Source organism: Gopherus evgoodei, chromosome 6 (genome assembly GCF_007399415.2).
Source record: "Gopherus evgoodei ecotype Sinaloan lineage chromosome 6, rGopEvg1_v1.p, whole genome shotgun sequence".
Lineage (NCBI taxonomy): Eukaryota > Metazoa > Chordata > Testudines > Testudinidae > Gopherus > Gopherus evgoodei.
The window spans coordinates 7,942,357-8,068,424 of record NC_044327.1 but is presented as its reverse complement, the minus strand read 5'-3'; the positions used below and the strand labels follow the sequence as shown (position 1 = coordinate 8,068,424).

The 126,068-nt window shown below is 43.8% G+C and overlaps 1 protein-coding gene across 2 annotated transcripts; it reads left to right on the top strand.

Moving 5' to 3' along the window:
* The first annotated feature begins 13,533 nt into the window (after positions 1 to 13,533).
* Positions 13,534 to 125,432, top strand: GAK (cyclin G associated kinase). Of its 2 annotated transcripts, none has more exons than XM_030566388.1 (28): positions 13,534 to 13,755; positions 40,121 to 40,182; positions 42,340 to 42,399; positions 46,662 to 46,776; positions 47,753 to 47,895; positions 50,666 to 50,791; positions 52,413 to 52,502; positions 59,017 to 59,152; positions 59,838 to 59,950; positions 62,630 to 62,741; positions 64,957 to 65,080; positions 68,192 to 68,241; positions 68,332 to 68,480; positions 71,932 to 72,054; positions 74,816 to 74,949; positions 76,331 to 76,525; positions 78,446 to 78,563; positions 86,952 to 87,031; positions 87,438 to 87,631; positions 90,178 to 90,336; positions 91,416 to 91,907; positions 94,317 to 94,487; positions 105,865 to 106,002; positions 106,381 to 106,422; positions 112,272 to 112,502; positions 117,738 to 117,886; positions 120,031 to 120,207; positions 122,129 to 125,432. In XM_030566388.1, the coding sequence occupies exons 1-28, from the start codon at positions 13,614 to 13,616 to the stop codon at positions 122,228 to 122,230; spliced, it is 3,927 nt and encodes a 1,308-aa protein (XP_030422248.1). In that variant the 5' UTR covers positions 13,534 to 13,613; the 3' UTR covers positions 122,231 to 125,432. The 2 variants fall into 2 exon arrangements, with proteins under 2 accessions (XP_030422248.1, XP_030422247.1); XM_030566387.1 differs by having other exon boundaries at positions 13,535 to 13,755; positions 106,381 to 106,500.
* The last annotated feature ends 636 nt before the right edge of the window (positions 125,433 to 126,068 follow it).

Here is a 126,068-nt window from a genome sequence, read left to right as displayed (position 1 = left end):
GCCAGTTAGTGCATGATAGGCTAGTGCACTGTCCATTCACATCCCAGCTTGCTGCACATTAAATGTAGACAAGTACCCCAGTCTTCATTGCCCTGAAACTTTCCGTGCTTGGTCTGTCTACATCTTAATTTTGATTGTGTGTAAACTCTGAACTGAATGAATTTCATCTACCCGAGTTTTGAAATATAAACATTTTCCTGTTGTAGAAATGATTTGTAAACTCAAGTGACTGAAAACATAAATCAAAATTAACATGAGATGCACAATTTAATTTTTCAAGGACTACTGTAGGATTACAAGGCTAGTACATGTGAAAGAACATTCTTCCTCTTTCAGATGAGCAAATTATCTCCCAGTTCTAAACTAATGTAGAATATTGTCCATGTGTAGTTTTGTAGCCGTTTTGATTGATGGAGGGGAATTTAGCAATAGGGCACCCCAAAAGAGGGGGGCAGGGCCTCTCTCCTTCAGTGCTGAGCTCACCTCGAATGCAAGTAATTGGATTATGATACTAATTTTCAATTGAGATAGAAGAGAGCTCCTCCCTGCATGTAATGACTGGTCTATTGCTCTCAAATGCAAAAATAAAACTGCTGTGGAGATCCACTTAATGTATGCCTTGACCTGGGCAACTCCTCGAGCCATGTTAGTCTGTTTGAGTTTGAATAGCTGTTCTTGCCTCAGTAAGTTTCTACTTACAAATGCAGGCCTGATCCATCAAAACAATGTTATACGTCACTCTTGTTATGCAGGGAGGACTCTGTTCTTCCCTTGAATAAGCAGAAACAATCCTGGTGATTGTAATGGAAGTCTTGACTGTGCCCACAAGGGCAAGGCAGAGCCGTGTGTCTATCCAAAATGAATCTAGTTTGATCTAGATACACCCACTCCAGGAGAAGAACATGTTCTAGTTTAACCATCCATTTTAATATGCTCATGTCAAAATATTGTTTGGAGATACATAAACAGAGCGGTTGATAATGGTGCTGGAATCATTCAAAATACACCTCTACTTCGATATAACGTGACCTGATATAACATGAATTCAGATATAAAGCAACGCTCTGGGGGTGGGGCAGGGCTGTGCACTCTGGTGGATCAAAGCAAGTTTGATATAATGTGGTTTCATCTATAATGCGGTAAGATTTTTTTGGCTCCCGAGGACAATATTATATCGAGGTAGAGGTGTAACTTTCTCAACACCATTAGCAATATTGGGGTTAAATGTTAGGATACTGAATGTCAAGAGTTGACCTAGGCCCACCGGAACTGGATGTTCCTGGTGCAGGAATCAGTACAAGTACTAGACTCTATGTAATAGGTGTTTAAGTAGACAGGCATGAGGCCTCTTTTCTCTCACCCCATTTTGAGATCTTGAACCAATCAGCAACTTGGTGGAAAGAAAGAGTAGTGAAGATCCATATCTTGCAGGGTTAGCTCATTCTCTTTTCTTGGAGGATTGACTCTTTTTTTGGTTGTGTTGTGGTTCTAGAATGTACAGCTCCCCCAATGAAGAGCACTATGTCGTGTTAACAATATATCAACAATTACATCCCAAAAACTACATTAAAAGAATATTATGCTTGTAAAGTCAAGCACTCAAACACTTAGGAATGCCACATTTAAGGTTGCTTCTGCAACCTTAATTCATCCCAATTGGGTGCATGCATTGCAGTCCTTAATTACATAATCACATACTAGCTTTCCCATGGGACTGCTGCCTTATTTAATGTAGAGAATATAATGTGTTCTCTGAATACTTTGTTTTACTTCCGTTGTCGTGTGTATTGTCCCAGGCCTTATGTAATGGACATGAGTTAAGGAGTGTTCCTGGCTAGGCAACTCCATCACATCCTGGTAAATAATGAATGACCAGACCTCATTTCACATTCTTGTCAGCTCTTGTGTGGATTACAGCAATGCAATATACCTGGCCGTGAAGCTCATCCCCTATTAAACTCCAGCTTATAGAGAACACTGCTATACACCACCTCAGCAATACTGGTTATTGCAAGCACATCAGGCCTGTCCCCTGTGCTCTCCACTGGCTTTCTAAGGAATAATCAAATTCAAGATATTGGGCCTCATTTTCAAGGAAGTAAACAGACTTGATTCAGTACCTTAACAGATTTATTTGGGCATGGGTCAATCTTTAAGGTGCCTCCGGACTCCTCATTGTTTTTGTGGATGCAGACTAACACGGCTACCCCCTGCTACTTGGTACATTTTAAATGATTGCCCGAAGTTCTGCCTTGAAGACATGGACAACAACTCTGGCACAGTCAGCCTTTTTACCTTAATGGTAGAGCTCATCTATGCAGGAGACAGAGCTTTCTCCAAGGCTGATCTGAGACTGTGGAATAAACTCCCACAGTAACTAGCAACCACTGCAAACCTCACCCCCTTCCACTCCAAGTGCAAGGTGCTCTTCTTGGATCTGCCTTCTAATACTCACAAGTAGCCTCTTTCTCAGGATACAGCTCCCCTAGAACCTTCTCCTTAGGTTCTGGCTGCACTTTTTCTTGCCCCTCCTGATTTACCCACACCCCATCTGTGGCCCCATGAAGTTGTCATACACCATACCAGGAGGAGGATGCTGGATGGGGAGATGCTTTGTGACGGTGGGGCCTATTTCCACTCCTCTCTTAGATCATGTATCCAAACAGAGTTCCTTTGGGCCACGTCTTCTGGCTCCCTGGATGCTTTCGAGGAGCAGTAGGCGCTGTCTGTGGTTCTCTGTTCGGTGTCCCTTCCTGGCTCCCTGCTTTTGACCCTGTAACCTACACTCCTGTTCCTGCTTTGTCATTTGTTATCCCCTGACTTTATTTGAACCCTGGTTTTAGTGCCTCCTCCCCTAAGGCTGGGGGAAGAGCCTTCTGATGGGGCTGCCTACTGCTGGGCTTTCAATAGGTGCTAGCTCCCAGCACTCTGTCACAGCCTCCCCCTGCAAAATGTCAAGCTCTGTGGCAAAGTCTAGAGGTGCTCTCTGCAAAACCATTTTAAGAATCTTCTTACCATGGACAAAATGGCACAATTTTCCTTAACTTGCTTTGAAAATGGCTCAACCGGTTTAGTGGAAACTTGCCCCCAAAAATTGTTGGCCTGAAGGAGACACCTGGTGTATAAATCTTCAGCATAACTGGTTAACGTTTTGATTACATTACAAGCAACTAAAACAGAACCTTATACTGTAAAGCATTGGGCAACTTTAACTATAGGAGCAGCTACTAGCACGGCCTGTAATATTCGAGTTATCTACATGGGGGGACCTGTGGAAAAAGACTTACTGTAGCAAAACTGAGCAGCTCTGCTTTTATATACTTGGCCTCTATCAAAACTGGCATTTTCTGAGAAAAAATACTTAAGCTTTTTATAGATGTAAGCAGAGTCAGGATGAGCTCTACCCTGACATCTGGTGGTGGATTATGGGGAGTGTGGAAAGGAATTTTAGGTATTTGCATTGGCACACCCACCCCAGCTAGCATAGACCACGGCAGCCTGGGATGGTTATTTTGACAGCTCTAGGATCCCTAATTTCTTTGTTATTGGGGCAGGAGGAATAAAGTGTTGTCACGCTGATTATGTGAATGAGGAACTATGAGACTGCTTTATGACAGAGATGTCTCAACATCAATTAAGTAGCACTTGCTAGACAAGTGACATAGGTGCCAAAACCCATTGAAATGAGAGAGGTTGGAGACTGGTGTGTGTACCTGATGGTATAGGCCCCTTTTGAGGGCCTGGAACACCAATTGCACATCCTCCTCTCTCCACTGTTGAAGAGCAGAGCTAATTTTGATTCCATTAGGAGTCCACCTAGAGGCTGCTGAGCTGAATTCAAGTTGGGCTAGTGGTGCACCAGCACTGGGGCTCCCTTGCTACAAGCTGAAATCACTAAAAGAGCTAAGCTTACTGAGCTGAGATCACTGAGTGCTGTGTTAACTAGTGGGGGAGCCTGAAGATCTATCGCTAAGCTGCTGGCAGAGCGGAGCAGTTTGCAGCATGTTGGAGCAGCCCATGGAACAGTGAGCAGAGCGGTTTGCGGGGACAGCTGGAGCAGCTCACGGGTCGGCTGGAGGAGCGGCACAGCTGGTGGAGTGGAGCTGGTCGTGGTGAAGGCTGCAGCAGAACTCCACGGAGAGTCGGAGCAGTTGGCCCTGGCCCATGTAAGGTGCCCCTTAACACCCTGTGGTCACTGGGTGGGGGCTCAAGCCGGTTTTGCATTGTGTTTATTGAAACGGAACCCCTGGATACTGAACCCGGCCCTTGTTGCTGCCAACTCAGGGGCAGAAGGGTTACATATAAAACCACATACAGTAAACATAATAGCTTTTAACCTTTCTAACTGGAAGAAATCTAGTCATTAGACCGGGGTGGTGGGTCGTTTATTCTCATAATCCTCTGTTTTGGGGCGAGATAGCTCAGGGGTTTGTGCATTAGCCTGCTAAATCCAGGGTTGTGAGTTCAATCCTTGAGGGGGCCATTTAGGGATCCGGGGCAAAAATCTGTCTGGGGATTGGCCCTGCTTTGAGCAGGGGGCTGGACTAGATGGCCTCCTGAGGTCCTTTCTAGCCTGATATTCTGTGATTATGTCTAAAAAATACTAAACTATAATCACAGATCAGACTAGGAGCAAATTACAGCCTAGGCATTTTATTTTGGGATGTCACTCTGTAGGCAGGCAGGTGTATTCTGGCAAGTAACAGGAGAAAATTCTATAGTTAAAAAGCCACCTCTTTACAATAAAAATATCTCCCTGTCTACAAGACAGTGGGATATATCCAGGAGTAGAAATCAGGTATTTCAGCCAGGGGACTGAGATTGGTGCTTTCAAAACCACATGCTTCTTGCTGGGTAGTGGGAGGTCCTTGGAGCAGAAGGGCACAATTTCTTTTCTTCTTTGGTTTGTGTGGGTTAGGGAGAAAATGACTGAAGCAGAAGTGTCAACCAAGCAAAGTAAGTACCTTCCCCGATTATTGTCAAATCTGTTCCAGGAATAAGGAACCTGTCAGGCCTCCAAAGGGAGTGGTTTTCTTTATGTAGAAACAGGATACTAAGATTAAAAACAGTTAGAACCTGTTCTGTTTGCTCTGGTGACTCATGCTTTTAGTCAGAAGAGCAACAAAAATCCAAACCCCAGGGATGGCTTGTCTTCCTTCTGAACTGTACTTCTAAAGTGTTTTCGGTTGGGCTTACAGTTCTGTGCTGCCAATATGCATGCTTCTGTTGTAGCAGTAACTTTTTAATTATATGCTGAGAAAGAAATGAGGTGAAATTTAATATTTTACAGCTAGTTAATGCTGAGAACTACCTCTTACTATTTTTGCATTTGCATTGTTAAACAAATCAGTATGGTATCTTTTTTGAAAACAAATATGGGGGAAGTCTAAACTATACATCTTCAGTATATAGAGAGAGAGTAAAGATTTCACTTGCTTGCTAATAATCCCTTGGATAACATTTCACCACGACCTCAGCCCTTGAAGGGGGAATCTTCTATAGTCATTTGGACTGCTCTGGGAATCCCTCAAGTTTCCCATCACATGGTGATGGCTATAGACATTGATGTGGATGCTGTATCAGAGTTCAGGGCTCTCTGGGGGAAATTCTGGCTTCTAATTGTCCCTCCAAAAGGGTAGATTGCAAGTCAGCTCACTTCTGGAGAGCTTGTCAATGAATTGTGATACTGTATCTTGGCTCTGTCATATTTAGCAAATAGGTTGCTATTTGCAGTTGTACAGATGTCCAGGAGTTGGCTTTTCTGCCTAAGTCAGATCAATCTTCTAAACTAATTATAGGAATATCTAATATTACAATAATTATCTACAAAATTGATATGATCCAAGGGCACGTCAGGGTAACAAGTGGAGTCTGCCAAGTTCTGACCTCCTGCATGGGCAAGCAGAGGGAATGGAGAGGTGCTTGAGGCCATTCTGCCCTCATGTTGGGAGGCAGGCAATGTGAAGCTCCAATGCACATGGGTGGAGAAAAGCCTGCAGTCTTTGCATGCATGAGGTGTTGTGGCAGGGGAGGGCGAAAACCCCTTGACTGCCTTGCTGAAATGCTGGCTAAGCCCTGCTTTCAGGCAGAGAGGCCGGGGCGGAGGTGCAAAGCAGCCAGCAGGGTACCCAGCTGCAGGCCCTAAGAAGGGCTGGCTCACTGCAATAAAATTGGTGAGTCCGCCAGTGGGGGCGGTACCAGGACGCCGGGGTGTGGGCTCTGCAAGATGGGCCCTGAAGATGACCCCGATGAGTTTCTAGGGACTTTTGAACTGGTGGCTACGGCAGCCAGCTGAGAACAGGAGACCTGGGCCCTGCGGTTAGCCCCGTACCTGCAAGAAGCCCAGGCCACATTTATGGCTTTGGGTGACACTCAGGCCAGGGACTACGATACGGTAAAGGCTGCGATACTGGATCGTTTGGGACTCTCAACAGAGAGATATCATCAGCGGTTCCGGGCGGCCCGCTGGATGGAGGGTCTGCGGCCCAGGGCGTTTGCCCAGAAATTGATGGACTGGGCCAACCGGTGTCTGAGGCCTACCGCCCAGACAATGGAAGAGGTTATGGACCAGGTGGTCTTAGAACAGTTCCTCTGGGGGTTACCGGACCCAGTACGGGTATGGGTCCGAAGACATCAGCCGGCCCGTGTGGCTGATGCGGTCCTGCTAACGGAAGAATATGTGGAAGCTGAGGGGCCCTGGTGGGTGGTGAAACCCAGCAAGGGAGTAGGACCAGGGAAAAGCCTGCCGGATGCTACACCCAAGAGGAGGCCGGACTCGGGGCCCACCCCCTACAGAGAACTGACATATTGGCAATGTGAACGCCCAGGCCATATAAAGCAGGACTGCCCACAGATGGAATGTGGGCTGTCTGCCTTTTGTGGGTGGACGTGGGGGCGGAGGAAGGCAGGGAAACACCACCTGACTATGATACCTATGTTGGTGGGGGGGAAGCCCTGGGAGCTGGCTCCAGGCACCAGCATCCCAAGAAGGTGCTTGGAGCGGCAATCTGCAAGGGCGGCAGTCACTGTGTTTTTGCCCCAAGCAGTGCGTGAATTGCTGCTGGACGGCTGGAGCAGTCTGTGTGCCCATAGGATGGCACGCGTGTTTCTGTGGCTGCGGCAATTCGGCGGCAGCTGCTATGTTCATCTGTCCACGGGGGTGCAGCTTCTGTCTTCCGGCTGAAGACAGAAGCTGTCTCCAAATTGCCACTGCCGCGGAAACATGCACGCTGCCCTAATGGCACACGGACTGCCCTCGCCGTTCTGCGGCAATTTGGCGCGCTGCTTGGGGCAGCAAAAACAGTAGAGCCAGCCCTGCCCGGGAGGGGGTGGTGAACTCCACCTCCACCTGCTCACAGATGCAGAAGGGTCTGATGAGGCCCTACTGGGTGATTCCAGGGGCAAAGGTGGCCCTACGGTGCATCTATGGGGACACCTGGGGCTACCTGTTGGCTCGGGTGCCTATGGAGGTGCAGGGGTGCTTCCAGTGGCAGCAGGTAGGGGTAGTATGGAAATTACCATACCCAGTCCTATTGGGAGGTGACTGGAGTCAGGGTGGGGAGCTTGAGTCGGGGGCCACAGAGCACCCAAGGGAAGAGGTAAAGGGGGGTAAGGGGATGTCCGAACCCTCAAAGGCGAAAGAACCCCTCCCCCGGGAACGGGAGAACAAGTGGGGGCTAATAGGAAAAGCTCTTGGCCTTGTCGTCTAGGAGTTAGAGTGCTGGTTATGTGGCAACAAAGGACCCTTGGGGGAGGGGTGCCAGGAGTGTAGCCCTTGGGGATCCGAGGAAGGCCAGGACCAAGGGGCCAGGGAACAGAGCCCAGAGGTGGGGTACCAAGGCCACAAGCCGCGGGCAGAAGAATGCGGACTCTATCGGGCTAAGGGGCATGGGGCAAAGGCCTGTCCCTTCCGTGGATGTGGGGGGAGGGCTGATAACCCCAGAGAGGGTCTGCCCAAACCCACAGAGGGGTGTGGGAGCTCCCACTGGGGGGTGGATTTGTCCGGATGAGGAGAGCCAGGGACAGGTGTAGCCTGGCGGCTTCTTGAAGGAGGAGATGTGTGGGAGGGCAGGGGTAAAACCCCTTGACTGCCCTGCTAAAATGCTGGCTAAGCTCTGCTTCCAGGCAGAGAGGCCAGGAGCAGAGGTGCAAAGCAGCCAGCAGGGAACCCAGCTGCAGGCCCTAAGGAGGGCTGGCTCACTGCAATAGACTGGGCTAAGCAGTGACAGCTGGGCTGAAGGCTGGGTGGGCTATAAAAGCCCTTAACCAAACTCAGTCAGGAGGCTAGCCTGGGAGGGGACAGCAGGCTCTAGTGCTGTCTCCTCACCACAGGAAGGAAGCCTCAAGGGCCAAGAGATCCTGGAACAGGTTGGAAAGGGGATAAAGGAGACTGCACAGTGGCACTGTAAAATAAAGCACAAGGGTGAAACACCAGAAGAAGGCATGAGGACTCTTATTTTACCAGCTTAAGCACAGGGCACAGAGGGAGAAGGCAGAAACGTGTGGACCCTGTGACAGGTGTATGTGCATTATCAGTGGGATCCCCATGAATAAAGACACAAACAAGGATCCAGGTATTCCCACAGTAATGATGCATTAACTTTGAACAAATGATATTAGCCAGAGATAGGAAGTAAACAAGGCAATTGTTGCTTAATGAGCTCTGTCACTGCTGAGCAATGTTAAGCATGCCCGCTTCCTGCTGCTGCTATTTATGCATACAGCTCCAACCCAGGCTGTCCCAGGCATTGGGCCTTTTCCTCCTACTCATCCATAGTGCAGCCTGATTCTATACCTGTCTCCTGCACCATTCCCCCAGCCCCATCTAGCAATGCATTCCCTCAGGGGTAGCACCACACACTCCTGCTATGTCTTGGGCTACAGGACTTTGGTTTCAGGGGGACTGTGGTCATTTGAATGCCTTGCTCAAACCCTCTCTTTACCGCATGCTTCTTTAGGTGACTGGTGCTAGAGCTATTCAAAAGTATCCCGCTGGCCTAGTTTTCTGTCAGAAAATATTGATTTGCTACAACTAAAAAGGGCTGAGCCAACATATCACTTCCATCAAAACATCTGATGGAAAACCAGCTGGTCAGTCTGCCTTGCTCACTGCCAGAGCTGGCTCCCTGACTGCCATGGAATTTAAAAAAATGTCCCTCCTGTGGAAAATTTCACAAACCTGACCTGGCATTCCAATTGAGAATCTTTTTTTTTTGGTGGGGGTGGGGGCGGGGGCAGGGAATGTGAATTTTCTGTGGGATGGTGTCACACTGTCTGGAGCAAGTCAAAAACCTCAAACTGTTGTGTTTTCTATACCAATCCGGTAAAAAATGTGAATTCGTAAAGCACTATAATGGTCTTATGACAGAGTCTCAGGCAGTCCATTGGGCATTCTCTATCTTGCCACCGAGGCATGCTGGACTTTGTGATAGATGGTTGCTTATGCCACAGATCACATCAATGTTCTACTCCTGAGGGCATTCTGTGCCACAAAAAAAAAAAATTCTGCAAGTTTTATTTATCAATAAATAAAATGCAGAGGCTTCAGCATGGGAGGGAGGGAGCACAGGCCACTGGCTACACGAAGGTGGGAGATCACCCTGCAGCCCCCTTTGCCGCTGGGACACAGACTCAGTGGTGAGGTTGCACCAGACCCTGACACAGCACAAGGCCTGGACAGGCTCCAGAAAAACCCTGGGGCCCTGCCCCTCTGAGCCAGGAGCACCAGGCATGGGGCAGGCAGGCTTAAAGTGTGGAGGGGCTCAGTGTGGGGTAATCCAGGTGTGGAGTGACAGGATTCGGTGTGGGATGATCTGGGTGCAACCAGCTCAGTGGGTATGTGGGGGACTCTGGATGCAGAGAGGCTCTTTGGGTGGGGTAGGAGGTTCCAGGTGCAATGAGACTTTGCAGGGGCTTCCAGGTGAAGGTGGTTGGGGCTCAGCAGAGGGGTCTGGGGTGGGGATTTCAGCAGGGGCATCTGGGTGCTGGGGAAGTGGGGCTTGGTGAGGTGGGGATCTGGGTGCAGCTAGTTGGGGGTTAGGAGTATGGGGGGTTGGATGTGGAGGCTCAGGGTGGTGGGGTTCATCATGGCTGGGGTTTGAGTGCAGGGAGCTCAGTAGGGGGTGGCCTGGGTGCAGAGGTGGGGGTCTGGAAGCAAGGAGTCTGGGTGCAGGGGGCTCCAGGTGCAGGGGTTGAGGTTCGGTGGGGGTGGGGTTTGGGTATGGAGGACTAGGGGGGTTCTGGGCATACAGGGTGAGGCTTGGCAGGGGTGTCTGGGAATGGGAGGTCCAGATGCACAGGGATTGGATGGATGGGGGAGCAGCTCCCTGTACAGTGACCCTTCTCCCCACTGCTGAGGAGTGATGGGGGCAGGAAGCAGGGGAAGGTGCTGAGCTGGCTGCAGCTGGGGGAGGGTCTGGCATACCTCCAGTCACTCCTTGGAGGAAGTCCAGTCCTCTCCTGCCTCCAGCCCAGCCAGGACTAGCAGTTGATCTCAGCTCAGGGGAGGAGCCACAGGCTGGGGTATCCTCAGCCCTGCAGTCATTTACCTCTCTGTCAGCTGCTCCAGTGCTTGAAATAATGTACCTGCACAGCTACGGAGTGGAGCATGACTGCTCCTGCACCTTTCCTGTCAGAAAGTCATTTTTCAGTGGGGAAGCAAAGTAATCTGCATGAATTTGTGCAGAATTCCCCCAGGAGTAATGTTCAGGTTACTCCCAGTCCCAAAGGCCCAGTCACTTAATCCAGGTCAACTGTATTTCAGGTCAACTGTATTTTGATCTCAAACCAAAGACAAAATTTGTAACCAATCCTGTAACACACTAACAAAGTTTATTAACAAGGAAAAAGAGACATTTACAAAGTTAAAGCTAACAGACAAACACACACAAATGAGGTACAGTCTTCAGTTCAAAAGTAACAGAAGCTCATATAAGAAACAAGCTTTTATGTTCTTTAGGGCTCACCCAAGCCTTAAACAGGCATTTTTATTCCTTTCCTCCAGCATTCCAACTGTGATGGGATGAGGGATTGGGCACCAACCCTCTTCAGGGGTGCACGCAAAGCGATCAAAGTCTTTTGTCCACAACGGCTTGTCTGATGTCCATAGACCTTCATTTGTTGGGAAGGTGGTAACAGTTTTTGTAGTAAACTAGTATTTCACCTTTGGTAATGCTTCTCCCCTGACTGTGTGGGATTGACAGTCTTAGCAAATACTTGTATAGTGACAGAGCAAACATTTAACCATTACCTTATAACACAGGACTCAGACATAGTAAGTAGGATTCATACATGCAGCATCCTATAAGCATTCCATAAAGTCTAACACATTCTAATACCTCTAATATCTAATTAAACGATACTAACATACACTTAAGCCAGACTGGTTTCCACCTATGCATTTGTCATTGTTCAGGAAGGTCTTGGCATGAGCTGGCACTGTGTCTGCCAGCGTCAAAGATACAAATTCTGGTTCTCCTACAGTTCTGAATGCGTACCTTCCCCCACTTCTGTCCTGAGGTCACTGAGCCCCCTCCCACACACTCTCTGTGAACCCCCCGATGAGTGCACTCAAGTAGCTGCACCCACAGATAAGGGGGTTCTGCACACACAACCCAAGGTGACAAGTATCAGGGGGGTAGCCGTCTTAGTCTGGATCTGTAAAAAGTGAGTTTCCTGTGGCACCTTCTAACTGATGTATTGGAGCATGAGCTTTCATGGGTGAATACCCAGGGCTGGTGCTTTCACTAGGCAACCCTAGAGCGGCAGGATTTGGGGGGTGGCATTTTGCTGCCCTTGGTGGAAATTTGGCTGCAGGGGGTCCTTCCGCTCCGAGTCTTTGGTGGAAAGTTGGTGGTGGCTCCTTCAGTTGCTCCGGGACACGCCACCAAAGTGCCCTGAAGATGCGGAGTATAAGAACCCCCGCCGCCGAATGCTCAGAGGAGCGCTGCCGCCTAGGGCAGCAAAAACCGTGGTGCCGCTCCTGTGAATACCCACTTTGTCAGACACATGCTCCAATACTTCTCTTAGTCTATAAGGTGCCACAGGACTCTTTGGTGCTAACCCAAGGTGAGGGGTCTCCTTCCACCCTTCAGGTGAGCTGATCCCCTCCGGAGTGGGTCACCCACAAGCCCCCATGTGATGTGCATGTACCTCTCCCCACCGTGGCTTCCCCAGCCCCCATCCTCACTGTGGGTTTGCCTCTACTTTCCAATGTGTGTGCACCCCATGCACACGTTTATCCGAGTCTGAGTACCCCAACCCGAGTGTGCACATCCCCCCACACCCTGGGTCTCCCCTGCACACCATGGGTCTCCCCCCGGCACTGTGCACATCCCCCCCAGTGTGCACACCCCCAACACCCTGGGTCTCCTCCCGGCACTGTGCACATCCCCCCACACCCTGGGTCTCCCCCCGGCACTGTGCACATCCCCCTCAGTGTGCACATCCCCCCACACCCTGGGTCTCCCCCCGGCACTGTGCACATCCCCCCCAGTGTGCACATCCCCCCACACCCTGGGTCTCCCCCTGGCACTGTGCACATCCCCCCCAGTGTGCACATCCCCCCACACCCTGGGTCTCCCCCCGGCACTGTGCACATCCCCCCCAGTGTGCACACCCCCCACGCCATGGGTGTCCCCCCCGGCACTGTGCACATCCCCCCACACCCTGGGTCTCCCCCCGGCACTGTGCACATCCCCTGCAGTGTGCACACCCTCCACACCATGGGTGTCCCCCCGGCACTGTGCACATCCCCCTCAGTGTGCACATCTCCCCACACCCTGGGTCTCCCCCCGGCACTGTGCACATCCCCCCCAGTGTGCACATCCCCCCACACCCTGGGTCTCCCCCCGGCACTGTGCACATCCCCCCCAGTGTGCACATCCCCCCACACCCTGGGTCTCCCCCCGGCACTGTGCACATCCCCCCCAGTGTGCACACCCCCCACGCCATGGGTGTCCCCCCCGGCACTGTGCACATCCCCCCACACCCTGGGTCTCCCCCCGGCACTGTGCACATCCCCTGCAGTGTGCACACCCCCCACACCATGGGTGTCCCCCCGGCACTGTGCACATCCCCCCCAGTGTGCACATCCCCCCACACCACGGGTCTCCCCCCCCCGCCGTGCACATCCCCCCACACCCTGGGTCTCCTCCCGGCACTGTGCACATCCCCCCACACCCTGGGTCTCCCCCCGGCACTGTGCACATCCCCCCCAGTGTGCACACCCCCCACACCCTGGGTCTCCCCCCGGCACTGTGCACATCCCCCCCGCCGTGCACATCCCCCCGGCCGCACGAGGGGATTGCCCGGGAGCGGGTGCCGGGACGCAGCGGCAGGTACCGAGGCCAGGCTCCCGGCGGGTGCAGCGGCCCCGCAGACCGGGCTCAGTGCGCTCCCCCCCAATAACCGCCCCTCCGCGAGCCCTTGGGGGAGGGCGCGGCTCCAGGGGGCGTGGCTCAGGTGGCCGCAGCCCGGCGGGCACAATGGAGGCGCTGCGGTGAGGTCATACATGACGCACCATTGGCGGAAGCGGCCCCGGCGGGGTACGGTGGCCGGCGGGGCAGGTCCAGGGGTTGTCGTTTGGCGGTAGCCGGAGCCGGCCCGGCGGGACCATGTCGCTGCTGCAGTCGGCCTGGGACTTCCTGGCGGGGCCCGGCTCCCTGGGGGCCGCCAGCCGCGACCACAACGACTTCGTGGGGCAGACGGTGGAGCTGGGGGACATGAAGCTGCGGATCAAGCGGGTCATCGCCGAAGGTGAGGGGGGCAGGGCCGCCCCCCCGCCGCCTCCCCCCCGGGCCGCGCCGCGCCGCGCCCTGCTGCGGGGCAGGTGCTGGCAGCCGGCGGGAGGGGGCCCGCGCCGCGCCCCGCCCCGCCCGGGGAAGGAGCCCGACTGAGGGCCGGGCAGGGTCTGGGGCAGCGCCTGGCGGGGATTCCCCGCTCCTTTCCCGGCCGCGGGGAGCGAGGCGCCGCGAACGGGGCTGGGGTGCCAGCCTGCTCCCTCCGGGCCCCGGCTCGGAGCTGCGGATCGGGGCTGGGCGCCCCACCCCCGGGGCTGGGTCGGCTCCGCTGCATCCCTGCCCGGTCGGGGCCGGCACCGTGTGCCCGGCGCTGCACATTACCTCGCCCCCGCTCTCCCGGTCCCCGTGTGCCGGGCTCTACATATTGCCCCTCCCCCCCCGCTCTCCCGGTCCCCGTGTGCCGGGCTCTACATATTGCCCCTCCCCCCCCGCTCTCCCGGTCCCCGTGTGCCGGGCGCTGCATATTGCCCCTCCCCCCCCGCTCTCCCGGTCCCCGTGTGCCGGGCGCTGCATATTGCCCCTCCCCCCGCTCTCCCGGTCCCCGTGTGCCGGGCGCTGCATATTGCCCCTCCCCCAGCTCTCCCGGTCCCCGTGTGCCGGGCGCTGCATATTGCCCCTCCCCCCAGCTCTCCCGGTCCCCGTGTGCCGGGCGCTGCATATTGCCCCTCCCCCCAGCTCTCCCGGTCCCCGTGTGCCGGGCGCTGCATATTGCCCCTCCCCCCAGCTCTCCCGGTCCCCGTGTGCCGGGCGCTGCATATTGCCCCTCCCCCCGCTCTCCCGGTCCCCGTGTGCCGGGCGCTGCATATTGCCCCTCCCCCCAGCTCTCCCGGTCCCCGTGTGCCGGGCGCTGCATATTGCCCCTCCCCCCAGCTCTCCCGGTCCCCGTGTGCCGGGCGCTGCACATTTCTTCCCCCTGCTCTCCCGGTCCCCGTGTGCCGGGCGCTGCACATTTCTCCCCCCGCTCTCCCGGTCCCCGTGTGCCGGGCGCTGCACATTTCTCCCCCCGCTCTCCCGGTCCCCGTGTGCCGGGCGCTGCACATTTCTCCCCCCGCTCTCCCGGTCCCCGTGTGCTGGGCGCTGCACATTTCTCCCCCCCCCCCGCTCTCCCGGTCCCCGTGTGCCGGGCGCTGCACATTTCTCCCCCTGCTCTCCCGGTCCCCGTGTGCCGGGCGCTGCACATTTCTCCCCCCGCTCTCCCGGTCCCCGTGTGCCGGGCGCTGCCTATTCCCCCCCCCCCGTGTGCCGGGCGCTGCCTATTCCCCCCCCCCGCTCCCCGTGTGCCGGGCGCTGCCTATTCTCCCCCCCCGCTCTCCCGGTCCCCGTGTGCTGGGCGCTGCACATTTCTCCCCCCGCTCTCCCGGTCCCCGTGTGCCGGGCGCTGCACATTTCTCCCCCCCTCTCCCGGTCCCCGTGTGCCGGGCGCTGCACATTTCTCCCCCCGCTCTCCCGGTCCCCGTGTGCCCGGCGCTGCCTATTCCCCCTCCCCCCGGCTCTCCCGGTCCCCGTGTGCCGGGCGCTGCCTATTCCCCCCCCCCCCGCTCCCCGTGTGCCGGGCGCTGCCTATTCCCCCCCCCCCCGCTCCCCGTGTGCCGGGCGCTGCCTATTCCCCCCCCCCCCGTGTGCCGGGCGCTGCCTATTCCCCCCCCCCCGCTCCCCGTGTGCCGGGCGCTGCCTATTCCCCCCCCCCCCCGCTCCCCGTGTGCCGGGCGCTGCCTATTCCCCCCCCCCCTGCTCCCCGTGTGCCGGGCGCTGCCTATTCCCCCCCCCCCCGCTCCCCTTGTGCCGGGCGCTGCCTATTCCCCCCCTCGTGTGCCGGGCGCTGCCTATTCTCCCCCCCCCACTCCCCGTGTGCCGGGCGCTGCCTATTCCCCCCCCCTCCCGCTCCCCGTGTGCCGGGCGCTGCCTATTCCCCCCCCCTCCCGCTCCCCGTGTGCCGGGCGCTGCCTATTCCCCCCCCCTCCCGCTCCCCGTGTGCCGGGCGCTGCCTATTCCCCCCCCCTCCCGCTCCCCGTGTGCCGGGCGCTGCCTATTCCCCCCCCCCTCCCGCTCCCCGTGTGCCGGGCGCTGCCTATTCCCCCCCCCTCCCGCTCCCCGTGTGCCGGGCGCTGCCTATTCCCCCCCCCTCCCGCTCCCCGTGTGCCGGGCGCTGCCTATTCCCCCCCCCTCCCGCTCCCCGTGTGCCGGGCGCTGCCTATTCCCCCCCCCTCCCGCTCCCCGTGTGCCGGGCGCTGCCTATTCCCCCCCCCCCCGCTCCCCGTGTGCCGGGCGCTGCCTATTCCCCCCCCCTCCCGCTCCCCGTGTGCCGGGCGCTGCCTATTCCCCCCCCCTCCCGCTCCCCGTGTGCCGGGCGCTGCCTATTCCCCCCCCTCCCGCTCCCCGTGTGCCGGGCGCTGCCTATTCCCCCCCCCTTCCGCTCCCCGTGTGCCGGGCGCTGCCTATTCCCCCCCCCGCTCCCCGTGTGCCGGGCGCTGCCTATTTCCCCCCCCCCTTCCCGGTCCCCCGTGTGCCGGGTGCTGCCTATTCCCCCCCCCCGGTCCCCCGTGTGCCGGGCGCTGCCTATTCTCCCCCCCCCCCTCCCGGTCCCCCGTGTGCCGGGCGCTGCCTATTCTCCCCCCCCCCCCCCGGTCCCCCGTGTGCCGGGCGCTGCCTATTCCCCCCCCCCCCGGTCCCCCGTGTGCCGGGCGCTGCCTATTCCCCCCCCCCCGGTCCCCCGTGTGCCGGGCGCTGCCTATTCCCCCCCCCCGGTCCCCCGTGTGCCGGGCGCTGCCTATTCCCCCCCCCCTCCCGGTCCCCCGTGTGCCGGGCGCTGCCTATTCCCCCCCCCCGGTCCCCCGTGTGCCGGGCGCTGCCTATTCCCCCCCCGCTGTCCCGGTCCCCGTGTGGCGGGCGCTGCACATCTCACCCCCCCCCCTCGGTCCCCGTGTGCCGGGCGCTGCCTATTCCCCCCCGCTCTTCCGGTCCCCGTGTGCCGGGCGCTGCCTATTCCCCCCCCCCCCCCGCTCCCCCGGTCCCCGTGTGCCGGGCGCTGCCTATTCCCCCCCCCCCGCTCTCCCGGTCCCCATGTTGGGGGTGCTGCACATCTCACACACTCCCCCCCCGGTCCCCGTTTGCCTGGCGCTGCATATTCCCCCGCTCTCCCGGTCCCCGTGTGGCGGGTGCTGCACATCTCACCTCCCCCGGTCCCCGTGTGCCGGGCGATGCACACTCCTCCGCCCTCCCCGCCCCCGGTTCGGCCGGGCCGGTTCCGATTTCGGCTGGGTTAGTCTTATGGCGGAGCAAAGTGCGAGATAAGGGAGCCTCTCTGTACGCAGCATTGCTAGAGACTGCGCTGAACCCCTCACAAGTCCGAGCAAGGTGATAGAGCCGTGGCTCATCCGCACAAATAACCCCTCTTTCTCGTCCTCCCGGTCTCTTCCTCTTCCAGAATGGAGGCTCCATCCCTTTCCAAGTTTTGCCTTTGGCATATTGCTGTTGATACTTTCTCGTTCCTACCTTCCACATCAACAGGGGCGGGGATATACCCTTAGATTGTGGGACCGGGGTGAAATGTGGAGTTATCTTCTTTTCTGATCTGAAGCCCGGTTCTGGGCCGTTAACTGATTGCTTGTGGTGTGCAGAATTATCTGGTCACAAGACGCTGGCTTCCTTTACTTCCATACGGTTGCTAAAATATGTTAAATGTTTCTCTGACTTTTCATTTCTATAAAAGTATTTGCTGTTGTGGTAAAAGAGATGTTATGCCCTTGCAAATGGGATGAGAGGATGTAGGATCTTGAGAGAGACAGATCTAGTAGGAGGAATATATGTAAAGAAGTGGTTCACAATATGAAAACGATTGAGACCCTGACCTGGAGAAATGAGAGAGTTTGCACCAAAAGCAACAATTTTAGCTGCTCGATATCTAATCTGCAAGTGTGTATCTTAACTTCCTTTTACACAGTAGAAGTATTCTAAAATATTTTTTAAATCTAGTGGCATAATCAGGAATGGAAAGAAATATTCATACTTAAACATCTAAGAAAAAATTGCACCAAGGCTATAAGCTAGACTGTTCTATACCTTATTACTTGTTAAGCTGTTCAGTGCAAAAAAAAGTATACTGATGTAACTATTTTAAACATTCAAGCCAGGATTTATGATTTGGTTCTAGGAGTTAACTTGTCTGCAGTGCACACGTAGGACTCATCGTTGTTGTTACATATATTTGTGCGGTTTTCATTGGGGTCAGTGGAAATTGTATGTGTGTATACGAGGCTGAAATGTACCTGTTCTATCAATTTTTTTTTTTTTTTTTTACATTTAGCACTGTCTGTAATGTTCCATATATGTGGTGTGGAGGAGTTAAGATATCTCAGAGAAAGTTCTAAAGGATAAAAATTGGAATATAAACGTCATATAAGCTTTCATATTGTTTTCTGTTGGAAGAACAGAGTAAAATGCTAATCTGTCTTCTAACTTCATGATATATTTTTAAATCTGCTTGGTGAGTTTATGCAGGTTACTGCTGCTGATAGTGTGTATTGCAGTAGTGCCTAGGAGCCCCATGTGAGGCAAGACCTTTTTCACAGTGGAAAAAGTTCCTAAACTATAGGTTTGCACTGTTATAATTGTCATAGATCTTTGTAGTAGAAAGTTGCAGCTTTCCAAGGTGACTGTTTTAGTTGTATGTGCAAGTGTGTATATATAGAATAATTTCCTATAGCTGAAAGTTGTCTTCCTCCACCACCTTATTACTCAAATTGGCAAATTAGATCTTATTCTAACTTTTAGATCACTTTTGGCCTTAGCCTAAACATGGAAAATATAGTGAAAAATTAGAATTTTTGAGGTAGTGGTGACATGCATCTGAAAACTGGTCTGAAATGTAAGTTCCAATTCAACCTTTTGCTTTGCTGCTACTTGTCAAACAGTGTTGTCATGATTATTTGTCAGAGTGCAACATAAATATGTTCAGTGAGCCCTCACTGAACATCAAACTATCAAGTTGTTATGGCTGGTATGTATAATCTTAATTGGGGATAAACTCATCAGTTTGCAGGGAACAATACAGGAAGAAGAAAGGCACTTGCAAGAGATCATAAGACTGGCCATACAGGGTCAAACCAAAGGTCCATCTAGCCCAGTATCCTGTCTTCCAACAATGGCCAATGCCAGGTGCTTCTGAGGGAATGAACTGAACAGATAATCATCAACGGATCCATCCCCTGTCGCCCATTTCCCAGCTTCTGACAAACAGAGGCTAGGGACACCATCCCTGCCTATAGCCATGAACTTATCTAATTCTTATTTGAACCCTGTTTTAGTTGTGGCCTTCACAACATCCTCTGGCAAAGAGTTCCACAGGTTGACTGTGCATTGTGTGAAGAAATACTTCCTTATGTTTGATTTAAACCTGCTGCTAGTAATTTCATTTGGTGACCCCTAGTTCTTGTGTTATGAGAACTAGTAAACACACTTCCTTGTCTACTTTCTCTGTACCAGTCATGATTTTGTAGACACCAATCATATCTTTCCTTAGCCGTCTCTTTTCCAAGCTGAAAAGTCCCAGTCTTATCAATCTCTCCTCATACAGAAGCTGTTCCATGCCCCTAATCATTTTTGTTGCTCTTTTCTGAACCTTTTCCAATTCCAATATATCTTTTTTGAGATGGGGCGACCACATCTGCACACAATATTCAACATGTGCATGTACCATGGATTTATGTAGAGACAATATATTTTCTCTCTTCTTATGTACCCCTCTCCTAAGGATTCCCAACATTCTGTTCGTTTTTTTGACTGCTGCTGCAAATTGAGTGGATATTTTCAGAGAACTCTCCACAATGAGTCCAAGATCTCTCTCTTGAGTGGTAACAATTAATTTAGACCCCATCATTGTATATGTATAGTTTTTAAGGCTAGACTTGCCTTAAGTGGGCTTCAGAAAGAGGTCTGCTTCTGAGTTACTTTTAATCCCAAAATTATTTTAGGAAACTCTTACTTGGTCTTTTCTAAACTCGTCCAAGAGCCAAATGGCTGACAAAACATCCCAGAAGACATTTACCCTTTCTTTGCAGAGTGCGCAGATTTCTGCTGCGTAAAGTATTGTTGGAATACACTCTCCTGTAAATGCTTTAATTGTTGTAAGCATTTTCTTCCTCCTGCTGTTACCACACTTAAATCAGAAATTATTTTCTGTCCTTTGAACTTTCCCCTGTTTCATTGCCTAAATCAAGATTGATTTCAGCGCTGAGATTGTGTTTAAGAGGCCTCCTGGTAAGAACAGACATAATTGTGGTCCATTAGCTTTCTATTCAGTACTTACAAATAAGGTTCCTGACTCTTTTTTTAACCAAGTCATCTTATCTTGTACTATTTCCTATTAAAACTCCTAACATCTAAGTGCCCCCTGCCTGCATTTGATTTTTAAGTCACCAATCTAACTCTTTTCAGTGGCAGTTAGATTAGATATTTTTTTGTTAGAGTTTATGGTTCCCACTGTTCGCATTAAATAGGAATAGAGAGCACTGAGTACCTTGTAGAAAGGGCTGAGAACCCTTGAATGGTTGGGCCCAGTATTTTTCATTTTGCCATTTGGATAGCTGACTTTAAATGATGATGATGTTGATTTTGAGCATAAATATGAGACTTCACTTGAGTGTATGGATTCTGTAGCAATTCCTTAGCTTATCTTCCAGATCCTGAAGCTGACCACTTCAATGACATTGATTCTACCAAGAAAGACAAGTTTCAGGTTCATTTGAAAAACTATGAAATTAACCTATATGTTTTGTTGTTGTTTTTTATTATGGACCAGGACCCCCTTGTGTTAGGTGCTATACAAATGCAGAACAAAAAACAAACCAAAAAAACCCCAGTACATGCTCCAAAGATATTACTAAGTATAAGGCAAAAGACAACAGATTGATACAGATAGATGGGGGGCAGTAAAAACTGTTTCCTGGTAGAAGTCTGTACATTTTTTGTCTACAGAAACAGCTCTGTGAATTCAGTCTTCATAAGTACTAAATACTAAATTGTTCAGAGCAGGAACAATTATGTATAAACCTTTACTGATTGTTTTCAGAATTTCTTCCACTGGTGCTGGCAACATTGAGTGTGAGAAATTATGAAAATCTATAAATGTACACAAGACATAATCGATTTGGACTAGATGATCTCCTGAGGTCCCTTCCAACCCTAATACTCTATGATTCTATTATTCAGGTACCACTTGTCTCTGAGCCATGCAACTGTCCTGGATCTTTTTGCTGGAGAGCAGACTGCTCTCCAGTGGAGTCCCACTGATGCTGATGGGGCTTGGAGTGGATGCAGCTAATCCACAAATATATGCACATGGGAGGATGGGGGCCTTCTTTCTGTATTTAAAATGCTTTTTCTCTTTTCCCTTTTTCCTTGTGAACAAACTACACAATCAGAAGGGAAAATTAAGTGCCCAGGGCAAAAAGTGATACTCAATAGATAAAGTGCTTTCAAATCCCCAAAAGACACTGAGAAAATTAGAGCTATTTTCCTAATATTAACAGTAAATGTAGGTGGTGATGATAAAATGTGGTGATTATGGTTAGTTGCAGTAGTGGTGAGAGGTCTCAGGAGGTCAGGGTACCATTTGCTAGGCACTGTCCAAACATACAGTAAATGGCAGTTTCTGCTACACTTAATAGTATATTCAAAAACAAAAAGGCAACAATGATGTTTTTAGTGTTTTTTTAACTGTATTCTAAAGGATTTATGGACTGCATACTTGTTGAAGTATTAATAACACCACCTTCTTGAATGTATTCAGTAGTATATTTGTGTGACAGTGGCTGACTTGCCTCCTTGTCAGAAAAACAATACAACAATTCAGCTGTTCATAAATGATTTCAAGTCTTGTGTTGACAAAATAAAAAATGGAAGTATAACAATACACTAGCAACAGAGTAAATACATGCTTAATATGAGCCACGTGAGCGAAAAACTGATAGTTCTCAACTAGGGTGACCAGACGCGACGGTCTCGATATTTAGGTGTTTGTCCAGCGTCCTGCTGGCAGCACTCGCCCTTTTTTTTTTTTTTTTCCCCTTTATCGGTGGGACACCCCCCCCCCCGCCCCATGTGTCCCGATATTTTCTTCCTCTTGTCTGGTCACCCTATTCTCAACTGTTCTTCAGAGGTGAAAGAATAGAATAGGACAGATGTCTCTTCTGTTGAAATTTTTTGCAGATTCTTAATTTGTTAGATTGCTAAGAAAAATACCCTTAGAATTATTTTATTGATGGAAAAATTACAATTGGCGGGTTTATGATGTGTTTAACTGCGGTCGGGAGCTATTGGGGTAGTCTATTTTTGAAAATATTTTGTTGTTGGTAGGTGAGATTTTGAATAAATTACTTGAAAACTATTCCTGAGTATTTAATTTTGAGATTAACTGGTAGAATATATAATTAGCTTCTTTAACCGAAAAGGCTACTTCTAAACCCCTTTTGAGCCAGATACATACTTTTGTACAGCACCTAGCACAGTGGGGTTCTGGTCTGAGTGGGCCTCCTAGGTGCTACAATAATACTAATTTTCTACTCCGTGCAGCTGATGAATTGGATTCTAGCCCACGAAAGCTTATGCCCAAGTAAATTTGTTAGTCTCTGAGATGCCACAAGAACTCCTCATTGTTTTTAATAGTGCAAATAGTAATATTTCAAATGAATTTTTATGCTAGAATTACTATTTTATTAAAACTGTTTTCCATCATAGGCAAATGGCCTGTTGAGCAGTACTTGCATCATTTGGAATGTTAAAGTTAAAATTGGCTCCACTGTTTATTTAAAATAAACAAAAGTACAGACTTTAATCTTTAAAGTTTCTATGTGAAAAGGAACAATGGCATTTTCAGTGCAGGTTCACCTTCTATGAATTTTGTGAATGTTTTGTCTCAGGGAAAATGCTTGTATGGCAGCAAGGATACTCCTACTTTGTGTTAAATAGTCTTGCAAGATGTTACGAGATTGTGTATAAACTCCATGGCCTGCTCATAGTGTACGCTGTTCATGTGACTGTTCAAAGGAGCAATCTAACCTGGAACATCTAGATTCCCTCCAGATCCACAAATACCATCATTAGTGGTGGACCTGGTGATAACTAGGATGCTAAGGTCTTTTGCCTAATAGTTTACAGTCTAGATTTTAACTTTTTAATGTGGCTTGTTTTGGGGGCAGCCTTACTAAAAGAGAGAGCTTTGTGGTGACCGTACTCATAGTGAAGCGCATGTTGACAGCTTGTTCTGTAACAACCACATGATCTTTGGGTGCCTGACATATCTGGTGTAGAGGCTTACTCCTGTGAAACCCTATTACTTGCTTTGCTTTTCTAGCTCCATTTAGTGTGTGAGTAGCAAAGAGAAATATGCTAGAGCCCTGGTCTCTGAAGTACTGTTAGGTGGAGTATTTAAAGGAGTGGAGCAGAGACTAAGGCATGGAAATGAGTATATTTGGACAGAGCTCATCAGGCTGAGGGGAAACAGGAAATCTGTGGGACCTTTGATTTTTTTTTTTCTTAGTGGCAATACAATACTGCAGGAGTGGGAGGGTAACAAAGAATAAAGACATTTTTATGGTAATAGACTCTGAGGCCCTGGCTTCATGAACATCTGAAAGGATTAGCACTAGTCTAGAAAACCATTTATAAACAGGATTGTTTAGTTGCCAGCTTGGTTTCAAAAATTTGTTTATCCAGAGCCTCATGTTGTGGGCTGGGAAGGCTGTCTTGTGAGCAGTAACATTCCTGTACTTACAGCGTGCTTCTCCTGTAAAAAGAAATGCATGTTAACAAATGTCATGCTTTTCAGCAAAAAAGGGAGGTCAAGAAAGTTGAAATTCGGTATGGACATTCCAGCATTGACTTTCAGATTGTAATTGTTTGAAGTCTCATTGAGGTCAGTGGGAGGTATTAGATCATTCTTAAAAATCTGGCAGTTGCATAATTACGGACTTAAAAGCCTAACTGTAGGTCCCTAGGTCTGATTTTCTTGGTGTGTCTGGTGTATGGCATGAGCAGGTGCTGAGATAACTTAATAGACCTGTTACTATATTAGTAATATTGGAGGGTTTGAGTTACCGTTGTGCCTCTAGTGAGAGTGCAGACCATCAGAAATCTATAGGAGGGACTTGAGACAAGTTCTCGGAGTGGGTCCTCTTTTATAGTTTGGCCAACAAACACTGAATCATATGCCTTCAGGTGTTAAAATCCTCTCTCAGGTGAAGTTTGTACTACAAACTTACATTGGTGTAACTACATCGTTCAGGGGTATGAAAAAGGGTATGAAAAGTCCACACCCTTGAGCGATGCAGTTATACTGACCTACAAGCAGAGGTGGAGTAGTTATGCGACCGAGTGCTCTCCCATCAGCATAGAAAATCTTCACCGGATGTATCACAGCAATGCAGCTGCACCTGTGTAGTGCTTCTAATGTAGATCTGCCCATAGCTACCTCCTCTCATGGAGATGGATTAACTGTGACAACGGGAGAAGCTTGCTGTTGGTGCAGTAGCATCTTCACCAAAGCACTACAGTTTACAGCAGCACCACTGCAGCTTTTTAAGTGTAGATCTGTCCTCTGTTGGGTTCCCAATAGGCAGCTTACTGTGCCAATTTATGGTGTACATCCCATTCTCCAGTGAAAGCTCTTGAAGTAGGATCAGTTGTATGGTATAAAATCATTCATAAAACAGGGTAGACTTAATTAAATAAATTTAATTATGTTCTGCATTTACTTTAGTTATTTTCCTAAAGAGAGGATGATTCTTATTAGTTAGCAACCACTAAAACATGTTGTTTGCAAATAAATAGAGCCTTTACATTAAATGTGTTTTTGCTTCTTTTTGCTTACCAGGATACACTGTATCTGGAAACATTTAAGTAGTTGCATAGTTAAATCACATTTATTTAGAGTGTTACATTTTACATTTTTTATTATTAAGATATGTACCATTCACCATTTTCTATTTATTAGGTGATTAATTTTTTTGCTTGCAATTTGTATCAAGCTCTAGCTGGATTGAAATTCAATTTAAAATACACAAATGGCATTTTAAATAAAACTGCCTTAAATGTGGTGGATACATAAACTTTCTTCCTTATCAAAACATGTTTTGCCTTTAAAACGAACTGATTTTTTTAAACAAAGAAATTATGACGTGTAGTAAATGAAGTTACTGCAACCTTCAAGACTTTAGAGCTAGTAGATCTTGTCTTCTCACACCTAGTTTTAGTCATAGCTTGGAAGAGTAAAACAAGCCTTTATTTAATTTATTCCCAGTTGGTTTCTTAACTTTGGATGAAGTAGTCATTGAATTTAAGTAGTTGAATGAAATGAAGAAAATATTTTCTCAGCACCTGTTGAAAAAGCTTCTGCTGTTTAAATCTTGTTTGGCATGTCATCAACCTCAGGCTCCAAGTGCTTAGCCAGTGACTTCCACTAGTTCAGTGTTTTGACTTTCTTTTAAAACTTGGCAGCAAACGTGTACAGCTTAATATTATTTTTTGTCTAGTTTAAATAATTTGTCATGAGGCCTTAATATGGGCTGTCACTCAAATTTAATTTGATTTATTTTTAAATAAAATAAACCTGTATTTAAATTAAAAAGTTATTTCAATAAAAAAAATCTGATGTTTAAAAATATTTTTAAAAATCAGTTTGTATACATCCTGTCGTAAGATACTTCATATGAAAAAACCACAACAAATACTGCATCACAAATAGAAATGTTGTGAGTAGGTATTTGCAAATCAAATTGGCACATCAGTTGTCTGAAATAGTTCGCAGAGTAATCTACAAGTGAGTCAGTGGATCTACAAAAAGTTAATTGGACAGCAAGGAGTTCAGAAGGGTTCAGTTGCTTAGCGCTTGTCTACTCTTGAAATGCTTCAGCTACGCTACTGTGGCACTCTAGTGTAAATGCTAGTTGGAGATATCTCCATCTCCTAGAACTGAAAGGGACCTTGAAAGGTCATTGAGTCCAGCCCCCTGCCTTCATTAGCAGGACCAAGTACTGATTTTGCCCCAGATCCCTAAATGGCCCCCTCAAGGATTGAGCTCACAACCCTGGGTTTAGCAGGCCAATGCTCAAACCACTGAGCTATCCCTCCCCCCCAGTACGCCGAAGGGAGAGCATCTTCTGTCGGCAGAGCTAATCCACCTCCACAAGAGGCAGTAGTTATGTTGACGGGAAAAGCCCTCTGGTCAAAGTAGCATTGTATACACAGGGGGTTAGGTCAGTATAACTGTGTTGGTCAGGGATGTGGATTTTTCACTCCCCTGAGTGATTGTAGTTATACCGTTGTATGTGTGTAGTGTCAACCGGGCCTTACAATGCATAACATTTGACTAAAATTCCCAGAAAATGTGTTCTGTATTTGGAATGTATGTGAATTTGAAGGGGATACACTATATTAGTCACGCATAGAAAAGACTGAATTCCAACTTTAAGTGCAGATTAGTCATCCAACCTATTTCTTTTGTTAGTTGAATGTCTGCTAAAATGATCCTCAGTGAGTGGCTGCTGATGTTGACACTAAATGGTCATTTTTAGGTTTGCATTCTCAACTCTGAGGTGGAGCAGTTGATCCATATGAATGACCATTTCAGGCTCCCTGCAGCTCAGGAATAATGATGTCACTGGGTTAAACTTGTGTGTTTTTAAGATATTTGTTCACAAACATGAAGTTTCAAAATGGACTTCAAGTTCTTGCATCGTTGAGCATCTCTTGTGTGGTGATAACATGCAGTTCATAGATAAACTGTTACAGGAAAACACACTAATAAACTTAAAATAGCCTACAACTTAATATTTGATTTGTAAACCAGCAGACTGACTTGTTAATGCTCATAACTTTGTTTTGTACCAAGGTGTTGGTCACACTAGGGAATTCCCTAAAAAGGTTCTTACTGGTGCATCTCCACCAGTGGTAGCAGCTGTGGGAGTGCTAGTTTAAATTAAGTTCTGGAGACTGGTAATGATTTTTAATCTCACTTTGTCTAACCTCATGCAAGGACTTGAAAAACACCAGTGTTCACAGAAGCCTTCTTTATACTTGTGTCACTGTTGCTAACCTAGACCAGAGCACAAATTAAGTTGGGGATCACTTGTTATAGTCATACAGAATGTTGAATTGCTTTATTTGCAAATCTCAGTGCAATTTTCACTTTGGGGTGGAGGTATTCTACTACCTCCATTTTATAGTGCATACACAAAAAGAAATTCTGAACAACTTAAAGAATATTTGCAGTGCCTTAGTTTTAAGAAGTAATTGCGGACGTCAGTAACTTAATTGTACAGTTTGCATGGGGAAGGGTCCTTTACTTGGGATATCCTGGCTGCTAAGGTTCTTCAGTTGGAAGAATTATGAAATCTAATGAAACCTGGAGAGGAGTTGGGTGGTGAAAACATTTTGAGGGTCTATCTTTGCGATACACGGTAAATTTAAACTGCACTGTCAGCCCAAAATTTGAGAGTGTGAGTGTAATTTTTTTTACACAGGTTCTTGAAATCTTAAAATGTTTTTCCATCTTAAAAAGGCTGGAGTAAGCTCATTCGATCTAGTTGGTTTTTAATGTTCTCTTGCAATGTTTGCATTCCAAACACAGAAAGAGCAAGTGATATTGACTAATAGGCTTTCTTGTTCAAGATTAACAAAAAAGCAAAAGCTTTGGGTTTTTGTAAAGGTTTAGTTTTTAAATCATGTAAGATATTAACACCTTACATAAGGGCACAGTTTCATGAACACAGCTTTTAATCTGACGTGTTGGATTGCTTTGTTCTATAAAAACAATGGTTTTATGTCATTAATTGCTAAAATACGCTGTAAACAAGAAATCCAGACAATTTTAGTGAAATAAATTAAAATATTTTTAGATCTTTGAATCCTCTGAAAACTTGGTAGTTCTTCATCCATATGTATGTGTTTTAAAAATTTCTCCTCTCCCATTGTGTGAGAGAAATACCATGGAAAACAAACTAAATACAGAATGCTTTCAAATGCACGGAACAAACAAGCTGGAACGTACATTCTTTCTTCGATTACAGTTGATCTTAGGTGATGTAATAAGAGCACATGTTTTTCAGACAGGAGTATCTTTAAGTTTGCGAAGTTCCTTCTGTGTCATATAGAATGAAAAGTAAATCCCCATCAGAAGGGAAGTGTAATCTTCGTTTTCAGAAATGTCTACAGCACTTCTGCTGTGAGACAGCTAGCACTTCTGTGTGTTTATAAACACAATAAATTACAGTAAGTTACTTTCAGTTTTGTTGTATTTTATAGAGGAATAGTTGTTGTTGGAATGTGTGTGGGGAGACTTAAGAGGGGAGGAGGATTTTAAGTGGGAGAGGATGAAAGTTCAAAGCAAAACTGGCAGGGAGCTTGAACTTGAGTTGCTGAAGGGATGCAGTGATAGAAGAATGAGATTGAGAGAGACTTATAACTAGTTTAGCAAATGAGGAAAGGCCAGTTCCAGAGCTGAAGGATGTCATGGAACTTTAAAGGCTTCTTATAGCTGCTGTTTGTTCCCCATATGGAGATGAGAGACAAGGCTGCTGAGCCTGGTGCCCTGGGCTGGTATGTCTGGTCTGGGACACAGGATTTGCAAGACCCTGTCTTTGTTTCTCTCCCTGGGCTATAGCCGCTTTGAGAGATATTATGACACAGGGTCTGAGTTGGCTTTATAATGCACCTTTTTGCCATGGACCACATAAGCTCGTCTGTGACCACATGAAAGGGGGCTGGGAGTGGGGGTGGGAAGCAGTTTTTCTACCATTTTCTGTCTCTTCAGCTTTTCTGACAACCATTTTAGGAGCTCATTAGGAAAGGGACTGAGTGGCTGGGAAGTGGGGAAACAGAGGCCATGCAGCTGTATGAGATGCAGAAGGGGATCAGTATTACTTGGGATGAAGCAAGGGAAAGTTTGTACAGTGTGGACAGCACTGAAATGGGTCCAGAGCATTGTCCTACACTACACTGCAGGGGATGGTGGGTGGGTGGGTGGCTGGCAGTGGTTCAGAACAGTGTGGATATGTGAGTGTATCGCAGTTGTTCAAAAAGTGAGAAAGCACAGCTAAGGTGGACGCTGAACCATTTGTGCTTTAGTTAGTGCTGCCTTAGTGGTTCTCTCCTCCCAGGTAGACCTCTTCCTTTATGAATCCCACCTGCACGTGAAAATGATTATCAAAATGGCCACAGCCTCTCACCTAGCAAGACTAGAGAAATGGGCAAAGTCAAACTCATTTTCTCTTTCAGACCCTGTGGGCTGAATCCCCAAAATATAACCTGCCAAGTCTTTCCTTACTAAACTCTTCTTTGCATGCGTGCCCACACACGGAGACTAGCTTCAGTCTCCCACCTGCTATGAGTCTGGAACAGTGGGTATAAAATGAAAGCCTGTCCATGGACCCCTTGCTCTCATGGACTTACTCTCACAGATAATGACCTCCCCATCTTAATTCATCCTCGTTCATCATTTATTCAGTGGGGAGAAAGCTGTCCACAAAACGTAAGCTGTCATATCAGAGCTCCTATTTCCCCCTTCCAACTAAACTCAACCCATAACCTAGGGGTTCTCCAGCTACTGATATATTGTTGCCTCTTTGCTTCCAGATGCTAAATTGCATAGTTTTTTTTACCAGTAAATTTCCAGACAAGAAGTAAGATACACTGAGAGACAGTCTTTCCATCCGTAAATTTCATTTAGTCCATGACACCCCCTCCTGCAAATGCTTCCTCCCTTTTAATTATGTTTAAACCTTTAGTGGCCCTGCAGCCATACACTGTTTATACAGAGACCCACTGTTCAAAATTGCTGAGGAAATAAATGGCATCTTTCTCCATTCTTTAGTGGGACTTCATGTAGTACCAGTTATAGAATATTATTGAATAGAGAGCTAGTATAAAGAAACCTGTTAGTCCCAAATAACTAAATCATGCTTCTGAATTGAAAAGAGAGAAGCTTACTGTGGTGTGAAAATATACTTACAATTGGTACCGTACATGTCTGTTTCTCAATGTAAGCTTAGTCCACAGCTGCAGCAGATTTTTAAACTCATTATGAAAATACATTTGAAAATAACACAAAATGATGGATGTGGTGCAGTCGTTGTACCAGACTGGTGGTAGTGATGCTTCCAAATTGAAGATGTCACCAGCCATGCTGTGGCAACTTTATTTCTCTACAGTGTTTGAAGTTTGGATTTCTTTGAAGTTCAATTCCCAACTCTGAGTTTTCTGTTTCTGATGCTTGAGGTTTTTTATAACTACAATATTCTTGTAATGACGTTAGCCCCTAATTTACTCCTGTGCTCTCAACACCGTTTTTATGATTCTTTCCCCCAAGATTAATATTGTAATACTGCTGCATAAATTGTGAACCCTTAATGCATAATTTAGATCTAATGGGTTGCTTCAGAGAAGGGGCCTTCACAGTATTTGCTTCAATTAAAGTGGGATATTGGGATGTAGAGAGGGGAGTTGTTCCATAGGAACAGCTCTCAAGTGGTCCACAGTACAAAAATGCTTAAAAGACCCACTGCTTAAGAACCTTTGTAATACATAGCACCAGTCACCTACAGCAGTTCAAAATGCACTCAAATGCCCAATGGTATCTACGCTTTTCCATCAAGCTATAACAGTAACATGGAATCACACAGCAGCAGGTTACCATTTTATGATGAAGAACAGAACATATACAAGTTCCATAAGAAATGCTGAATTAAAGTTGTAAAGTCAGAGATGGTAAAACATAGTGCCCAGTGTTCTGCAACATTTAGATAACTTGAAATTTGGTTTTTGCAAAACCTCTCTGCCCTTGTTCTAAACCATTGCTTTTCAGGGGAAACCTCCAAACATGTATTTAATTTAAAGCTTGTCATTCAAACCAAGACTTTGTGTTTGAAGGTAATTCTTGCCATACTTCTACAGATGTCACCTTAATTTCCAAAATAAAATATTAAAATATGCATGCCTTGATCAAAGTAAATGGAACTTAACTTTCTAAGAATGGGAGTACTTGTGGCACCTTAGAGACTAACAAATTTATTTGAGTAGAAGCTTTCGTGGGCTACAGCTCACTTCTTCAGATGCATAGAATGGAATATATATTGAGGAGATAGATATACACATACAGAGAGCATGAAAAGGTGGAAGTACCCATACCAACTGTAAGGGGCTAATTAATTAAGAGAAGCTATTAGCAGCAGGGGAGAAAAACTTCTGAAATGACAATCAAGATGGCCCACTTCAGATGTTGACAAGAAGGTGTGAGGATACTTTAACATGGAGAAATAGATTAAATTTAGTATAATGACCAAGCCATTCCCAGTCTCTGTTCAAACCTAAGTTAATGGTATCTAGTTTGCATATTAATTCAAGTTCAGCAGCTTCTTGCTGGAGTCTGTTTTTGAAGCTTTTCTGTTGCAAAATTGCCACCTTAACGTCTGTCACTGAGTGATTAGAGAGGTTGAAGTGTTCTCCTACTAGTTTTTGAATGTTATGATTCCTGATGTCAGATTTGTGTCTATTTCTTTTGCACAGAGATAAACAATCTCCTCTGATGCTTTACTCTTGCTTTATGGTTTTTAGCAAATACTGAACCATTTGCAAAATTAATTTCTTTCCAGTGGTGTAAAGGACATGAGGTTGACGTGTAACTTACAAATATTGTGTCTTGACCAGGTCTTGTGGTGTTTACTATATGCCTGTATTACACTAATTCACTAGCAGGTTTGTCATAAGACTCAATGGTGCTGGATTGTGGGGGTGTTAGATCCTGCTAGTCACATCTTACGGTACTCTCTTAAAGGGATAAGAGGCATGCAGAGTGTACGTTTGGGTAGGGAGCTGAGCCATTGGGCCTGGTGTAATCAGGTTCAGCAGATACAGGAGAGAATTAAAGCCTTTGGTTAGTTTTAAAAAGGGAGTCCTTGACAGACAGGGGAGACTGAGGCAGACACTGTTGGGGAGCAGACTGACACCTATAGTCTGGAGGTTGGTGTTTGGTGTAAAATAGGCCTACCTAGGACTATGGTAAGATAATCATGACTGGTTTATAGACCATTTATTGTGTTAAAATGCTTTCCCCCTTGTATTAAGCTTTCTTTGTTTTGAAAAAAACTGACCACCTGTATTAACCACTGATAACTCCCAAGGGGAAGCACTGAACTCAGTTGGGCCTGGCCTAAGAACAGGAGAATGCCAGGTTATACTCAGAGACCAGAGAGGTGTCCTGCAACCATGACAAGTGGGGATTCCCCAATCATTATGGTGAAACTACAAAATTCTGTGAGTCTGAGTCTGTTTTCTGGTAACATCAAGCTGACTGGTTGCGTACTCTGGTCATCTCTGACTTCTAGGTACTTTATTCACTGTTAACTCATGTGACTGTGGATGGAATTTAGCACGATCTGGCTTTATTTTATTTGAAAACTTAACACAAAGCAGACACACCTGTGAAGAGTATACTTTCAGTGTTAAGACTTCTGCATTAATAGCAGCAGAGTTGCAGCAGTTCAGCACGGACGGGCTCATAAAATATGTTTGGTTCTAACCCCTTCCAGTTCCTTGAAGCAGCTTGTTGCTTTCTCTGCTGTAGTTTCAGACACATGCTTCTAAGGGTACATCTACACTACCCGCCAGATTGGCGAGTAGTGATCTATCTATCAGGGATCGATTTACCGTGTGTAGTGTAGACACGATAAAGCAATCCCTGATAGCTCTCCCGTCAGTTGCTGAACTCCAGCTCAGCGAGAGGCAGAAGTGGAGTCGACGGGGGAGCTACAGCTGTTGATCCTGCACCACGAGGACCCAAAGTAAGTAATTCTAAGTCGATCTAAGATGCATCGTCTTCAGCTACGCAATTCTCGTAGCTAAAGTTGCGTATCTTAGATCGACACCCTCCCTCTCCCCCAGTGTAGACCAGGCCTAAGAGGTTGGCAATATTAATGACCTTGCAGTGATATCGGGAGTGCTAGCTGATATTACACTTTTCTAATAGAGCATGATTTTCCTTTAACAACACAGTGCTTTTTTTAAGAATGCAATAGTTGTTAATTTGCTATCTTAATAAATTTTGAGCAAGTATTCTAGGATTATTGGCAAATTGAAAGGTAAACTTCCTTCTGTGCAATTGGGATATGACCAGTGTTTTAAAAGCCCCCCCCCCCCCGATATGCACCGAGTAATTTAAGTCTGTTTTCTGTCCTATATAATGGCTCAGTTTGTGGAGTCTTATCTCTGCCATCCCACATTTTCTGGTAATCAAGATCAGCTGAAATGGACAAGCTTATTCCTCCAACTCCATGCTACTTCAGTCTTGGCAGGACTACCTTCCTCAGTGGTGGTTTGTGCAGTCTGTATTGTCCATTAGTCATCCCATCTCCAACTCAGCATCTTACAATATCCTGGACCTTTCCAGTTCCAGATCACACACTATCTGTAGTGTGCCTTCAAATGCATACAGCTTGGCTGTTCTTCAAGAACAGCCTTACGACTGGCCTGCTACCTGCACTTGTCGTGCCTTTCAGAGAACTAAGTTTGCAGTAGATTTTTTTTTTTTTAAATGTGCTGGGAGCCTGTTCGTGTGCTGACTGAAGAACATAAGTCTTCATTCTGAAGAGCATCTCTTCACGCTGTATGTCTCTAGGTATATTTCAAGGGCAAAAAAGTGCAGTAATGTAGTTCTCATTGTTCACATATGGGCTTACTCAGCTAGTGTAGATGGTGTCCCCCCCCCTCCAAACATGGCAGGCTTCAAAGGTTAATAATTTAGAGCAATTTTAAAATTTAACAGTTACCAGAAATACTACTTCACGTCAGGGAAGCCGGAATGGGGGGGGGGGGCCAAGAGGCCATGGCCTTTCCACTTTTCAGCAGGGATTCTGCCCCTGTCCCTCCCAGCCAGGCTGGCATCTGGAGCCAGGTCGGCTGAGGGGCACTGTGGACCCTTCACCTTCCCTGGGCAGGGACATGGGCTGGGGGATGCTCTTGACCCCCCACACTGGGCAGGTGGAGGGGCCATGGCTCCCAGCTGCTCTGGCTTCCAGCTAGGCCTTGGGTGGAAGATGAGGGAAGGAGGGCCCTGTTCCCCCCTTCCCTCCCCATTTTTGGGCAGGCTCTGCTGCCTTGGCTTCACATCACTAAACTGGACGAGAAATGTAGATTTGTACCCTACCACATAAGATTTAAGAGGTAGTGAGTAAGGATAATGGAAACAGAAATGGTTACGTACAACACAAAAAATACCCCTTCTTTACTCCCCCCCCCACCCAGTTCATTGCCTTTGCACACAGCCAGGCTGACCTTCATGGCTTGTTTTTTTCCTGTATGCTGCTTTCCTGTTGATGCTGTATGTAAATGGGGCTCCCGTTGCGTTGGCTTACGCCGCTTAGTCTATGCGGTCAAGAGAGACAGATGGATCAACATCCTTTGTCTGGCCAAGGCTTGCTGGTCAGCTCTGTCTTGGACACACTTCAGACATCTTTTTAGTACATATACACAACTCCTTAAATTTCATCTGTAAGCACTTCACGCAGTGATTGTGAGCATGAGTATGACATAACCGTATATTGGGGACCTCCCCGATGTTCTTTATGGATAAATATTATGAAATGGTGCTAGGTGTAGTGAGCTTGTCAGTAGAACCCTGCGCGGATACAAAATTTGTATCTGCATCCTATCCGCAAATATAAAGTGGATATCCACAGATTTACAGGGCTGTACTTGTCAGCTACTTAAGAGTAGCTGTTACAGACCAGAGAACCCTTTGCCAGATGGCACCAACTGTGTCTCACCCACTGATCAGCGAAAGCATTGGGCATGCTATAATTTCTCATGTTTTGTCCCATTACCCGTGCAGGAAGAGGCTAACTGGCCCCAGTTGATACTTCGTCTCCTCTGCGCTTGATAGTGGGAACAGGGCTCTTTCCTTCTGGCCACCCACCCGAATTGTGGGGGCTTATTTAGGATTTAAGTTACTGGTGGTGGCTTGTTTTCTGTCACTATAGTGCCTCTGAGCCCTACTCATGGGGCACTCTACCAGACACTGTGGGCTCTGTTCTGAGGGTACAGAACCTGAAGTTAGAAAGTGAGGTATAAATGGGTAAACAGGAGAACCTGCAGAGAACAAACTTGTCACATCCTTTGGGTTCTGCTGTCCCCCTTTGGCATTTAGAGGAAGTGGAGTATTCCTGATCCACTTGAGTCTGATGTGCTGTGCTGCATGCTTGTCATTTACTTTCTAACTTGAAATCCATATCCAGTGAAAGACCCAGTCCGAGTGCACATTGTGGGGTATGAATAAGCTGCTTTACTGGTAACACTTACATCTGACATCCTTCTTTTATATTCTCAGCTGAGCTCTCTTCTGTGCCCTACTAGTTAGCCTGTTCCCTCCAATGTTTCTTTCTCTCTCTCGCTCTGACTTTTTTTTTCCCTAGCCTCTCTGCTCATCTTCTCTTTCCTTTCCTTCAGCCTCCTGCTCCCAGGATTTTGCCTGTGCTTCCCCTGTATATAGTGGTTCCTTAAGGATACCAACAGCAGAGGGAGAGTCAAGGACTTCTTGTAATCTCACTCTTTCTGGTGTTGGCACTATTGGAAAAACAAGATGGGTGGATCCTCTGTGGGAGTCTCGTGTTGGTTACCTGTTACAGGATGGGAATGTGGTGATTGCACATAATCCTGCAACAGGGTTCCGAGTACCAGCTCTCTGAAAAGCCTGCTCCTGTAGCTGTTTGGATTGCTCATGAAGAAAATGTCTGCATCCATCCTCCTGCCTTACCTGGGCAGTGTTCCTCATGCACAGAGCAGTTGTTCCAGCATGTGTAAGGCGGCTGGGCTGGAGATATTGGCATCTTGTTCCCTTAGTCAAAGGGAATCGCAAGTCAACTCCTTCTTGTCTCTCCTGCTCTGCTCTCTTCCTTAGACCTGCTCTGTCCTCCCTTTCTTTTTGCTGAGTTGTCATGGTATAATTCCCCACTCTGAACCTTAGGGCTTGTCTACATCAGAAAGTTGCAGCGCTGGTGAGGGAGTTACAGCGCTGCAACTTAGGAGGTGTACACATCTGCAGGGCATCACCAGCGCTGCAACTCCCTGTTTGCAGCGCTGGCCGTACTCCCGTTTTGTCTCGGGTGTAGAGGATCCAGCGCTGGTGATCCAGCGCTGGTAATCAAGTATAGACACTTACCAGCGCTTTTCTTGACCTCCGTGGAATAAGCAGGTATCCCAGCATCACCGAGGAAGGCTCTGGTAATCAAACTGGTCTCCTTCCCCAGCTTGCTCTCGCGTTCCCCAAACCCTGAGCAAGCAGGTCTCCTTCCCTGAGGTTTGCTGGGTGGTTCCGGGAACGCGAGAGCAAACCGCGGCGAAGCTGGTCTCCTTTCCCGGTTTGTTCTCGCGTTCCCGGAACCCCCGAGCAAGCAGGTCTCCTTCCCTGCGGTTTGCAGGGTGGTTCGGGGAACGCGAGAGCAAACCGCGGCGAAGCTGGTCTCCTTTCCCGGTTTGCTCTCGCGTTCCCCGAACCCCCCTTGAAGCCGCCCAACAGCGCTGCAGTGTGGCCACATCTAACACCACTTGCAGCACTGGTTGCTGTAAGTGTGGCCACTCTGCAGCGCTGGCCCTATACAGCTGTACTAATACAGCTGTAACAACCAGCGCTGCAAAATTTTAGATGTAGACATGGCCTTAGCGTCCAAAAGATGGGGTACCAGCATGAATTTCTCTAAGCTCAATTACCAGCTTAGAACCTGTAGCGCTGCCACCAACCAGGAATTCCAGTGCCTGGTACACTCTGGTCCCCCCAAGACCTTGCCCGGGGAACCCCAAGACCCAGACCCTCTGGATCTTAACACAAGGAAAGTAAACCCTTTCCCTCACCGTTGCCTCTCCCAGGCTTCCCCTCCCTGGGTTACCCTGGAAGATCACTGTAATTCAAACTCCTTGAATCACAAAACAGAGAGGAAAATCCACTTTTCCCCCCTCCTTCTCTCTCCCGCTGACTGACTCTCCCTGAGAGAGACAGTAATCCTAACACAGAGAGAAAATAACCTTTCTCTCCCCCTTCCCTCCTTTCTCCCCACCAAGTCCCTTGTGAATCCAGACCCCATCCCCTGGGGTCTCACACCAGAATAAAAAAACAATCAGGCTCTTAAACAAGAAACTTTTAATTAAAGAGAGAAAAACAGTAAAAATTATCTTTGTAAATTTAAAATGGAATAGGTACAGGGTCTTTCAGCTATAGACACTGGGAATACCCTCCCAGCCTAAGTATACAAGTACAAATTAAAATCCTTCCAGCCAAATACACATTTGCAAATAAAGAGAACAACCATAAGCCTAACTTGCCTTATCTACCTAGTACTCACTATTCTGAACTTATAAGAGCCTGTATCGGTGAGACTGGAGAGAAACCTGGTTGCACGTCTGGTCCCTTTGAGCCCCGGGACTGAACAACAACCAAATACTAACAGCACACACAAAAACTTCCCTCCCTCAAGATTTGAAAGTATCCTGTCCCCCTGATTGGTCCCCTGGTCAAGTGACAGCCAGGCTCACTGGACTTCTTAACCCTTTACAGGCAAAAGAGACATGAAGAACTCCTGTTCTATTAACCCTTAACTATCTGTTTATGACATGAGTTATGAAACATTACAGGCTTATGACATCTGAGTTCTCTTCCTCCTATTCTCTCTGATATAAAACTCTGAGAAGATTATAGTTTAGCAGGACTAGGATAAGATCCTGTTCGAGGTATGATTGGTTTCCCACCGCCTTCTCATTTTGTTATCCCCTGTTCCTCAGTTTACTATAATCTTACAGGGCAAATGCTTCAACAGTGGAAGAAGAAATGCAGCCAAATAAATCATTGACTTGTAGTTTTGGCTGTCATGCACATCAACAGACGTAAGAAACTGAAATCCCTTCCAAAATGGATTAGAACCGTACAAATAGTTTGCTATTGGTGTATACATATAGACAGTTGAACATTGTATGAAATGATAAGTAGATAATAAATAAGGCTCATGACTTACTCCGGTGTCACTTCCCATTAAGTAGGAGGCGTTGTTTTGTGTTCAGAGCTCCGAACCAATTTCCTAACTAGTTACCAAATAGGCATTGTGAAAAGAAGTTGAGAATGCAAACTATGTTTATCACCAATAACAAATGGCAGCTTGGTAACAAACCACCCCACTTAGTTCATGAAAGTACTTAAATGTTTTGCTACTTCAAAAAACCATAATGCTTTAACAGTACACTGATGCTAGCAAGTCCATCTGCTTTGAAAATGACTCCACTTTATGATATTTGGCGTTTTGTATATAAATGAAAACAAAATGTAGCTAAGAAAACCCAAATAAGCAATTTATCTGTCCCACGTACTTCAGATATCACTGAGATTCCCTTTGAAGCCAGATGGAAGCAGTGCAAAATAAGCACCCAGTCATGAGGTGAATTAGTCAGAATAACCTTGAACATTTATTCAATTTAGCCTTTGCAGTGTTGAAATCTGGACTTTAAGACATTAAATTGGGGCTGTGTCTACACTAGAGCTTACATTGACATAACTTATGTTACTAAAGGGTGTGACTAAAACGCCTCCTTGAGTTATGCCAACACAATTACCGGTGTGCACAGCGCTGTGTCGGCAGGAGAAGCTCTCCCTCCAACGCCATGTCTGCCGTGCTCAGAGGTGATTTTTATTATGCCGACGGCGAGCTTGCTGCTGCTGGCATAGGGTGTCTGCGCCAGACACGGTGCCCAGCGCTGCACCTGTTGACAAGTCCTTAATCAAGTGAGATGTGTGAAAAGTAGCAAATATGTAAACTGACAGAATATCTTGACAGGGAAAAATCAGCCAGTGTGGCCTTGTTCTCAAGCTGTGGTGTATATAACAAAGCGAACAGAGCACCTCCCCAGTTTGGGCTTCTTTTTGGTCTCAGTATCTCTTTGGATATGGAGTCCAAATGCATTCCCTTCACTTCTGTCTCCCAAAGGGGCTACTGTTACTTCTGCTAAACCCTTCTGCAAGTGGAAAGAGGCTAAGTGGAAGGCTTGTCAAGACCCAGATATTGTCTTTTCTCCCTGTCGGAGGTAAACTTGACCCATGAATGATATGCTAGGTGAAGAGGGAGGTAAAGACAGAAAAATTTGAGCAAAGCCAGTTAAAACGTAAAGTGCAGTGGTTAGGTTGATGGCTGAGAGTCTGTGTGGCATGCCCTCCCATAGGGAAATCAGACTTTGCAGGTGGAGCATGGTGGTGTAAGCCGTGCTGCCTGAAGCAATGGTGGAATAACGGGAGGATCTGAGCTCCAAAAGCTGCCATTTCCCTGCCGTGTCTGTGGGAGGGCTTGGAGACTGCGCAAGGTTAGCATAATACCCAAAGAGGCCAGCGGAGATCGGAGAGCAAAGCAGTGGGGACCTGCTGTTACTGCGAATTGGGGAAGTGAACAGTGGGAGCAGTTGTGAACGTGTGTGCTTCACAAAGTAGGGGAGCAGAGCTGTGGAGAAAAAAGAGGGAAGAAAGAAAAACAGAACCTGCAAATAAGAGACTAAAGAAAATGAGAAAAACAGATAAAAAGCATGGGATGTGGGCACTATTCCTGAGCATGTACAAGGCAACTTCAATGGATGTCCAGGCATGGAGCCCTCCAAAAAAGGGGTGAGGGTTAGGGATTGGCTGGCATCCTGAGAGCGCTATTGTGTTAGGCCAGTAATTACACTAGTAAAGAGCAAAAACCTTTTCATAAGAAGATACACACATTTGTAGGCAGGGACATCATTTTAAGGTTCACTTCAGTGAACATCATTAGCCACATCACTTTTTGGGTACTTTCTTTGGGGAGCTCCGTCCTGCAGACTGCAACACCTTTAGCTCTTTGAATTTTGGGAGACGTTCTTTTTGTGTGCAGGCCATAATTGAGCCACCAAAAAAATCTTGACCTGAATGGATGGCATGTCAAGGATGCTTTTTCTCTGACCTCCGCAGTATGGGTGCTGGCCCACCCATATTTTTGCCATATGGGAGGGACCTGCTAACACAAAGGGCAATTGTAGAGGGGTTATGCATCAGCCCTAATCCATCCCTCTGAATCTTAGTAGATGTCCGTTCCAACTTTCCAATACATTTATGGTATTCTTAATGTTACTGATTAGGAATTGGAAAAATAATTGAATACACTCACTGTATTTAGAGACACTTCTAATATTAACTGAAATTTTTCTATTTATAGTTGTTAAAATGAAGCTCAATAATCAATTTACCTGGTAGAGACATTAATGAAATGTATAATTTACTTTTCTTAATCTCATAGGTGGGTTTGCTTTTGTATATGAAGCTCAAGATCTTGGAAGTGGCAAAGATTACGCTTTAAAGGTAATGCGTGTTTAAATCACTTTAAAGATTAAATGTGTCTCTTGACTCAGTGCATTAGCATGATGATCACTGTAGTACATGTATACATACAAAAGAAAAGTCAGAGCTGAAGGATTTTCTGCATTGCTTACTGTACCAGTCCAGATGATTCACATATGCACTTTCCTCTACTGTGTAAATGGACACAGAAAATACTTAACTTTGTCAAAACCAACATGGGCAAGGTGATGGGTGATAACTAGCCATGACAGGGGGCAGTAACTAACTATGTCAGAGGGGCAGTACTAACTTGTTTGTTTCGGGGTATAAAGATGTATCTCAGAGGATGTATTTTTGTCTGGCCTTGGGAAGAACGGAAAGTCCCGCCATTGGCTGAGCTGGTCCATTATGGGCATACATTTATTGGAGATCTGACAGAGTCTCGGGATACTAGTACTGTACATGAATATAAGCTGACATCATGACTGAAGTGTGTTTACCAGACATGTCTGGGCAGTGGGTAAACCAATTTCCGAAAGACAAACGAGCAAACAAAGACAAACAAAGATGTCTAGCCAGGTGTCATCAAAGCCGATGGGCCATCACCTACCAAGTGGCCATTCTTTGGCAAGGAAGCGGGGCAGGAACAAACAGATCTTCATCTGAGGGCAGGTCTACACTAGAAGTGCCACATCAGCACCACTGTGCTGCTGTAGCACGTCTGGTGAAGGCGCTCTATGCCGACAGGAAAGCGCTCTTCCATCGGCATAATTACTCCACCTCCACACGAGGTGGAAGCTATCTCAGCAGGTGAGCATCTCTTGCCGACATAGTGCTGGTCTGGACAGTGCTTAGGTCATGGTAACTTGCATTGCTCAGGGGGGTGTCTTTTTCACACCCCTGAGTGACGTAAGTTAGATTGACTTAAGGGTTGGTCTACGCTACTGCTTAGCAGACAACAGCATGAAACCTCTTTCACCTTGAGACTGTGTGACTCCAGCCTCTCAGTGGGAATGAACTTTCTCTAGGGGTAACCCTCATGAAAATGCATTTCAGAAGGGGGAACTGGATGATCATGTGAATGGCAAGAACACCCAAGTTATCTCTCCCAGTCCATCTCTCTGTTTCACCTAAGACAAGAGAGAGACGCTGTTGTCAGAAAACCACAACCACTCTGTAGGTGCCAAAAGTTACAGCTACCCAAATCTCCAGTCTTTCTCTCCTCCCTCTGCCACCAGAATGGAGTTGCATTTTTGATGCATAAAACAGTAGCAAATTGGAAGTGTGGGGGACACTATATTTAATATCCACATCAATAAAACCAGGATGATTGGTAGTGATAGTCATATTTAATTCCATTAAAAATTCCCTTGAATCTGCTGCACAAGTTTGTTTGCTGTAGCAAAACATCCCAGAAGTCCAGAAGACTGCTGCATAACTAACTTCCAGAACTAAGCAACAAAGAGTCCTGTGGCACCTTACAGATTAACAGACGTATTGGAGCATAAGTATTCGCCCACGAAAGCTTATGCTCCAATACGTCTGTTAGTCTGTAAGGTGCCGCAGGACTCTCTGTTGCTTTTTACAGATCCAGACTAACACGGCTACCCCTCTGATTCCAGAACTAACTGCTATGTGCAGTAGTGCAAGCATGATTCAAGAGGCTGTGCTCCCAGAGAGAGGAGGAGGATCTAGATCAGTGGTTCTCAACCAGGGGTACACAGAGATCTTTCAGGGGGTACATCAACTCATCTAAATCAGTGGTTCTCAACCTAGGGGTTGAGCCCCAGAGGGGCCACGGGATGGATTTAGGGGGGGTCGCAAGTGCAGGGTCGCTGTGAGAAAGTGGCAAGTAGGGTAATTGCTTGGGGGACCCGTGAAGCTAAGTTCCATGCTTCATCCATGGGCGGTGGGGTTTGAGCATCGGATTCCTGGAAGGAGTCTGGAAAGGTTGAAAACCACTGATGTGGATGGGCAGAAGGACAGGTGACTAGAAACCTGTTATTGTTGCGGTGACAATATGTCCAAGCGGGATCGAGCCAGCTTTGACTCTTGCTCCCTGATCTTGACAGTTGATGATTTTGTTAGCTCTGATTTTTCCTCTCTCTCTGTTTTTATAAGTTTATAATACTTCAAAATGATATACCCTTTCTCCGTATTTTCTTTTTTCTGATACAGAGGTTATTGTCTAATGAAGAGGAGAAGAACAGAGCTATTATTCAAGAAGTTTGTTTTATGGTATCCTTTTTGGGTCAAAATTCAATATTTAGAATAAAGAAATGAACACCCTGAAGACATAGAAAGTGTCTGGTTTTCACGATCCACATTAACCCTGGAAGTATTTCTAAAATATTTCTCCAGTGAAGAAATCCTGGGCTTAGTACAGACCAACAAGTTACAGGATAAAAGGTTTTTGGTCACATCTGTCCCATGAGTTATTCAGCTCCCTTTTTGTCTATTCAAATGTTTAGCTAACATTTTAGTGTCATCCATAAAATTGAACTCTGGAAAATTGATGTACCTGTATGTCATAAAGAGTTGTGGGTATCAAACTCCCTTTTAAATAAATGATTGCACCTGCTATTTACTCCTTCCTTCAGTGACCAGTCATAGGCTAGAGGTCACTAATTACCAAGCCATAATTTGTGAAGTCAAAGGATGTTTCCACAGTACTAAAGTGAACAGCTGTAATGTGATGTGTGGAATGTGAGATAGTGGTTTGGTCTGTCGTAATTTCAGAGGGGAAGTTCAGAAAATGTGTCATTTCCCAGTTGGATAAAGACTTGTTTAAACTTTCTACTCCCTTTGAGTTGAACAACTCTTCTTTTCTTTCCCTGTTCTATGGATATCGGTCTCAAAGGCCTGAAGAGTTAAAGGTTTTATAAACTTGCACCCGGTCCAACATTAAACAGTGATAGATGGGTTTGGGATTATTTTTAAATACAACCCTTGGTTTTACTTTATTTGGGAAACACATCAAAGCATTCATTTAATTGGAAAGGTTTTTGGTTAAACATGAGAGAGAACAAGAAATGAAAACAAGTGTTCATTTTGAAACTGGTTAAGTGATCATGCAAAACAGACTTAGACCTTTATCAAAGTCTCTCTCCTTTTGGTGTCAAATGATTAGTCTCTTATTTTCAGAAGAGCCTTTCTTTGTTGAAAAGGCAAAGGCTAATTTTACTCTGTTCTGATGTGAAGGGCATCTACTTATCCTGTTCTTAACAAGCAGGCAGACTAAAGGTGGAGGAGAGACAGGCTAGAAATGATGGGTGAAACATGGCTTTTGTTGATGTTGCTGGAACACCGGATTGCAGGTTAGTTACGAGTGGATGCTTTGGCTGGCTAGGCGACCAAGACACCTGCTGCTTTGATCCTGGTTAGTTACAATCTGGTCAGTGCTGCTATTTGGTTGGATCCTTTCTCCTTAGACAAAGCAGGCTTGGATGACTGCAATATAGTTGACTTCAGGATTCTGTGAAAAGTCAGGAGTGAGATAGTCTAGGAAGAAAGAAACTGTGGGGCAGAAGATCACACAAGAACAGAAGGGAATAAAATACAGGATCTTACTTTACTTTGTGGTGCTGGTAATTCACTCTCCCCGCTGAGTGGCTGAGGACTGGCTGTCATGATGATGTGATGACTTTCAGCACTCACAGGTGAAAACCAAGTTCCTTAAACAAGAGCAAGGCCAGCGCCGGCTTTCCCTTCAGGAAGAAAGTCCCTTAGATGAGTTGCAGTGCTGGCAGGTTGGAGTATGCAAGGTAGGACAAGAAATAAGAGGGAGAGCTGAACTGAACTGATCTTTCCCCTACCTTGCACATGTCTCTTTTTAAGAAACCCCAGAAGGGGAAAAAGTGGGCAGCATAGTTCATCCCCCTCATTATTTTGTCCACTAATTAGGCCTAATATCTGGCACACCAGTTTTGATCTGTTATCTTCTGGTGGTTCCTCTTTTTTTTTTAACCAGCATAATTTCAACAGGCCTTGGATTCATAGAATATCAGAGTTGGAAGGGGCCTCAGGAGGTCATCTAGTCCAACCCCCTGCTCAGAGCAGGACCAATCCCCAGACACATTTTTGCCCCAGATCCCTAAATGGCTCCCTCAAGGATTGACCTCACACCCTGAGTTTTTAGCAGGCCAATGCTCAAAGCACTGAGCTATCCCTCTCTCCCTTTGATCAGCATGGCCTGACCAGGGATCTCAAACTCGAATCACCACGAGGGCCACATGAGGACTAGTACGTTGGCTCAAGGGTCACATCACTGACACCTTTTGATATACAGATACAAAAGCCCCCCTCCCAACTCCATCCCTTCTATGAGGCCTGGCCCCACCTCTTCCCACCCCTTCCTCTCCCCCATTCCAACCCTTTCCCCAAAATCCCCACCCCTTCCTCTCCCCCATTCCAACCCCTATTCCAACCCCTTCCCCAATCCCTGCCCCTGCTCCATCTCCTCCCCTGAGCGCGTGGCTCCCCGCTCCTCCCTCCTGGAAAGCACTAAGCACTGCCAAACAGCTGTTTGGTGCCAGGAAACACCTGGAGGTAGGCAGAGGAGTAGGGATGCAATGCGCTGGAGGGAGGAGGAGCGGGGTGTCGGGGGGGGAGATTGACGGTTGCAGGAAATAACTCGGAGGGGGGGGCCACGAGGAGCTTGGTGGGTCCCAGGAAATAACCCCACGGGCTGTGTGTTTGAGACCCCTGGTTTAGATTAATCCAGTTTTTGTCTGGTTCTCATGCATTTGTTACAACATTCAACTTTGTAAGCAACTTTGACCAACTTTTCATGCTTATTGTAACATCTTATGAACTTTTACATACTTGTTACATTTGAGTTCACAAGAGGGGCACGCTTTGTAGGCCTTAGAGTCACAACACTACTCACAACCCTTGGCCAATACTCTTTTTTAAGTAGCTTGGTTTCATGCATTCATGGCTCAGCACACCCCAATTTTAGACCAGGGTCCCACTGTTCTAGTTTCTGTATAAACACGTAACCAGATACATTGTAAGCTCCTCAGCTTACGGTCACTTAGCTTTACTTCTCTCTTCCTCCCTCCACTAGGATTAGGAGCCTTGATCCTCTTTTTAATAGAAAGTGAAATTTTAAAAAGCATTTTTATAGTATGAAGTTTTTGATTTTCCTTTTTTATAATCTTACTTATATGAAGCTTCTTGGCTCTGATTTTTTGAGAGACTTTTTCTACTTAGTTGAAGGAAAACCATAAGAGAGAGGGCATCCCAGGCTAGTGTATAGACCTGTGTGGAGGGCACAGTGGCCTGCCTTGGTCACACAGCCAGAATGTCAGCAGAGATCCGTAGTTAAGTCTAGTTGCTGGAGAAGTCTTTTACAAATACCTGTACACAGAGCCAGTCCACTGGCTCCCTTGACACCTTTGAGGAGCAGTGGGAGCTGTCCAGGGTTTCTCTGCTCGGTGTCCTCATCAGGCTCCCTTCTTTTGAGCCTCTGACCGCATTCCTGTCCCTGTTCTTTTAGTAGTTGTCCCCCGAACTCAGTTGGGTTTTCAGGTCCTGTAGATCCTTCTCTTAGGCTGGCGGCGGGGGGGGAGGAGGATCCTTTAGCGGTGGGTGGGCTTTCGCCCGCCCGCTTCCCAGAACCTATTAGGTACACGGAGTCAGTAACAGAATGGCCCATATCTTCCAACTCTCAGTTCTGAGTCTTTGACACAGAGCCTTCCCCCAGACCAAAAGAGGGAAAAGCTCCTCCTAAATTTGCTTCCTTCCCGCCCCACCCCAAAGCTGCTTTGGTTTGTTTATGTGTTATCATGTTAGTTCAAAAATTAGGGCCTCACCCTGCAAATGCTTATTACAGGGTGTGGTCTTTACTTCCGAGGTAGTCCTGGTAAAAGCATTTGGACATCTTATCATAGTAAACTCTCTATTCAGCAATGTTTGCAAGATCTGGCCCAAATTGAATGCTGCTTGGGGCAGGGACCATCCTTTAATATTTTCTGTTAGCACAGGTTGGGCATTGTGTGACTAATAAATTGTTACAAGTCACGTTTTTTACATTTTTTTAACCTTACAGACTGAAGTGTTCTCTCCTAGCAGCCATTATGGCCTTTTAACAGAACATCTGAATACAGGACATACCGGGACAATTTGTTAAAACACATATTGGTTACCAATAGGCAGTCATGAAAATACATATTTAAGGCTTGGTCTTTCAAGACCTATGGGCACACAGAGGGTACATGTGCACTTATAACTTGTTGCATTGCACTCATTGTCAAGAGAGACCGAGCTGTATCTAGATCAGAATCTGCATCTTTCAGAGCCTTATTAACAGGTATTGAGTTTTTTACTCTTGGTGACTTTGCCTTTAGTTCTCATTCTGTTCAAATGAGACACTGGTTAGGTTCTTCTGTTATGTATGTTAAACACATCCAATTAGACATGTATGTGAGCTGGTTGTGCTCGATAAGTATGTCAGAGATTTTCTTCATACTAAAGTTTTTCCTTGAACAAATCTCCAGAAAAAGCTTTCAGGTCATCCTAATATTGTCCAGTTCTGTTCTGCTGCATCAATAGGAAAAGAAGAATCTGACACTGGGCAGGGCGAGTTTCTTCTGCTCACCGAGCTTTGTAAAGGTAAAACCCATTTTTGTTCATGCGTGGTGTGGCTTGTTTTAGGAACGGAGTGAATTTTTCCAAATAAATCCATAGATCTTGAACTGGAAAAGTGCAGTTTTCCTACATGGAGAACAGCTAAAACTTATCTAGCAAGACAGCAATTTACCTGCTATTAACTGACTTGTTTTTCATATTTACGGGCCATTCTGAAAAGGAGCAAGGTGATCAGTGTTTACTGTCCCCTTCATAATCTACAGTACTTCTCATAAATTCCCTCTAACTCTTCTCCTTTCAAGGTTAAACAAGTCAATGTTTGCAATCTCTAATTGTCCGTAAATCCCACCACATCTGGGTTAGACGAATTACTTGAAGCATTCAGACTTCCATTAGTTGCTTGTTTAGGAGCAGTACTTCCTGGCTAAGGGTGGTGGTCAGTTTTTCTCAGCTGGAAGGGTGTTTTCTGACTCATGCCCTGGCAGGAGTAGAGAGGAGGTAAAAGAGCATACTGCATCTGTGAGGGAGAGTGTCAGCTGATATAGTAAAAGGCCCATTTAAAATGATTCATGGCTAGTTTAGTCATTGATTCCTTGTTGTAAACCCTACGCTGTTCCCTGGTAGCTTATATTGGGCAATAAAATGTCTAGTGGGTGTTGCTGGCATAGTGTGATGAAATGAAGGGGCAGTATTTCATCCTAACGGGATGGAAGCTACGAATACTTTAAAACTATGGATCATTTGAAGTAAGAGTATTTCAGTGTCCTTTTGTATAACATCGTCATCTTCTTGGTGCTTAGTTCTTTGTCAAAAATCTTCCTGGATTTTCTTCATGGTCAAAAATAGTCTTGATCAAATCTCTTGTCAAAGTCAGGGGATTAAATGCTTCTTGATCAGGGCAGGTGTGTGTCACATTTAGACTTATCTAATATACTTAATGGCACGTTTCCAAAACTTGAAGCATTTGTATACTAATATGAATTGATTCTGTCTCCTGTAGGGCAACTGGTGGAATTCTTAAAGAAAGTTGAATCCAAAGGGCCCCTCTCCTGTGATACAGTTTTGAAGATATTTTATCAGACCTGCAGAGCAGTGCAACATATGCATAAACAGAAACCACCTATTATTCATAGAGATTTAAAGGTACAGTATAGAATTTAAGTGCCTGCAACATTTGAATGAAGTGTGAAAGCAGACTTCCAGGGTGGACTACAGAGTTGATGCTGTAGAACTAATGAAATTGAGACACTGGAGTATGCAGCCTTTCAAACAATGGCATGAGACCATATCCATCTTGTTGTGATTGTTGGCTGGGAATGAAGGACACCACTACATGGCCTAGTGTTTAGACCACATCCTTTATCTATATTTTTGGTGTTGGAAATACCTGTTCAATATCCTGTTAATTAAATTTCAGAGCTCAAACTGAAACCATGTAGTCTGTTACCCACTCTTACTTTAATCTGAACAATAGTTCCTATTTGCTGGTAAGTAAGCTCGTGACTGGAAGCCACACATATTTTGGTGGTCAGAATTTTTTTAATTGCAGAAACATAAAGCCGTGAAAGGAAGCAGAGCATAATGTCAGTGTGCTACTGAAATACTGTTTCTCTTTTGAACCTAGTGACCAGCTGCAGTGTGTGTGGGGGATTGAGATGGCTGGAGTTTCAAAAGGCACTAAAATCTACTTTTTGTTCTAGTGCTTGGTTTTGGAGCACATTGACTTTTGAACTAACATTAATCAAGGGGGCCACTTATTTCCTGACTGGTTATTTTAAGACCTTTCATCCTTTGTCAGTCCTTTACAAATGGTATGGAAGGCCTTGAGCTCTGAGGTAAAATTTTGGCCAGTGCCATCTGGTTGGGAGGAACTATGCAGTTGCCAAAAGTTAGCATTTTTTAAAACTTGAAATTTTTCCTGAGACACTAGTTCAAGGGCAGGGACTGATGTTTTACTCTGTTCTACTAGAACATTGGGGGCCCTTATTCTGTTCAGGGTGCTGCTATAATAGACTGTTTTACAGAGTTAAATAAAAATTACATTATTGATTTCTTCTGTTACTATTCCAGGGCCTATTAAGAAAACTTGTCCCTGGCAGACTCAAAATGATGGGGAGGGGGCAGGGGGAGGCGGAAAGCTGGTTTCATACTACAGTAGTTGCACAGGGAGAGGGCTTTTACAGGAAAATTCAGAGCAAGATCTTGATCTTTGTGCTGCAACAGATAGTGGCCGCACTAAAATGATCCAGGGTGGTGTGTTTGCACTGCCATTCCCTGAAAACTGAGTTTAGGTAGACAGAGGAGAAAACTTATGTCAAACAGTCTCTGTGCATTTTTAAACTAAAATGTTTTTGCTTTAATAACTGTTTACAAATGTAAATATCTTATCTTTATTTGGCCTTAAAGTGAATGATTCTGGTATTGGGTGTGTAGGAAAACGAGTGATTGAGCTCAGTATCATCAAAGATTTTGTAATATTTGAAATTCTTTTGCTTAAAGATATGAGGATCTCTGAAATTCTCTGATATAATGCAGCTTCAAATGGGTTGAGATTCATGCAGTGACCGCCACTGCAGACTTTCCATTACTTCATTCCTTTGTTTGTTGGTGTGGCACACACTCCTTCATTTCGCTTTCCCCGAATCCTTTTGACAATGGCTAATGGTAATATGATTTACATGCACACAACATTGTAGGAACTGGTGCCACTTGTTTAAATTCCACATTAATTATGGGGTATTTTGAAAATTGTCACATGGCTCTCATACTCAAAACTATCTGAAATTTGTCCCCTTGAGTAGTTGCCATGTGGAACAAAACAAGTCATTTTGTAGCATAGTGGAGGCATTTTCTTCAAAATTTAAATTTGGATTTTTAAAGGTCCCTGTAGGTTGGTTTTAGAAGTCACAGGTAGAGACACCCTTAAAATATGAACACTCTACTGACATTCTTAGGAAGGTAGTGACCACTGTTTGTAAAAGCTGGAACCAAGTAAGCATGCACATTTTACTCTGTCTTCCCCCGGGGTGCTATGATACTAGTGTGTGCTGATTGTATTTGGTTGTTGCTCTGCCCACTATACCAGACCTGGTGCATACAGGAGAGCACTAAAGAGTGTACTTACAGAATAGGAAGCACTGAATGGAAGTCAGTTATCAGGGTGGGTCAAGGGAATGCAGCCTCAAGATACAATGATAAAGATACAGTGCGCAAGATACAATAATAAAGATATTCCATGCTCTGAGGCTATCACAATCTAAGGCCAGCAGAGAAGATAAGACACAGTGGGAGACCTATTGAAAACAGTTAAATGTTTTGAATAAACATTTAATTTATATTTTTCCTTTTCGGTCCTCACAATCAGCACAGAATTCTCCTGGAGAGAATTCTGCTGCCTCTCTCCTTCTTCTCCCCCCCCCCCCCAATAGCTATTTACTGGTGCTCCTGATAAGGTTTTAAACTACTCATTAATCTTGCAGGGCAATTTGTGATAGACTCCTTGCATGTCTTTTCAAGCTTAAAGCACTGGAAAATGTCATGCAAAACCAACATATGGAGGGACATGAATTAAATAAAATACTAGGTCCTTTGAATTGAATTTGTTAGAAATAAAGATGTGCTATTCCACAAAACAGACCATGTCATTCAGGGCAAGCTGTCCGGTGGCTAGACTAAAAGGGAGAGCTTGGCTTAGTACCTGTTTTGCCTACTGCTTGGACCTTAAGCCTGTCACTTACTCTAATAGAGTCTTAAGTGTTCATTCTAACTGGGATACCATGTGCAGTAAAATACTAAGTATTGATTCATGTTATTTAATAAATATCTGTACACTTCCTGGGCATGATTTAAGTGTGCATGAGCTACAGCCTTCTTAAATGTTTGTAACTTTTTCAACTTGTTAACCTACCTGCAGGTGGAGAACTTGCTGATTAGTAACCAAGGGACAATTAAGCTGTGTGACTTTGGCAGTGCTACAACTGTAGCACATTATCCTGATTACAGCTGGTCTGCGCAAAAGAGAGCAATAGTTGAAGAGGAGGTGAGAAACTTGCCATGTACTTAATTATAAGATATTAAATTCATTCTGTTAGTGCTGCTCTGTTAGCCTTAAACCCCAGCCCCTCCCTCATTTATGACTGTTCTAAGACAATTGAATCCCGTTCAGTTGTGAAGTGGATTACAAGGCCTTATTTTTCAAGTCAGCTGTTGCTATCTTGTTCAAATACTGTCTGCCATTACAACAAAACAGCTTGTGTTTTTAAAGTACGCTCCTGAGCACCCATCCTAATCGATGCCCATGGAGTGCCTGCTACTCTCTGCTGTGGAGAAATAAAATATAAACACACATTGAAACTTGACACAATTGATGTGTAGCTTTTCATGACCTTTTTAATAAAAAGGGAGAGGAGTAAAGAATCGACTGCTATTTTCTGTTAGTACGTGAATTTTTACCATCTGCAGAAAAGTAAAAATTCAGTTGTACCCCAGTGACTCTGATCAAACCAAACATGGCTTCTAAAACTGAACTGAGTGGCGTGTGATGAAGCAGTACGTCTGTTTGATGGATCTTGGACTAGACAGTGTTGCTATACTAAGTGTTGGCATGTTCCCCCGTTCTTTCAAAATGCAATTTGTCCATAGATCTGGCTAAGTACAAGTAATGCTGACAAATCCTAATGTAGCGGTAAAGATGGATTTACTGTAAGTGATTTCTCAAACCCTTCTAAATCTATGGAGAAGGTCAATAATCAGATTCAAACAAAATCCATGAACTGTGAGAGTCTGCACGCTCATTGACAGCATCAACTTCTTTTTTTGGGAGGTCCTGAGTACCAGAAGAATGATGCCTGCTTGCTTCTGGTCCCGTTCTTCTTTTTGGAACCTGAACTCATGGAGAATTGTCTGGCTCTCTGGGAAGGGAAGAGAAGATGGTGCCATGCAGTTGGCCAACTTCTCACATGGGGCAGAGGAAAAAAGGCACGAAGTAGGGTCCTTCCTCCAGATGCATCCTAAGGGCATGATACAACTCGAGGGTCGGCCACCTTTCAGAAGTGGTGTGCCGGGTCTTCATTTATTCACTCTAATTTAAAGTTTTGTGTGCCAGTAATACATTTTAATGTTTTTAGAAGGTCTCTTTCTAAGTCTATAATATCTAACTAAACATTTGTTGTATGTAAAGTAAATAAGGTTTTTTAAATGTTTTTAGGAAGCTTCATGTAAAATCAAATTAAAATGCAGACCCCCCTGAACCGGTGGCCAGGACCCAGTCTGAGCGCGACTGAAAATCAGCTTGCACACCGTCTTTGGTTGCCTTCCCCTGATATAACTGTTTCTTGTTTCTCAGTGTCGCTCTCCACTGTTGAGAGCAGGTAGTCCGGTTTTGCTTGCTGTGTGGCTTGAAGGGACTACCGCAGCAGGTACTTCTTAATTACAGTTAAAATGTCATTCGTGTAGGCGTTACATAGAGGTACTTCCCTTGTAACATTATTTTGAACCAAGGACTTGCACCTTGACTAATGTGCCCCAAACTAACTTTTGAAGTTGGAAGGCCCTTTTTACTTGCTTTTTAGCAGAACATTTTTGGAACACTGTTCCCTGAGGCTGAGCATAAAGCATTGTTCAGGTCTCTGCTTCATGAACTTTTACTTTTGTTTCTGCAGATTACAAGAAACACAACACCAATGTATAGGACTCCAGAAATGATAGACTTGTATTCAAACTTTCCAATCGGTGAAAAACAGGATATATGGGTAGGAACTTCTGTTTCTCTTTGTATGTAATGATGCCTGTTAGATATCATAGTTAAATAGTTCCTATATTTCTTCATATTTGTGATGTTTTTAAATTAATTGCACATTCGCTGCTATTGGAATATAAGATGCAGTCTGAAATTGATTGCATTGCTTGATATTAAAACAAAACCTCATCCGTCTGTATCTGATACATTTCAGGGAAAATAAGCTTAATTGGTATGAATTTTAACTCTTAATTTGGGCTGACCTGAGGCATAGACCTCAGGAACTTTGTCCGAGCTCCTTCAATGCCTTGAGTGAAGTATCTGTGTTGCATCAACTTTGCTGCTTCTCTGGAGGTCAGGACAGGGCTCTCTTGGAGTCCATAATCGCTACTACATGATTAGACAGAGGTTGCCAAGGCACACAACTCTGATTTTGCTCATTCACAAATCCTAGTCTCAAGGTAGTACAGAGTATGAAATGCAGGAACACCCTAAACATTAGTACTTCTTAACTCTTATTTGTGTGGAAATCACGTATGTTTCTCTTGTAACTAAGTGGGATGGCAAAAGGCAGTGGGAAATGAGTAACCTTCACTGAAAGGATTGCAATTGCCTTTGAAGAGAAGTATTTAAACTCCCAGTGCATCTTCAGTTAACAGTGTCAGTGATGAGTCCTTTTGCATTCTTTTTGGTGATGTTACCTATTATTTTTCTGAATGCACGTACTTAACTTCTAAAAATTGTATCAGGGTTGGTAAACAAGCCTGACATTTTAAACGTGTTTTAATATCAAATGTGGAATAGACACTTGAACATCAAAATTTGTGATGGCTGTTCAGGGCTATTGGAATCTCAACTACTGTCTAAACCTTTTAAACAATACATTTTAAAAAGGAATTTGAGCTTCTTGTGTTCTGCCTCTGTAGTTGTCAATCTTTATATTGAATTTTTGAAGTGAAGTGTGTGAGAGTAAACCCAGGGTAATATAGTTCTTAAACACCTTGCTCATATATCAGATTAAATCCATACAAGTTGGACCACAATTGCATCCACTTACCGAAAACAGGAAAGGTAGCACTCCATTTATTCAAAGGACTTGGACAATTGAAATCTTTGGGTTAGGATAACCCAGGTATTTACTGTTGTGGCTGACTTCTCCTGTTTAACAGTATGTCTGCTGTTGTCACATACCCATCTGTTCTTTTAAAAGGGCCGTGTTCCAACCAGTGGGGCTCATGAAGAGCCTGCCATTCTGCTAAGCTGTCTTGTCTCCTGTCTGATGGTCTGTCATCAGAGAAATCAGTTTCATATGCACCACAGCACAACTGCAAGGGGCATAAGTGGTTTTAGTGTGTGATTTGGGTGAATGGTTGTTCTTTACTTTCCCCCAGGGAGTTCCATATCCTTCACTGCTCTATTCTAGGTGTTTGTCACCATACTGTCTAGATGAATTTGTAGTGCTGCTGAGGCCATAAAAAATGTAAACTTCAAAAATGTAACTCCTGTTAACCACAAAGCTTCCTGAAATGCTTGTGCAGATCAGAAATACATTATTACTCCTGTTATTCCATTGAGCAGTTACCAGGTTGTCAAATGTAGTCAGCGTTCTCCTGGCTTCTGATTTATTTTATTCATTTTCCTCTGTCTCTTTTTCCAAAGTCTAGGCACCTTCTAAAATTTAAAGCACACAATTAAAAAACCCTCAGTACAGTTTTTATACCTTCCAAGTAAAAGCCTTGCTCAAACCAAACATCTTACCTCGCTGTATCATCATGCAAAGGCCCTTCTCCAGTCGCATCCTTCTTTTGTGTCCAGAACCTTTACCTGTCAACCCCGATTTCCCTAAATTCCTCTAAGGGGGAAAATGGGCTTTAGAGCATGTTTGGATGGTTAACAAATCTGGCTGAAAGAAGTGAGTGAATTGCAGAGCCAAGAGAACCCCATCGCTGCCAGTGTCCTGCCAGCAGCTCCTCCAGCTGTTCTGAGAGTCCTCTAGCTCCAATTCTTTTTGTCTGATCTCAGCTTAGTGTGTCTGGAATAGGAGGTGGTGTCTCCCAGCTAACCAGATCCCAAACCATATAGGGTAGCCTGTTTAAAACAAGCACGTTGAAATCCACCTAGAAACTTGTGGGAATATTGGTGCTGTGTGTCCTGTATGATGTACTATTTGTGCACAACAGCGCCACCCATTTCATAATCTTCAGCATCCCACACGGGTGAAGCACCGCACTTTGGAATTCCATATGCTGCAATTGATCAGATTCCATCTGAGCTGGCGTCTGCTCATGGTCAGGTCATGTTCTCTGCACTTCACAAGTCACCATGATTTAATTGACCTGTGGATGGAAGAAGCTGGAAGATACTGTTTTAAAGATTTTGTACCTATAATAAAACCTTTATTTTAAGTAATACTATATTTTAGTAGAAATAATGGTGTCTTCTACCAGTTTTAATGGGCATCTCTTGAAGTTCCTTTTTTTTGCTTCTATCTTCAGGCTGAGCTTAAGGAAAAATATTTTTGTCCCATCAAATAGCAGGTCCTCCTGGGACTTGGCTTCCAAAAAAATATGCTGTCGTGTCAGATAGTTATTGGAGTTCTTCCGTTATCTCTAGTGCTTTCTCTTTGAAAATTGTCACATGGCTTTTTTGTAGGCTGAATCTTTGGTGTTTAGTGTCAGCAAATTCAGTGGGCTTGAGAGAGCATTCCTCCACCACAAGAGTGCACACATTCTTGGTTCTTATTTGATTTTCAAGATGCTCACTAATGTTGTGATTGCACGGTTTTTTGTGGCTTATGTTTTCCAGTTCTACATTCTATCTAAGTCAGTGGTCTCCAGCCTTTTCATCTGGCGGGCGCCAGACGAAGGACCACTGTGGTGGTGGAGCACCCGCCGAAATGCCACTGAATTTCGGCGGCAACACCTCTCGATGATGCCACTTGTCATCGACAAGTGATGTCATCGAGAGGCATCCCCGCTGAAATTTGGGGGCAACGCCTCACGATGACGTCACTTGTTAGTGGCAAGCAGTGTCGTCGAGAGGCGTCCCCGCTGAAATTCGGTGGCATTTCGGTGGGTGCTCTCCCAGGGGCCAGAACGCGGGCGCATTAAGATGCCACCGCGGGTACCATGGTGCCCGTGGGCACCGCGTTGGGGACCACTGATCTAAGTTGTCTGTAGCCGCTAGCATATAGAACAGTGGACCAGGACTCAGGAGACACAGCCTGTGTTTCCAGCTCTGCCACTGACCTTGGAAAGTCACTTTGCCTTTCTGTGCCTTAGTTTCCCCATCTGCAAAATGGAGATAATGTTACTGAACTCATTTATAAAGTGCTTTGAAATCTACTGGGGACAAGCTCTGTGTAAGAGTTAGAGATTATTTTTGTCAAGGCTGTTTTCTTTGCTCCTTATTTTATCCAACTTATTAATTTTGGCTGATGCAGTTTCACTTAGTTCTTTAATGTGGCTTTATATCACTTATTTTAGGGTAATTACTCTGAATCTTTATTGTAACACATTTGGCTGATGTCCGGTGGGTCTCTAGCATCAGATGTTGATAGCACTAGAACTTCAAAAAGCAGAAACTTGTTTCGATTTTTGGCTTTTTCCTGTATCACAGCTCTTTGCAGTTGTGCAGAGAAAGAAATCTGATTAGCTCATCTTTTCCTGAGTGCATTTGCTCTGTTAAACGTTAACTCCTTCTTACCTTTAGTTGTTAATGTGAGAACATTTCCTGACTCTTCAAAGGTGTTTGTACAAAAATAAACCGTTTAGAAAATTAAACTGTAGTCAGCCAAGGCTAGATAGCCTTCATCCAAGAATTCAGAAACAAAAACAGGCTAACTGAGCTGCAAACACAAAAGTGCAACTTCATAGTCACCCTCCAGACGTCCAGTATTAATCTTTATTACAATAGGGACTCAGTGTCCAACAGATAACCCATTGGGCTGGGTACAAACACAGTGAGAGTCTCTGCATACAGCCTGAATAGTCAAGACAGACAGAACATGAGGGTAACCAGAGGCCTAGAGAAATGAAGTCACTTGGCCCAAGTTATAGCATCACATTGTATCCATAGGCAACTAAGGGTCATTCTGTGAATTACTCTAGGCATTTCTTCAGTACCAGACAAAGTAACAGAGAGAACTACAAAGAACTGAGTAATGTAACATCATATTAAGCATGTTCTTGATGATGGTGAATTGTACCATTTTTAGCTTGTGAGAATTCTCAGTTAAAAGTGATTGGATATAATGTAGATGGACAAAGGACTTTTATAAAGGAAGAGGCTATTAAGGGAACTTGGAAACCACAGGGTGGTGAAGTGTTGCATCTTGAGTTTTAAAAACTGGTTAAGAGAGCAAGCAAGTGTAGGAATTAAAAACTATTTTTTCTTTGTGGAAAGATGATTTATATCTTAAGATTTTAGGAGACCTTTAGTGAAACTGTTTGGTTAATATATTGGGCAAAATTTACTATGCTCATAATTCAGAGACTAGTGAAAATTGTGAAGGCACACAGAACTTCACTGGTGTAACACAAGTAGGTGTGCTAAGTAGGTGGCCATCAAAGTGACAGATAGCTATCAAAGTAAATATCTGTAAGTGAAAGCACTTTGGAAGGAATAACTTAAATAAATCATATACATTTATGGATTCTGAATGACTGAGACCTTACAAAGTACACTGAGGTGTCATTATGGACAGGTGAAGGAAGGCAGCCTGCTCAATGCACAGCACCCATCAGAATAACTAACAAGATATTAGACTGCATTTTAAAGAGAATAATGAATACCATTGCATAGGTGTTCTACAAATCAGTGATACACGTTGGCTTTGAATGCTACAATTTGATCATCGCTTGAAAAGGAGGTAGCTGAAACTGTCCAAAGACTGGCAGCAAAAATAATCAGGAGACTGTGAAGTTTCCATATAGAGAATAAAATAACACTGGAACTTAATCTGGTAGAACAAAATGGGATCTGATTACGGTGCTCATATAAAATAATGGCCAGTTGAGTGATACTTTTCACCCTTTCCAGGAAAAGATGACACGAGAGCTTAAACAGCGCTAAAATTATACAGAATATAAAGTGATAACTTGTAACTTGTTGGCATAAGATAGGATTGAGAGGGAAGGAGCTAAATCGCTATTTTAGCCACTTTCTTCAGGTGCTTGACTTACTTCTATTGGTGCAAGTAGCCACCATGGCTTGGTATGTGAGATGATTGCTAGCAGGGTTAAGAAAAAAATTTCCTCCAGGGGGATTTTGCACAATTTTCTAGAAGCATTCTGAAAATCTTGCTGTCCTCTTTGTCACAGGGCACACTTTTTCTAAGACCTCTTACTACAGTAGATGGACCATAGGAACACCACTTCTGTTAGTTTTTTTTGTACCTAATGTTAATCGAGGTATCCAAATTTACCAGAAAACATTAAGTAAAACGTTCTCCTTGACTCATCCCATTATTCTTGGATTCTTGCAACAGTAGAACTCAATCCTGACTTTAGGCACATGTGCTCTTTCCCAGGGCAAATTGTGTGGTATCCATTTTCAGATATGGAACTGAGTCCCCCAAACTCATTGGCCTCAGTAGATGGTTGTTTTATTGAGGTTTCAATTCTCTCTTCTGGAATCATTTGTAAACAATTCAAAGAATTAAATGAGGCTTTGGATGGAATGCTGTTTGAATAGTGATTTGCGCTTTGACAACCTACCCTATTATGTACTTAGTAACAGAATGAATTTGAATTAGGAGTACAAAGAGAGGACCAAATCCTTAAAGTAGGAGTGACTTACACAGAAACTATGAATGTACAATTTGGCCCATAAAAATAGAACTTTTCTGTCTTTGGAGCACCTACTTTAAAAACCGTTGTGCTACACTTTGCTGCATATATAATAAAGGTGTTGATACTTATATACTATACTATAATAGCAGCAAAGAATCCTGTGGCACCTTATAGACTAACAGACGTTTTGGAGCATGAGCTTTCGTGGGTGAATACCCACTTCCTCAGATGTATTCACCCACGAAAGCTCATGCTCCAAAACGTCTGTTAGTCTATAAGGTGCCACAGGATTCTTTGCTGCTTTTACAGATCCAGACTAACACGGCTACCCTCTGATACTATACTATAATATAAATCCTTCAACCTGGAGAGAATTAAAAAAAAAAAAAAATCTGAGACTGAGGAAACTAGCAGACCTTTAATCATAATGGCAAAACTGTACCACAGTCTTCATGCTGCAAGAAACAGTTAGTCTTGTTGTTAATCTTTGATCCTAAAGAATGAAACTTCAAGGGTTTAGTTAGTTTAGAAAGGAGGAGGGTAGGCAGCTGAAACACTGTTAGTAGTGTTGGGTTCCATGACTAAGCAATTTGCAGTTAATATAGCAAAGTTATTTTAGATTTGAGCTTGATCAGAGTTGTTCCAGTTTCTAATCAGTTTCATATCTAGAATTCAACTTCAAATGGTTTTCGAATTACTGACTTTTCTGTACTGTTTGCCTTTATTTCTGTGTAGGCCTTGGGCTGTATCCTTTATTTATTGTGCTTTAGGCAACATCCATTTGAAGATGGGGCTAAGCTTCGCATAGTCAATGGGAAATACTCTGTTCCTCAGAATGACACTCGATATACTGTGTTCCATGATCTCATTCGTAAGTTTAAAATCTTGTTCATTTATTCTGATGCTTTTGTGGACCTTACATATTTCATCATTTAAAAATGTTAGGTACTGTGGGATTAATCAATCAGAATTTTCAGTCCCATTGAAGGTGGCATCATAAACCATATGACTAGTTTATTTTTAGCTGTGTGACATCAATATGATGAACTTTCAAACTTTCCTACATGCAGTTAAGAACTAGATTTTTGATTGTAAACCTTTTGGCTTTTTACTGATTTTTTTTTTCAATACTTAATCTTAGAATTTTGATAAATTGGCTAGAAATATTCTGCATTTTGGTTCGGATTCCTTGAAATTCTTTTAAGAAACTTTGTTTTACTAAAGTTCAAAAGACACAGGTGAACTACTACAGTTGGTTGTTAAAATTCTGATGAAATGGGGTGAGTTCTAAGTTGCCTTTAAACATTTCTTCAAGTTTAATGATCTTGTAGTATTTTCTTTAAAAGTGTCATCTTGATTCATCACAAAAATCTTTATTCTTAACACACACATGCTTGTTAAAGGCGAATGATACTTGGGTACAGGTTTACTGTTTCCCTGGTTTTTCTGCATGCTTTACTATTGATGATCATGCTGCACTTGAATCCACTGAGTAAAGAACAGATTTATGCAATCAAAAAAGGACTGTTGTAATGTCTAAATTATCTTTTTTTTAGGTTCCACTTTGAAGGTGAATCCAGAGGAGAGGTTGTCAATCACTGAACTTGTGAATCAGCTGCAGGAGATTGCAGCTGCCAGGAACGTGAATCCTAAATCTCCTATCACAGAGGTACGGGAGTGCTACAAAGAGTATAATCCTTCTTTTCCCAAAGTTCAATCAATAAGAATTTTGAAACAGCCATCAAAATGATTGCAGTGTGATTTTTCAAATGAGTTTAAGGGATTTAGGTGCATAATTTCAATAGAAATTCAGTGGGTGCATAATTCACTTACAATGGCTTGAAAATCCCAGCCTCAAAGCTCTTTCTCATCTGAATATGTTAAAAGCAAACCAATGATGGTTCTTCCTGTTTATTGTCAGACTCTTGGAAGCATCTTCATCTCAACAGCATTCCTTCTGGAGGTAGATCTTCAGTGTCACATGTCAGATGTGATTGAAATTGACCTGAGAAGTAGTGGTTGTGATGGTGTGCGCGTAGGGGGAGGAGTTTAATATGTGACAGTGAATTTAGGCCTACACAAATTCACAACAGCTTAATTAAACTGGTACAGTTAATGCAAATGCCTGTGTGGACTTTTACTTTGGTTTAAGGATTGCTTATTTCAGTTTCTTAAACCTGTTCCTAGTCGACTTGAGTGTCCTTTTGCACAGATTTAAGTAAATAGATTAAGTAAATCTTACCTTCAATTGAACTGCTGCAACTCTGCAAGCAGACTAGCCTTTCGAACTGTTGTGATTTTTGCTGCTGTCTGTAAAAGAAACAAAACCTTAAACTTTGCAGAACTCAAGTAAGAGTCCACGCAGTCAGTTGCCTTAGTTTTACTGCACTGGTTTAACCAAGGGCAGGTCTACACTAGAAGTGCTGCATTGGTACAGCTGCAATGCATGTGGTGAAGATGCTCTGTGCCAATGGGTGAGCTCTCCTGACAGCATAAATTACTCCACCTCTGCAAGAGGTGGAAGCTATGTTGGTGGGAGAGCGTCTCCTGCTGACATAGCGCCAGTGTGGACAGTGCTTAGTTTCGCTATAACTTGCATTGCTCACGGAGGTGTCTTTTTCACATCCCTGTGCGACATGAGTTGAATTGACTTAAGCAGTAGTGTAGACCTACACTGTTCGTTCTGTATGTATGGGATTCTGCAGTAGAGGCTGCTGTTGGTCCTTAACTCTTGGATGGCAAGCCCTCTTCTGTCTCTCAACCTTCGGGATTAGCTTCCCCAAGAAAAATCTCTTTAACAGCTACAGTTACATTCCTGTTTGCAAGTTTACACTTGGTAGGTTATGGGTTGGATCCAAAATAATGTAGTATTTGCATATGGGTTCAGATTTCTGGCCTTGGTAACAGTGTGTTTTTTGCTTCCCCTTCCTGCCAAGGAGACTGTGTGCAGCCCAGTCTACCTGTTTGTGCTTCCTCTGGTTTTTCCCTTCCTTCTTTGGGAAATACTTGTTGTTTTCACTGTTATGTTTTTTTTTCCCATCTTCAGTTTTTAAGCAGTCTCCCTTGGTGTCTTTGGCCATATTTGCATTCATGTGGTCCCCCTCTATTTCTGCCTAGGTGAATACGCTTGGCTGAGCCAATCTGGACATTAGGCATGTGTCCCCAAACATTGCAATCTAAGTGCCCTATTTCCTGGAGTTCAAATTATCCTTCATGCCAACTCCAGGGTACACTTCTGTCCGTGTGCCTCCTTGAGGTGCAGTGACCTAAATGAAACATATGATGTGGGCTACAAAAGCTTGTCTTGCTAGATAAAGCTTGCTGCTTTTTTGTCTCCTCCTTGGTGGTCACACTTTTTTCATGAGGAGTGTTTCCCGCTTTAGGGGAAGTGGGAGAGAAGGAAGCACTGGAAGTTTCTGCACACTTGTAAAGACTTCTTCTCTAGAAGTGGGAGTAGGATTCTGCTCAGGTGACCCAATTCGTGGCTGTCCCATGTGTTCTCTGTCCTTTGCTCTGGAGCAGCGATACTCAGACTGAGGCCCGGGAGACGCAAATGGCTCCTTATTGTAACTCCTGTGGCTCTTTGCAACACGTGATATTAAAACACTGAATGATTTAATTATTAACCAGTCTAAGTTATTAACCAATCAAGATGCCTTTTCTATGTTATTAACCAATTGTAGAATACTTGGTCAGTTATTTTGCGATGAGATGTATATAAAAATAGTAATGAAACAATGAATTGACACTCCTGTGGCTCTTCTGGGGAATGTTGATCGTAATTTGGCTCCCGAACCACTGAGGTCTGAGTATCACTGCTCTGGAGTAAAGGTGCCATATCACCCTCTTCTAAAGCTGGGCCATCTTTCTTAGCCTTTTGTTTTTGATCTGTGATGTACAAGAAAGTTGAGTCCTTGTGGGTAAGTTTAGCTCTGATTTAGAAAAATTAGGGTTAGGTTTGCAAGGCAGCCACCTTATTGCTAACATGTTGAGTTCATGGTATCTGTATTTCAGCAGTGCAGTTGGGAGATTTTCCTGCCAAGATCCTGATACTCCTTCCATTCAACCTTGAGTTTTACTGCTGACTTTGAGCAGTAACAGTGTACAGGGCTACCAGAAAAACCTGGGCTGAGAGCCGAACTAAAGAATATTGACCCTGTTTGTCATGGTGCCTAATGCACTGAAACAAAACTAGTGACACTTTTTTGTCCTTCTGTAGTTTAAACAGCCATTCAGGGCTAAATAGTGAGGACCCAGCAACTTAAGTTTTATAACTGTCCTTTACCAATATGGTGTTTGTATATAAACTTTAAAAAAAATTTCTCCTGATGGATATGACTCTTTGCAGCTCCTGGAACAAAATGGAGGCTATGGAAACAATGCTGTGCCTAGAATGTCTACAAGTTTGCTGCCACAGGGCTCTAAGCCTGCAGGACAGCTCAACAATATGTACAATGCAGGTATGTACAGTGATAGGCATCTCTGCACGAACCATCTGAATACAAACTAGTTATGTTTATGGTATGTGAAAACTTCTGGGTGGGCTTGAAATTTTAAATGAACTTATTTAGCAGAAATGTTCATTTCTCCTGAGTGATACTGATGTTAAGTATCTTGTTTCATGAAAACCACTTAGGTTAAGTAAATGATTATTGTTAAGCAACTGATATAGTTCTTGTGAAGGACTTCACATTTGTAGATTGATTCCACCTTCTTCAGAATAGACTTCATGTTTATACATGCAAATGTAAAGATTTACTCCTTACATTCTTCTCACAAGAAGAGAGAGAAGACTCAGTTTGCTAAAGTGGAACAGCTGATACCAAATGGCATTGTTAACCTCTGGAATAAAACAATTAGATGAAACACCTAGATGAAAATGACTTATCTGTACAATGAAACAATCAGTTTATAAAAATAATAGCAGCTAAGGAAAAGGCAGCACTTAGAAGATTCATATAAAATTTGGAACATGCTATAAGAACATAAAAATAGATTGGTTAAGGATCAGAAACGTCATTTTTTCCAAAAAACAAACTCAAATAGAAACCTCCACTTCAGAAATATATTATGCTAAAAACAGATAATAGCCTACTTTGGTTGAACTTCAGTTCTTCAAAGTAATCTGTTAATTGGTCTTAGTCAAAACATCATTTTTTGTGTCCAATATGTATAATCTTGCTAATGGAAATAAGTTTCTGTCCTGTTTGATTTCACAGCTAAATATTAAACTGTTAACTTCATGCGCATAAATGCTTTGAGGAACTGGATATATTACACCTAAAATAAAAGACTGGAAATGTTAATAATTTTACTGCATGCAATTTTTTTCTCCTCCTTGATTTAAGTTATTTTATTCATGACTTCTGTGCAGCTCTTGAGAGAAAAGTATATATTCAAATATTAATTTACCTGAAGGGGGAACTTTAAAATGAGGTAAATGTATACTACCAATAAAATACTTTAGTAGTTCATCTCACAAAGAATAAAGTGGGGACAGTATCTTCCTTCATAACAAGATTGTGTTTTCAAATGCTTGTCTGGCCATCTGGTTCACACAGGGTCAAAGAGGACTCTTTTTTATGTATTACACAATAATATTAACAGGATATAGTCCAACAGATGAGGATGATAAAAGGAAATGCTAGTGTTCCTGGTAACAAATGTAACTTTCCGAGATAAAACCAGAAATGGCTGTAAAATGTACTGCATACAGTCAAGTAAGCTTTCAGTGGCATACTACATATCAGGATGATGGCACTAAATAGGAAGGCAGCATGCCACAATTTAAACCAGGGATCTCAAACTCAATTTACCTTAGGGCCAGTGCCAGTCCTCAAGTCCTCCCAGCAGGCCAATAATGTCACTGAAGATGGTCAGAAAAGAAAATGTTTATATTGTATTTTTTATTTCGAATTTCTAAGAAATAACAAAACTGTCATGCAACTTAATACAGTTCTTCCCCTGCCAGAAAGTATTTAGTGTTTGCCAGACACCTGGCAACGCTACAGTTCTGTCAGTTTGTTGATGTTTGAGCTCAGTGACTGAGCAGTTGAAACCTACAGAATGCAGCAAGGTGTGTGTCAGATATCTGTGGTCAGTATTTTGACTTGTTTATATTAATTGTGGAAAAAAGGGTCACTGCCTACATGGCTGACTCTGCCTGGCAACTAGTGATGGTATCTCTATCCCTCTAATGGGAGCTGCGAGGGGCAGCACCTGCAGCAGACATTGCCGGCAGTGTCTCCTCCGTGCGCCGCAGTGGGGAGGATCTTGGGCCACAGATGGCCCTCGGGCTGGGACTTTGAGACCCCTGATTTAAACAGTGATATGACAGAAATGCAAACAGCCAGACACTTGGTGGTCTGTCTTTCCTTCATAAAGAGATGTAAAATGGTTTGTTACATGTTTTATAAATATAATACCTGTGGACTATTCTAGTTTACAACCATAGTTCGAAACATAGAAAAATATTGTTGTGTAGTTTTGTTCTTCAGAAGTTGAAAGTTTCGTTTTGGGATTGAGCATGACAGGAACGCTGATTCTATGTTTGTACATTTTAAGTTGTTGGCAGTTCAGTTTGATTTTGCCACGTGCAGAGAAATTTGATCACAGTTCCATTACGTTCTTTGTTTTGTTTTAAATTGTAACTTTAGATTTGTTTTGTAATTCTAGGCTTGACAGTTGCAGAACTTGACCAGTCTTACGGAGGGTTCTTTGATATTCTCAAAGGTGGAACAGAACGATTTTTCACAAACATCAAGGATACTTCTTCTAAAGTTATCCAGTCTGTGGCCAAGTAAGTAGGAAGAACATCAGTTTTGATAATTTCTAAAAGGGAAGGTCAGAAGCGTCCCATTGAAATTACAAAACGCATCCTGCTGGTGCTAATTTGAGACCGACTATGCCAGTATGTAGTGTTCCATTTAAAATATCATCATCACTATGAACTAATGTAAAAATTACTATGGTAACTATGTCATAGGAGGTAAATTGGAAAAGAACATTTTAAATTAAATGAATCTTTGTCACTGTAGAATGGTTTCCTGCAATGTATAGCAGAATTCCCCCAAGTAGGGCACCTGGACAGACAGCCTCCTTGCTTTGCCCATTGCTCATAATCAGAGCTCGCGAACTTGACTCTGTGTACACAAATTTGCAGAGGGACAATAAGGTTGAGGTCTCTTATTTCTTACCTCTTTATTATTTATTTAAAAACATTGTTGCTATTAACAAGACAGACTCCTCTAGACAACACTTGAGAGAGACAAATCCACGGTTTGAGAATTGCAAAACCTAAGCATCTCTGATGGTATCTTCTAGACCAGGGGTCGGCAACCTTTCTGAAGTGCTGTGCCGAGTCTTCATTTATTCACCCTGATTTAAGGTTTTGTGTGCCAGTAATACATTTCAACCTTTTTAGAAGGTCTCTTTCTATAATATATAACTAAACTATTGTATGTAAAGTAAATAAGGTTTTTAAAATGTTTAAGAAGCTTCATTTAAAATTACATAAAAATGCAGAGCTTCCTGGACTGGTGGCCAGGACCCAGTAGTTTGAGTGTCACTGAAAATCAGCTCGCGTGCCGTCTTTGGCATGCATGCCATAGGTTGGCGTACTCCTTTTCTAGACAGAGCACTGAGCCCTATTGGGTAGATAGAAAGAGTAACTAAATAATCTATATAGAAGACCCTGAAACCCCATAAGATTGGGTCTCTAATCCATGAACTACTGGAATTCATTTACAAAACTTTTCGTAAACATTACATGAATATATTGTCTCATACTATAGAATTAGAATTTATAATCCCTATTCCATGATGAGATATCTTTGAGCTATAATGTATCTTAATTAAAAGTATCTTTAGATTGGATTTTTTGATAAAATGCTTTTTGAGGGAAAAAACCGATTTAAAAAAATGTGATTTTTATTTTCATTTTTATTTTCTTAAAAAAATCATTGATTTTTATCCATCCTGTTCATTTCTTGTTAGGTTTCCCACTGTGCATGAAGACTGACAAGTGGGCTACTTCCACCAGAAAAAGGCATAAATATTGCTATGGCTAGAACACTTGCCCTTTCAGCACATGGGTGAATTGATTTAACTCTGCTGAAGGTCAAGTGAACACTGCTTGATCATCTAGAGCAGACATTCAGTAAATGATAAATGAAGTGTTGTCTAGAGGAGTCTGTCTTAACTGGCCTGTACCATGCCCTTAGAAATGTGCCTTCATTACCTTATTTACCTATAGAAAATAGATTTCCATTTTTCTCTGTCTGTGCGCCTCGTCCATCCAAGCTGTTTTGAGAGGAGGGGTGCTCTTGTGGGCAAAACACCAGCATGGAAGTCAGGGGATCAGGTTTCTATTCCTGACTGGATCAGACCTCTACCTGGAGTGTGTCATCTCTGCTTCATCTTTCTGTTCCTCAATCTGTACAATAGGAGTAATAGGAATTTACCTCAGAAGGGAGCTATCAAGTGTCATAAAACAGTTTGAGCTCTTGGGTTGGGAAGTGCTACAAAAATGCAAAGTGTTTTTGTTTTGGACTTTTTTTTAACTGCCCCCTAGTTTCAAAGTCCCCAGGAGCAGACAGAATCTCTGAAGATTAGTGCTAGCATTTATTCTATTCTCTGTTCTGCAGGAAGGCTTCACTATGGTGATGTCTCCTTTTTTTCCCTCTTAGAGTAACCATAGGTTACAAGTGACTTGTAACAGTAGTAATCTATCTTCCATTTTGTAGACAGATTTAAACCCCCCTGTAACAAATTGTCCAAATACTAACAACTAGTTGATCTAGTTTTCTGTACCTCCTTAGTGTTTTCTTGCCTGCCTACTTATCACTGAAGAGCTTACTACATATGTGGCCCACTCACGTGCAATACAATACGGTACCTTGCTCATGTCTTGAAGCTCTCTTGCAAAAGCTACTTTCCAGTTCAAATGCTGTATATACATAACTTCTTCCTTTCATTTTTAGCAATGATCTATCTTCTGTAAATTCATACTGGCTACTTTTCATGGAACGAAGGTGCATCTTAAATATTCAATTTACCTACTAGATAGTCTTCAAAATAGAACTCAAATATAAATCATAAAATGGGAAACATTTAATTACTGCTTAGGAAATAAGAGCCTGTGTAGGAAGGAAGAAGGATGGGTGCTAGTCAGAGACTTGGGAGACCTAGGTATAATTCTCTCCTCTGCCCCATACTTCCTGTGGCCATTACATAAATCACTTAATCTCTGTGCTCCAGTTCCTTATCTGTAAAATGGGGAGGATAGCACTTCCTTACCTCACAGGGTGTTGAGGTTAAATTCTTTAAAGATTGAGATGCTGTGATACTGTAGTAATGAGGTCCATAAAAGTACCTAACATAGGAAGATACTGATAAAAAGATTTGAATAGCTGGAAGTTGATAGGCTGGTGGGTTGCTTCAGTCATGCTACCATATGTCATAACTCATAGACTCATAGACTCTAGGACTGGAAGGGACCTCGAGAGGTCATCGAGTCCAGTCCCCTGCCCTCATGGCAGGAACTGCACTAGTTAAGATTCGTTAGCCTCTTTGTGTGTAAGTGCAAGAACTGTCTCTGTTCTTTTTGTTTTGTGTTTTGTTTTTTTTAAAGTCTCCATTTGAAAATCTAATAGATTTCCACAACAGCTACCTTTCTTAGTTAAATGTATTTGGTCTTGCACTATTTGCCTTACCCTGCAGTGCACAGCCATCCTGCTTTTAGCAGAGCTTTTACTGAAGATATTCCCAAATGGAAAAATGTTCTCCATACTAGCGCATTAATAGAATAAACTATTGCTTCAGACATTTCTATTTGCGTTTGAATGAATTCATTTTTTAAATATATTAATGTAGACGTGGTGTTTTTTTTTTGTTTTTTGTTTTTTTGCAGTTATGCAAAGGGAGATTTGGATATATCGTATATCACTTCCAGAATTGCTGGTATGATAGCTTCATCTTTCTTAATGATTGTTTTTAACTGTGGTTTTGTAAAAGTTGATACCTCAAACATTGGTGGTGTTCTGTTTTCAGTGATGTCCTTTCCAGCAGAAGGTGTAGAATCTGCCATCAAAAATAACATAGAAGATGTGCGGCTATTTTTAGACTCTAAACACCCTGGAGACTATGCTGTTTACAATCTATCTCCAAGAACATACAGGTCTTCAAGATTTCATAATAGGGTGTGTATGTGTTTTTCTTGCATATTGATTTTTTCCTTTAGTAGGTCTTTCAACACAATAAACTGAATAGACATACCACTTCTTGTTGTATTACATGCTAAAATCTTCTGCAATCCAATGTTTAGTGCATAGTTAAAATCACAAATGAGCAATTACAAAAGTTAAAGGTCTAATGGCAACATGACCTCTGCCGTGCTTTTACTACCAGTTCAAACTTGCTAATAGGAAGGATTTGTCCACTTACTGGAATGGTGTAGTTTTGCTGAAAAAACACCTAGCCACCCAGAACCTCCCTCTAGGTATAGTAAATGAGGTTCCGGAACAAATCTGTGTTCCACCTGTTTGCAGAGGCTTCCCTCCCTGCTATGGGGACTACTTATGATGGCTTCACTCTGGGATTTCTCCTTTTTTCATCTTTCTCTTCCTTATTCTTGACTTCCATCTGGACCCAGGCCACGAATGATGCCCTTGCTCAAGTAAGCGATTTAGCATGCCTACTCCTTGCTGCTTCCTGAAATGGTGGGTGCAGCATAGCCCAGCTTGCCCTTCTCTGTAAAACCTTCCTGTCCAGTTCTGCAGAACCTAGAAAGGGGGTTGGGGTAAGGACATGACTTACTCCATAACTGGATAGAAGATACTTCACTGATACCAGCTCAGTAGGCCGTAAACACTTCTTTGCTCCTCTTTTGACACCTGTCTCTCAACCAGTCTATGACTGACTCAACAGCAGAGTCTCAGGTTAACATACCTCAGGCCTCTAGCAGAACCATGCCCCAGTGCTGTCCCCAGATCTTCTTGTACTCTACATTTCAGGCTTTGGTTTGACCTTTATACAGCTAGGAGTCCATGCACCTCAAGGAGACCTCTCACCCCAGAGAGGTGTTAGTATTGGATAGTCTGGAAGTCTCATCTATGCCAGGTCACTTCTTAGACCTTAACCTGTAAGGTGGGATCTCTCCATTAACATCCCTTCTTCATCCATATAACTGCCCCCTTCTCGCCCCAGATCATATGTCTGCCCAGCACTGTGCATGTTTTTGGCCTGCTTTCCTTTGGCATTTACCCCATCCTCCAAGTCCCCTCCTCTCCATAGAAGGACACCAGGTAGCACCTTAGACCTAAAAGAGAATTCCCTGTCTCCAAATGGGAGACTGAGGATTGGAATTCAAATGAGGAGGATGAGCTGTTTGCCTAAAGCTGCCTGGAAAGTGACTAAGCCTGATAGATTGAGGGATCCTTAGGGTCTTACCTGATTGTTTCTTGGTGCACACTGTAAATGCCAAGATTACTGTGACCCATAATGCATTTGGAACAGAAAAATCCTGAAAGTTCCAATCAGTGACATGCATCCAACACTTAAAAAAATTTAGAAAGATCCTCCAAATGTACCACTTTTACAAAAAAAAAAATAAAATAAAATAAAATTGACTTTATCCAGAGTTTCCAGTTCAGATCACATTTGCAGTTTACGGAAAACTCATTCCCTGGACAGAAGACGCAAGTCTACCCATAAGCTATACAGTTCCTTAGCAGGCATATTTAGTGTCTGTTGCTCATGCAGTAACAGCCCGAGCCTCCTTGGCATGGGTGAAGGCATTGTTGAAACTGGCAAATCCAAAGCCTTCAGTGACCTCCTGAAGTTTGTCAGGCCTTACTGTTCACTTAGCTGGTCAGTGACATGGTCCTTACTCTTTCCATTGTAGTCAGTCATTATAACTGTGGATCTGCACTTGTCAAATGCTTTTGCTCAAACTGATCTTGATACAGCTCCCATCAATGGCCAGAGGTATTTGAGAACCTACAAAAACAAGGTTTCCTTCACACATCAGAAATTTCTCCTGGAAAATAAGCTCTTCATTTCACCTGAATCAGGAAGCTTTTCCTTTTCATCTTTGTTTGAGCCTCATACACCTGAAGGACATGCTACTTAATTCTCTGGACACTAGCAGGGCAAAAAATTTGTCCCCACAATATAATCATGCTACAAGTTGGACTCATTAATTCATTGTTATGGACACAAAAAGAAGACAGTTTCTAAATTTAGAGTATCATGCTGACTGAAAGCAGCCATGTCAGAAGCTAACAGCATTCAAGACTCCTTCAGTGTCCATAAAGGCTCACCTTTGGGACTCATTGTGATGTTATGATCACAGAGGAACACAATATGTTTATAACTTCAATTCTCTGCTTACTAGCCATTGCAAAATGGATGTTTCCTCATCTGTGAATATTTTAGGCCTGGCAGGCAGCTATTTCTCTAACTCATGCTTAAATTCTTCCTCCTATGCTCATCCACCAATACAAAACTTTCTCAGAACTTTCTTGTCTCTTGCATTAGTTACAGGTGAAGTTAATGCTAGTTTTGAATCCTGTCCTGCCTTATTTTGACTCCCATTCTAATGTAATTGCTTCTCCCATTCTAAAATAATAGTTTCTGGGTGCCCAGAACCTGCCTAAGTTCTGACCCTGACATTAAGATCGTCTCTTTTGGAGCATTACGTAGTGTGTTTGGAGGTCTTCAATAAAAGACCTACAGTACAGCTGCACCTGGGCTGGGTCAGCTGACTCAGGTTTGCGGGGCTCAGGCTGCAGTGTAGATGTTCAGGCTCGAGCTCAAACGTGTACACTACGTTTTTACAATCTCCACCCCCCACCTGAGCCATCTGACCCAGCCTCTGAGACTCGGTGCAGTGGGGTTTTTTATTGTAACATAGACTTACCCCTGATACTTAAACAACCTTGTGCAGCTTGTCCCACCAGCAGCCTTGGCACCTGCCAGTATGGCAAGAAAATGTGCTGTGATGAAGCAGAGGTCAATCCATTTTGTGAAAGCCTCCTCAATCTATCACTGAGCACGCTCAGCGGTCTAAAGTAAAACTGCCTTTGTCGGGGTCAGAGGAACAATTTAAAGCATCTGTTTGCATCTATTTGTTATCACAAAGCATCCTTTCATATTTTGCCCCATTTTATAATTGTTTTATAATGTAGACTATTTTTTTTTACCAGTGGCAGGTTGTTTATAATCTGTTGTAACTCAGAACTTACTGAAAGGATTTTTCTCCATTAAAATTTTTGTTATTGAGCAGAGACCAAGCACGAGAAAATTCAGCCCAAAAAGTGAATGTTTAAGTAAGTTTTGAGCTTATGAATATGAGCTAGAATGGAGCTGTTTTGCATCATTATCTAATAGTGACTATTTGTTCTTCACATTGTAGGTATTTATTTATATTTCTGTAGCACCCAGATGCAACACTCAGGATTAAGGACCTTTGGGGCTCAATATTGAGAGGAGCTTATCCAAATTGAGATCTTATTTGAGACTGCTCCTACTGAATTTTTTTTTATTTTAATATTTACGTACAGAGCTGCTAATTTGTTGTTGTTACAGCTTATATAAGTGTTGTTGTAGTCACTTTTATTTTCTTACCTCTTACCCCATTCCCCAATCCAGGTTTCTGAATGTGGTTGGCCAGCAAGACGTGCACCAAATCTTCAAAACCTTTACAGCATTTGCAAGAACATGCATTTATGGCTAAAGCAAGATCACAAAAAAGTTTGCATTGTACACTGCCTTGTAAGTAGTAGGTACATCAGAAATTTTTCATCTAGTCCAGCTTTAGGTGACAGCGAGGATTGCAGTATCAGTCAATTCTTGTGTATGAGTGACATTGATGTTTACCATCTTAAGCCAATTCTGTATCGGTTTACCTTTATTATTATTACTATTTTATTTATTAAAGAAAAGGAGCCTATGTGGTAAAATAGTGTAACTTGCTCCAATTTGGTGGTCAATAGGTCAAGAAGAAGGAAAGTTAAATACATTCCCTTTTTACTTCCCAGTACAACTTGAGTTAAATGCACAGCTCTCACAAGAAAGTGATCATTAAAAATTTCATGTGTTTAGGAATCCAGTTGATATCTAAGATGGTACCTCCATCAGCGTAGTGTCTCTAAATACCATGCTAGAGGCACTGTTTCAGACTCAGGAGCGATGTCTGATGAGTTAACTCCATTTCTTGCAATAGTCTGTGGAGATCTCTCTTTAATGCACGTACATAGTTCAGCCCTGTTTGAGAAGTGACGTGATGGAAAGCTTGAGTGAGATATGTCTTCAGGCCAGATACTCCACATAGTACTGGCATAAATTCTTCTTTAACAGGAATGAACAATACTGGCAATATGCAGAGCTCAGATTCTTCTTACTAGAAGTTCCTCTGTTCAGAAACCAGAAAAACAAAAGAAGTCTCTGACTTGGTGGTTTTAATTAGAAGATGCATTCAGTTTTTTCAGTAACTACATAAGCCTAAAGTGTCTTTCATTCTGAAGATCCGGGAACTAAACAAACTCCAGAGAACTTGATTGTGTCTGGATGGCAGTCATGAGGTTTTTACCTCGACCTTGGTCTGGCCGGGATAATTTAGTTGGGGATTTGTCCTGCTTTGAGCAGGGGGTTGGACTAGATGACCTCCTGAGATCCCTTCCAACCCTAATCTTCTATGATTCTATAGTTCTCTTGATATTTCCCCATAGAGGTGAAACAGCATGCAAGGAGCTGGAAAAATACAATTAAGGATTAATGTAAAGGATTTATAATTTTTCTCTACCCATGTATTTGTGTGAGGCCTCCCCTGAATGAACCAGTAACACTGTATTTCATAATATAAGCCCTGCTGCTTTAGAGGGGCTGTGGGATCTCTGATAACACATCTAGTGGCCCTACCATTCCTTCGCAATTGGTACAGAAGCTGCCATTCTAGCCCATAGGATGAAGTAGCTGCCAGGAGGCTGCACTGCACCATTATACCCTTTCCCTTACCTGTTTCACCTGCAGTAAAGCCTAATAACTTGGGATTTATGCGGACAAAATCATGGTCATCGTTAATGAATAGTCACGTGTAGAAGTTGAAGATAAAAAACTACAGTGATTTCATTTAAATAAGCCTTCCAGTTTAAATAGGTCACCAAATGGCTATATTTGCCCTGCGCTGCTGAAATTCATATTTGGTAGCATACGTAGTATTTTAAGAAGGTTGTACTCCTACTGTGAAATAATGTAGCCATAATCTGTTAACTTGCTTTGAGACTGTGTTTTTTTTAGGGGGGTGGAGGGGGAATCTTCAGAGTTCAGCCGTCCCAGAATGTTTTTGCATTGGCTTACTCTCTTAATGACTGTTCTGATCCAAGCACTATCTTTGTTACTATATCCAGTCACCACCCTCCCATCAAAATGTGGTGGGAGAAATGAACCGAAGTCCATGCTTTTCGTTTCCACGTCTCCCTTATATGGACCATTCTCCTGTTTCCATTCTGTAAATTATCAGGCTTCTGTATGAAGTGCAGAGCTCTGTCATCAGAGACTTGTTTACCAATTAACTATTTCTTTCTCTTATGTGGTCTTAATCGTGTTGCATTTTCTGAATGTTCTGCCCTGTCAAAATGATATTTTTTGCTCAAAAATTTTTCTTTCATGTCTCAAACTTCCCTCTGTGTTCCTCTAAATACATGAGTAATTACTAAAGATGTATTGCCAGGCAGGAATTGGAGCTTATGTTGGCTGCATGGATTCGCTGGTTATTCCTGTGCAACTCAAGACTTGCGGGCGCTGTAACAGAAGCCCCTTAGCTTGTCAGCAGAAGTGCCTAAAATGGATCTCCCACTCAGCAGCCAGACTATGGCCATGGCTACACTGGCGCTTTACAGCGCTGCAACTTTCACGCTCAGGGGTATGAAAAAAACACCCCCCTGAGCGCTGCAAGATACAGCGCTGTAAAGCCTCAGTGTAATCAGTGCCGCAGCGCTGGGAGCGCGGCTCCCAGCACTGCAAGCTACACCCGTAAGGGATGTGGTTTACGTGCAGCGCTGGGAGAGCTCTCTCCCAGCGCTGGCGCTGCGACCACACTCACACTTCAAAGCACTGCTGCGGCAGCGCTTCGAAATTTCAAGTGTAGCCATACCCTATGTGGTTAAAGCGTAAGAGTACTGATGCTAAGAAAATGAACACTCAAAACTCTGAGATGATAATATAAAGCTAAAGTTAGTAACTACTCCAGTAATAGCATTCAAATGAGCAGTTAATTCAGTGTATTTCCTGCTTAGCTTTTGTGTTTCATCTTTAAAAACATTTAATTTTAATTTTACTACTGATCCCCCAACATTAAGGCATTATTATTTAAACTGTGGTTCAAAAACTAGCCATTATCAACTTAAATTATGCCTAATTCATAACTTGAAATAAAGATATGAACTTGGCTTCTTATGTAGACAGGAATGTTCTTCAGTAATTTTCTTAACATTTTTAACTAGGATAAATAACTTGAGGTCACAATTTTTTGTAGGATGGAAGAGCAGCATCTGCTGTTGTAGTTTGCTCTTTTTTATGTTTTTGCCGTCTCTTCACTACTGCGGAGGCTGCGGTTTATATGTTCAGTATGAAACGCTGTCCACCTGGCATTTGGCCTTCTCATAAAAGGTACAGTATCAATCTCTTTTTCAAAGCATTGTTGAAGCAGATCTACACATGAGCATGTATTGTGTTGAAAAAAAAAATTTGCACACTGATTTGTAGGATGAGGTAGTTGATTTAGGAATTAGCCTGGTAGGGTAATAGAACATTTGCAAAACCAAATGAGTCATCTATAGCACTGGGTAAACTTGAATTCTGCAAGATTTTTGAATCTGTTGTTCATGAGACCTTAATTACTGAACAAATCAGCATGATGTGTGTTGGAACTACATTAAGAATGAAAGCTGAGGTGGTAAAATGCTTGAAGTGAAAACTGTCCTAAATGCTTACCTGCAAAGCAAAGTCTAGTCTGTATCCTCAAATGTGGAAGAGACAAAAAGTATAGCTTTATTCAGTGTGGATGTAAAGTCCAGCTGTCTGAACACTCTTCAGACTTACAGAATCCAAAAGTATAACAAGTACTTACTTGAAGTCAGTTCATTGCATATTTAGTGACTAAGAGGATATATACTACTATAAAAGGAGTAAATGCATATCTTTTTGATGCACTATATATTTTGGCAACTGTAGTATAACTTGAGTTTTTCAGATGGACTATATTTAGATTCTGTAAAAATACTGAAATCTAAGTAACTTCACGAGAGCATCTGTCAATAAATCTTTTCCTTTCAGGATAAAGATGTCTGAAAATGAGGTGTGTGGATTGGCAAACTGCAGAGGAGCAAAATTGTATACTACAGTTTAGAAATATTTTAATTAGATACAGCTTGGTTAAAACTGGCTAATTTTTTAAAAGCCTCACTACTGAAATAGTCAGTGCATTCTGACAAGGATGACTCCAAGCATGGTCTGGAGGCTAGAATGCTTGTCTGGGATTTGACAGCTGGGTGAAATTCTTTGCTCCACCATAGACTTCCTGCGTGACCATCAACAGCTCATTGGTTCCTCTGTGTTTCAGTTCCCCATCTGTACAATAGGGATATTTGCACTTCCCCACCTCGCAGGGATGTTGGGAGGAGATATGCTTTAAAGATTGAGGCGCTCAACTACTGTGGGGATGGGGGACTATGTAGGTGCCTATGGGAATTTTGTGCATGGATACCACTGTAGTAACTCTCCTTTGGCTATAGGTAAAATGTGTTAGATATACACATCTAGATTGTTTTCCTCTTTCCTCTGTTTAATTCTTTCCATGCAAAATTTACTTTGAAATAGATAAAATCAAACGTAAGTTTCTAATAGGCTGTTAAATGTACTCCCTTGTGCTTATGAGTAATGGTGTCATGGAACGTTGTTGCATGATTTGAAACTTACCTTGTTATTGTAAATGTTTGATTCATTTCCAGGTTGTATTGTTTTTCTGAATGAATACCTCTTGTTTTGACAGGTATATAGAGTACATGTGTGACATGATGGCAGAAGAACCCATTATTCCTCACAGCAAGCCAATCCTTATCAAATCAATTATCATGACACCAGTTCCTCTGTTCAGCAAGCTGCGAAATGGCTGTAGGCCTTTTTGTGAAGTTTATGTTGGGGATGAAAGAGTGACCACTACCTCACAGGAATATGACAAAATGAAGTAAGTGCAGGTTCCTAAATGTAAGTTTGAACTCTTTCTGGAGCTATTTTAATACTGAAACATTGCTCCCCAGAGGGACTGTCCCAGTGCAGTGAATACACCTCTCATACAAACTCTGTCCTGCCTTTGCTTGGGGGTCATTGAGGGCAGACCTGGTGATACTCTACCCACGTTCTGTCTGGAAGGCCTAACTCCATCCACAGTCTTAGAGCAGCAGACAGTTAGGATTCAGACGCGCATTTAAACCTGTGGTATTGTGCAGGGGATAGATATAATCAGTGTTAAGGTGGTGCCTAATGGTTATGTTTCTGGGGGAGTCTGGAACCTAGGCAGGAAGAGAATTGGTACCAGCAGCATATTATTATTATTGTCTATTTCAAATCCCAAGCTCTGGTGGTAAGGAGGAGTGGAGAAAGATTTCACTGACATTTGAAGGTCAGGCCTGCTTCCAGGAGTTAAAAATGGGGGATAAAAATAGGGTTGCACCTTCTAAACGCACTGGATTAGAAGAGCTTCCCAGAGAAATGAAATGGAAAAGTGGTGGAAGACTACAGCTCAGCGATGGTGTTTCAGGAACCCAGCATGTGCACATGCATCTGTGCCACTAGTGTGATGGTCTGTCATTGTGCCCCTGACAACTTTCACATGCCTGCTCATACCTCACCCACAGCTCTTTGCAACTGTGAAATTGATCCTTTCAAGAGGCAGAGCTACATACTGTTACAGAAGCTGGGAAAGGTGGCTACTCCTCCTTGAGAGGAAGGCACTGAGTGTGAAGCAAATTCGGGGGATAATCCTATCTGAGCAATAAGCTAAGGAGAGCAGCAGGAGACTGTATGTCTCCCTGCTGTGATTCATGCAGTAGTGTGGTAACTAGTTTTATGGTCAGCTCAATACTGTGGTAACAGCAATCTGATTTTTTGCCACTGTGCAAGATAGGAGGCTGGTCTAGATGGGCCTCAGTCTCCTGTGGGGAGAGGGCCAATTCCTAAAAAAAGTTAGTTCCTGAAATATCTAAGCCCTAGTTCCATAGGTTAAAAAAAAAAAAAAAAAGTTGTGGAATTTCTAAGTTGCCTGGGGTAATCAGACAGGACAGGTAAAAACACATTAATTGAAAAAAAAAAAACAGGAGTACTTGTGGTACCTTAGAGACTAACACATTTGTTTGAGTATAAGCATTCATGGGCTTCAGCACACTTCATTGGATGCATGCAGTGGAAAATACAGTAGGAAGATACACAGAGAACATGAAACAATGGGTGTTACCATACACACTCTAATGAGAGTGATCAGTTAAGGTGAGCTATGACCAGCAGGAGAGAGACTTTTTGTATTGGTAATCAAAATGGTCCATTTGCGGCAGTTGACAAGAAGGTGTGAGGAGGGGGAGGGGAAATAAACATGGGGAAATATTTTACTTTGTGTAATGACCCATCCTCTCCAGTCTTTATTCAAGCCTAATTTAATGGTGTCCATTTTGCAAATTAATTCCGATTCAGCAGTCTCTCATTGGAGTCTGTTTTTGAAGTTTTTTGTTGTAATATTGCGACTTTTAGTTCTGTAATCGAGTGACCAGGGAGATTAAACGTTCCTGCTGGTAATGGCTCACCTAAACTGATCACTCTCGTTAGTGTGTGCATGGTAACACCCATTATTTCATGGTGTGTGTGTGTGTGTGTGTGTGTGTGTGTGTGTGTATATATATCTTCCTACTATATTTTCCATTGCATGCATCCCATGAAGTGGGCTGTAGCCCACGAAAGCTTATGTTCAAATAAATTTGTTAGTCTGCAAGATGCCACAAGTACTCCTGTTCTTTTTGCGGATACAGACTAACACGGCTGCTACTCTGAAACCTGTCATTAATTTCAAAGCCGTTGTTTTTCTTGAAACTTAATATGAGATGTGCTTTTTCTTCAGGGACTTCAAAACTGAGGATGGCAAAGCCGTAATCCCATTGGGTATAACAGTCCAAGGTGATGTTCTCATTGTGATCTATCATGCCAGGTCGACATTAGGAGGCAGACTCCAAGCCAAGGTAATGACATACGTAATGGAACCTTTACACGGGTTTATTCTCTGCAATGCAGAACAATCCCCATGGTCTCTTTCATGATTATTGTGGTGTTTGTTAGTTGTTTGTTCCCCTTCTGTGTGCTCATCTGTCTCTGAGAAAAGAGTTTGAGCTGTTCAGGCGGCTAGGAGTTCAACCTTCCCTTTCAGTCCTGTCATGACGTGCAGCCTCTGGTTGGCATTCTGAGAAGACATGTACAGTTAGTTGCTCCTTTTGCAGCATTTTCTGGTAAGCTAACATTTCAACAACTGGTAGTTATCCCCAGTGTCAAATGCCTGGAGCTCCTGCCCCTTACTTCTCCATGCAGTTCTGCTGAAGTACCTTATTTAGAAATGGCAAAAAATCAGAACTTGGTATTTTAGCTAGGAGTCTTCATCTGTTGTTTTTATTTCCCACCAAAAGGAATGTTGTTTACTTTTTTGTGTCTAAAAGTCAAACTGCAGTATAATACAGGCTCTCTAATTACATCAATTGCCAAGAGTAAATCACTAAAACAGAATCTTAAACAGCTGCCTTCTTGCCTGTCTGATTAAAATTGTGTAAAATGTTTGTTTGTAATCCCTTGCTATTGTCATGCCGCTAAAAACAGAATGATGTTTTCTGACTTAGTCTGTGGTGCAGTATCAGATAGTCCATACAAGTTCAATCTGAACTCTCACTGAAACAGAGACCACCGTCCTTCCCAGTTCTGAGGAGATAGAATTTTAAATATAAAATGTCACCGTTTGATTCTAAAAGATTCAGAGCACGTAGCAAGTGATTAACTCTAGCTAGAATTAACACTCATTTTCTTAAGATGAAATGAGGCCACTTGGACTATGATTTTCACAGTGTGTGCACCTAAAATTACTATCCAGAGTGCACATTTATGAAAAGTTAAGCCAGTTAGGATCCTAAGTGCAGAGCACCGAGTAGCTCCCATTGAGGTCAGCATGTTTTGTGGATGCTCAACATCTCTTTTTTAAAAAAAAAAAAAGGATGTTTTCCCCCAACATCCGTTTTGGTGCCTGTCCTCACTGTAGTCATGCAGTGTCCAACCATCTGACCGCTGCATAAACTGGATAGCATGCATCCTAGCACATTTAACATTCAGAGGTTGACTTCCTTTTCTTTCTTCATCACAAGAGATCTGGCATATAATATACTTTGCAAGATCATGGTGGGGCATCCTAACAACATACCTCTTTGCTAACTTACATGAGAGTGTGATATAGCCAGAACACAGAGACCACAACTGGAATAGGTATTGGGGCCAATAGCAAAGTGGGATTCCGGGAATGTCCATCCCGCACAGATTAAGAGGTCCATCTATTCCAGTGCCCTGCTTCCATCTGTGGTTTGGTCAGTGCATAGTCTCTTTACTATCCTTCACACTGCAGGAGGCAACAGAATATTGCTTCATGATTTTTCAGGCTATAAAAGCAAAGTTTGCAAGTGAAGTCTCAACCCAAATTACTAAAAGTTCTAGCTTTCTCTGCTTTGGTGTAGCCACGGTGAAGTCTGGAGATAGAAATGTGAAATATTTAAAAATATTTATACATTTCAGGATTACTTACCTACAGAATTCAAGGAATTATTGTCACACCAAGATTCTGAAAACAATATTTTAGCATGCAGATATAATGGATAAAAGCATTTAGTTGTCTATGCAAATACTTTCAGTGCTGGTAGAAGTTAGTTTTTCAGATTTTTTTCTCCATTGTATTTCTCTACTGCACATTCTTCGCTCAATCTGTGTAAATCCTCCTTCAGATTTCCTAAGTTTGCTAGGTTTCCAGAAAATATAGGGGAAAAAGTGACAACTGCCAAAACCCAAGCAGAGTTTGACCTTGCATAGGAAGTTAAAACCAACAGTAAAAGGTTCTTTAGCCATGAAAATGAAGAAAGAAGTGAGACTGTGAAGCACAGGGGATGGAGTGGAGATAAAAGATAATTTGTCTGAGGTTTTAATAAGAATAACCAGGAGCTTGTGGACATTGGCAGGGTGACTAATGAGAATGATGATATGGAAGTAGAAACTACCACATCTGAGTTGGAAGTCCAGCTCAAAGAATTTAGTGACCAAGTCAGGGGGACCTGGATAATCTCCATCCAAGAATATTAAAGGAACTGACACATGAAATTGTGATCCCAATAGCAAGGATTTTTAATGAGTCCTTAAACTCGGGAGTTGTACTCTGACTGGCGAATTGCAAATATATTAAAGAAATTAAAAGAAAGTGACCAAAGAAACTACAGGCCCATTAGTTTGACCTCAGTTATATGCAAGGTCTTAGAACAAATTTTTAAAGAAAAAGTAGTTAAGGAAATAGAGGTAAATGGTAATTAGGATAAAATACAACATAGTTTTACGAAAGAGAGATCCTGCCAGATCAATCTGATCTTTCTCTGAAAAGATAACTGATTTTCTAAACAAAGCAAATGCCATAAATCTTATCTACCTGGATTCCAGTAAGATTTTTTTATACAGTTCCATATGGGAAATTATTAGCTAAATTGGAGAAGATAGAAATTAATAAAAGAATTGAAAGGTGATTAAAGAACTGGGCTAACGGGTCATACTGAAAGATGAACCGCCAGACTGGAGGGAGGTTACTAGTGGAGTTCCTCATGAATCGGTCTTGGGACTAATCTTCATTAACATTTTTCATTAATGACTTTTGCACAAAAAGTGGGTGTATGCTAATAAAATTTGTGGGTGACACAAAGTTGGTAATATTGCCAATATGGAGGAGGACTGCCATATTCTACAAGAAGATCTAGATGGCCTTGAAAACTGGAGGAATAGAAATGGGATGAAATTTTATAGTGGAAAGAGCAAGGCCATGCATTTAAAAACTAACAGGATTTTTGCTATAAGCTGGTGACTTAATCAGTTGGAAACAACAGCGGTGGAAGAGAAAGACCTGGTGTATTAATTGATCACAACATGACTATGAGTCGCCAATGTGATATGACCATGGGTACGTCTACACTACGGGATTATTCCGATTTTACATAAACCGGTTTTGTAAAACAGATTGTATAAAGTCGAGTGCATGCGGCCACACTAAGCACATTAATTCGGTGGTGTGTGTGCATGGTCCGAGGCTAGCGTCAATTTCCAGAGCGTTGCACTGTGGGTAGCTATTCTGTAGCTATCCCATAGTTCCCGCAGTCTCCCCTGTCCCTTGGAATTCTGGGTTGAGATCCCAGTGCCTGATGGGGCAAAAATCATTGTCGCGGGTGGTTCTGGGTAAATGTCACCAGTCATTCCTTCCTCTGGGAAAGCAACATCAGACAATCATTTCGCGCCCTTTTTCCCTGGATTGCCCTGGCAGACACCATAGCACAGCAACCATGGAGGCCGTTCAGCTTTTTTTTACTGTCACCGTATGTGTACTGGATGCCGCTGACAGAGGCAATACTGCAGCGCTACACAGCAGCATTCATTTGCTTTTGCATGATAGCGGAGACGGTTATCAGTCGTTCTGTACTGTCTGCTGCCATTGTAAATTGGCAATGAGATGACGGTTATCTGTTGTTCTGTACTGTCTGCTGCTATCATGGGTGCCCCTGGCTGAGGTCGGCCGGGGGCGCAAAGGCAAAAATGGGAATGACTCCCCGAGTCAATTCCTCCTTTATGGTATCTAAAAATAGTCAGTCCTGCCTAGATTATGGGGCAATGTACTAGAGAACCAGTGTACCAGAGAGCACAGCCGCTCTGTGTCAGATCCCGCAGAAATGATGAGCTGCATGCCATTCACGGGTGTGTCCCTGCAACAACACCACCCATTGCTTCCCTCCTCCCCCAACCTTCCTGGGCTACCGTGGCAGTGTCCCCCCCATTTGTGTCATGAAGTAATAAAGAATGCGGGAATAAGAAACAGTGACTTGTTAGTGAGATAAAATGAGGAGGAGGCAGCCTCCAGCTGCTATGACAGTCCAGGCAGGACATTAAGCAGTGTGGGGGAGAGGAGCCCAGCCTCCCACTGCTAGGATAGTCCAGGCAGGACAGAATCTTTTCTTTACACATGAAAAGGAGGGGGCTGATTGAAGCTCTGCCCCTAGTTGCTATGATGAAGACGGTTACCAACCATTCTGTACCATCTACTGGGAATGACCAGGAATCACTCCTATTTTTACACAGGCCGCCCCCCCCCCACCCCCCCGGGCCGGCCTCACCTGAGGCCAGCCAGGGGTATTCAGCAGCAATCAAGCATATTGTACCATCTGCCACTGGGGAGGGAAGAGGAGCGGATACTGCTCTTCACTGCCGCAGCATCGCATCTACCAGCAGCATTCAGTATACATAGGGTGACATTAAAAAAAGTCAAGAAATGATTTTTTTCCCTTTTCTTTCACATGGGGGGGAGAGGGGGTACATTGACGAGCTATACCCTGAACCACGCTGGACAATGTGTTTGAACCTACAGGCATTGGGAGCTCAGCCAAGAATGCAAATACTTCTTGGAGAATGCGGTGACTGTGGGACAGCTGGAGTCCTCAGTCCCCCCCTCCCTCCCTCCATGAGCGTCCATTTGATTCTTTGGCTTTCCCTTACGCTTGTCACGCAGCACTGTGTAGCCTGGAGATTTTTTTCAAATGCTTTGGCATTTCGTCTTCTGTAACGGAGCTCTGATAGAACAGATTTGTCTCCCCATACAGCGATCAGATCCAGTATCTCCCGTACGGTCCATGCTGGAGCTCTTTTTGGATTTGGGACTGCATCATCACCCGTGCTGATCAGAGCTCCACGCTGGGCAAACAGGAAATGAAAATCAAAAGTTCGCGGGCCTTTTCCTGTCTACCTGGCCACTGCATCAGAGTTCAGATTGCTGTCCAGAGCAGTCACAGTGGTTCACTGTGGGATACCGCTCGGAGGCCAATACCGTCGATTTGTGGCCACACTAACCCTAATCCGAGATGGTAATACCGATTTTAGCACTACTCCTCTCGTTGGGGAGGAATACAGAAACCGATTTCAAGAACCCTTTATATCGATATAAAGGGCCTCGTAGAGTGGACGGGTACAGCGTTAAATCGGTTTAACGCTGCTAAAATCGGTTTAAACGCGTAGTGTAGACCAGGCCCATGAAAAAGGCTAATTCGATACTAGGATGCATCTGGCAAGGTGTTTCCAGTAGAGGTATGGGAGTGTTATTGCCATTATACAAGGTACTGGTGAGACCTCACTGGGAATATTGTATTCTGTTCTTGTCTCTCGTGTGTAAGAAAGATGACTTCAAACTGTAACAGGTGCAGAGCAGGGCTACTAGGATGATCAGTGGAATGGAGAACCTACTTACTTGAGGAGACTTAAGGAGGTTGGCTTGTTTAATCTAACCAAATGAAGGCTGAGGGGAGATGTGATTGCGGTCTATAAATAAGATCAATAAATATCAGGGAGGGAAAGGAGTTATTTAAGTTAAAGGTAAATATTGGCACAAGAACAAATGGATATAAACTGGCCATCATTAAGTTTAGGCTTGAAATTAGACAAAGGTTTCTAAACGTCAGAGGAGTGAAGTTCTGCAAAAGCCTTTCAAGGAGGGTAGTGGAAGCAAAAAAACCTAACTTGTTTCAAGACTAAGCTTGATGTGTTTATGGAGGGGATGGTATGATGAGATTGCCTACAGTGGCATATGGCCCGTCTGCGACTGCCATTAGTAAAGATCTCCAGCTATCAGAGATGAGACACTAGATGGGAAGGCTCTGAGTTACGACAGAAATTCTTTCCCAGGTGTGTAGCTGGTGGGTCTCACCCAAATGCTCAGGGTCTAACTGATCACCATATTTGAGGTCAGATTGGCAGAGAGCCTGGAGGTTTTTCCTTCCTCTACAGCATGGGACGTGGTCACTTGCTAGTTTGAACTAGATTAAATGGTGGAGTCACTGAACTTGAAGTCTTTTAAATCAAGGTCTGAGGATTTAGTAGCTCAGCCATAGGTTACGAGGCTATTACAGGAGTGGGTGGGCGAGGTTCTATGGCCTGCGATGTGCAAGAGGTCTGACTAGGTGATCATAATGGTCCCTTCTGGCCTTAAAGTCTAAGATCTCTGTATGACTCGTTAGGATTTAACATACTGGATCAGACCATTGCACCAGCAAGTGTAGTATCTTACATGTAGCCTGTGGCTGACATAACGTCTATTTGGAAAACTTGCTTTCCATGTGGAATTTTAATTGGACTCTTGTCAGATCAGAAAAATCTTTCTTCCAACTCAACGAAGAAGCCGCTTTAATGACATTTGGTTAAATGTTGGGGAAGGCAACTATCCAGTCATGAGCAGTTCTTCGTGCCTTTGTTAGGAGCTTTTCCCACTTCCTGGTAATTGAACACTGATGTTTGCTGACTATATGAAAATTGCTGCCAGAGCATTGAAAGTGGAGAACTAGCCCTGAAGGTTACTATTTGAAACTGTAAATGTCTGTTGTTGGCAAAAAAATAAGTAGAGCTGATTTCACTTATTTCAAAAGTCACAGAGCTTGGTAAGACCAGGATAGCTGGGTCTTATTGGAAGGAAGGTATGTAAGACATTTTGTCCTCTGGAATAAAGCCAAGACTTTTAAAAATGTGTGTAAAGTTAGACTCCTAGATAAGTTGCTTGACTTTCCAAAGTACTGAGCACTTACCAGTTAAGACTCTTGGACATTGAAATTTTAATATTTCTATTGCCATAATCTCTCTCTTTTTAGCTCTTTGTCCTAGTAGAACTCCAAGCCATAACACTGGTATGTGCAGTGACAGCCCCAATAATGGAGTTTGCCTGTTTTGGCCATAATGTGACTTTACCAATTCTCATCTTCCAAATTGCACTTGGTTATTCTGTAGAACTGGGTTGTCTTGTATGGATTTTGACTGAAATGAAGATGTTTCAGTAGCAGTTAAAACTAATAATGAAGCATGTTGCTTTGCCTTAAGTTTGTGTATGTTAATTTGGTAAATGCTGCTTTTCATAATCAAGTGCAAACACATCAACAAGAAAGAGGATTATCCTATTTGTACTGTTCACAATACATTTATTGAAAATATCCTTTTTTTGACATTTGGAGTCAAGTTTAGATCTGAGTTTCCTTGATGTTTGATAGTGTTGCAAATATTACAGCAGATATCTCCAGATAGTGCTTTTATACATTTTCTGAGCTCTTTTAATTAGAGTATGAGCAACTCTTTAGTCTTGGGAAGACATGTCGTGTTTATCTTCATAGTAAACACACTTCATGAGCAAGAAGCAGTGGTGTTTAGAGATGGAGCATTGCAGGCGGGGAGTTTGCTCTTTCTTTTGGTCTCAGAGAACCTGGCATTAGCTTTGGGCTGAGATTTCTGAAAGGATGGATTGCCCTGTGTACTTTTTGGCTACCTTTCTTCCAGGACTGATATATATGTGTAAATAAAGGCAAGCTACTTATGTTGGTGTTTGCAGAAGGGAAGATTGTCTTGTCTGTCAGCAGAAGGAAGAGTTGGATAAGTTACATGGATATCATGAATCAGTTTTAAAAAAAACCTATTATGTTGGCCAGTGTGAGATTGACATCCAGGATATTGCACAGGAAACAGATAGAAATCCTTGCATACACATGACATACTGTGTAAACACAAGTACTGAGATGCTGACAAACTTTTGCTTGATTAATACATCTAGTTCTGTTAGGCTGTTCTCCCTCAACGCTGTAGATGGATCCTGTAAGTGTGTGTTAGTCTGAAAAAGCTACTGAAAGATCCAGGGTTTTACCCTACAGAATTATGTCTTGTCTTCAGAGGCAGATTAGGGATTTGTGGGGCCCTGGGCAAGAGCAAGTGAGGGCTTCTCCCTATCCCTTCTGCCTGCATTCCCTCCCAGCGCTCCTGCCAGGGAGCGGGGTTGGGGCACAGGGGCTTCCCCTATCCGCCCAGCGCTCCTGACGGGGATCAGCGTTGGGGTATGGGGGTTTGCCCTGTCCCACCCACCTGACACTCCTGCCGGGTAGCGGGGTTGGGGCGTGGGGCCTTTCCCTGCTTCCCAGCAGGCTAATCTGCCACTGCTTGTCATGAGTTTGAGCATGCTGTACTAGCTTTTGATGAAGCTTTTCCCAATTTGTACAGGTGTATGTGAGATTAGAATCAGGTCCCTTGTGTCTTTATTTCTGACGATGTTTCTTCAGTGATACTATCAACAAACTTGAAAAATAGAAATAAACAAACAAGTCCAAATTCAGCCATCCCAAGAAAAATGCTATATGGAGCTATTGTATGCTTACAGAAGCTGAACTGAAAGAGAATCTCTTCATGACTATCAAAAACGCTTTCGCCAAAAGGAAAGTAAGATGCAGAGTCCTTATCTTCTGTTACACAGAATTATGTAATTATCCTATGTTTTCTCCTCCCCATAGATGGCTTCAATGAAGATGTTCCAGATTCAGTTCCACACAGGTTTTGTGCCCCGGAATGCCACCACAGTGAAATTTGCTAAGTATGTGAATATTTTGCTGAACACAACTTGCAGAAACTTTTTTCAAATTATTTTACTTGCCAGATCAACAGATCTAGGGGGGAGTATGTGATTTACTAGTGTGGGAAATGGATAGCTTTCATTTTTAACAAAATGAGTCCTGGCTTTTGATTGACTACGCTTCCATTGACTCAGTGTCTCTTGATGAAGGGTTTTCTTGAAATTTCTTCATAATAAATCATTCCTACGAGATTCAACAGGGAAAAAGTAACCAAATCCAATTGGTTTTATGCTTTGTACACCAATTCCATAGAAGTACTAGTCACTTAACTTGCTGCAGTCCAAGATAGTGAACCTGATGGGCTGATTTGAATATTTGCCTTGAAAGATTTTTCATTTGTGATTTTATTACATCACCATCTTACAGGTATGATCTGGATGCTTGTGACATTCAAGAGAAATATCCTGACTTATTTCAAGTGAATCTGGAAGTAGAGGTGGAGCCCAGAGACAGACCGTGTAGTGAGCGAGCACCATGGGATAACTTGAACATCAAGGGACTGAATCCCAAGATCCTTTTCTCCAGTCGGGAGGAACAACAAGAGATTTTATCGAAATTTGGTAAAGCTTAACTTTGGAGCCATTAGAAATTTTAGCCTGTTTCCTGTCCTTTTTAAAGCATTCCAGTTCAGGAATCATTTTGTTTAGTTTTCAGACATAAATATTTAAACAGGCTTTTAAAAGGGAAAACTTAATTCTTGTGAATAGCTGTGCAGTACCCTTGCCTGTTATAAAAGAATAGGAGTTTTCCTTAATACTAGATTGTAATTAGCCCAGTCTTTTTATTTATGTTGGCACTGTTTTCACCTTTTCCCAGAGCTCTGGAGGCCCTATTTGGAGTGACATATCAAACAAAAAGACTTGGCAGTTGAGCCCTTCGCCTCCAAAACCTGGGGAGAATTCCCTCCGCTTTCGCTGATTAACTGAGTTTAGGACTTTCATCAATGCAGTTCAAAGTATTTTAGCATTCTCTAGAAGTGGCCTTTTATACCCATAGTTCAAAATATATTGTTATTGAAATGTTTCTGGTGCATAGTCCAGTAGAGTTATGGCTTCTTTCTCTCAAGATTTCCTCTGCATTAGTGAGTATCCGTTGCTCTTGAAAGGATCTTACTTTTTTAGCATTGCGTCTTGTCTGTTTATCAGCTTCCTTGTTCTGGATATATTTTTAGTAATTTTTGCCAGGATTGCCATACTTAATGTTTGCTTTTTTCTTGGTCTCATTAGTTTTCATGTTTCACTCCTTCATCCTTTCTTTAATGTTCTCTAACATGGCTGTATTTAGAGAATACTTTTTGTCTTTCTGCTTCTTTTTATCTTTTTAAATTCAACTTATTTGCTTTTTTCCTCACTTTTCTCTTGATCCAACATAGTCACTTTTCCCCTTTTTTCATATATTTTTAGAAAAGTATATTTCTGCCAGGCTTGCATTTTGCATTAAGCCTTGTTGTTCTTTCCTGAACATAATGGCCCTTTTATATTGTATTCTAGTTAGGATACTCAACTAAATCCATATTGCAAGCAACATTTTTTTGTTTTACATTAAGCTTTTGTGTTGGTATTGAAAGTGAGAGAATTTTTTTAAAAACACTTAGTTGCTATGCTCCTTTACTTTCTGAATTTGCCTCATCTTGAGAAAAAGAAAATCCTGGAAGTTGATTTCAGGGTTAAGAATCTAAATTAAATGTTTGGGTTTCAAAAACTGGAGGTGAAAATATTTTTTTAATTGAAATTTAAGATAAATGTTGTCATTTTTTTTTCTTAGATCATCATAAATTTGTTTTCACAAAACTTAAACTTGGGCCTGAAGCTGAGTTGGCAGGACTCCTTTAATGTTTAGCGTATCCCATACTGTGTTTTTTGAGTTTTTTGGTTTTTAAACAAAGATGGTATTGCAACACTCCAGGGAGTCAGACCCTGATGCCAACACTGTAGTGTATGTTGACACTTGAGCTGGAAGCAGAATTGTCGTTTTGGGTAGGCGCATGCACACTAGTTTTGAGCTATCACACTAAAAATGAGAAGGTAGTTATGGTAGGGCGGGCTAGCTGCTCTGAGTACATGCTTAGGGTCCTTGGCAGGGTTGTACTGGGGTGGCTAGCCTGTCCTGCTGCTACAGCTGTACTTTTTAGCATGGCTGCTCAATCAGACTAAACTGAAAACTACACCTCTACCTTTGTAGATGCACCCGTAGAGACTGCCATGTACAGAGCAGGTGTAAGGTGTTCACCAAGTTAAATACTTTATGTTCTGTGTTTGATGATCAGCTTAATTCCATTTATGCACCCTGTTCTTTCTAAAATGAAGTAATTCCCATGCTAAAACTCTCACCGGGTAGGTGTCCACTCTTTGATTTGGCATGGAGCTCTTGTTCTTGTGTGAGACTGCAGAGCCATTGATAAGGCAGTCTTCCCTAGCTTCTTACAATATCCCTCCAGCCCAGCAGCTGACCTTGAAGTAAGGAAAGTGACCAGCTCCCGCATGAGCAGGGTGCTGTCACTCACCTGCTTCCAAATTGAGCTTGACAGCTTTGTATCCTAGGTTGGCGGTACACTGTTGTTGCCTTACACTTTAAGTACTTTCTATGAGTTCATAGAACCTGTTCTTTTTGGATGTTATTTTGTGGGGGAAGGGAAACTGAGGGATCTTTCTGTGTCCTGTCTTTTGAAATGACTGTGAATTGTTCACAGCCCTCCTGTCCACCTTGTTCTATTTTGTAATATCTTCAGAGTGTTACTGGTATGCAGTAAAGAACCAGAAACTGATGGCAACTGATTTGAATAGAGTGACAGCAGTTTAAATGTATGACACAAAACTCTACTAGAATATTAGGTCTGATACCTTAATTTAATTTCACAGCTGTTACATGTGTGGCTGAAACCAGGATTAATACTCCATCCTAAATTCACAGCTGTATGGGCTTTTTCCTGCACAGAGAATAGCAGCTTGCTCATGAGATCCAACCAAGAGTTACTTCCTGACTGCCACCTTGATATGTTTTTGAGTAATATACCACGTGCTGCGTGTTAGAATTGACACAATCTGATTTTTTTCCAATGTCAGAACTCTTTGTCTAAGGTTTTTTGGCTTGAAATTCCATCTGACAGGTAAACCTGAGCTACCTAGACAGCCAGGTTCAACAGCACAGTATGAAGCAGAAGAGTCCAAATCGGATCAGTCTCCCGAAAGCGTACCTACAGAGCCGGACTCTCCACAGAGCAGCAGCACTGATGCAAATAACTTCTTCCATACTCTGGATTGGGAAGGTAGGTGAAGTTACTAATTATTTACCAAAAGGACTCATCTCTTGTGCAATACTTCAATTGTCTGTCCCCCACCTGCAAGGATTGCTACAGCATTGGCACATTGTTACATAGTGGAAGCAAAGGGACAGATCATGATTATTTCAGTTTTGTGTGTTGCCTCATCAAAGTGCAAGTAAAACCATTCAAAAATGAGTGAGCTTTTCAGGTCTGCAAATGTTGCTGTCGAGCTTCATTTGGGATCTCCAAATCAGCATAAAGTAAAGGTAACGGGCATGCATTGCTGCTCACAGATCAAACTGAGGCAGGGCTGTATCATCTCCCTTCCTTTGTGGATGCTGGCTGCAAAGCAAGCTGGTGGAGTGGCCTGAACTGAGTAGGTCTGGACTGAAAACATGGCCTGCCTGTTCTAGTGTTTTCAGAGAGCCCTGTGTCTCCACGCTGTTTCTGACTTTCCCCAGCACTTGACAGCAAAATTGCTGGAGTGCCATTGGTGCCAGGGTTACTACTGATTTTAGAGCAGTAGTATAATACAAAGCCCTTTAAACCATAATTTACTCAGTATCCCAAAGGGGAGTGTCAGACCGAAGGCTCTTCCGCAATGTCTCACTCCTGTCCTCAGCTCAGATCATATCTCCTTGTCCAGCACAAAGGGTTTGCTTTAATTGTGCAGCGTTAATAGTTGCACATGTTGAGTGGTGGAGGAATATGCTACTTAGTCACGTTTCCGGTCCATGTGCTCCTAGCAGTCAGAGCCATTCTCCTCCCTTGGCTTTGTCTATGGGAAGGGGGGTATTTGCCTCTGAGGATGGAAGGAGAGACGGGGATAGGGGGGCGGCATTTGTAGCTAGTGCTCAGTAGCAGCAGTCGTGGCCTCTAGTGGCTGGAGGATAAACCTGCAGGGAAACAAGCTTCTCTTATCTGTGCCCCCCTCCCCTCCCACACACCTTTTCTGAGCAGGGCAAGCCAGTGGCACTTCACTTCTCTGTCCCTGCCCCCTGAGCCTTCACTCATTGAGCAGGAGAATTCTGTTACCTTTTTATAACATCTTTAAGTTAAATCTGTTTTCATTCATTCAACAGAAGGAAAAGATCCAGAGACTGGAGCAGAGGACCGCTTGTCCAAAGATAATCATCCTGGACTGATTGATGACAGGGATGAAAGTGACCCATCAGATGAAGAATTTGCTGCATTTCCTAGTGAAGGAAGAACAGAAATAGTTGAAGAAAAAGAAAAACCCAGTCCTCCAGAAAAAGATGCAGATATATTCTTTGAAGCTAATTTTGAAACTCTGTCTGCCCAACCACAAGAACCTCCGTTGGAAGACCACATAGATTTATTGGGACTAGACTCAGATGTTCCATCAGAGCAGACTCAGACTGCCTCAGAGATGAAGAGCTCATCTAGTAACGCAGACTTACTGAACAATTTGTTTGTGGGTAGCACATCGCAGGTTTCAGAAGAGTTTACTGAGGACCTTTTAGGAGAAGGGGCAGACTTCTTTTTCAGCAGTCAACCTCAGCCTTCAGCTAGTAACCAGAGTACATCTCCACCCACAACATTGTCTTCTGCTGGTATGTAACTCAATTCTCTCTACTTCGGATTTGTGATATAGTGTGAATAACTGAATGAGGCAATAATTATTAGCTGCTTTACTATTTTCCTGTTTGTACACTATTTTCCTGTTTGTACACTATGTTACTACCATGTTTCGATCCGTTGCAGTCTGTCATGAGAATCCGCGAAAGGGGCACATAATACTTAGACCTTTTACTATGTACTTTGTCTATTTCTTATGACAGAATTGCTGCTTCATAACACTTAGCAGCTTTCCACATGGTCCAAGTTTACAACCTTCATTGAAAAAGCCACCTTTACTCCAAATGTGACATTGGCAGTGTTGCATTTTTCCCGGTTTCCACGACTTTGAAGTACAGCTTTAGCTGAGTTTTACTCAAATTCATCTCACTTCATTTAACAAAAAAAATCCATACAAAAGCAAAACCTTGTGCTCTCCTGCATGCAAAAGTGTATTTGTTTTATGTTTCTCTCTGGATCCAAGTACATAGAACTTACATTGCCAAGACATGAAAGGACAATTAATTACCCATTTCTTCCTCATGTTTTCCAGAGATTCATAGCAGTTTTGAGTGAAAGACGACAACTCAATCATTACTATCTGAGTCTTGCACTTGTATACAGTCATTTATCCCTGTCACAAGACAGGAGCTCCAAGAATTGTTACTAACACATCATTAAAGAACTACTGGATGTTACTAGTCTGATTCTTTGACAATGTGTGGACAGGACTGGGCCAGTGGTAGGTCTTGATCCTCACGTAATTCTGCATCCGCACCTTCATAAGACTAAAATGCAAGGAGAATATACAATTAAGCCAAACCTTACCAACTGCCTGATCTTGAGAATGCAAATCATTTTGATTTATGTAGTAGAAGTCCCGCTTTCCTTTATTTAAGAGGGCTAAAAAGCCTAGGATCCATCAGTTTTATTCCTGATTTGGAACCACTCTTAATTCTAGAGTGCAGAATTCCTTCAAGCTTAATGTAGTATTAAATGTTCCTTCAACCCAATTTTTTTTTCCAGTTTCATCACTGTAAGTGTCATTCTAAAATATCCCTGTTACAACGACATCATTTTCTTTGGGAATTGGTTAAGGGGTCTGACTTAAATGCACAAAAATCATCAGATTTGGACAGAAGACTAGAATTACATGCTACATTGCTGCATTCTAGATAACTTATGTGATCCCTGAAATATTTATTTACTGCTTCATTATTGCTGAATTGTTTGAATAAATCAAATTATTTAGGTCTAGCATTTTCTCTCATTGGCAGGAGTCCATAAAAGTTATAGTCAGTGTAGATTATCCTTTGACTATGCCCTTCTTGTACAATAACTTAGCCATGGGAAAGCACTGAGGAATGCACCTCAACCTATTGTTACATTATATAAAGAAAATAACAATCATATAGTAGGTTTTGTTCTAGTGTTTCTACTAGCTTTTTCAACTTGCATATTACCTTCTTAAGTCAGATCGATGTCTGCGATTCTGTACCTGCATGCTGAAGCAAAAGTCAGGCTGTATGTGCATGCGGATTCAGTATTCAGGATAATATGCTTTACCGCATCATATGCAATATAATCATGTTATCCACAGATACATCAGGGCTGGATTATCACTCCTGGATTCTAGTTTTTTGGAGTTAGACGAGTAGAAGTCCCTTAGTTCTTGAAGTTTATTGACCCTTGAGGACAACTGGCACAGGGCATAGCTTGAGCCAAGCCTGCTGGCCATCTCATGCCATCCCCTGCTGGGTATAAATACTGTTCCAATTAGTTCTCTCCCTGACAGCCATCACTGATGTAGCTCCCTCTTGAACACTGTGGTGCTGCCTTCTCCAGGTCGTGTCTCAGCACGGTGAACATGAATCACCTTTAGTCATGCCTTCCTTTTACTGTGGCTGTTCTGTTTTGGTGTTTTGCTAGTTTAACAGCCCACTTTGGTTACAGTTTGTTAACTGGGGCTCTGGGATTCCTATCTTGTCGCTGACTTCTGTTTAGATCTCCCTACTAATGTGAATTTTTGGATAAATGTGGGCTGATCTGAAATGAATGCCTCAAGATTGAGGGAATGGCTTGTGTAGAGAAAACTAGCGTTGTGGCTGAATTTTTATACAGTGTCAGTAAGGATTTACGTTGGAAGGGATAATTGTTTTACCTGGCTTTGATTGGCTGAAATGCTCTGTGTCTCTAATAGCATGTAAGTACTAGTGTCTGGGGGCAGGGACCAATTGTTGTCTCCTGCCGGAAAGAAGAGAAACTTCAAAAGCCTTCGTCAGTTGACACCCATGACCTCACCTTATTACCCCTGCCCAAGAGGGTGTAAGTAAGTTTTATCCTGTGTTTTTATTTGCAGTAACGCCTGCCCTCAAGATAATTTTGTTTTCTGCCTCTTTCTTTAGCTGATCCGTTTGACCCATTCACAATGTCATCAGGATCCGAGAAGCCGACTCTGTCTGGTCCTGATCTCTTTGAAGACTTTCTTAATCCAAATGCAATATCTACATCTAGTATATTTCCTTCCACACACAGCGCACCACCTCCTTCTTCCAGCTCAGACTTCTTACATTTAGGTAAGTGCTTTTGGCATGATTTTTTGGTAAAGGTTTCTGTGGTTTTCCCCGGGGTTTAGTTCTTTATTCTCTCAGCTTAGTCAAGGTTGATTAGCATCTAACAGATCCTCTTGTTGTGGCTGCTATTTTAATAAGCTCCATGTTCCCGGTGCGCAGATGAACATGTCCAGCTGGTAGTATTTCCTGTATAGTGCTACTGTAGTAAGTCTTGGTACAATTATTTTGACAAGATTGCTAACCTTTTGCTAATCCTATGTTTAATTTTCTTCTGGGAGATGACAACGTATAACCGAGGTTACACCGAGTGTTGTGTTTTCAATCTCATTAAATGACCTAGATTACTAAACGTAAATGTGATTTACATACTTAAGGTCTTGGAAAGGGAAAGTAGAGGAATACAAGTGATTCTAGACTAGAATCTGTTAGAAGAATGTTGTTTCCTTCAACATTTCAGAACTGAGGCTAGTTGGAATTACTTGTACTGAAGTAATTTTGTTAAAATATATTTATAGGCAACATTATATAATACTTGGAGCTAATCTAATTTGTTTCAATGTTTTCTTCCAGCTATCGTAGGTAAAACCCTTTTCTCCATGTGTTTCCTTTTAACACTATATCCTAGTTAGTTGTTATAATAAATACATAAAATAATTAATTTTCCATAAATGCGAATAGAGCTAGTAATACGAACTATTACTCAATAGCAACTCACCAATATACTTTATATATATATATACACACACACACACACACACACACACACACACACACACACCAATAAAAGCAATTTCAGTTTTCCAGTACTGTATATGTAAAGTAACGCAAGAGTATTTAAAGATTAAATCATCAGTTTAGATTTGTCAGTTAACTCAGATACTATCCAGTGAAGTTGTAGACTACATGGTTGCTTTACTAAACAGAAACAAGTTACTTGATTTGGACTGTAAAAATTTAAAAATATTTGTTTAAAACTGAAGGCACAAGAATTCTGTGTCACCCTTTAAATTTTCAATTTCTGGAATAAAGCTAAATGAATCCTTGTGGGTTTTCAATTGAATTTTTTTTTTACTATTCAGTGAGATGTGATTCAGAAGTATAACTGTCATGCAGTAAATTTGCCGTAATAGTTACACCTTCAGGTTATAATTTAATTGTAAAATCTGTATTAGAAACATGTCTGAATTACGGAGCAAATAAAAAATATAGTATAGTCCACATCAGTATGTGAACATCTTTCTGTGGAGGTAGTGCGTGGATAGGGCACTTGTCATAGGTCTCACCCCCCCTCTGAACTTTAGGGTGCAGATGTGGGGACCTGCATGGACACTTCTAAGCTTAATTACCAGCTTACATCTGGTATCGCTGCCACTATCCAGAATTCTCAGTGTCTGGATCACTCCCTTTTCCTCCAAAACCTTCCCCTCCCTGGGTAGCCTTGAGAGACTCCTTCACCAATTCCCTGGCAAGTCCAGATCCAATCCCTTGGATCTTAACACAAGGAGAATTTAACCGTCCCCCCTTCTTTCCCCCACCAGTTCCCTGGCGAGTCCAGATCCAATCCCTTCGATCTTAACACAAGGAGAATTTAACCATCCCCCCCTCTTTCCCCCACCAATTCCCTAACAAGTCCAGATCCAATCTCTTGGATCTTAACACAAGGAAAAATCAATCAGGTTCTTAAAAAGAAGGCTTTTAATTAAAGAAAAGAAAGGGAAAAGAAAGGGGTGGAAAAAAAAACCAACCTCTGGGAGACAGCATATCAGCTAATCTCACAGACAATAACATGAAAACACAGGAGTTCCCCTGGGCAAAAATCTTAATACACACAAGAATCCCCAAATTTGATAATTCCCTTAATTTGCTCCAAGACAAGTACAAAAGAAAATAAACATAAACCTGTGTATCCCTTTCTAAAACTTACTACTCTGATAAGAGGCTAGTTCCTTGATCTTTTTCACTCCAGCTGAAACTGAAAACTGACTAAACAAAGGAAACTTCCCTCCTTCCTTTTGAAACATCTTGTTCCCCCATTGGTTCTCTAGTCAGGTGTCAGCTAGGCTAGGTGAACTTCTTAACCCTTTACAGGTAAAAGAGGCATTAACCCTTAGCTATCTGTTTATGACAGCACTGGACTGCCATTCAGAAGAACTTAGTTCTATCCTGGGTGAGCTGTTGATCTTCTGTTAAAAATAAATAAATAAAAGTCACAACCCCTCTCTGTCGGTTTCCATAGCTGTAAAACGAGAATAGTGAAACTTAGCCACCCTTGTAAAGGACATAGCTCTCAGAGTTTTCTAAATACGAGCAATATCTGTGCACATACTTTTAATCATAATGGGCAAAAGCAAAGTGAGCTCAAGCTGTATTTCCTACCTAGAACAAACCAACACTATGCCACATGTCCGTGATGAATTGCCCAAGGAATAATGAGAGACTCTGGCATAAGGATACTTTTCTAAAACTCCAGGTAATGGAAATTTCAGAGATGCTGATTCCCTAAAGGGGCTTATCCTCTTATTGTTGTGGGAACAGTCTGCATCTCTTTTAAATAAAGGGCTGATGATGTCAGGTAAATGGGCTGTTGGGCAGTGGCCTACCTAGAAGGCGAAGCAAATGAATGAAGACAACTATAGGTAGTGGGCCTGCGTGTGTCTCTCCTGGGGATGGCAACGAATGTTAAGGGAGCACAGGTGGCTGCCATTTGCTGTGGCTCTTTAAAATACTTTTTAAAGTCTAATTTGGACCCACATGATATAACTCTTCGTTTGTCTTCACTCCCATCCCCTTTTGTTGTTCACTTATTGCACCTTGTCATCAGATTGTAAGCAGTTTGAGGCAAGGTGCAGGTCTCACTTTACCTTTGTACAGCACTGAGCAGAGCAGGGCCTTGCTGATGAGATTAGTGTAGTGTGAATACTAGGCTGTATTCAAAAGCTTGTAAAGGTGAAATACCGACTCATCATTTAACAATGTCGAAACAGGAGCTCAGTGGGAAGGGACCCATTTAGAGTCGGGTTATATGTGCCATGGCATTTCAGGGGCACAGTTCTCCATTTTCTTAAGTTGAGTAATTCTTACTGTCTCAGGAAGGGATCCTGCTAGACGGTTAACGTGACAATTAGCATTGGCCCTTCCCTCAGGCGAGGTGCACACAATTTTTCTAAAACCTTGAAGTTCCCTGTGGAAGAGAGGTAGTTTCTGCACACCAAGACAGGCCAGATTTCATAAGGCATGTTGGACAATATCCTCTGTGGGTCCTATGGCTACTGCTCACGGCTCCTGTTGGGATTTCATTTCCTTTAATGTCGGAGGAAGTGCTGTGGTTTGACACAAGGTCAGCCATGCAACTTTTTCAGCTTTGCCTTGCAGTCAAGTACAAGGCTGGGTAGGATAAATATGTGGAACCAGAAAAATGGTTGTGTGAGCTATATAGAGTTAAGAGTGAACTTACAAAGTGTGGATGATAGTCAGGGGCTAGTAATACCTTTTTCCTCACCTCTGTTTTTTCCTCTAGTTGACATCAGGGGCATTTTCTTCTTCTCAGAAGCTTGCTTTGTGGAAAGGTTTTTTTGGTACAACCTCTTGTACTTGATGGAGTAGTACTACATTACTCCGCAGTGTGCCATATTGCAAGCTGAGTATTAATCACATATAAATGGTATCCAAAACTAGGCTTGACTATATTGGATCCCACACTAGTTTGTACTTAAAATGAAAGGCCAAGCAGAGGGCTATGGCTGATTTACAATATAGACAAGGTAAGTATCATGTTATGCTCTCACTAGGCGTATAAAACTACCCACACTGGACTCATGTCAAAGCAAGATATTACTTGAAAATGATTTTCCTTTTGCAAAATTGAAGCAGATGCCAGCTTTGTGTGTAGGGGAATTTTTCATACTTTAGGGCAAGATGCAGTTGTTTAATGATGCAGGAAAACCAAATATACATGTTACCTGTTCTCATTAATCACATCTGAAACTAGGGATGATATAGAAGTGCAGGGATTGTTGACTAATACCAAGCAGTGAAGAATTTTTTCTTCTCTTAAAGGTGTATCCCAGTACTTGTTTCTTTATACAATGGTATGGCCTATTTGCATATTCTCAGCTGAGCTGCTGTGTAACTGGTCAATATGAAGGCTGTCTGATGATAAATCATCACTTGTGCAACCAAAAATAATGGCAAAGAAAGTTTCAGTATCTACTTAGATAACAAGTGTTGCTCAGAAGAGGAATTGTTTGGCAGGAAATTAGAGCAGACTTAGGGGGAAAAGTCTTTGCATGGATTTAGAATCCTACGCTGTATCTGACTCTCAGGCTGTCTCTCACAGCCTCTGGGTAGTTCTGTCAGTTGTTGGTTTGATGTATGAAGGGATTGGTGGAGTTCTGATGGTTGCCTGAATTCATCAGTCACTGAGAGCAAGCCCATATGAAGGTCTAGGCTAGTTCACCTATCATGTAATTTGTCAATCTGAACAATTACAGTAGTCCTAAAGTACATGTACTGCACTATCCACTGTCCCAGCCTGGTTGGTAACAAAAATGTAAACCTACTTATTTCAGTTTAGTTTGTTGGAAACCTGCTCATCTGGAGCCACAAAAGTTCTGTCTGCACTACAGAGATGGCCATGTTAAAACACAATTATGAATCCTGGTTTTGAAAAAGCCATGTTCCAAGCATTTTAGGGAATTGTTTTGAAGGGACAGTCAACCTGAATTCTAGGTTGACTAGTTTAAGAAAAAAAAGAAACAAACAACCTCTCCAGATTCTAATAGAATGCCCTTTAAATAATATCCAGAATAAAAATAAGAACTTCCTCGTAAGGCTTTCTGCTCCCTGCTAATGTTTTATTTGGGTTTTTGTGGCAATTGAGAAACCAACTACCTGGATATTCAAGGGAATAACACACTTGTGCAATTGGCAGCACTTTATGTAGGGTCAGAATAAACAAGTTGAATGTGCATGCATCTGACGAAGTGGGTATTCGCCCACGAAAGCTCATGCTCCAAAACGTGTGTTAGTCTATAAGGTGCCATAGGACTCTTTGTCACTTTTCACAGATCCAGAGTCACACAGCTACCCCTGTGATACAAGTTGGATGTGTGACTTTTCATTTACAGCAATGTTAGGTGTTATAGTACAATAGCAGATATGAAGCTGTCTTTAAGAAGCGCTTGCAGGCATACTGACACTTGAATCCTGATAGATACATATGCCTACACATAACAGGATTGTAGTAGTGTCCTTCGTGGCCCAGGTGGTCTAGTGGTTAGTGTCCACTCATCATTGGGGAAGGGTTGTAATAGGAGAGAACAGGTCGATCCATTCTACTGCGCTCTGACCCAAGGCCCTCAAAGTGTCAGCAATATTGACCCCTGGAGTGGGGTGAGAATGAGCCCTCTGTTTTATCCTCCTTGGGTCGCTTGCTACCACCGCTCCCTCTGGTTTCCTTTTCCCTTTTCTGGGACCAGAAGCAAACAGTTAGCCTCACTGGGCTCAGCATACTGTCCTGGTGCTTCAGGGAGGCATCTGTAATCCCGTTTCCAGGAGCCCACCAGGGTAGCTCTGCACTTCTCCCCACTGCTGAGCTGGGTTGCTCCCTTTTCAACTCTGCTTCCAGTTGGAAGTAGGCTCTGCAGGGTTGGAGGGGCGAGGTAGCTGGGCCCAGTATTGTCCTTTTACTCGGGTTCTGTCCCAGTGTGGGTTTGTATACCCCATCACGAGGCTATTTTAACTTTGTTGCAAGATGTTCTGTCCGCACGAGCAAAAAGAAACCATTTAGGCCACAAACATGATAAAATAAGTTTATTTGTATAGTTTAGACAATGCCTAAAGGCCCTTATTCACTTCAGGTAGGGGAACTGGGCCACACTGTTCCACTTTGTCATGTAGGCAGGATGCAACAAAGCAAACGGGAAGAAGTATTAAAAATCACTGAATTTGCGCTATAAACAAGATATTTCACAAAACTAGTTACCTAGTTAGACCATTCCCTGCCCCACAGATCATACAAACCAGTGTTTACAGAAAAATAGAACAGTTCACCCACATAAAAACTGAGCTCCCCAGTGATGTCAGTCTGGGGGTGGAAATGAGAGAGGAAGCAGTAGGATGCCAGTGAAGGCAGTCAAAGGTAGTCTTTCCCGTTAGGAGGTTGTCTTTTCATGCAGTTAATAATATTCATTTAGGACAGAAGTGGGCAAACTGTGGCCCGCGGGCCACATCCGGCCTGCGGGACCCTCCTGTCCGGCCCCTGAGCCCCTGCCCCAAGAGGCTAGCCTCCAGCCCCTCCCCTGCTGTTCCTCCTCCCCTGCAGGCTCAGCTCACTGCACTGCCGGCACAATGCCCTGAGTGGCGAGCTCTTGCCGGGCAGCGCAGCTGCAGAGCTGCGGCCTGACCCTGTGCTCTGTGCTGCGCGGTTGCGTGGCTGGCTCTAGCTTAACCCTATAGGCTGCCTGTCCTGGTGCTCTGGGTGGCGCGGTAAGGGGGCAGGGAGCTGGGGGAGGGAGTGTTGGATAGAGGGCAGGGGAGTTTGGGGTGGTGGTGGTGGTCAGGGGGCAGGGGTGTGGATGGGGGCAGAGCAGTTGGGGGGATGACAGGGGGTTGAATGGGGGCAGGGGTCCCGGGAGGACAGTCAGGAAGGAGTGGGGGGTTGGATGGAGCAGCAGGGGGCAATCAGGAGCAATCAGGAAGGAGGGGGATTGGATGAGGCAGTCAAGGGCAGGGGTTCCCAGGGGTGGTTGGATGGATGGGGCAGGGGTCCCAGGGGTGCGGACAGGAATGAGAGGGGGGCTCAGGTGGGGGTCTAGGGGTGGTCAGGGGACAGGGAGGGGTGGATGGGGCAGGGGTCCTGGGGGGGCCATCAAGGGACAGGGAATAGGGGGATTGGATGGGTCAGGGGTTCCAGGGGGGCTGTCGGGGGCAAGAAGCAGGGGTGGCTGGATAGGGGGTGGGGGCTGGGCTACACCTGGCAATTTGGGGAGGCACAGCCTCCCCTAACTGGCCCTCCATACAATTTCAGAAACCCAATGTGGCCCTCAGCCCAAAAAATTTGTCTGCCCCTGATTTAGGAGCTTTTCTGTAGTTCATAGGTGGAGGTGGGATGTTAGAAGGCTGAATCTTGACCCGGCCCTTGTTTGGCCATATCCCCTAAACAGTAAGGTCCAGGCCACATCTCTGTTTCTGAAGTTGTTGTTCAGTTCACATTTCAGATAGTGTGTTTGGGTCACCAGTGTCGGGAAGGCACAATGGATAAAATGGCTTTTACAAACCATATCGTGAATTAGGCTGTTTCAAGTTGCACCTTGTGTAAGCTATTAACCTAGCTGTGGTCGCTTGAAATTCTTAATGGCACTTGCACTAATATAGGTGGAAGATGGGCCTTAACTGTTTGGATATTGCTAACTGCTGGAAAATAGCTTGCCTGATTTTGTTTATTTGCATGGGTGCAAAGCCTTTTCTTGAGTTCATCTGCAAGGAGAAATGTCTCTATTTGTAATAAGTGCAGAGTTCAGAAATCTGCGGATATCCCCTTTCCATCTGCGGATAGCCGCTTTCCATCTGTGGACCATTTTTGTGGATTGGATGTGGATACTAATTTTGTATCTGCACAGAGCTCTAATTATGCATCCTGCTTAATTGCCACCTTTTTTGTTTTTCTGCTGTCACTTCCATTACAGAACCTCAGTGCTGCGATACAGCAAACATGGACACCAGATATTTATGGTGGAAGGGCAGTAAGTCCCTTTCCAACTTACTTTGCTCTCTGGGTTTATGCTCCTCATAGATATTTAGGCAAGAAAATCCCTTTTGGGATGTGTCAATGAAAACTAAATTAGTGTTCCATGGGTGCTACAGCGTAATAAGCACACTTGCGTCAGTTCCCCCAGTAGTATTTGCTCTGTTGCACGTGTTTAATGATGACCCAATGTCTGAAACATTTTTGTATGAAATTTCTTCTTTGCCATAACAAATGGATTCAGAAAATCAGCTGAAGTTGCTTAGCATTGCGCTGCGGTGTTCCATAGATAAGCTGAGATAAGATTTTTGTATTCTTCTTTTGTGGCTGTTATGGATAGCCGATACTTTTGTAATGGTTACAGTACAGCCCAAGTAAGTATGCCTTGGTTAAATTATACTCTTGATGAAAAAGACTCTGCTATGCCCCCTCCTCCCCAGGACTGAATAGTGTTTTCTTAAACCTCAAGTCCCTGGAGAGCTTCTTAAAGGCTGGCTGGCAGCAAGGACAGTGCTTGTCGCCAGGGTGAAGAGCATGACATGCTCTAAAATCCACATTCATTGAAACAGAAATATCCTCAGATTTCAGGTGCTCCCTTCCCCCCAAACCAGGAATGGATATCTAGAGTAGAATTGTACAATTGCAAGCTTGCGTGTCACATGAAGATGGAGGAATTAGAATTCCTCCTTTCAGTCCGTATCTCTGGTCACCAGGTGCCCTAGCAGTCAAGAAAATAGAGAGCACAAATGCATTGCAAAATTGTAGATTATTCCTGTTTTACTTTCTCAGCAAACTGTTGGAGCAAACACTGAAAGCTAACATGAGGTGCTAAATATTTATTAATAAATGCCAATGTATCTAGCACTTCTGACTCTGAAAGGGCACCAAATATTTGTGTCCTTTTAGAATCAGAAACGCCCATTTTTCTCCTCGATTCACTGATGAGATTGTTGTTCAGCATTTGTCATCAGATTTCCTTTGGCAGCAAACTGGTGTCACACAGGCTCCATAAAACCCAGCAGAAATGGGGGAGGTGGGTTGCTGCTGGGGATCTCTCAAATTTACCTCCAGAATGAAAACTTTTCAGTACCATGTTGGAAGTGGATCCCTGGGCTTTTTTTTCCTCCCTTGTGGTCAGGTTTATGCATTTATTTTAATAAGAAATTTAGGGTTTGTGAAAATAATTGTACTGCTGTTAATTTAAGTGAGTGTTGGAAGGTAAGAGGCAAAACCCACTGAGGGAGAAGAAGCACAGACTGGTGTACAGTGACCTGAAATGCAAGTGCAAAGGAGAGCGACTTCTTTAGCGAGAGACCATGTCCAAGCGCTACCAGGGACGTGCAGAGTAAGACACAAGCACAGCTAGGGGCATTTGAATCGAGAAGCAATTTTAAAGTCATTAAACAGTGAATGAGTAGTATTGTCAGTGTTCATTACAATAATCCACAGTAATGAAATGGAGTGAACTCGGTGTCGGAGCAGTGATGGGTGCGTATAATTCAATAATAAAGGAATGAGTAAGTTTCATGGGCAGTAAATAATCACCAGACTTCATTAGATTGTAGGGAAGAGCTATAACAGTTGATCATAATTAGAAGTCAAACAAGTGTAGGCTTGAGCGTCTCCTGCTGTTGTTTGCAACTTGGAATAATGCGTTGGAGGGACTAGTTTGAACAAGCAGTTTTAGTGTCTTCAGAGAGATGATGGCTATTCACTTAGAGGCTATATTATGCCCTAGCTCACTTTGCCTCCTCTAACCTTTGTCAGAAACTAGCTGTCCTCGATCCCGATGTCTTTTGTTACATGCAGCAACAGAGAAGTACTTTGGCTTGAGGAATCTGATAAAATGATCAGTGGTGAGGTAGCTAAGACTGAATATATGGTATAATACTTTAGGGCTGACATTTTAAGGTGTCCTCATTAGGATCCAGAGTTAACATTCTGTTTAGATGAACAAGTCAGTTACGCACAATTCCTGTTTTAAAGATTTCTTTGCAACCATAAGTGCCACAGACTTAATTTTTTTAATTAAACAATTTGAACATAAGGGGCTAGGAAAAGGAGACTTAGTAAATACGGAGCTTCAGATTATATTCTGTTAAACCAGATCTTCAGAGTATTCCACACACACTGGGTGATGGTGCTGTCTTTTCTCAGCCTCCAAAAAGTGAGGCTTTTTGGAGTTGGAAGGCTGAGAGAATTGGAGAAGTCATAATGTTTTCCTGAGTCATGGTGATCGTGTTACAGTGCCTGGTTCTGTTAGCTGTCCTGGGTTGATGCTAAACTACATGCCAGCTTCACCAAAGAACTTTTCAGTTTCAATTTGTATCTCTGGTCATCCCTTGCTGTAGCAGTCAAGAAAAGGGAGAGCACAAATGCATTGCAAAATTGTGTATTACACCTCTGCCCCAGTACAACGTGACCCAATATAACATAAATTCAGATATAATGCAGTAAAGCAGTGCTCTGGGGGGGTGAGGCTGCGCACACCGGCGGATCAAAGCAAGTTCGATATAACGCGGTTTCACCTATAACGCAGTAAGATTTTTTGGCTCCCAAGGACAGCGTTCTATCGGGGTAGAGGTGTATTCCTGTGTGTTAGTTTCTCAGCATACTGTTGGAGGGAACGCTCAAAGCTAACATGAGGCACTAAATGTTATTTATTAATAAATGCCAACGTATCTAGCACTTTGGACTCTGAAAGGACACCAGATATTTTGCATTATGTGTATGAGTTGCTTATTCCATGAGTGAAATGCACAAATCACTGAGGTGGAGAAGAATTATGTAGCTCTAAGTTAACGTTAATACTCTAGCTGGGACACGAGTAATGGCAGTCAATTGGACGGTCCCCTCAAACCCTTTTCAGTCTATCTTTGCTCTCATTTCCTTCTGCATTTTGAATCCGGACAGGCTCTTCTTTTGCTGCATGCACGTGGGGAAGGGCCTGAAGGTTCACTCTCCACCTTTTCTTCCTAGAGTAAAAGATTCACTTGTCCCTAAAATTATTTTCCCAAGATGGAGCAGAAGATACCTTGCTGTGCCCTGCTCTTCAGCTGTCTATGGGGTCATTATGGTATTGAGCCCATGAACAAACCTTTGCCCCACATGGAGCTTCACTGGCACTACCCATAGCCCATGTAAACCCATTTTAGGAGATCAGGTGTCCCTCAGTCCAGCTTGGTAGTTCCTGGGCTGTTGAGTGGCATGGAGCGCCATTCCTAAAGTGCTGCTGGCTTGGAGCCACCTGCTCTAATGTAAAAAACCAGATGAGGACCCTGAAGCAGTGACCCATGCATGATCCCTTAGTCTGGAAGAGCTAAAGTGTTAATTTAACAGCAGCGGCTGTGAATGAAGGTACCTTTATCTTGGCCTGCTCAGCAAAGTTTGAAAATAGAAATCAAAGCTACATCTCAAGTACCCCAGTGGCAGAACCCTTCTAGGAACGCAGGAGATGTGTAAGAACGCACAGTAACACTGCATCATTTTAATAATTGGTACTAATATTGGGAATATACACCGGCCAAATAGTGACCCAGCTGGGAGTCTGGATAGCAGTCTTGAATTCTCTTGCCAAAAAGTGCAATTAACATTGTGGGTTTCTTACTGACAATTTTTTTTGCAATTTTTTTCTAGGAAATTTGGTGCCAGACCTTCCTAAAATGACTTCCTCTGCAAGCCACCCAGATCTTTTAAGTGGATGGGATTCTTGGGCAGATTCCCCAGCTACAACCAAACTAGCATCACAACAGCTGAAGAAGCCTGCACTTGAAGGTATTGTGCAACAAAAATATACTGTGTATTTCTATTGCTAAAGAAAATGCGTGCATTCCAAATATCCGTCATCTCAGCCACCCGAAACAACAGAACAACCATATGCGACTCTCATGTGGTTCATTAAATACAGTCACATTAAAGTACTCGGCTTTAAGGTACTGAAAGTTATAGACATGGTAAAAGCTAACAGTGTAACATATATAACAAGAATTTTGGAGGAGAGTCCTCAGACAAGAATCTACATAGAAAATATTGATAGCAATTTGCTGTGAATCAGGGAAACAGTTTTTGTCAACACCTTTTAAAAAGAATGGATATTTTCATCCTCTGCCGTCGGTGCCCTATACTTAACTTCTATTTGTTTTTATGACACAGGCCAAGCTCTTACTACAGGAAGCCAGACAAGTGTGCCTTCAGGTTTGTCTTTCAGCCAAGCAAAATCTCAGAACTTCGACCCCTTTGCTGACCTTGCTAACCTTAAATCTGGTCTTCCAGGTAATCTTGTATGTTTTCTTAAAAGAACAAAGCAACTAATAACTTTGTTACTACATAGAAATTGTTTTGAAAACATAGCTTGGAAGCAATATAAACCCTTTAATGCTTCAACTTCTAACTGAAGTGGTTTGAAAAACGTTTCTGAATGAGCACGTTATTCCAAAATTGCCCACCGTGAGGTTTCTTGCACCTTCCTGTGATGCATGCTGTCCTGTCAGCAATGGGATTGTTGGTCTGAGCTAGTGTGGCAATTCCTATTTACTTCTGGTCCACAAAAAATTAGGGTGATCATAACTGTGAAATGCAGAACTTCTGAAACTGCTTTCGCTGTTAGTAGAAATGTTAAACCACTCTTTATTTTATATTGGTAACTTTTAAAAAAGGAAACAGAAGACATGGCCAGTTGTAATCTCTCTCCACTGGCTTATGGTTGAACTCTGGACAGGAACTTCAAGAACTTCCTTGTTAAACTGTCTCTCAGTACTCACATATGATCAGTGTTTCACTGACTTTCATTACAGGGTTGAGGTTTTGAGGTTTTTAAGGTCAGGCTTGACAAAGCCCTGGCTGGGATGATTTAGCTGGGAATTGGTCCTGCTTTGAGCAGGGGTTTGGACTAGATGACCTTCTGAGGTGCCTTCCAACCCTGATAACTATGATCATTTTATGAATCATTATTTAGTAGTGAGAATTTTTTAATATTTAGCCACATGCCACCTCAGTGTCTGACTTCCTGAGTTGCACCCAGTGTATGTCATCTGTAAATTTACACGCAACTTTACAGACTTGGTATGTACTGTTAAAAGTAGCTATTCTCTCTCCACTATTTTTGTATAATTTTGCAGCAAGTATTGAGTTAAGGAGGAAACCTGAGAAACCTGGATTAGCGCTTCCTTTTGTCAATAGCCACATGCCATATTGCACCAAATTCAATCAAGAAAAAAAACGAATAACCAACTACTTGGCTATGAGTTAAGGTTTATGTACTGACCATATCTTTGCAACTGTACAAGACTCAAATATATAGATAGTCCCTACCCCAGAAGCTTTTTAGCCAAAAGACAGGTTTAAGAGAGAAGATGCACTGAGCAATTCGGGGGAGGTGGTATCTCAAAATGATTTAAAAAACCCATTCAGATTTCTACTGCCCATTAAATCCGGGATGTAGAAAGGGGAGAAGGAATTAGTTTGTGAGCTTTATGAAAGCAGCGGGTCTTTGGGAAGGGGTGGAGACTAGAGCACTGACCAAGAGATCATTCCATGCATATGGGGCAGCCTGGAGGAAAGCAAGGGTTCTGGAAAAGAAGAAAACAAATTGGTTGGTGTGACTGGCGTACTTGGGCATAGTCAGAAGGGGACATGGGTGAGAAAATCTGAGACTTGCTCAGGGCAACGTTGCACAGGGCTTTGGCGGAAAGGACAAGTTTAAAGGTTTTGTTGAGTTTTAAGCAGACTTGAGATGAAAGATGTCGGTGCTGAGGGAGGCCAGAGAGGAGGCGGTTATTAAATCCAAGGCAGGCAATGATGATAGGACAGAAAGGAGTGGTCCAATTTTTTTGAACTCTTTATGAAATGAAATAAATGGCAAGATGTTGTGATATTTGGTGCTATCTTGGATGTGCATGGGAGGAAGGGGGAGAAGATTAAAATGGCCTTGTGCTTCTGAGCCTGAGTGATGGGAGACAAAGGTACTGATAACAGGAAGTGGCAAATGTTTTGGAAGTAGCTCCGCTGGGTTTTGGTGGTGGCATCCAGGACAGTGCTTTGGAAAGACCTTTAGATATTGTGTAAGAGACAGAGGGAAGTTGACAGGAGTGAGGGAGCATGTTTGAGTGGTAGCATAGAAGTGGTAGCTGAAGCTGTGAGCTGATGAAGTCACTCAGGGAGAAGAGGATCTGAGGACAGAGCCCTGAGGGACTCCAACAGTGAAAGCAATTTCTTCTCTTCCTTGCCACAGAAGATGCTGAAAGAGCCCTCGGATGCAGGCAGAAAATGGAGAGCCCACGTCGGTAAAAATCCAGGAAGGAGAAAGTGATTGATGGTCTCAGAAGCAGCAGAAAGCTCAGGGAGGGTGAAGACGGTTCTTTGACTTGGCCAAGAATAGGTGACTGGAGAGCTAGTGAGAGCTGATCCAGTGAAGTGGGGGCAGTGCACAGGCTGCACTGTAGGGGATCTACATGGATTGGAGGAGAGGAAATCAAGGCAGTGATTATAAACAGTTTGTTCAGGAGGTGCAGTGGAAAAGAGAGTTGCCGGTCGTTGGAGAGGCAGTTGGGGTTAATGATTGGCCTTTTGAGAAGTGAGGATCCTAGTGCTAATGAAAAGGAGCTGGAGTTGGGAGAATGAGTGAGAGGAGATGAAGTGGTCAGGCACTGGGAGCAGAGGGTTGGAAGTCAAGGGTAAGCAAGAAACCTCTGATACAATTAGCAAAGTATATATGGTCTGTGGTCTTTCATTCCACTACGTTGTCTGTCTGTACACTCCCTGGCCCCTTCTCCCTAGTAAAATATGTGCCAACCTAATCAGGGAAGCCTGGTCTTTTCTATCTTGCATTAAAATCAGCGTGAGGCATCAGGTTTCCTCCTCTTCTGGATTGTCAGTCTCCAGCGTGGACTCTGCTTTCTTGCTGAATTTTTTTTGTGTGAGTCCGTGTGTCCAGTTCTTACTCTTGGTGGAATCAGTAAGGAAGCTTCTACACCTTCCTATTTGAATGTGTAGCTTCCTGTCTGCAATTTCAGTGCAGTTCACGCTGAGAAAGCTTTTGTCCAGGACAAATGTGTTTTAAGCTTAAACATGATTTTCGTTTACATTTAATCAGATATTAATGGAACCACGAAGTGCTGGCTCATTCTGATCTTTCTTCATGTCTCCCACTCCAATTGTTGCCTCTCTCCTTCCCCCTCTTCGCCCTCTCTCCCTCCCTCACCCCGGTCTTCCTTTTGCTGCTGTGTTATAACTACACTGTGATAGTGCAACTGGATGGAATCAGTCTCTAGCCATTGAGAGCAGATTTCAGTTCACTCTGCTCCACTGCAAGTGCAAAACTGCAGGGATGGGGGACGCCAGGCACAGAGGTCATGATATCAGAGCCTGGTCCTTGCGCTGCATGTAGCAATACACCACATGCAGTTGGCAATGAAGTCTTTGCATCTGCTGCTGATCCACAGCCTTTTACCTGATTGCTTCAAGGTGCTTCTGCTGTGATTCTGCTTCAGTGGGAAAATGAGCTGTTGTGCCAGTCTATTACGCCGTGGTTCGTTGCCATTGGCCTAGGCAGCCAGACGCACAAAGGATCAGAAACATAGAAGGCACTTGTGTGCTGGGGAGATGAGCGGCTCCTCGTCTGGCGCCTGCCAGATGAAATCAAGTTTGGGGACCACTGCGCTAGATCCCACAGAAGTGCCAACTCACTTCTGTTTTGCTTTACTTCATGTCAGTGGCAAATTATTTTTGCCAGATAATCTCAATAGTTTTGATGTAACTAACACTTTGTTTTTCATTTTATACCATCCCCATTAGGTTACCCTGTGCCAAACAAGTATGGTATGGTTAATGTCATGCACGCCTTTATCTTAATAGCTTTGTCACTTCAGTGTGTCCTAGTGGGCCTGATTCAGGCCTCCCATATCTGTTTTACACCAATGTGATTCCATCAGCTACACTGGCATTACCCCAGATTTACACTGGTGTATGTCACACCATAATGTGTGCTGCACAGTCCAGTGTGGGAGTTACAGCAGGATGTAGAAGCGCTTTGTCCACATCTCTTGTGCTGCAGCCTGAAGATGTGGCACCATAGAGAGAGCCCAGCCCAGTATCACCTGAGGCGTTAGGTCTATGCGGGGGGAATTTGCTGCCTAGCTGCTTAGGGAACTTCTATGGCCCTATTGTGCTACAGGATCATCCCAGAGAATCATCATCAGGGCTAGCACTTCGCCCTTACTATAAAAACTAAACCAAGCATTACTAATGCCCATTCAGTGTGGCCACCAAAATCAGCTCCCTCCTTCACCTCTGTCACCTCCCTCTCATTGGCAATCACCCAAAGAGATGCAGAAGCAAGCTGCAAATGTGCCCCTCTGTGCACAGCTTTCAGGATCAGACTGCAAGAGCTGGCCAGCCAGTTGTAACCACCATAGTGGGGAGATAGTGTCGAAAATATCTTGGTCCAGCACTGTTGAAATGAAAGCTCATAATTATTTGTGACAACCAGAGTAGAGGGTGTCAAATTCTTCCATATAAGCAATTTGCATGGTTGTCACTAGAAGCTTGTTGTGTGTTCATATACCATATAAGGCTTCTCACGACAAAGTGTTTTCCTATTGCCTTCATGATGAATATTGTCAGTGCTTGACTGTACTGTCTATAAAATTTGCCAAATTTAAACAGTGTAGTATAGAAAGCTGCAAATAGACCCATACATGCAGGGCCTTCTGTTCTGATTTTTCCCTCTAAACATCCCAACTGTAACTTTCTGTAGAGGTGGAGTACGGGGTAAATGGTGAAGAAAAGGGCATTCCTGCCTGCGTTTGGATGTCTGAGGCCCGTCTGTGCTTGGCTTATACCTATTCCAGTGCGAAGTGGTTTAGATCTGCTTTATGGAGGTGTAGAAGGTTTAAATGAATTTTCTTCCAAAGAATGTGACCTTCCTCTTTCCAGTCTGAATTTAGATGATAATACTGCATTTAAATTCAATTACCAAGCTACTTTTCAGTTGAATGGGCCTGTGCCAGGAAGTGTCATGTTGACCACGTGCCAGTTGACAAAGAAACTCGCTTTCTAGAAATAGTGTCTGAAGGAAAGAGACGTCAAATAAAGGCAGTCTGGGTGGAGCCTTGGCTAGGAGTATCATTCCCTGGCTTGTCATGCTGAGTGCTGAAACTAAAGCTTTAGAGCTGGATTCCATTACTCTGGTCTTACGCCGGTGTAACCAATGGAGGATCAGGCCTTCTGTTGTAGCTGGTGAAGCTACAAAGACTAATATATTTTCCACTCTCCAGGCAGAGATGGGAGGTACTAGAGAAATCTAGACTGTGATTTAATTAGGGAAATAATGCTAGGTTATCATTCAAGATAATTTTAGTGTGTTAGGTTTGTGTATATATCTTACTTCAGTGTTGTTCTTAAAGCAATTTCTCTGCTGTCAGACCTCGTTCAGTTATTTTCTCTGTATTTGTATACAGCCCGTTACTAACGTTTTTTTAAAGGCTTTAAAGCCATTTTCCCCCATCTGGTGAAGAATTCTTTATTTAAAAACAGTAATACACAAAAGGAAGCTTGAGGGCATGGATTTTATTGGGAGTGCCTTCAGAGCACACCACTTTTTCTTGAGTCTGAGGGGAGTTTCCCAGCATCCTTCTCATAATAATTAGTAAATACTTAAATGTAAGTAGTTGGCAGTGAAAACCTAATGTATTTTCCTGTGTTGAATATATCCACTGAAGTGCACGGTGTGGTAACTGATCAGACAAGGGTTAACAGTTGTCACAAAATGACAGTTAAGTGGTTGAGGTTTGAGGTGAAATAACTGACACTCAGTCGTGGGTTCCAGACTAGAACTGCGATATTGTCTCTAACTCTGCCGAATCTGTTCTCATTAAGTTTCACTTTCAGACACTCGTGTTCTCTATATTATATTTCCTTTAAATTGAAGGGTGTTTCTTATTAAATCACTTGGGTAGGTGTCAGACCAGAACTTGGGCGAGACTGTATTATGTAGTCAAAACATTTTAAAACGTATTACAACTAAATTAGGCACTGTTATTGTCCAGGTCCTTCTGGTGGTGGATTCCCAGCTGGTGGGTTTGGTCAGAAGTCAGCTCCGTCCCAGAAAGGAGGGAATCAGTGGCAGACAAAGAAACCACAAAATACAGGTACTTCGTGGCAGTCCCACACTCAACCACAGCCAGCTAAATCCAGCACACAGAGTAAACCCAACTATACCGTGAACTTCAGTGTTATTGGAGGCCGAGAAGAGAGAGGTATCCGAACTCCAGGCTTTGGTAAGTTCTGTTTCCTGGAACTATAGTTATAATAATGTGTTGCATATGAAGTCCTCATGGTCTCTGCAAGCATAGTTCTGGCGCTTTATGAAAACAGAAACTTTGAAAGGTTCTGAAGAACTTATTTTAGTCATGTTAAGGCTTCATATTTTGTTTTGTTATTAAATGAGGTCTAATAGCAATAACATGAGTGGCATTTAAGCAGTTGTGTTCAGCTAAAGGTCCACTTGTCAGATCTCTCTGCCTACCAGCAGTTCCTCATAGATATTAGCATGACAGTATGCGTTGTTGTTGTTGTTGTAGCTGTGTTGGTCCCAAGATATTAGTGACACAAGGTGGGTGAGGTAGTATCTTTTATTGGACCAACTTCTGTTGTTGAGAGGTAAGCTACAAAGCTTTCTCTCAACACAGAGCTCTTCATGTCTGGAAAATGTACGCAGAGGCCTGGTTTACACTAGGAAACTAGGTCAGTTATAACTGTGTCACTCGGGGTGTGAAAAATCCACGCCCCTTAGCAATGCCGTTAAATCATCCTAACCCCAGGTGTAGACAGCTCTAGATCAATGGGAGAATTCTCCCCTCAACCTAGCTACCACCTCTCGGGGAGGTGGATTACCTACACTGATGGAAGAACTCCTCCCATTGGCATAGGCAGTGCCTTCATTAAGGGCATGGCTACACTTGCAGATGTAGAGCGCTGTGAGTTAAACCCATGTTTGTAGAGCACAGTAGGGGAAGCGCTGTAGTCTGTCCGTACTGACAGCTGAGAGTGCCCTGGGATGGCCACATTAGCAGCTCTTTCAGTGGCCACAGAGCAGCATGCAAGTGGCTGCAACGTGCTTGTCAAATGGGGGGTGGGTGGGGTGGAGCGTGACAGGGAGTGTGCTGTGTGTGTGTAGGGGAGGAGAGAGTGGGTTTTGGGGGGGCTGAGAGCATGTCAGAATGCTGTCTGGTAGTTCAGACAGCAGCAGACCCCTCTCCTCCCTGCCCCTCTCTCTCTCACACACACACACACACACAGCATTCCACAGTAATGGTTGCTTTGTCTCGGAGCAGATAAGCAGCTGGCTGTCAAATGGAGCTTTCAAAGGGCATATCCAAAACAATGACAAGAGTGGCCACTTGACTTAAGGGGATTATGGGACATTTCCAGAGGCTTATCAGAACCCAGTAATGCAACACCTTGTTCACACTGGTGCCACGGCACTCCAGCGGGGGTGCATCAAACGTTATTCCACTCGCCGAAGTGGAGTACCAGCAGCGCTGTAGCCGCGGAGTCAGAGTACTCTACGTGCCTTGTCATTGTGGACGGGGCTCCTTTAATGCACTGTAACTCGCAAGGGTAGTCAAGCCCTAAGTGTCGAAAACCCCAGAGTGCCTCAGCTAAATGCAAGGGGGTAGATTGTTTAGCATAAGTAGTTAACCTTGAATGGTCCCTTGAAATGTGATAAGTGGCCGGTTAACACCTCTTCAGTCATAGAGGGGGGGAAAAGAGAGAGGCCTTGGCTACACTGACGCTTTACAGCGCTGCAGCTGTCTCGCTCAGGGTTGTGAAAAAACACACCCCTGAGCGCAGCAAGTTATAGCGCTGCAAAGCGCCAATGTAAACAGTGCCCCAGCGCTAGGAGCGCGGCTCCCAGCACTGCAAGCTAATCCCCACGGGAAGGTGGAGTACCTGCAGCGCTGGGAGAGCTCTTTCCCAGCGCTGGCGCCGCGACCACACTCGCACTTCGAAGCGCTGCCACAGTAGTGCTCCCATGGCAGTGCTTTGGAATTTCGAGTGTAGCCAAGCCCAAAGAAAACCTGTAACCCACTTAACCGTGAATGGTCTCTTGAGAGATGTGAAACACCCCTTTGAGCAACATAAAGTTGCACCGACAAAAGCACCAGTGTGGACAGAGGCTCTCCCACCAGCATAGCTACTGCTGCTCGTTGGAGGTGGTTTAATTATGTCTACAGGAGAACTCTCTCCTGTGCATCGGTAAGATTGCCAGTGTAGACATGGCGTTAAGGGAAAAACAGTTTTTAAGAGAGCTGGCAGTTTTTCAAAGAGACATTAAGGGCACAAGAGCAAACTAGCCCTCTGTGTAGGAAAGATAGAAAGTATGGCAAGAGACCACCCTGGCTTACCCGGGAGATCTTCAATGATCTGAAACTCAAAAAAAGAGTCCTACAAAAAGTGGAATCTAAGTCAAATTACAAAGGATGAATATAAACAAATAACACAAGTGTGTAGGGACAAAATTAGAAAGGCCAAGGCACAAAATGAGCTCAGACTAGCTAGAGACATAAAACAAGAATATGTTCTACAAATGCATTATAAGCAAGAGGAAGACCAAGGACACTGTAGGCCCATTTCTCAATGAGGAGGAGAAAACACTAATAGAAAATGTGGAAATGGCAGAAGTTCTAAATGATATTTTTGTTTTGGTTTTCACCAAGAAGTTTGGTGGTGATTGGACATCTAACATAGTGAATGCCAGTGAAAATGAGGTAGCATCAGAGGCTAAAATAGGGAAAGAACAAGTTTAAAATAAGATGTCTTCAAGTTGCCAGGGCTTGATGAAATACATGCTAGAATACTCGAGGAGCTGACTGAGGAGATAGCTGAGCCATTAGCGATTCTCTTCAAAAAGTAATGGAAGATGGGAGAAATTCGCAAGGACTGGAAAAGGGCAAATATAGTGCCCATCTATAAAAAGGGAAATGAGGACAACCTGGGGAATTACAGACCAGTCAGCTTAACTTCAGTACCAGGAAAGATAATGGAGCAAGTAATTAAGCCATCAGTTTGCAAACATCTAGAAGATAATAAGGTGATAAGTAACAGTCAGCATGGATTTGTCAAGAACAAATCATGTCCAACCAACCTGAGAGCTTTCTTTGACAGGGTGACAAGCCTTGTGGATGGGGGCAAGCAGTAAATGTGTATCTTCACTTTAGTAAGGCTTTTGGTACTGTCTCGCATGACCTTCTCATAAACTAGGAAATACAACCTAGATGAAGCTACTACAAGGTGGCTTCATAACTGGTTAGAAAACTGTTCTCAGAGAGTAGTTATCAGTGGTTCACAGTTATGCTGGAAGTGCATAATGAGTGGAGTCCCGCAGGGATCAGTTCTGGATCTGGTTTTGTTCAATATCTTCATCAGAGTTTGAGATGATGGTAGAGAGAGTACACTTATAAAGTTTGTGGATGATACCAAGCTGGGAGGGGTTGCAAGTGCTTAGGAGAATGGGACTAAAATTCAAAATGATCTGGAAAAATGATCTGAAGTAAATAGAATGAAATGCACAGTACTCCACTTAGGAAGAAACAGTCAGTTTCACACATACAAAATGGGAAACAACTGTCTAGAAAGGAGTATGGCGGAAAGCGATCTGAGGGTCATAGTGGACTAGAAGCTAAGCATGAGTCAACAGTATAAACCATTGCGCGCAAAAAAAAAAAAAAAGCGAACATAATTCTGGGGTGTATTAGCAGAAGAGTTGTAAGCAAGACACACAAAGTGATTCTTCCACGCTGCTCCGCGCTGGTTAGGCCTCAGCTGGAGTATTTGCCCAGTTCTGGGCACCACATTTCAGGAAAGATGTGGACAAATTGGAGAGAGTCCAGAGAAGAGCAACAAAAATTATTAAAGGTCTAGAAGACATGACTTCTGAGGGAATATTGCAAATATTGGGTTTGTTTAGTCTGGAGCAGAGAAGACTGAGAGGGGACATAAGTTTTCAAGTACATGAAAGATTGTTACAAGGAGGAGGGAGAAAAATTGTTTTCATTAACCTCTGAGGACAGGACAAGAACCAATGAGCTTAAATTGCAGGAAGGGAGGTTTAAATTGGATATTGGGAAAAACTTCCTGTCAGGGCGGTTAAGCAGTGGAATAAATTGTCTAGGGAGGCTGTAGAATCTCCATCACTATAGATGTTTAGGAGCAGGTTAGACAAACAACTGTCAGGGATGGTGTAGATCAAGCGTTCAAGGGACTGGACTAGATGAGCTCTTGAGGTCCCTTCCAGTCCTACGATTCTGAGATTCTACACAATTCTCTACTGGCATAGCAATGTCTTCCCCTGTCTACACAGTTGTTCTTAGCAGCGTCATGTGCCACTGCTGGAGTCTTTCCCCGCCGCAGGGAACAGCTCCAGCAGTGGGGAAAGGCTATTGCAGGGGGGAGGTAGCGGGGAAAGGCTCTGGTAGCTCCCCACTGCTGGAGCCTTTTACTGCCATGTGTAGTTACACACCTCAGTGTGGACACAGCCTGCTCTTTGCTGTGGCATGTGGCTACACACATCCTACATCGGGGTGGGCAAACTTTTTGGCCCAAGGGCCACATTGGGGTTGCACAACCGTGTGGAGGACTGGGTAGGGAAGGCTGTGCCTCCCCAAACATCCTGACCCCTCCCCCTATCTGTCCTCTCCCACTTCCTGCCACTTGACTGCCCCCCTGAGAACCTCTGACCCATCCACCCCTCCTGCTCCTCGTCCCCCTGACTGCCCCCTCCGGGACCCCTGCCCCCTATTCACGCCCCCTGCTCCCTGTCCCCTGTCTGCCCCGACTCCTATCAACACCCCCATCCTCTGATACCCCCCCCCCAGGACTCTCACCCCCATCCAACTGCCCTCTGCTCCTTGTCCCCTGACAGCCCTCTCCCGGGACCCCCCGCCCCTAACTGCCCCCTGGGATCCCACCCCCTTATCCAACCCCCCCATCTCCTGACTGGCCTCTCGACCCCATCCACATCCCAGCCCCCTGACAGGCCCTCTGGGACTCCCAGTCCCAGCCCTCCCTGTTCCCCATCCCCTGACAGGCCCCCCCAGAACCTCTGCCCCATCCAACTGCCCCCTCCTCCCTGATGGCCCCCCAGGACCCCCTGCTCCCTTACCCAACCCCCCCATCCACTCCCTGCCCCTTACCAGCAGCAGGAGCTCGCAGCTGTGACCCCCAGCCAGAGCCAGCTGTGCTCCCCACACTGCCCAGCGGGAGTGGCAGGCCAGAGCATGGCCGGTGTGGCTGCGGGGGAGGGGCCGGGGACTAGGCTCCCTGGCTGGGAGCTCAGGGGCCGAGCAGGATGGTCCTGCGGGCCGTAGTTTGCCCACATCTTCCCTACATGTGTCTGTCAGTGAATGTGCAGTGTAGACATACCCATAGTGTGGAATACGTGTTACCTGTCATGATCATGTACAAATAAGCATTTTTCTTCCGTTATTTTTCTTTTCTTTTTGTTTTAAAAGGACAAAAGCCAAAAGTTTCAGAAAATGATTTTGAGGATCTATTATCTAATCAAGGATTTTCAGCTAAATCTGACAAAAAAGGAACCAAGACAATTGCCGAGATGAGAAAGCAAGAAATGTCTAAAGACATGGACCCTTTAAAATTAAAGGTTTGATGTTTAATAATAAAAACCATGGTTTTGATTCAAATATAAACATAATTATGTTACTTACAACTATAGATGGTAGGGTTGGGGAGGATACAGTGAAGGATAAAAGGAAAACTGAAGGGTTACAAAGATGGTAGAGGTTTATAATAAATTGTTACTTGTGTTTCCACCCAAGTGTGGAATAACTAGGAGGAACCTACTGGTCTTAATGCATGAACGTATATCCTAATTAGTTAACGTACCCAAGAGACAGTGGGCAACTGGGGTATCAGTACAGAAGAGGGTGATGTGCTCAGGAGAGAGGGTTTGTTCTGTATTGGCATGCTTTGAAGTGCCGATGGTGGTAAAACTCCTCTCTCAAGTGTGTGATAAGATAGAAAGGAGCAAAAAAAAGAAAGGGTAACTTATCCTGTGGCTAGTCTGTTACAGGCTGCCTAATCCAGAAGGGGAGGTGGACAAGGTACTCCTAGAATGGATCTAACGTCCGTTTCACAAGAAACGATTGTGAAAGGATTTTGAGACTTTGAAAATAACTCGATAAAAAGCAGCAGGTAAAATCTCATGGAGAAATTGAACATGGCGGAGAAGAGTGTGAGAGAGCTGGGCAGTTCTGAAGAACATAATTACGAACTCAGCTGAAAACAAACCAAGATACAAACAAGTAAAATCCTAATGTGTGTGAAGTGAAGTTTTACATCTAATGCAGGATTTTCTCCCATAGGGAGTACAAGGGCCTGGGTTTCCCATTTCATTAAAGAGCACGTCTTAGTACAGACTTGGCTAGACAAGCACAACTCACGTTTTGACTAAGGAGAAGATGGGAGGGTGCATTTCTGGTCTGTACCAAACTGGGAGAGCTTGGGTCAAAAGGTTTTCATTGCTGTCAAGTCCACTCTTCGGCAGCTAGAGCCTTTTTATTACCTTTTCGCCAATCAAGTGCAGTTTCACCAGTGCCCTTTCAGCAGAGGGGTTCAGGGCTATGGTGCTGTGATGGATGTGACTGATCATACAGAATTATGTCTTGTGAAGAACAAAAACTACTTGAGAATCACTTTCTTAGAGCAGTCGTTCATTCTCCTCTCAGTGGCTCTCTGTCCCTCTGTCAAATCCACTGAAAATGAACTATTAAACTCACATGAAAATGATTCTTTCCAGGCTCCAAGGTGGCATCACCCCCATGTGTGTTCTGATCAGATTTTGTATTTCTTACTGGTACATTACTTGCAGATAAGGTTAAATGGTAACATTTACTATTTAGTTTTGTAAAACATCGTGAGGATAATGTACGTAGTTCTGAACAACATTAATAGAAATAATCTCAGGGAGGATTTGGGGAAATCAGCTTATTGATGGAATATTTTAACTCGTGTCCATAGGTTAGATTGAATGTTTTTTTATGTAAAATACTATAAATAAAAAATAGAGCCTTTTACCTGCCATCTCCCGTGTTAGATGGGGAGATGGGAGATATTACATAATGTGATGTTACAATTTAGAGATACTCCCCTTACTGCCATAAGGATTCTATATTGAGTGATGTAAATATCATTATATAAAATCAACTAAGCAAAGTGCATTGTTAGCCAATTGTAGTTCAAGGGGCAATTTAGTTCAGAAAACTTCAATTTACTCAAGCAAACCATATGAGTGTACAAGTCTCAAAACAGCTTAAGACCCTTACCTGAAATTTACAAATAAAACAAGATTTCTAGCATTGGAATGGACAACCTGTGTTACCGTGGGATTCATTAGTGTAACTAAAATGAATATTCTGCCGTGGTTACTTTGTTCAGATCACTTCTTGTCATCTATTATACAGTTTCTACACTTAACTGGTTAGGAATCATTCCAAGAGAACTGAATTTTTATCTAAGAAAGAGCCAAATATATAACTACATATAAGCATGCTGGTCCTCGGCTAGCAGACTTGATATATCACTGTTGGGTTTCAAGGCTAAGCATGGTGTCCACTCTGTGGAATTTGGCTGTATGATTAAGATCATCTTTGCAAAGTACTCTCAAAACTTTTGAACCTCAAGGTCTGTCTTGTTTTCAGTGATGGGAGAGGAAAGTATCTTTGAGCGAATTGAAAGCAACATTTAAGGCAGCAGCATTCAATTTGAATATTTCTAATTTTGTTTCAGATTCTAGATTGGATTGAAGGAAAAGAGAGAAATATAAGAGCATTAATATCCACTCTTCACACTGTGCTCTGGGAAGGGGAGAACAAGTGGAAGCCAGTTGGCATAGCAGACCTCGTTACCCCTGAACAAGTAAAGAAGTACTATAGGAAGGCAGTACTTGTGGTTCATCCAGATAAGGTGAGTAGTTTTTCTTGAGTATGTTAAAGGCTATTTATCAAACTGGTATTACCAAATTAATTCTGCAGTCCTGCAAGGGAAATCTGCTAAGCTTCCTACTTTTGAACAGATCTACCCATGCAAGCATGGCAAGGCTCGATGGGGAAGGGGATGGCAGGGACAATAAGCTAGTTTCTGGGCATTTTTTCAGTCCACTTTTCTGCTGTGCGGTTATTGCGTTGGACTCTGGCACTTCAAGGGGCAGAATCAGACTGTGGGGATAAGGATCTCCAGGGAAAGGGGAGAGAAGAGGGTCCCCAGCAGCTGGGCTGGACAGTACAGCTTAGTGCTGTCTACCCATCAGCACCTGTTTGGGGAAGGAGGAATGAAGTGGGGTGGATTCCCTTCAGATACAAAGGTTGAGAAGCACTTCTACCACCACTCATGTTATCATTCCCTACTGGACCTGGCTGCTTGGCCAGCCACATGCTCTGCCTTCCTTCCGTTTGTTGTGTTGTCTTTTGAAGTTAGCACACCAGTGAGACCATGCAGTACAGGAATTCAAGTCTCACACCTCATCCATAACACAGTCATGAGGTGTCAGAGCGGCCGGGGCTGAGTCCTGCCCTCATCTGAACTCCTGCACGTCTCGGTCCCACTCAGATCAGTCTGAGGAAAGCCCAGCTACTGGAGCAGAGTTCTGTTAGGTTCTGGACATCTGCTAACCAAAATGCAGATCAGTGTAATCTGTGCTTAATCTCTGCTTCTTGAAAGGGTCTTGGGCAGGGTCCTCCAACTCCCAGGCCTCCCAGAGATTTCACTGGTCCCATGTAAGCCGCAGCAAACCAGATATAAAATCTGCTGAAAGGTCCTGGTGGGAATTATGTGGCAGCTTCCAATTTAAAAAAAAAAAAGATACAAAAAAAGAATAATCTAATAAGCACAGTAGTCCCTCTGTAAATAGGCATTATATCTACATTATCTGTAGTGTCACTTTTACAAGAGTGTTGTTGCTATTAGGGCAGTTCACCCTTTTCAGGGCTCCTGTTCATGGCTGTGTACAGATGTAGGAAGATAACACTGCATCTCTTGCACTGGGTTCACTTTTTCATGCTTTTCTAACAACAAGAGCAAAAATTAAGGAATTTTAAAAAAAAAAGAAAACTCTGATTCTGGAGCATAATCCTGCAGCAGTGTCTGGGGTTGCAGAATACACGGGGCCTTGTGTTTATTCCCCTCTGAGCCAGGATGAGTTAAAATTGAGCAGATGGTGTATCTGCAGTGTTGCTATGCACGCACTGGTTCCCCAGACCAATTTAGATTGAGGTCCGTGCTGTGACAGCAGAACTTTCTCCATGATTTGGTGTATTTGTTTGAGGCTAAAAAGCCTAGGAGCGTTCATAGTCAGCAGTGCATGTTCAGCTAGGAAAGTCGGACTCCAGCATAAAAGAATTCAACAGCATTCTTGGAAATCACTCTTCAGTTGCATTGTGGGGTACTAACGTAAGAGCTGCCATGCAGTAGTTTCTACCTAAATTAGTTTTGATTTCATTTTTAAAGAGCCTCTTGCTGAAAACAACGACCATTATCGACTCCTTTAATACAAGATGGAACGTACGACTTCAGTTACGTTGAGCAAATTAGACTAAAAAAGTTTGAAGTGATGCAGGCAAATTTATAATCCCTCAGTGCCATTTAAACTCTGACTTTGCTATATATGGGGACTTGGGGAAAAGGGAATTACAGTATCTGGATGAAAAAGCCATGCACACTTACAGTACTGTAGCCCCTTTCTGTTTACCTTTATTTGTTATAAACAAGAGACAGGGTGTGAATTTCACTGTTAGTAAAATGCAGTTTTTTTTCTCAAGCCCTGCTGCAATGCTTCACGGTCTCTAGACTTCTGCAGTAAGCGTCTAATACCTGTTCTGTTTGTTTACAGGCCACAGGACAGCCTTATGAACAGTATGCCAAAATGATCTTCATGGAGTTGAGTGATGCATGGTCAGAGTTTGAAAACCAGGGATCAAAATCTCTTTTCTAAAACTTCATCTGTATGGGATTTTCAAAATGTATGTGCAGCAAAATGGAGTGGAGTATTGTTAGTCTGAATTTCTTATCTCTAGGATTTAGGAAAGATTTTTGCATGATTTCAGCAGTTTGAAATTATGCACTCAGAAGTGGGTGATACATTTTTGTGAGATGCAGAATCCAGAACATACACAGATGCACTCAGAAAACAACTGCTCAATGCTTCAGAAGCTTAGCCTGAGAACAGATCTTTCCATTGAGGTTAAATATGGTGAAATATAAATAACTTTAATGATGTCCCCTGATTTCTGGCGTAATGGTATCAAAAGCGCAAGCCATTCCAAATCCACTGATTTTTTGTTTTTCTTTAAAAGAAACACACAACCTCAATTTGTACTTTATAATTTCAATAGTTATGATTTAATTTTGATGTTTGGTGCCGTCGCCTTATTCTAAGTGCTTTAGTTATATTATCAGCAGTGAATTTGCTCAGCATATCTTTTTGTTGAATCTATAAGAGGTGTACATTTTCATCTGTATCTTGTGTAATCATTCTGATGATCATTCTGTAAATAATTAAAATATTTTCTGACAATACCTGTGTTCCTTACAATGAATTGACAGTTGCTTAGCCAAAAAGCTCCCAGGTATGGGCAAGTCAGCCAGGATTATTCTTGATATATATTTTTTTAAATGTGTATCATGAACCTGGAAACAAATCTTAGCTTTAATATAAGGACTGCACATTCCAACCTTTTGTTATTTATTATGAACTTTTGGAAGGCACCACTATGACTAGTGTTTATTTTCCTACTCTGTGAATTTCAGCTTTTATTCATATTTTTTTTTCAGTGGAATGTGCCTTCCATTGGCTTTATAAATACCATACTAGAAAAAATGTTGACAGTCATTTATTCTGCAACTTGAAATGTGAGCACAAAACAGTTTACTCTGCTTTGATTTGTCTGTTTTAACTGAGTCAATGTTATATTGTTAGCTATCCTCTTGAAAGCATTTCCTGTGCTTATGCTGAGAGTAGGATACTTACGTTGCATATCTAAGAACTTGATTTTTAGAAGCATGTATGCACACAGCTATGTATGCAAAGAACAAACCAGTGTGTATAGTTAGGGCATCATCTACTTGATGTACACTGTGAGTGCACTGGCTGGTGCAAGACTGGTTAAGAACCCAGTGTGAGAACACAGCTCACTGCACTGTTGTTTCTCATCTCTTTAAAAAAAGAAACAAAACCCAGAAATTAACATGTACAAATATATGGATAATTGAATACTAACAACCAATGACTATTGTACAGTATTATATAACTCCAAACTGTAAATCCCAGTTCCTGGGGCTAGTTTGCGAATGTTTGTTAGTGATACTTAAGTTTTGGTGACAGTCTTGTGCACTGCAGCTTTGCTACCCAAGTAGCTTAAAAGAGGTATTTTTAATCAATTTGCGTTTGCATCCAATTTGGATTTTTAACTGTGAAAGGAACTGCAGTGACATCAAGGTAGCTGTCTTACAATGAGCATCTTCTAATTTTTCTATTCCGATTATCCCACAATTTGCATGAAATGAGGCTCTCCACTGCAAAGTCGAGATCCCAGTGAATGGGTTGGAGAAGAGATTGTGTGAATGCTGGGTACACTTATGGGCTCCCACCAAACTCAGATATAACACCGTTGAACTGTTACCTCTGTGTAATGTGTGTACATATATTTGGTCACTGTGAATTCTGAAAGAGTGAAGGATTATTGAACTCTGATCTGAATTGCAAAGTATGGGCTTATGCCGGCACAGCTCTGAATTAGCTTTAATCTCATCGGTGGTTCTTGGAATCGACATGAGCAGGCACTCGATTATGTGTGTGTGTGCACCCACATGCACAGTTGTCGGAGACTTTTGCCTTAGCTGTATCCGTAGGATTGGCTGTGATGCCCTCTAGAGTGCCGTGCTCATGCATCAGTACATCAGGCAACACCGGCCCTATGCCCTCTCCGTTCCTTCTTGCCGCCTGTGCTGGTTGGTCAGAGTGCCTCACAGGTGGTCAGCGGTTCTTTCCCTTTGAGTTACAGCTGTAAATAGTTTTGTTTGTTGTTGCTCTTCAGTACTGCAGTTAGTCAGTAAGGATCCCGGTGGGGACTTTGCACCAGGCAGGGCATGCCCCGGTCACTGGGTTTTAAGCCCTGCCTGTTAGTGATCTGCATGGCAGCTGTCTGAAGTGCCTGGGGGAATCCCAGGTAAAAGAAAAGTGTTGCATCTGTAAGAACTTTCATCCCAAGACACAGAAAGAATGCAACATTCGTTTGAGGGCCCTCCTCACGGAGGCTGCTCTCCAACCTCAGAGCTGTCCCGGCCAGACGCAACTCCCAGCACTTTGGCCTCAATGTGTAGTGCACCCCTGGCACCGGGCTCTACCCAGCACTGATCCCCAAGAAGAGGCCTAAAAAGTAGGAACCAGCACCGAGCAAGTTGGAACAAGGGGCATTCAGTAAAGGACCCTGTTTTGGCCACCGGCCCATGCCAGAGTCGCAGGGAACGTGTCCCTGAGGGGGCCTCCTACCTCCCAAGGGATCTGCCACTCATTCCAGGGAGTGGTAGGGGACTCAGACTTACAGCAGAGTTAACACCTTCCCCGCTCTGAGAAAGCAAAGGATATGGCGTGCGGTGATGGATCCGGCAAAGGCTCCCTACAAGGGAAAGCCAGCCACGAAAGCCTCCCAGAAGGCAAGTGAATGCCACCGGTTTCTGGAGCTGGGGAGGACTCCTTGTCGCCGCATCCCTGGTTTCCTCATCAGCCCAGGTCACCGGTTCACCATCACAGATCACCAGCACTGCCCTCCAGGTTTCCATCCTCTCATCGGCTCCAATTCACGGCGCTTCCCCTTGGCCTCTCCTCAGCACCACGAGTATTTACAAAATGCCTGGCCCCAACAGTCTCTTACCTGAGGCATCGGGAGGCCCATGTCTATCCTTATCTCGACAATTGGCTCATCAAGGGCAGGTCATGGGATCAAGTGCAGAACAGTCTCTCGATCTAGTGTGTTCCACCTGTCACGACCTGGGCCTATTAGTGAACGAAAAGAAATCGGTCCTCAGACCAGTGCAATGAATAGAGTTTTTATTGAGGCAATCCCAGGGCCAGCTTTAGGCACTGGTGTTCCAAGCATGTGCTTGGGGTGGCATTCCGGCTTTGTGTGTGTATGTCTGTTTGTTTGTTTTTTTTGCTTTGGGGGCGGCACTCCAGCCCCCCTTTTTTAATTTATTTTTTATTTTATGTTTGCTTGGGGCAGCAAAAAACCTGGAGCTGGCCCTGACCAATCCTCAACTCCACACGGGCCAGAGACTTCCTTCTGGAGGCCCATTTCCAAGCCATTTCGGATGTGATTTCCTGTATAAGGGGCCCTCGCACACCACTGCCTGCACTTGCCTATGGTGGCTAGGCCACATGACTGCCTGTAATTACGTGGTCCATCCTGCCCAGCTCCACCTCCAGCCGCTGCAGGCTTGGCTGGCATCGGTCTATATCCCCAACAGGCATGACCTCGATCTGGTAGTCAAGGTGCCAGACCAGACCCAGTCATCACTGGCATGGTGGATGGACCCCGCATTGGCATTGCAGGGAGTTCCCTGGGGCCGGTGCTACCTTGGTTTCAGACAGTTCAGACCTGGGCTGCGGGACCCACCTGGGCAAGCTCAGTACACAAGGCCACTGGTCAGGGTTTGTCCGCTCCCTCCACATAAATGTCAGGGAGCTCAGAGCGATTTGCCTGGCCAGTCAGGCTGTTCAGTCCCACTTACAAGGCAAAGTGGTTCAAGTCCTGACAGACGATATCACCACGATG

Bases quoted from the DNA above. Each gene is read 5' to 3' on its own strand.
- GAK (XM_030566387.1), top strand. From the start codon at position 13,614: ATGTCGCTGCTGCAGTCGGCCTGGGACTTCCTGGCGGGGCCCGGCTCC. The intron at 74,950-76,330 runs GTACAGTATCAA...TTGTTTTGACAG, and splicing joins ATTTGGCCTTCTCATAAAAG to GTATATAGAGTACATGTGTG. The intron at 117,887-120,030 runs GTTTGATGTTTA...ATTTTGTTTCAG, and splicing joins TGGACCCTTTAAAATTAAAG to ATTCTAGATTGGATTGAAGG.